Raw genomic sequence first — 103,008 nt, 5'->3', positions numbered from 1 at the left:
TAGTTGGATATTGGACAGTAACAATATCATTTGTGATATGAGCTGAATGTTAGTATCTTTTATACATTTAACTCTGTCTCTAAAAATAGATTGAGAAAACTCTTGGTCAAACAAAAATTATTGCATGGTTTTATTTCATAGCAAACAATTATCCAGACCAACAGTTATGACCAGAGTTACCTAGTTCAATCAGTACAATTTATCTTTGTGTAATAGCCCCAGTGACAGTACATCTTGCTTGATTTTAAAAAAAACTCTTAACTAATCCCTAGAACTTTAAGCTTCTTTCAGTCATTGCATGGCCTCACTGACTGCAACTTTCACTGGACCTGACTTTGGCCATGTCTGCACAGCTTTCTGGTTTAAAAAACCTGATTCCTGATCGGCACTTAGATCTTTGAGGTTGCTTCTCTCTCTGTTCACAGCAGAAATTAAGAGATTTACAAACAAATGAAAACAATGTTTAGTCCCCTATACAGTGCCATTTCAAGTTATGCACATCATAAACAACTTACATCTATATTGTGCCTTTAATGTAAAACATCCCAAGGCACTTCATAGGAGCATTGTCAGACAAAATTTGGCACCGAGTCACATAAGGAGATGATAGGACAGGTGGCCAAAACCTTGGTTAAGTGGTAGGTTATAAGGAGCATTTGAAAAGAGATTTAGAGAGGAAATTCAAGAGTGTAAGCCTGGACAGGAGAAGGCAAAGCCACTATTAGGGGAGCGAAGGAAATCAAGAGGCATAAGAGGCTAGAACTGAAGGAGCATAGAGCTCTTAAAGAGTTGTAGAGCTAGAGGAGGTTTCAAAGAAAGGTGAGGTCATGAAGGAATTTGAACATAAAGATGAAGCTTTTAAAGTTGGGGTGTTTTGAACCAGGAGTCAATCTAGGCCAATGAGTACAAGGGTACGGTCAGAATTTTTTCAGCATTTTTTTCTCAAATTGGCCTAAGATTTTGTTTCTCTTTTTTTGCTTCCCCAGGAGTTTGTGTGATTGGTAGGTGGGGAGGAATGGAAGTAACCAATGCATCTAATTTGTCACACTCCTTGTTTGACATCTATTATTGGGTGAGAAGAAATATTGTGAAGACCAAAACTATTGTCGGTGGGCCCCTACCACGCATTCCATTCCCTTGCCACCAATTCCATTCCCTTCCCTGCTTACATCTGAGACTGAACCAGACTGTTCAAAATCTCTTTATCTTATTTAACCCTGAGCTCAGCTTCTGGCGCAATATGCTGTTTGTTACCAAGACCATCTATCTTCACCACTGTAACACTGCATGTCTCTGTCTCGCCTCAGCTCATCCACTGCTGAAAGCCTCATCCATGCTATTGTTACTTGCAGATTTGAGTATTCCAATGCTCTCCTGACTGGGCACCCAGCTTCCACCCTAAGCAAATTTGAGCTCATCCAAACTTTTGCTGATCACATCTGTAACTCGTCCTAAGTCCTGTTCACCACCAATACCCACCTACCTTCTTGCATGTAGCTATCCGGCCACATTCAGAAATTCTTTCAGCCCTCTATCGAATGCTTGCAGCCAATCTGTAATAATCAGGTGAGCTGACAACTTTACCCATGGGTCAGTGACTGACCACAGGAAAGAAATACCTCCGATATCTAACCTAGTTCCATGCTTGTGCAATTTATAAGGTGTTCGTGTTCCCAAGTCCTCCCAAAACTATTCAACTTAAGCATCCCACCATCTAACACCTTAACACTTCTCCTGAAATCGCTCTCCCATCCCTAAATATTTAGGGAAGATACTTTTGCTTTAAAAACTCAAAAATTATAATTTCCCCCCCCACCCGCCGAAATGACCAAGAAAGTTCCCAAAATCAGTCAATTTCTTTGCTTATTTTAAACACAAGGGGATTTTTAAATAAAGAAAAGATGTCAAAGACTGGACTAGTCTGGTGGATCGATGGCCGGGGGGAGATGCGGCTTTTATTGTGTTTAAGTTTTTTGAAACGAATCTGACAATTTGCTGCCTTGTGAGAGCTGAGCGGACTCCTGGCCAAGGTCGTAACTCTTTCGAGTTATCAACAGATCTCATGTAACTCTTTCGAGTACACTCACAGTTCTTGGTTTCCGGGAGTGGGACGTGAACCCACAACCCTCTGACTCAGAGGCGAGGGTGCTATGAGCTGAGCCACAGCTGACACCTCTGGCCAAGGCTGTAGTTGCGGAGCTTGCGCTGTTGGTGTAAAGAGACGCACCGCGAGGAGAAGGGTGGAGTTTAAAGGCTGGGGTGCCCGGTGCAGCTCCCAGTCTCCCCCACCAATCCCCCCCCCCCACACAAAAAAAAGGGTCTCCGTAACTATGGCGACCAACCGGTCTTACGACCTGATCATCTTCGGCGCCTCCGGCTTCACCGGCCAGTTTGTGGTGGAGGAGGCGGCCCGGGTGGCGTCGGAGACGGACTCCTCTCGCCCGCTGACCTGGACCGTGGCCGGCAGGAACCGCGTCAAGCTGGAAGGGGTGCTGGAGCGGGCGGCCAGCGTTCTGGGTGAGTCTCAGGCTTCGGGGGCCGCGACTAGGCCTCGGGGGGAGGAGGAGGCGGCGGGGGCGCGCGGGCGGGGGCGTTAACGCTGCAAACATGTAAGACCCCAATGCGAGAAAGATCATTTAAAATGGCCAAACGCTTCTTCCACCAATTGCTCCCCCGGTTGTCACGAGCAGCGATGTGTCAAGGACACGAAATGTTTGACCCGTTGCTCTTTGACCGGCCAAGTTACGCAAATTTTGCTTTTGCCGGAGCTGTCAACAACGACGCAATGTTATGAGTCAGTTTTCCTGCCCCCTTCCCTCCTCGCCTCAGGTGAAACGCCTTGTAAATTTTGCTTTTGTTTAATTTTTGGCCGTCATTTTTTTAAACTAAGGTGAGCTACTGTACTCCCAAGTGTTGGGCTGGTCTACAGTTTTGAGCAACAGAGTAAATTTACATGTATTTTTTAATGTGGAGCAAAGATCCCGCTTGACAGGTGGGGGAGGTGGGGGGGGGGGGGTCAGACCTAAGCAAGAATAACTAGAGGACTGGGAGAGCTGGACAAAGGCTACTGTTGAAGATGTAGGTTATGAAAAGCGCTATATAAATGCCAATAAAGAAATTAAGAAGCAGTTTAACAGTGGGGAGAGGTGTAGCAAGACAAAGCCCTTTAAGGTGGAATTTACAGTGTGTGGGCAAGTGGCTGAAGGAGATGGTGCTAATGAAAGAGGAAAAATGGTGCAGTAGATCAGCACAGGAAAAATGGAGTTTGCAGCTAAGGATATAGGGCTCAAGAAGGCTGCAAAAATGGGAAGCAGCATTTAAAAAAAGAGGTGTTGACATTTATTGCCAATCTCTAATTGCCCTTGAGAAGTGGTCTGCCTTCTTGAAATACTGCAGTCCTTGTGACAAAGATACTTCTTCAATACTATTTGGAAGGAAGATCAGGATTTTGAACCAGTGACAACAAAGGAAGATATAAATAAGAATAGAAGCCATCCAAAAATGCGCCGCGTGATTCTGCAAGAATCAATATGGGAAATATACCAGTGTCACATCCCTGATCAAAGACTTGGAATGCGAATCACTACGAAAAGGAGGGAGAAAAATAGACTCGACTTTTTTATAAAAGGTAGAATGGACTGGTGGGAATTGACAGAAACAAGTACCTGGCTCCTTCCGGTAATGACAAAACATGAGGTAGTCATCCACACAAACTATAAAGACCATATGTTTCCAAGATTGTATATCAACAATCTTTCTTCCCAAGGACAATCCCACAATAGAACAAGCTGCCAAATGAAATAGTCACAGCCCCATCATTTGAAATCTTCAAGACCCATCCTTAGATTATTTCCATCTAAAAGTTTTCATTATCAAGGTTACCATCCTGGCAGGCCATGCCTGGTTTAGCTAGAGCTACACATATTAACATTGGTGGAATACAGATATTTTCTGTGGTGCTAACACAACTAAAGGAGAACAATATATGTCCAAATTGAAATGCTGTGTGACTTGGAAGGGAACTTGGAGGTGATGGTGTTCCCTTCCACCTGCTGCCCTTGTACTTCTAGATGGTGGAGGACATAGGTTTAGGAGATGCTGCCAAAGAGGCTTTGGCAACTGTAAATAGTTCATCTTGCTGCCTTAGTAGGATGATGATGGAAGAAGTGAATGTTTGACTTGGTGGAAGGGGTGCCTATCAAGTGGACTGCATTGTCCTAGGTGATGTTGAGAATTTTGTGTTATTGCAGCTGCACCATTCAGACAAGTGAGAATATTCCATTACAGGTTTGCTTTGCACCTTGTAGGTGGTGGAGAGGCTTTTTAGACCCGGAAGGTAATCCACTTGCCACAGTCTTATTCTCTCCACTACATGTAATCGTACTATTTGGGATACTTAATGGATAATGTGAAAGGGCTCCATAAGTATAAGTAAATGTCATTTTAAAAATCTTGTTTAGATTACACATTTCTCCTTATCTCCCTCTCTGATTTTGTTGTTTTTGCTAATTTTCTTAAATCTGTATCATCTTGTTACCACATGGCCTGCCAATGGAAACTATTCCTCACTATCTATCAAAGCCCTTAATAATTTTGAATACTTCCAAGCTGTCCTTGTAGCCATGACATTTATGTGGCTGGCCCAATTGTGTCTGGTCAATGGTGACACCCCAACCACCCCACAGAATGTTGATGGATTAGTAAAAGGTTTTATGAGATAGGGTACAGGCAACAGGGTTCTGGATATGCTGGAATTTATGTTGGGTGGAACTAGGACAACCTGTGCGAAGGGTGACAAAAATGTGGATGAGAGTTCCGGTGATGTTGAGGGTAATGTAGGGACGTTGATGAGCAATGTTTTGAGATGGAAGGAGGTGATCTTGGTGATAGTCTGGATGCATAGTTTGAAGGTCACCTCGAGTCGAGTGGTTGTACACCATCAGATTGAGCATGAGTGAGCATCCAAGAAGTGTAAAGGGATCACAGTATGGGGAATGGAATTCCTGGCTGGAACTAAGTAGGATACCTTCAGCCAGGCCAACTTTAGAAACTAATAAACCAACTCTCTAATTTTAATCATAATTGCAATGGAACCTTTCTATATGCCATTCCAAGTTCAATAATGAATATGACTATGTCGCCGTTCCATCACTGTTGCTGGGTCAAAACTCCCTTCCTAACAGCACTGTGGATGTTCCTACAACAAATGGACTGTAGCAGTTCAAGAAGGCAGCTCACCACCACCTTCTCAAGGGCAATTAGGGATGGGTAATAAATGCTGGCCTAGCCAGCAATGCCCATATCCCATGAATGAATAAATATTTTTTAAAAAGACATTGCTCTTTCACTGTATGCTGAAGCTACAGTCTTTGAGATTCATAATTTAGGCATGATAGGATAGCAGAAGAATAACTGGACTTGTTATTCACATTTTTAAAACAATAGTCGTATTGTCCACAGTACAGTTGAAATATTTGTTCTTTTATTACCAGCAATGCCAAATTATAAATAACCATTTTGTTTTTAGATCAGTTTGCAATTCCCAGCTGCAAATTGTTATTCTGTATGCATTTTTTTTCTGTAGTAGGGTGGAGGAGTTGTCAAAGACCACAGTCAAGTGTTTTACACCCGATTGAGAGTTTTTCAAGCCTAAAGATGAACCTTCCTCCTCTTCCCTCCCGACATCATGGCGGATAGGTACCTGCTTTCCAGCCAGTACACAAAGATGACCGAGAGAAATTCAATGGTGTAGAATAATAAGCTTGTGTCTCTGCTGTATGACACATCGTGTCCAGTCTTGTTCTTTCAAACCTGTTTTTAATTATGAATTATTTAGTTCCCACCATTGTACTATTAAAGGAAATTTGTATGGTGTTTTAACATTGTAATGGGTGTATGTATAATCAAGGCAAGTAGAAATACACCAACAAAGCAAAATAGTGCAATATGTTTCTAAAGTGGACTAGTATTTGATGTGTTCCACTAAATGAAATGTTACATTTTGTGATGGAGAAAAACATTATTTTTGTCCCTTTATGTATTTTGTAAAGTAATAATGCTCTTGTTTCAGGAACTCCGGAACTGAAGTCTAAAAAATATGTGATCTGTGATATAAATGATCCGCTCTCGCTTGATGCAATGTGCCAGCAAGGATCAGTGATCCTGAACTGTGTGGGACCAGTATGTATACATTTGGATACAAAAGCAGAAAATCTGTCTGCCTTGTTGGAGCAGTGTAGTCCTGTCAATTTTAAGAATATGTTCGCAGTACTTTTAAGAGTAATTAATTAAATATTGTTACGCATTATTTGAAATACAGAATTTTTGCTTTAAGGGAGGAGCCTTTTTTTTGGTAGTACTCTGCCATCTGACGCATTCTGTTCTACCTCTGTGCATGCATAGGACGTGAAAATGATTTATCTACATGGAGTTTTTGGGAATAAAACGTTAGGGCCAAGAATCATAATTATGTCTCATTCTGTAGAGATGGCTGAGTTGATTTTTTTTTTAAATCCTGTTGTCACTTACTGCACCAAGGCTAGAAAGAATAAGAATTAATTCAGTACTTGCTGTAATATGTAGCTACAAAATTCATATAAGGTGAGATAACTCCTAAATACAGCATTGGAATTAATTATTTCTACTGCTAAGTGCCATTGATATTTTTAATAATAGCATTAGAAATTAACTGCATTTTATGATAAAATTGCATTCTAATAATATGTAGCCAACTTCTATTTTTATAAGCTTTGGTGACCATAAGACGTAGGAGCAGAAGTAGGTCATTCGGCCCATCGAGTCTGCTCAGCCATTCAATGAGATTATGGCTGATCTGATAATCCTCAACTCCACTTTCCTGCCTTTTCCCCATAACCCTTGACTCCCTAACTGATTGAAAATCTGTCTATCTCAGCCTTGAATATACTTAACGACACAGCCTCTACAGCCCTCTGCGGTAAAGATTCACTACCCTCTGAGAGAAGGCACCCGATTACTCTGAGATTATGCCCTCTGGTCCTAGACTCTCCCACAAGGGGAAATAACCTCTCAGTATCTATCCTGTCAAGCCCCCTAAGAATCTTATAATCTTCAATAAGGTTGCCTCTCATTCTTCTAAACTCCAATGAGTGCAGGTTCAACCTCTCCTCAAGAAAATCCTTCCATACCTGAGATCAATTTAGTGAACCTTCTCTGGGCTGCCTCCAATGCCAGTATATCTTTCCTTAGATAAGGAGACCAAAACTGTTCACAGTATTATAGGTGTGGTTCAACTAGTGCCTTGTATAGTTTTAGAAAGGCTGCCCTATTTTTTATACTCCATTCCCTTTGAAATAAAGGCCAACATTCCATTTGCCTTCCCGATTACCTGCTGAACTTGTATGTTAGCTTTTTGGGATTCGTGCATTAGGACTCCCAAATCCCTCTGTGCTGTAGCTTTCTGCAGTCTTTCTCCATTTAAATAATATTCAGCTCCTCTATTCTTCCTGCCAAAATGCATAACCTCACATTTTCTCACGTTATATTCCATCTGTCAAGCTTTTTTTGTTAGAATGTGTATTCATAGTTACTGAAGTACTGTGTAAGATCCCATAGATATAGAAAGCAAGATAATGCAGGGTCTAGATGCACAGCTTAATTTTAATATCTCTATGTTACACTATTATTTGGATAAGATTTTGTAATAAAAACTAAATAATGTAACTAAATTGTCTTATATACAAAAATTAATATGATATTACTCAGTACTTGCAACACTAAAAACCAAACTAGACAAAATGTGTGTTTTTAATTAGATTTTAATGGATTAAATCTTAACCAGGAAATTGAAAATTTGATCATTGTATATCATAACTAGGAAATAGCTTGAAGCCCATGCATTTGTATGTAAGTTAAACTATTTTTAACATATACTGTTGTTTCTCATAGCTCAGAATAAAATTTGTGTCATTTTGCAATGAAATACACTAAAACGTTGCAGGCATCCCACCTGAAATTGCTGGTAACTGAACCCAGACTGTCTGTTATTAGTACAGGTTTTTTGGCGAGCCAGTGGTGAAGGCCTGTATTGAAAATGGAACCCACTGTGTTGATGTTAGTGGTGAACCCCAGGTATTGACACTTTTCTCTTTTAAAAAATGGCCAGATATTAATTGTCATTTCCTAATAAAAAGCTGTTTTGTATGCATTTCTCAGGAAGATTTCAATATTTTACAAATACTGTCTTGTATTTTTGTACATTTTCCCCATCCTAAATCTGTAGACATTACAGACACTAGTTACCATGTATGATTAAAGGTATTGGTACAATTCCTTTGAACTTCATCAGTTATTATATTACACATTATTTATTTGAAACTGGAAGTCTGAAGTACTGGTTAGGCCTATTGGCAAAAAGTACCAAAACTGATAAAGCGACATAAACTTTGACCAGCCCTAATGCCCATGTGATCAGATATTGTTACAGTGGTTATGAGAGGGATAATGTTTTTAGTAGCTCAAAATTTGATGTATTATTGCTCACTTCTGTGACTGTGGAACAATATTTTAATGAAAGAGAGAACTCCCAAGCACTGAAAATTAGAAATAAAATAGAAAATGCTGGAAATGCACACCCAAGGAATGAAGGTGAATTAGCTTTTTGTGTGGAAACCCTTCATCAGACTCCCCAGTTCTGATGGAGGCGGAACCCAAAACAACCCATTCTTTTCACTCTTCGGATATTGACCTAGTATGCATTCCTGCAAAATCAACTTCGAGGGACTTGATACCGTGTCCAGAAGGCCAAGAAGGGTCTTTCCCCGCCAAGTCCTGTTTTCTCAACACTCAAATGGCCAACATTCCAGGGGAGGTCAAAGAAAAAGCTTCAAGGACAATCTGAATCTTTCCTTGGAGCACAGCAGAATTGACATTAATGACTGGGAGGAGCTTGCTACCAATCATTCAAAATGGCGACAACTTGTCCATCAAGCTGCATCACGCTTTGAGCCATAACATCTTAATGATGAGGCAGAGTGGGAGCAAAGAAGTATTTTTAAAAAAAAGGGAAGCAAATCCTGTACTCCAGATCCCACTACCTCATGGGCAATCCTGCCCCATGTGTCCAAAGACCTACGGGTCTAGAATTGTCACTTGAAGACCCAAGGCAGAAACTCATGACCCTGAGTAGATGTCATCCTCGAATTGAGGGACAGCCGACGTGCATTTCTAACATTTCCTCTTACTTGAGCAGTGATTTATCATTATTTGAGGAGCTATAATGGAAATTTTGTGTTAGCAATCTTTAATTACATTTGGTGCAGAGATGCTCTGTGGTTTTAGTAGTTTGCCTGGCTGCCCCTTGAAACAGCGTGATGTTATATGTCAGCAGGTAATTTTGAAAAAAAAAATCACTTTTTCCTAAAGCGTAAAACTGGTCAGTCAGTACCCAAAAGCAATAGAATAACTTTTTGGGTGGGACCCTTCGTCAGGATTCTGGTTTGACCCCTCTTGAAACGTTAACCTATGTTTCGCTTTCAAATGCTGTGTATTCCCAGCATTTTGCCACCTTAATTCCGATTTCCAGCACTGTCAAATTTCACATTTGTTCAAATTCATATTTTTAGCCCTTCAATGAAATGATATAGCTGAGAGTAACTTTTAAAACTTAAAAAAAAAAGCAAAACTTGCAATGTTTTGTCATTCACAGTTTTTGGAAGGCATGCAACTAAAATATGACCACCAAGCTGCTGAAAAGGGAGTGTATATAGTTGGAAGCTGTGGGTTTGATTCCATTCCAGCCGATATGGGTATACTGTATACCAGGAATCAGTTGAAAGGTAATTTACAACAAGCAACTTGGAGATGTTAAACTCTACAACTATGGCAATGCAAATATTATAGAGCACCCAAGTCCTTTAAAATCATCCACAGCTTTTGATCCATATACCATTTGTGGTTTTGCACCATACACCATTTTATAATGTATTTTGTTGATGCATCAATGCATTGTGTGTCTCAACTGCATGCTGCTTCTATATGCAACTTAAATTTAATTTCTAAGCAAATAACAAAAGCAAGGTGAACTTTTCTGGTAATGGATAATAAAATTATAGGAATTTTGCTTGTATGATGCAGTGCCAAAGTGTCATTTTCAGCTTGCTAGAATTTAATTACTTGTGGGCACATAGACGTTCTTAAAAATCATCATGTTGCTATAGTTGTACATTATTGGTTACAAATTGCCCTTTGAAGACCTTTGAGTTCCAAGTTCAAATGCAAATGATAGTTGACTTGGGTGCACATCAGGCAATTAGTTGCTGAAGTAAGATGAGCCCACTGGTGAAAGAAGGAAGCTTTCCAGCTGGAAGAGAACATTGCTGATGTGCTAATTTGAGTTGTGCTTCAACACAGTGCACCATCTGGACACTGAGCATTTTTAGCAAAGGCTGTGATGATAAGTTATTTGCCAGCCTTCAACATGGTTCCTTGGAGAGTAACCTGAAGCGTACAATTAAGATAACCTTAAGAAGCCAGTACCTAGTTTGGAATACCACAATGTAATTCAATATTAATTTATCTATTTTTTATTGTAATCTGATGTATTTCCAGATGAAAGATGTCAGTTCAGATAAACAGAGCTGATCTAATTTCTGTGGACACCTAGAGAATCATTAGTTTAGAGATTCATTAGTTTCAATTGTAAATTAATGTAACCTTTAACAATTAATTCACTAATTCCTTTATACTTTTATTTGTTGCTTGTGCTATATACCAACACACTTGTTTGTAATTTTCGATGATTTCTTAATTACTTAGTTCTGGTTCAGCTTTGCATAAAAATCCGCTTCAGGAGGTACACAGAATTCTGGTAGGCACCTAGATGAGATTATTTGGATAACCGAATTCCTTCCATCATTGGGAAAGGACACTTATTGCCTTTTAATTTGTTGTGTTATCCAATTCTTTATTGTTTTATTTATATAACTTATAAATTTATACATATTAAATTTGATGTTACCTATTGAGAATTCTGTTTAATCATGATCTATTTTAAAAATACTTGTAATTTTAATAGGGACCTGTAATGGAGAATGAACATTAAGAAAACACAATGCAGCCATTCTGGTCAAGCTGAAAAAGTACCTCTCAATTGTCCATTTCCTTAAGTGTGTGTCCAGTTTTCCCTTTTTTAATGTTACCTACCTTCCCTGATCAGTTAATTCCACATTTTAACTACGCAGAGACTTGTTAATTCTCACCAGTTTCTGGCATCTTCTCTTTTATAAACTGAGGGTTATACCCACTGGTTCTAGAACGTGTGCCAATTATCCGGGTTCAATTTTTCTGTTCTCTTAAGAATTTTAAATACTTGCTCCTTTTCATCTCCTCTTCTCCAGATTGAGCAATTGCGGGCTCTTCAAACGCTCTCTTTATAGTTCAAATGGTGATATAAGTTGAACAATTATGGTTTAACAGCCTCAAGTTACAACCTAGGCCAGGATTTTTCAGTTGGCGTGCGGGGGCAGACCTGACACGCTGGTGCGTAAAGTGACGCACGATGACGTCGGGCATGCGTCCCGATGTCGTTGCGCTATCTCACGAAGTTTCGTTTGGCGGGCGCGTACCAATAATTGAAAGGCCTATTAAGGCCATTAACTAGGTAATTAATTTCAAGTTCACACTGCTCGTCCAACCTTACGGTTGGCGGGCAGGCTAATAGATCAAGCGGCTTTTAATGTTTTGGAAAACCTCATCCACGAGTGGGATGAGGTTTCCTAAAGCTTTTATGAATGAAGTAAAAAGTTTTTCAGAAAAATAAAAACATGTCCCATCTCCTGTGACGCAGTCACGTGAGGGGACATATTTCAATAAATTTTTATTACATTTATTTATGTTTTTTAAAAGCGCTTCAATCTCCCTGAGGCAGCTCTGTGCCTCAGGGAGATTGAAGCGCTCTTTTGTGTGCATGTGCGAAAGAGCACTGGCCCTGACTCTCCCTCCCTCCCCCCACCCGCACAAGTAGTGCTGAGTGCTACCGCTCGCGTCTTACACTGGGCGGGCCTTAATTGGCCTGCCCGTGTAAAATGGCAGTGTGGAGCCGATTGTGGGCGGCGGTTGGCTCTGCGACTGCCTGCTCCCGCCGAGCCTGCCGGATGTGGGAAAAATTCTGGCCCTAATTTTTGTTGATGGTTCAGAACTATAGAAAATCTTAAAGGTATAACATAACAGTGGTTTGGGATTTTTTTAAACAGCCTGTGCATTAGAGAATTGTTATTCATCCATGGTTTTTACTTTGTTACTTTTCAGGTACTCTGACTGCTGTCGAAAGCTTCGTATTAATAAAATCTGGACCTGAGGTTTGTCTCTTGTGAATAGTGACCATGTTTTTCTGAATCAAAATGTAGTGTTCTTGAAATGATGAATTCTGGCATTTATACTATTGGACCCATCAACCAATGTAGGAGAACACAGTAGTTATGTTAGCTTAGTGTTGCTCAGGTTGAGTCAGGATCTGTTGCTTTAGAACAATACTGGTGAGAATGTTACAGGACACTTGGAGGAAGTGCATGTCTTTGCATCATCATCATCATCATCATTATCATCACTAGCTGTTTACCACCTTATTTTTTGAATCATTTCATATAAAATTACCTCCTTGTTCTGCATTTTAAACATGCTGTTTGCGATTTTTATCATATATAAAGTCATTTGGTAGTACAGAACTTGTGTATTACTGAAAAAGACATTTTTTGTCAAAGCTTTTCGTCTTGCACTTATCAGGACAATTCACAGGGGAAACAACAAATTTATACTGTATGAGAAGAGAGTGCTGATTGGTGCAGACGAGTGAAGACGTAAAGCTTCAGCAAAAAATGTCTCTCTTTTCAGCAATTTTTAAAATTCTTTCATGGGATGTGAGTGCTGCTGGTAAGGCCAGCATTTGTTACCCATCCCTAACTGCCCTTGAACTGAGTGGCTTACCCTGCTATTTCGGAGGGTAGTTAAGAGTCAGCCACATTACTGTGGGTCTGGAATCACACGTAGGCCAGACCAGGTGAGGATGGCAGATTTCCTTCCCTAAAGGACATTAGTGACCCAGATGGTTTTTTTATAACAATCAGTGAAAATTGTTATGAAACTAGCTTTATATTCCAAATTAATTAATTAGGTTTAAATTCTACCAGCTACCATGGTGTGTTTTGAACCCATGTCCCCAAAGCATTAGCCTTGGCCTCTGGATTACGACGCCACCATCTTCCCCTGTTTTTTTAAAGCTTTTAAAACCCTGATTTCTCTCTTTTAAAAACTATACATTCAATGATGATTTTGGTGGAGAATGTACTTGAGAAGTTTTTAGTTAGTTAATTGCTTTTCTGCTTTCCAAGCTGAGTCACCCTCAGACTCTTCACAGTGAATTAATCACTTTTGAATGTATTCACTGTTATGTAAATAAATGCAGCAAACAATTTGTGCGCAGCAATGACATAAGTGATTAGGTAATCTGTTTTTGGTGATTTCAGTTGTGAGTTAAGTGTTGGCCCAGGACTCTGGGAGAAGTCTCAACTGGTTCAGATGGGCTCCAGGGCAGAAACTGTCACCAACTCTTCATGGGTGTTATTTGAATTTTATAGCAACTAGATGCCAGGTGATTCTGGGCAGTGCATTTCTTTATCAAGAACTTGCCACTGTATTTTCAGCCACTTATGATATTAATTATGATATTAATTGAGCAGACTGATTAGGAGAAGGTTTTAATTGTCTCAATGCACCTTAGTTTGGGTTTTCTTGTCAGAGCAGTTTCTATCTTAATAGGGCTCCAGTTTTCATGATGGAACTTGGCAGTCGGCAGTCCATGGAATATCTGATCAGGATAATCTGAGGAAACTGAGAAGGCAGTTTGGACATAAACCCCTTCCAGTGATTGGGACCAAGCTAAGACGAAGGTGAGAAAAGAAAAATGCATATGAAATAACAGTAGTATTGTACAGCCCAACTTTGCAATTGTGCAGTCGAGTGGAATGTACTTTCTGTGGCTGATTGGGTTTTGTATTCTGTTAACCATTGTACATTACAATCTGTATGGAAAATTGTAAATTATACTCTCAATGGAAGCAAGTTAAAATGCTGTCTCATTTGACTAAATTGAAAATGCTTCCTGTGGTAGATCTGTAACTGCATATGAGAAACTTTCACTAATGCTGCTTTTGAAAGGGATGGTGCATTTGAGCTCAAAGGAATGTAGCAGCTTTAAGATAATGGGCAGAATTTTTCCCTTGGCGGGTGGGTTTGGCAGGGGGAAGCCAACTGCTGCCCACAATCTGCACCACACAGCGATTTCACGCTGGCCGGCCAATTAAGGCCTGCCCAGTGTGAAACGCAAGCGGCAGCGCTGAGTACTGCCTGTGCGGGAGGGAGGAAGAATGCGAGCCAGCCGAGCGCGAACTTTGCGCATGCGCGCGAGTGAGTGCTGCATAATCTCCCTGAGGCATGGAGCCTCACCAGTGAGATGAAGAGAGATATTAAAAAATAATTTAAAAAACAAAAATGTAATACAACATGTCCTGAGCAGGGACATGTTATTAATGAAAAAATAAAGTTTTTATTTTTATTTGCTTTTGGAAGCCTCACCTCACCCGTGGATGAGGTTTCCAAAAAAATGCAAAGGCCACTTGGCCTTTTTGCCTGTCCGCTAGCCGTTAGGTTGGACGGGCAGCAAAAAAAATTTAATTGATAACTTAATGGCTTTAACAGGCCTTTCAATTGCCGGCTCCAGCGCATGCTCGGCGACCAAACTATCGCGCGACTGTCGTTGACGTTGGCACGCTCGGCTGACCTCAGTGCATGTCATTTCACGCTTGAGCAGGCTGGGCATGCGCCCTTCCGCCAAGCGAAAATTTCTGCCTATTGTCTCTTAAGTTGTAGGAATATAACATGCCTTTATGCCTTCAACACTTCCTGGATGTCTTTTATCTAGATAAAAACATTTGTATAACTCATCTGGCTAGCAACAATACATTTTTTTCACTCTGGTCTCCAAATTTTCTTTTCTCTTCTGCTTGAGTGCAAACCTGTGCTTACTCTAACATGAAATGAATGCTTTATACAATATGTGACTGGAGCTAGATTTACCACAAGGAAAATTATTGTGTGCTTGGTTCAGAATTCCAAATGTCAAGTAAGTTTTTATAGATCTGACTCATTATTACTTAACTCTTATGTGCTTTTTTTTATGAAACTATTTTTAAAATATAAAATACCACTATGTTTCTTTAGATAGAGTATGCCAGTGATGAAAAGCTCAGACTAAAAAGTACAGTGGTATATGTGTGTTTGAGGGAGAAGAGAGATGTATTTAGTTAGCGAGAAGGAGCAGCTACTAAAAGATGGCTGTTCTCAGTGATGTGACAGGGTTTAAAAGTGTGTTTAGAAAAGCTATTGGTTTCTACTTTGTGGCATAAATGTACATATTTGGTTAGAGGCTTCCTTGAACTTGATGGTTTTTTTTATTACTTCACAGAGGTTCAGTATTTTATAGTAACACAATGGATCAATATGCTATCCCATTCATCGGATCTGATGCTTCTGTAGTCAAACGCACACAGCGTTACCTGCATGAGAACTTACAGGAAAGTCCTGTAAGTACATTCTTAGTTTCCTTAAATCCTGTATCTCTGTGTTGGTATTCGTGGTTCGTTTAGTTTTTTAAAAAAAAAATACATTAATTTTCATTGAATGTGGCTCAAATGTTTAGAAATAATAGAGGTAAAATGCAATTCATATGATTTCACTCAAAAAGCTTGAGGCAGTTGTACTTGCTATAATAGTCTAAAAAATGGAGTTGGCTGTTGCTGCAGAGTCTGCGTAATTTTGTTGGAATTTTTTCCCCCTCTCTTGCCAAAAAAAAGAGATGCCCATTCAGTCTTATGGCCTTATGTGGACTCTGCTTGAGCACTTCTGGCTCAAATACAAGGAGGTAGATCTTCAAACAAAAACTGCTGGAAACACTTGTTAGTTCAAGCAGCATCTGTGGAGGGATCAGTCAAGTTCACTGGGTGTGAATGATTCTTCAACAGTGAAAAGTTAGGGGCGGACAGGCATGTTAATATAATCAAAAAAGTGGGGAGGAGGAGAATAATGACACAGTGAGCACAATGCAATGATGTAAAATATCATCTCTGTTAAGTAATGGACAAAAGTATCAAAATACTAAAGAATATTACTGATGAATAAAACAAAAGTGGAGAAAACTTAAAAGATTTGTGAAGTGCTAAAGTAGAAACAGAAAATCATTAATGTTCTTTTACAAGAAGAGAAGTTCTTTTTATAATAGGCAGCCAGCATCAATTACTTGATTTGTCTGTATGGGGATGTGTGTGGTGTACGTTGTCAATATCAGGACTGGAGAGGGAGAGCAGGAAAGCAAAGGGAGAATATAATCTTCAGGAAATTTAAAATAGCAACACTTTGGCGACCATCTGTTTTGTTGAACACATTTATTTTCAATTGATACACAGCACTTCTCAAAACTCATGATGATCATGGTTATACCCATTAATACAGCCTTTCAACTTTTGGAAATTCTTTGAATGCATTTTATAATTAGTAGCTATAGCCCCATTTGATGTCTTTGCTTAACTTTAGGTCCAGTATGGAGCATATTCTGCTGTCGGTGGAATTGGCTCAGTCATATTGCTGATGATAGCTGGTTTTTTCTTCTGGTGTTTCACAAAGTTTAGATTGGGGAGAAACCTCCTAATCAAAGTAAGTGGCTTGGATCTATGAATTTCACAAAAACTCTATTATAACTTCAATTTTAAAAAAATTTTAATTTGTAAACTTTTGGGAATGTACCGCTCTGTATAATTTTTATTGCCTTCTGTTTATGATATAGTACCCAGAGTTTTTCTCATTTGGATATTTTACGAGACAAGGGCCAACCAAAAAACAGGTACGTTCATTTTCCCTTTTTGTTTCCTTTTGATTTGAGCTTGTTTAACACTAACACCATCACCGATCCTAAATTCACAACTGGATGATGTCCATTCACTGTCAGTCTCTGCCTGGCTGCAAAAGCTGCAATTTGGTGGAGAATTAATCGAGTTCTTTGAACTGCCCTGGTTGCCAAAAATAATTATTTTTAATTTTAAACTTTGGAAAACACATGTCAAGCTTCAAACTGTTTCAGTATGTACTATGATATATGTAATGTATACTTAAAATTAAATCTAAGTATATGTTAAATATATATTAAGTTCTTGAAGAATTAAATTAATGACGTAAAAAGGGTGCTTGACAGTAAATCATAGAATTTGCAAAGTAGAAGGCGGCTATTTTCTCCCAATGCTCATGCCCTTGTTCTCTGGAAGAGCTGTCAACTTAGTCCCTTTCCCTGTACCTTTTTAAATTTTTATTATTGAAATATTTATCCATTTCACTTTTAAAAGCTGTTATGGATTTTGCTTCCACCGTTATTTCTGGTTAGACCATCCCAGGTGCTTGCAACCCTCTACATTTTCAAAGAAAAGAGATCTCCTGCAACCTCCCCTTTGCCAATAAATTTTAAGTTTATTGACTCTCTGATCAGAAGACACAGTTTTTTATGATTTTCTTTATCAAGATCTCTCAATTTTCAGTTTCTTGTCTTATCTCCCTTGTTCTAATTAAAAATAAGCCAGAGTTTCACTAGCCTCCACATAATTGAAGCCTCCAACCCCTGGTATCATCCTAATGAATTTCTTCTGTGCCCTCTCCCTGACCTTGACACCTTTCATAAAGCACCCAAAACCAGACACAGTGTTCTATTGGAGGCCAAACCAATGTTTTATATAGATTTATCATTTCCTTTTTGTTTTGTTTGGTAATTTGTTTTGTTAATTATAAATCTAGGATCCCATTTTTTGTTTTTGAACAGCTCTATCAACTTCTCTCACTTAAAGATTTGTATATTGGAAACTCTTGATGCCTGCTACATTTGAACATTGAAACATGTAGGTACGATTTGTGACGAAAACTGTTTCAAACTCTGCCCTAGCAAATTATTCAGACATCAGTATTTCCCTCAGTAGTGCACAAGTTTGTTTTGTTTTCACTTCATTGGACTTAAATGGACTGAGCCAAGCTGCCCTCATGGCTTCTTTGCTGTATGGAGAGCAGCATAGAAAATTTACATCTGAGGCTCCACAGTCTAAATCAAACAACAGAATAATATGGAAAAAAAAAACTAAGTAAACTACATTTTAAAAAGATGTTGAATTTTGCAGATGGAAGGGACCTCTTTCAGTATGACCTTCTTTGGTGAAGGGTATCAGGAAGACCAAGATCCGCAGCAAGGCAAGCCTTCAGTAAAAATCTGCACTCAAGTGAAAGGGCCAGGTATGCGTAATGTTTAATTCAAACTAGCCTTATGATTTTGAAATGTTAGTTGACTTGGGTGTACATCAGGTAATTATCGCTATGGTGTATTGAGATGTTTGTTCCTGATGGAGGCACAGTGCAGTGCAGTAAGTTGAGCAAAATTCACAAACAGTAGCAACTTGTATTTACAAAGCACCCTTTAAGATAATAAAATGCCCCAAGGCGTTTCACAGAAACATGATCAAACAAAATTTTACACCGAGCCACGTAAGGCGATATTAGGGCAGATGGTCAAAAGCTTGGTTAAAGAGAGAAGCTCTAAGGAGCATCTTAAAGGACGCAAAAGAAGCGGAGAGGTTTAGGAAAAGAATTACAGAGCTTGGGGCCTAGGCAACTGAAGGAACGACCTCTGGCAGAACAATTAAAATTGGGATGCCCAAGAGGCCAGAATTCGAGGAGCACAGCCATTGCAGAGGGTTGAGGCTGGAGGAAATGAGAGATAGGAAGGGGTGAGTTCATGGAGGGATTTGAAAATAAGGATGAGAATTTTAACTCGGCACAGATAGTAGCAGTGTTACATGCCAAGGCTTTTGCTGAGCTAGTAGTACATGGCAGTAAGGCAAAAGGCAGCATAATTCAGTGTACAGCAGGATAGAAAGAGGGAGATGAAGAGAATTTTAATTTATATTTCAAATATTGTTATGTTGAATGAGCTTCCAACTACACACACACTCTTTTATTTGTATTTTCTTTAATAAATACAATTGCTGTACAGTGCCTCACTAGAACTAAATTTTTTATTGAAAAAAATATAGCTGTACACAGCTGAGAAGCTGGTCCACCCAGCGAATTATCTTGATGAACAGTCCTACCTCACCCACCACCACCAAAAACCCATCAAATATCATTAAATCACAGATGCTTGTGTGATCTTGCTATGCCATGTTTACTTACATATGCACTTCAATATAATCCTTTGTCTGTGAAATGCCTTGGAATCTGAAGCCACTGTGCAAATCCAAGCCTTCCTTCCTTTTTACGCACAACAGAAAACAGTGCTACTAGAGCCAAAGAGGCTGCCAAATCAGTAATGGAACTGAATAGATTCAAGGAAATATAATTATTGCTCCTGTAATCCCATTTGACTTTTCTGCACATCACGTTATTTCCCTTTCCCCTTATATTTCTAAATCTCTCCACTGTACATGAGCGAAAACATGCCAAGCTAAAGTACAGAAAGCGAAAGTTCATGCTCTCACTTCTGTATATACAGGAACTTCTTCATATGTAAGATTTCATATTTACCATGGTTTACTTCCCCGTGGCTTATTAGTCATTTTTTAAAAACTTGACCCCCCAAATTCTCTGGGCAACATTTTCCTCCTGTCGGGGGGATGTGCAGGAGCGGGCGCGGACGGGCGGGTTCTCGATCGGCGCCCCCGGTTGGGGGTGCGCCGCCATTTTACGTGGGCGGGCTAATTAAGGCCCGCCCAGCGTGACGTCCGCCAGGAAGTGCTATGCGCTCCCCTGTTGGGGGGGATTCTCTGAGCCGGGAGTGTGCTCTTTTGCGCATGTGTGTGAAAGAGCGCACAGATCTCCCTGAGGCAAAGTGCTGCCTCAGGGAGATCCGCTCAGATTTGAAACCTCAAATAAGGATGAGAAAAAAAATTTGCTGCCATGTCCCCTCATGTGACACTGTCCATGAGTTGGGACATGTCCATAACTTTTATTGAAATATTCTGAGATTTTCAAATCACTCATGAAACCTCATCCTGCCCGTGGATGAGGTTTCATGCTTTTCCAGAAGGCCACCAGGGTTCCCGGCCAACCTTAAGGCTGGACGGGCAGGCCCATTAATGATTTCAATTAGTTTTTTTAAAGGCCTTAATAGCCCACCAACCTGAAAATCTAAATGACAAGGGGTGATGTCGGGACACATGCCTGACACCACCCTGCGTCATCTTACACGTCGGCAAGCGGGCCCCACCCCCGCTCGCCGAACAGAAGATCCTGCCCTCTGTCTTTGTCCTTTTTGTCTGCACATTATATCATTTTTCACCTTTTGTTTTTCATCCCTGATGCCTGCACCCCACTACAATAAACAGTGGCCCTCTTTTAACGGTTGCCTTTGACACTGGAAATTCCACAGATGAGGCAATCTTGGGAAGCCTTAACCTGCGCATCTCATTTTACATGATGGGACAGGGGACCCGCACTAAGTCATCTGTGAATTTACCCTAGTGAAGAAACTGAAATTTCCATTGGTAGCACTGGAAAATGCAAACTCTTTATTTCATCTTGGAAGTGTGCATCTGTGACCCCTTCAATAGTGGCCTTTACCGTTAGACAGAAATCACTGGTTAAATTTATAGTTAAGTATCTAGCAATTCAGTTGATAACACTTTGAAAAATGAACCATCACAATGGAGTTTATTTGCTCCTGTCTGTTAGTTCCCACCTACTGATATACTTGTTGTAAAGCCTAACGTCTTTTCAGTAGATTTGGGATTTTTTAAATGATTTTATTTGTTCTACATAAAATACATTTTACCCTTTTTGATGCATCACCTCAAGGTGATAAAACATGACAAAAGTAATTTTAATAGAAAGTTGAGAGGAATTTTTCCAAAATTATTCTCATTGCTATTTGGGGATTTTATAATATTGGACTACTTTTGAGATCAAGAATATGTGCAGCAAAGTGTCCGTAAATAAAGGCCTGGTGTATAAATTGCACATTTAAGACATTGCCCCACTGGTGTGATCTGGTGACTATGTTGTCATTGCCACTTTCCCTTTCTTCATGTGGTAGGTTTTTGTTTTGGTGGCAGAACGTGGTGTGTTCTTAAAGAAAACAGTGCACTTCCATTTAAGACCATGATTCTCACCTTTCTACAGTGCCAAGCATTGCTTTCTTGTTGGCCTTATTTCAAAGCTTGCTGCTATGTTATTTTATTTCACAGAACCTGGCTATATTGCTACCCCAATAGCTATGGTGCAGGCAGCTGTCACAATACTTTGGGAACGCAAGTCTCTGCCTAATCGGTGAGTTTCATCACTTAGACTAGACTGAAATATTGGAAGTTTTGAAATGCTACAGTTGATTCTAAAAGCTCAATCAAGAAAAAAATGTGTGTGAACAATATTCCCCTTTCTCTCACTCTGCATAGCTACATATTGCTCAATCTGTGTAGGAAACTGATGCTGCACATCAATCTTCCACAACAAAAGAGCACTGAATTAGTTAATTGGGTGCATTTGGCCCTGCCCAATAGAATGTCCGAGGGAAGATGGTGGCATAATGGTACTGTCACTGGACTAGTAACCCAAAGACCCAGGCTAATGCTCGGGGGGACCACAGGTTCAAAGCCACCATGTTAGCTGGTAGAATTTAATTCAACCAATAAAATCTGGAGTATCAGTAGCTAGTCTCAGTAATGGTGACCGTGAAACTATCATCAATTGTTGTAAAAATCCATCAGGTTCACTAATGTCCTTTAGGGAATGAAATCTACCATCCTTAGCTGGTGTGGCTAACATGTGACTCCAGACCCACAGCAATGTAGTTAACTCTAATTGCCTTCTGAAATAGCCTAGCAAGCCACTCAGTTCAAGGGCAATTAGGGATGGGCAACTAATGCTGGCCTTGCCAGAGACACCCAAGTCCCATGAAAGAATAAAAAAAAAACCAAAAGAAAGCCTGGAGATAAGAACAGGGAAGATCATCAGACAAAAATAAGCTCATTCCCATCTTCCGAGATCAACCTCACTTGATCTTTCTCAGTATGTGCCTCAATTCCTTCTCTTTTTAGTAATAAGCCAGTTGTCTCCTTAATGACTTAGTGTATGCTTCTTGCTTCAATTTTCTTCCCTGTTGACATTCCATAGTGTATTTCCCTTTGGATGAAAATATTTCACCTTATTTCTTTATTTGTAACTGGTGTTCCTAGTATTTTAATCCTTCACAGAGAGTATAAATCACTGTGACCAATTCCCTTACCTTCCCTGATGTGTGTCACTTTGCACTGATTTATAGTATTGGTGTCACAATTGACATCATTTCCATTCTGACTGCATGCTGCAGATTATTTCTGCTAGAGAAAATTCTGTTTATTGCTGCTGAAAAGAGAGACATATTGCTGAAGCTTTTTGCCTTGCACTCATCAGGACAAACTTTGCAAAATTTCAAATGATCGCAACAATTTATACTACAGGAGACAAAAGGAATATGTTCACATCTTGCACCATTTTTTGAATTACCCAGAAGCTTGGGGAGGCAATAGTTTCCCTGGTCCTTTCTCCATGGCAAACCTCAGCCAATCAGAGTGACTTGCCAACCAGTCAGCATCCTTTTCTTTAAACATGGCATTCTTGCATTTATCCTGATGAGTGTAAAATGAAAAGCTTTGGTGACATGTCTCTTTTCAGCAATATTCAAGTTCTGTACTACCAAGCATTGTTATTTTGAAGTCAGTTACGAATGAAATACTATTTGCATTGCTATTTTTTTTTTAAAAATTAACATATAGATCACTGGCACTATCACTCATAAACATTAAGTGATGCATGGATTTGAGTAGTTTCCTGGAAAGTACCATGCTGTTTTGCAGTGATTGACCGGCCTTTCGAAGAATGCACTAATTGCTGCAGATTTGAGGACAGGAGGAGCGTCTTCAGATTGAGGCTCCTGAATGCAGTTTGGGCCACTCATTGTTTCAAACTCACCATATTCTCTTTTTTTTATATAGGGGTGGGGTGTACTCACCAGGAGCAGCATTCTCTAAGACTACCCTGATTGAAAGACTGAACAAACATGGCATTGAGTTCACTGTCATCAGCAAGCCTGAAGCATAAATGTTCCACAGGTTTTGAGTCTGTTTAGTGTGGCGCTTTACAGCCCTGCTATTTACTACAACGTCAAGGTTGCACCTTTAATTAACCGCTTTTTAGCAGCAGTTTGCCCATATAGCAATACATGACCAAGAATGATAAACGGTTTCGGAGACTTAGTCTTGAGGATTCAGATTCATTACACTTTCTTGTATTCCGTTCTAATGGTAATTAAACTTGTTGAATGTAAACACTTCAAGGTTGACTCTTGTGGTATTTTTCAATTGAATTGTAGCTGCAATTATATTATTTACACTCAGATGCTAAAAGGAAAGAAAAAGTTGAAGCATCCTAACAAAATTCTAGACTCTAGTATAGGGTAGCTGGGTGTTTTATAAAATATTGATCAATCTAAATAAGCATGCTGCCCAAAAGATCCTCCCCATGTGAATAACAGGAAAGCAAAACTGGGGCTATAATGGTGAGAAGGAAAACATATTAAACAATTTGACTGAAATGCAAATAAGCTTTCAGCTTAAACTTTGGATCCAGTGAATAGCAATATCCATGAGCTGGATTTTATGGCCCCCCGCCCCAGCTGGGTGTGTTTTTGTAAAATATACGGTGGGAGTGGGAAGGCCATTCTTTTTTTTTAACCCAACACATTAAAAGATAGGAGGAGGCAACATCATGTACTGTGCACATCGCAGGCATTTCACACCCCCCCCCCCCCCTTGTACCTTCCTGCCAGACCCTCGCATCCGTCCCTTGGCTCTCCAATCCCTCCCCTTCCAAAACCAATACCTTGCCTCTCTCCAGAAGCCATGTCCTTTCTATCTATTCACAGCAGTGCCACTACTCAGTTCTGGTGCCGCTTGGACTGCTAGAGTTGCCAGGCAGTCAGCTTGGCTCTCAAGGGTGGAACTTCCTTCCACTGTGGGGCGCAAGTCCCACTCTCACTTTTTTAATGTCGCTGGCAGCGCGTTATGGCTGTGGGGCAGCCTTGTTTAACTTCGTTCAGTTTGGGACTGATATTTCTACTAGGGGTTGGGGGGATGGCAAGCACCCCCACCATTGCAGTAAAATTTGGGATATTTGTTACCTTTGTAAAGAACCTATTTTTCTTTTTCTTGGACTGTGGCTTTAAAATTGGACTATGGCTTTAAAAACTACCATGGCTGCAGCTGTAAGACATGTTCACTGGAATTGGCTGAGGAATATACAATGTTGCTATCTCCTGGAACAGAGTGTGCCAGGTTGGACAAAATGGTGCCAGAAAGTGGCCCTGAGCTAAGGGGAACTGTCTAGCAACAACATTTTAATTGGCTCCTGATCAGGTGACCAAGGTTTTATGTGATAGCAGTGGGCAAAGAGATCCTACCCTGCAAAGAGAACGCACCTAAAATCTCTCTCTCCTGTGTGTAAGATTCCAGTAAATCTACAAGGCTAGCTAGCTGGCTTTTTCTTACTATCTCTTGTAACCTGCTGTCTCTGGAGGGGAAAAAACCCCTTTTCAAGAGGAAAATCACTAGTAGAGACATTGAAAAGCAAGTTTTCAACCAGTGAACTACAGACAAAGTGCTGAAAGACCATCTCGTATCATTAATAACGAACTGCAAGAGATTTGGAAGACATCAATCAAAATCAACCCATCTAATCCCGTATTCCAGATTGGTGCTATTGAACTGTTTTATTTCACATTTAAAATCCATGTTTTGTATGTATTATGTGTGTGTGCGTGTTTGTGTATAGGGATTGAGAAGGGGTAGAGTTAAAGGTTAGCAGTTCATTTTTTTTTGCTACTGGTGAAAGGCAATCTGTTTAATAAACAGTTATTAAGTTTACTAACCTGTTGCTCATATTCTGTTAACTATATTAAACAGTTAGGTAGAATTGGGGCAATCTGGTGGTCTAGCCAAACTTCACATTTGTCACAGCTCGGGGAACAGTGGGGCTTGAGATTACAGCGCACTATCCCCAGTGAGTCATGACACCTTTTAAGAAGTAAGCTAGGGGTCAAGAAAAAAAAAAAATACATATATTCCATATGGGAATTAGGGTAAATGACCCAGAACCTTCCATATGGCTGTAAAGATATTAGTAACAACAATTTGCATTTAAGTAGAAAAAGTCCCCAAAATACACTTCACAGAGGCATAAAAAAAGGAATGCTAAGTCAAAGAGATATCTTATGAGTGAGAAAAAACTTGGTCAAAGGTCCAGCTTTGAAAAAACATCTTCAAAGGAGCAGGCAGAGGCATGTGGGAAGGGAATTCCTGAGTGTGGGGCTTGAGTATCTGAAGGTATGGTGACCGTTGGTGGATTAGGGTGATGGAAATGCACAAGAGGCCAGAGTCAGAGGAATGGAAAGGTCAGAGTTGGGGTAGTTACAAGGCTAGGCAAAGGGGCTAAAGATGAGTACGGGAATTTTTAATATGCAGCTGACTTGTTTTTGATGAGGACACCCCTCACCACAGGCTATCAAATATTAAAGCATAATGGAATTGGAAGTAACGTTACATTGTGTAATTTACATTGTGTAATTTGGTTGAGGCAGAGAAGGGATAAACGGAACATTCTCGGATTGGCACTTGTGACAAGTGTTTGCCAGGAATCTGCTACTTCCTTAGCTTTCAAAATATACACTTTATCAATGACTTAGATGAAGGAAGAGATAGTTACGTATCCAAGTTTTCATGAAGTTAGAAGGCACATTGTGTTCATTGAATGAAGAGAGAATGGAGTCTGGCTGTGATATCTCTACATTTGAATAGGTTACTGACAACTATCTATCTAATAAAAACAAAGTACTGGGAAAACTTGGTAGGTCTGGCGAGGGAGAGAAACAAGAGTTAACGTTTTGAGTCCAATATGACTCTTCTTTGGAATCCTATGAATGAAGGTTTGCGCAGGAACAATGGGCCCTTAGAGAAAGTACTGCATCTGTAATGTAAGGGAGGAAATTGCACAAGTGCAGGGAAGAAACACCAGGGCCTTAAGTAGCTTAGAAGTAGAAACACAAGTATATTATCTGTATTTTAAATAAGTAAAAAAAAATTACTAAGCAACTAACACAATTTAAAACTATTTTGCAATATAGATTACATTATAGTTGTCCAAGTGACGATTCAACTCCACTAAGAATTGTTGCCAAGAACAGCTCATTGTCCGGTTACAGCTACTTTTAAATTATGATTGTTTAAAACAATGATTCCTATACTACTGGAATTATGGAAATACACCAAGGAGGGCAACGGTTAAGATATATAATGTTAGATAAGTAGGCTAGTGTTTGCTTAATTGATGTTTTGGGAGGGACCCCAGGGACACTGCAGACTAATTAGGTGAGGTACATTCACGAGATGGCACTATGAAAGATCTGTGGAAGGATGGGTTTGATGAGCAAAATAACCATTGCCAGACAATAACCACTCCAATCGGACACCACATCTTGACATTCAATGGTATTACCATTATCAGGTTACCCCCGCCACCAGAATCCATTTACTAGAAGCTCAACTGCATCAGCCACACAAATACTGAGGCTACTACAGCAGGTCAGACGTTGAGTATCCTATGACAAATGTCTCACCTCCTGCCTCCACAAAGCTTCTCCACAACCTACAAGTCAGGCGTGTGATTAGAATACATGCCTGAATGAATGGAGCTGCAACAATATGCAAGGAACTCTACACCATCCAGGTAAAAACATTTCCCTTGATTGGTACCCCATTCATCAGCTTAAAAATTCTGCCATTGGCTTACTGTAATTGCATTGTTTACTATAGTATTTGATATTTCGGAAGGACAGGGAGAAAGGAAAATGAGATGGGGTGGCTCTGTTAATAATAGATGAGATCAGTACAGTAATGAGAAATGATTTTGGTTTGGATGATCAAGATGTAGAATCAGTTTAGGTAGAGATAAGAAATAGCAAAGGAAAAAAACTTCCCACCAGTGACTTATGTAACTCTTAACAGTGGCTATATTGTAGGACAGAGTATGAATCAAGAAATGGGGGCTTGTCAGAAAGGTGTTGCAATAATTGTGAGAGATTTTAATCTTTGCATAGATTGGACAAATCAAATGGCAAAGGTGGCCAGGAGGACGAGTTCATAGAACTGGAGTGGCCAAACCTTCTGAACCTTAAGCCCACATAGAACCATAGAAAAGTTACGGCACAGAAAGAAGCTATTCAGTTAGTAAGACACGATCTTCCCCTAACAAAACCATGCTGAACATCCCTGCTCAATCCACGCCTTCCTAAGTGACCGTGTATCCTGTCTCTCAGAATTGATTCCAATATTTGCCCACCACTGAAGTCAGACTGACCGGCCTATAATTTTCTGGCCTATCTATTGCACCCTTTTTAAATATTGGTACAACGTTCACAGACCTCCAATCCTCTGGTACCTTGCCTGTATCTGGTGAGAATTGGGAAATGATCCTCAGAACATCCACTATTTCCTCCCTGGCTTCCTTTAACAACCTGGGATGCAATCCATCTGGCCCTGGTGATTTATCCACCTTCAGGGATGCCAGTCCCTCCAGTACTTCCTCCCTCATTATGTTTATTGTATCTAATATTTCACACTCCTCCTCACAACTAGAATGTCTGCACCATCCTCCTCCTTAGTGGAAAAGAAAAACTAATGGGACTAAGGCTGACAAAGTCCCTTCAATCCGATGGCCTACATCCTAGTGGTTGCATTGATTGTAATCTTCCAAAATTCTCTAAAACCTGGAAAGGTCCAAGCGGATTGGAAAACCGCAAATATAATACCTCTATTCGAGAAAGAACGGAGACAGAAAGCAAGAAACTATAGGCCATTTAGCCAAACATCTGCATTGGGAAAATGCTAGAATCCATTATTAAGGAGGTAGTAGCAGGACATTTAGGAAATTATAATACACCCAGTGTGTCAATATGGTTTTATGAAAGGGAAAGTGTGTTTGACATATTTATTAAGTTCTTTGAGGATGTAACAAGCAGGGTGAATAAAGGGGAACCAGTAGATATATCCTGTAGTGCATTTGAATTCTCAAAAGGCATTTGATAAGATGCCAAATGAAAGGCTACTACACAATAACTCATGGTGTTTGGGGTGAGATTTAGCATGGATAGAGAATAAGCTAACTAACAAGAAACAGAGTCAGGATAAATGGATAATTTTTAGGTTGGCAAACTGTAACGGTAGTGCTACAGGGTTCAGTGCTGGGACCTCAACTATTTACGATTTATATTAATGACTTGGATGAAGGGACTTACTGTATTGTAGCCAGATTTGCTAATGATATAAAGATAGGTCAGAGAGGGAATTGTGAGGAGGATACAAAGCGTCGGAAAAGGGATAAAAATAGGTTAGGTGAGTGGGCAAAAATTTGGGGCAGATGGAGCATAATGTGGGAAAATGTGAGGTTGTCCACTTTGGCACAAAGAATATTATTTAAATGATGAGAGAAATGGTACAGAGGGACCTGGGTATCATTGTACATGAATCACAAAATGTTAGCATGCAGGTACAGCAAGTAATTAGGAAGGCAAATGGAGCGTTGACCGTTATTGCAAGGGGAATGGAGTATAGAAGTACAGAACACTGGCGAAACCACACCTAGAGTACTGTGTGCATCTTTGGTGTCCTTGCTTAAGGGAGGACATATTCACATTGGAAGCAGTTCAGAGAAAGTTTATTAGGCTGATTCCTAAGATGAAGGGTTTGTCTTATGAAGTAGGGTTGATCTGGTTAGGCCTATACTCATTGGAGTTTAGAAGAATGAAACATATAAAATTCTGAGGGGGCTTGACAGGGTAGCTGATGAGAGACTGTTCCCCCTCAAGGAGGATTCTAGCACTAGGGGACACAGTTTCAAAATAAAAGGTCTCCCATTTAAGACAGAGATGAGGGGTAATTTCTTCTTTCATAGGGTCGTTAAGCTGTGGAATTGTCTTCCAGATATAAAAGTGGAGGCTGGGTCATTGAATATATTCAAAGCTGAGTTAGACAGATTTTTGATCTACAAGGGAGTCAAAGGTTATGGGGGGCAGGCAGGAAAGTGGAATTAAAGCCACGATCAGATCAGCCATGATCTCATTGTATGGCAGAGCAGGCTCGATGGGCTGAATGGCCTACTCCTGCTCCTATTTCTTATGATCTATCTACAGGGTGTGATGCAGAAACTGGCCAAGGCTTCTTGGGCAGCAGTCCCCAATCTTGCGACCTCCACCACCTAACTGGACAAGTGCAGAAAATGAATGAGACCATCATAACCTCCAAGTTGCACACCATCCTGACTTAGACATAAATCGCCATTCATTCATTATCACTGGGTCAAAATCCTAAAACTCCCTAATAATTGTTTAACCCACTTCACCACATGGACTGCAACAGTTCAAGATGATGGCACACCATCACCTTCTCAAGGGCAACAGTGGATAGATAATAACATAGGCCTTGCTAGCAGTGCTCATGTCCTTTCAATGAATAAATTAAAAATAAGATTTAAAATAATATTTGATGGCAGCTATATTAACACTTAAAATGTGAAAGAGAAGTTAAGATTGACACATGGAAAGTTATGTTAGTGCTGAAAAGAATGATTGATTTCTTGAATAATTTTTGAATACCTTTCAAGGCTCAGGGTCCATCTATACTGCTGCTCACCACTCCAATTGAGAGACAGAGATTGTTGCCAAGGTCATAGAAGCATAGAAAATAAAAGCAAGAGTAATTCATTCAGCCCTTCGAGCCTCCCCTGCCATTCAATATGATCATGGCTGATCCTCTATCTCAACGCCATACTCCCACTCTCTCCCCATACCCCTTGACACCTTTAGAGTCTAGAAATCTATCTATTTCCTTCTTATATATATTCAGTGACTTGGCCTCCACAGGCTTCTGTGGCAGAGAATTCCATAGGTTCACCACCCTCTGAGTGAAGAAATTTCTCCTCATCTCAGTCCTAAATGGCCTATCCTGTATCCTGAGAATGTGACCCCTTGTTCTAGACTCCCCAGCCAGAGGAAACATCATCCCTGCATCCAGTCTGTCCAGCCCTGTCAGAATTTTATATGTTTCAATGAGATCCCCTCTCATTCTTCTAAACTCCAGTGAATACAGGCCTAGTCGGCCCAATCTCTCCTTGTATGACAATCCTGCCATCCCAAGAATGAGTCTGGTGAATCTTCGCTGCACTCCCTCTATAGTAAGTATATCCTTTCTTAGGTAAGGAGACCAAAACTGCACACAATACTCCAGGTGTGGTCTCACCAAGCTGCAGTAAAACATCCTTGCTCCTGTACTCATCTCGGCCTCCTCCGGAGGTCCCCAGCATCACTGATGCCAGTCTTCAGCCAATCACTCCACGTGATATCAAGAAACGGCTGAAGGCACTGGATACTGCAAAGGCTATGAGCCCTGACAATATTCCGGCAATAGTACTGAAGACTTGTGCTCCAGAACGTGCTGCACTGCTAGCCAAGCTGTTCCAGTACAGCTACAACACTGGCATCTACCTGGCTATGTGGAAAATTGCCCACGTATGTCCTGTATACAAAAAGCAGGACAAATCAGCCAATTACAGCCCTATCAGACTACTCTCAATCATCAGTTAAGTAATGGAAGGGGTCATCAACAGTGCTATCAAGCGGCACTTGCTTAGCAATAGCCTGACAACCGACGCCCAGTTAGGGTTCTGCCAGGGTCACTCAGCTCCTGACCTCATTACAGCTTTGGTTCAAACATGGACAAAAGAGCTGAACTCCCAAAGTGAAGTGAGTGACTGTCCTTGACATCAAGGCCACATTTGACTGAGTGTGGCATCAAGGAGCCCTAGCAAAACTGGAGTCATTGGGAATCAGGGGGACAACTCTCTGCTGGTTGGAGTCATACCTAGCACAAAGGAAGATGGTTGTGGTTGTTGGAGGTCAGTCATCTCAGCTCCAGGACATCATTGCAGGAGTTCCTCAGGGTAGTGTCCTCGGCCCAACCATCTTCAGCTGCTTCATCAATGACCTTCCATCATAAGGTCAGAAATGGGGATGTTCATTGATGATTGCACGACGTTCAGCATAATTCACGACTCCTCAGATACTGAAGTAGTCCATGTGCAAATGCAGCAAGACCTGGACAATATCCAGGCTTGGGCTGACAAGTGGCAAGTAACATTCGCGCCACACAAGTGTCAGGCAATGACCATCTCCAACAAGAGAGAATCCAGCCATTGCCCCTTGATGTTCAATAGCATTACCATCACTGAATCCCCCACTATCAACATCCTAGGGGTTACCATTAACCAGAAACTGAATTGGACTAGCCATATAAATACTGTGGCTACAAGAGGAGGTCAGAGGCTAGGAATCGTGTGACAAGTAACTCACCTCCTGACTCCCCAAAGCCTGTCCACCATCTACAAGGCATAAGTCAGGAGGGTGATGGAATATTTGCCACTTGCGTGGATGAGTGCAGCTCCCACAACACTCAAGAAGCTCGGCACCATCCAGGACAAAGCAGCTGCTGGATTTGGCACCACATCCACAAACATTCGCTCCCTCCACCACCGACGCACAGTAGCAGCCGTGTGTACCATCTACAAGATCCACTGCAGGAATTCACCAAGGCTTCTTCAACAGCACCTTCCAAACCCACGGCCACTGCCATCTAGAAGGACAAGGGTAGCAAATAGATGGGAACACTACCACCTGCAAGTTCCCCTCCAAGTCACTCACCGTCCTAGCTTGGAATTATATCACCGTTCCTTCACTGTCGCTGGGTCAAGATCCTGGAACTCCCTTCCCAACAGCACTGTGGGTGTACCTACACCACATGGTTCAAGAAGGCAGCTCACCACCACCTTCTCAAGGGCAACTAGGGATGGGTAATAAATGCTGGCCCAGCCAGCGAAACCCACATCCCGCGAATGAATTTTTAAAAAGTGCTCTCACAATAAAGGCCAACTTACCATTTGCCTTCTTAACTGCTTGCTGCACCTGCATGCTTGCTTTCAGTGTTTGGTGTACAAAGACACCCAGGTTCCTTTGTGCATCAACATTTCCCAATCTATCACCATTTGAATAATACTCTGCCATTCTGTTCTTCTTACCAAAGTGGATAACTTCACACTTATCCACGTTATACTGCATCTGCCATGTATTTGCCCACTCGCTCAAATTGTCTAAATTCCCTTTACATCCTCCTCACCACTCACATTCCCACCTAGTTTTGTGTCGTCAGCAAACTTGGAAATATTACATTTGGTTCCCTCATCCAAATCATTGGTTGGTATTGTGAATAGTTGGAGCCCAAGCACTGATCCCTGCAGTACCCCAGTAGTTACTGCCTGCCACTCCGAAAAAGACCCACTTATACCTACTCTCTGTTTCCTGTCTGTTAACCAATTCTCAATCTGTGACAATATATTACCCCCTATCCCATGTGCTTTAATTTTGCACACTAACCTCTTATGTGAGACTTTATCAAAAGTTTTTTGAAAATTCAAATATGCCACATCCACTAGTTCTCCCTTATCTATTCTGCCAGTTACATCCTCAAAAAACTCCAGTAGGTTTGTCAAACATGATTTCCCTTTCATAAATCTATGTTGACTTTGTCATTCCAATGATATTTTCTAAGTGTCCTGTTATCACATCCTTTATAATAGACTCTATCATTCTCCCTACTACTGATGTTAGGCTAACTGGTCTGTAATTCACTGTTTTCTCCCTCCCTCCTTTTTTAAATAGTGGGGGTACATTTACCATCCTCCAATCTGCCGGACCTGTTCCAGAATCTACAGAATTTTGGAAGATGACAACCAGTGCATCCACTATTTCCATAGCCACCTCCGTTTGTACCCTGGGATGTGGATTATTAGGCCCAGGGATTTATCAGCTTTCAGTCCCATTAATTTCTCCAGCACTATTTTTGCACTAACACTAATTTCCTTCAACTTCTCCTTCTCACTAGATCCTTGGATCCCTAGTATTTCTGGGAAGTTACTTGTGTCTTGTGAAGACGGAACCATGGTAGCTGTTTAATTGCTCTGCCATTTCCTTGTTCTCCATTATAAATTGTCCTGTTTTGGACTGTAAGGGACCTACATTTGTCTTCACTAATCGTTTTCTTTTTACACATTACAGGGGCTTTTATAGTTCGCTTTTAGGTTCCTTGCAAGTTTATTCTCATACTCTATTTTCCCCTCTTAATCAATCGCTTGGTCCTCCTTTGCTGAATTCAAAACCGCTCCCAATCCTCAGGCTTGTTACCTTTTCTAGCAACTGATATGACTCTTCTTTGGATCTAATGCTATAGAAAAGGTTAAACGATTTTAGTTAGAAGTGTCTTTTAGTAAAAATAACATATAAGCAGAACGGGAGAGTAGCAGATGTGTTTTAGACAACAATTAAGAAATGAGACAGGCAAGCTAGTAAAACAAAGAGCAAGGCCAGTGGGTGTTGGAGACCAAGGAGGCCCAGGGTCCAGCACAATCAGCAAGGTATGATGGTCTTGCATGGATGAGAACAACGCTTGATGTATGTGCAGAAGGGAAACAAGTAACTGAGACCGGAGAAGCATGAAGAAGTAAACTGAGAAGATTAGAATATGTGTATGTGACTCAAGGAGGGAACACTTGTAACTTTTTACCTGTCTTGGACTGCCCTGCGTACGCTTGAATAATTAATAAACAATCATAGCCTGTACCTGAGTCTCTTGGTGGTTTATCATGGTGAACTCCAATGCTATTCTTAATTTCTTTTGTTAGGTCTTATTCCCTATTGCTGTTCCTAACCAAGGCACTGTTTTTGTACTGAGTATTTTGTGTCACAATTAAATTGTAAAATTTTCAGTAGGTGGAAGTTAGAAACCTTTGATAAATGGTTATTAAATCACAACAAGCAATAGCTAAATGCCACCTCTAGAAATGATCAGCGAGCACTGATCATTATGTTGATTGTAAAACCCTTAAACTCTTTCACTCCAAACTTTTATTTAAAAATTTTAATAAGACAAAAATGTATGCCAAGTATCTTAACCAGAAAAACAGTTCAAGCTGAGCAACAGTACTGCTTACTGTAACCTGCTCCTGCTCTTTACAGTCTTCTCTCTGGTACAGCCTATTCTCAGTAAGTGAGTTGTTTAGTTTATTCATTTAGCAGGAATCCCTTACTGAAACAGGATATAATTGAATAGGTGTAAAATAGCCTCCTGTCTACAGCTGATAGGGTCTACAATATTGGCATTCAGTTAAAGAAGTCAGATTATTCTAGTTCAGCTGCTGAATGTCCTGCTATTTCTCCCACTCAGGCCATTTGTGCATCTCTGGCTTCCTTCGGTCCACCAGTGACGGCAGTGCCCACCACCTATTTCCAACTTAGTTTTTATTTCTAGTATCTGGTAGTAAGGGTACCAAGCTGTTGCTCAGAGGGTAATCTAGGGTCTTGGAGCACAGTTGTGATCTTCAGTGGAGTTGTATTCAACTTTGCCCATTCCTTAATACCCTCCAATACTTCGTTTGGGCAAGTGATCCAAATGAGGAATTCCTGAGGTAAAGCAGAGGCTAATTGCTGAGGGATTCTCAGTAGCAGAAGCTGCTTGTAACTTCCCATCCAGAGGGACCAGGTTATCAAAATCAGAACAAACCAGAGGACTAACTTTTTCTTAACATGTTGTTAGTTGCCCAGTGATGATTTATTACTATTTTACGAGTTCTGTTAAATCTCATCTCCTGTGCCATTGCTCAGGTGAAGCATGGTTGAGATTTTTAATTGTGAACCTGGCCAGCCCCTTTAAGATTGCTGCTCAGATACGGCCTGTGGGGAAGTTGTCTTGTCAGGCCTTGAGATCAATCAGAAGCTATATATTGTTGAAAGATTCTTTGCATTGACAGCCTCTTGTTTGTACTGCGTTGAGTTTTACTTCACTTTAGTGAACTGGACACAGAGAAAGCAAAGGCAAATTTAGAGAGGGAAGGAAGACTTCAGAAAATGAAATGCTACTTAAACAAATATGGGTGCATCACCTGACAACTAACCTTTACCTTCAAACATTTGTGATTACATTAACCTTTGAACAACGAGGGTGATGTTATCAGCCTGTACTGCAGTGGAGTAAGGCTCCATTGTCAGGCACTTAAAATGATCTCCTTTACAACAACAGCAAAAAAAAAACAACCTGCATTTATATAGCATCCTTAACGAAGCAAAACATCCTAAGGTGCTTCACAGGGCATCATCAGACAAAAACTGGCACCGAGCCAAGGAAGGAGACATTAGAACAAGTCACCAAAAGCTTGCTCAAGGTTTTAAGGAGAGTCTTAAAGGCTGAGAGAGGCTTAGGGAGGGAATTACAGAACTTAGGGCCCAGACGGTGGTGGGCACTGCAGTCACTGGTGGACCGAAGGAAGCCAGAGATGCACAAATGGCCAGAGTGGGAGAAACGCAGAGATCTCAGAGGGTTGTAGGAGGTTACAGAGATGGGGAGGGTGAGATGCCCCCTTTGAGATAAAAAAAAAGAGTAAGTGGTTATGCCACTGTTATCATTGAACAGAGAGCTGGACTTTTCCAACCATGTAAAAGAAAAACAACTTTGTTTTGGAAAGAGGGATCAGTATCTGCCTTCTTCATTTCCCCTAGCGAGGGTTCACTGTGCAGAGCATAGAGCTGGCTTCACTTTGTCACAGAGCTCCACAGGGTGTGCTCCTTCTTTTTCTTAATAATGTGGCTGACGTCATTCTTCAGAGTGTTCATGCACAATTCAAAGGACTCGCCCAAGTCCTTTATTACCCGAGTTTGCTTGTCTAGATACATTCGCAGTCTGTCGACATCATCTTCATCCTGAAACACACAGGTTAACACGTATGAACTCAAATTGTCGCAGATATGGAAAAGTACGTGTACAGGGTGAATTTTACAGGCTACCCACAGGCGGAAAAACAGGCGGGTGCACCTGCAAATTAGGGTGCTGTGCTATGGGTGGTGTACCCACCACTGATCCAGCCGCCCCCACTGATCCACGATTTTATGGGCAGTTGGAGAGGCAACGAGTGGGCTGCCTGCCCATTGGCCCAAATGAGCCGTTAAAGTGGCAAATTAATGCCCAATTAAGGGCCCCATGCCGCCGCTGTTCCGGCACAACAAGCGGTGAGACAGGTCTGTGCCCAGCATATAGCCTGGCAGGTTTAACCCTGCGGGCTGCTGGTCAGTGAAACAGGGGTGCCTACTTCCTGATAAAGGCAAAATACTGCAGATGCTGGAAATCTGAAACAAAAACAAAAAATGCTGGAAAAACGCAGCAGGTCCGACAGCATCTGTGGAGAGAAAGTCGGAGTTAACGTTTCCAGTCCATATGACTCTCCTTTAGAGCTAAAGAGAAGTAAAAATGTGGTGAAATTTATACTCTTTAAAGGGGGGTGGAGCAAGTGAAGCTGGATAGAAGGCCAGCAATAGGTGGAGGCAAAGGAGAGATTACCAAAGATGTCATAAACAAAAGGTCAAAGAGGTGTTAATGGTGGTGGTACTGGCTAAAGGAGGTGCTAATGGTGACATAAAGGATAGAAAGCAGAATGTGATAATAGCCAGACAAGGGTAAGCACTCTGGAAAGAACAACATGAGCAAGTGACAGATGGCCCTAGTGGGGGTGTGGTGGGGGTAGGGGAATGTGGTGGGAAAAAAGATCGAAAATAGACTAAAAAGTGGGGATAAAACAATGAATGGAAATGAAAATAAATTTTAAAAATTAATAAAAATAAGTGGAAAAAAATAAAAATGAATATTGAAAAGAGGGAACAAAAAAGGAGTGTGGTTGGAGGAGAGAGTTCATTGTCTGAAGTTGTTGAACTCAATGTTAAGTCCGTCAGACTGTAAAGTGCCTAAATGGAAGATGAGGTGCTGTTCCTCCAGTTTGCGTGGGGCTTCACTGGAACAATGCAGCAGGCCAAGGACGGACATGTGGGCATGAGAGCAGGGTGGAGTGTTGAAATGGCAAGCGACAGGGAGGTCTGGGTAATGCTTGCGGACAGACCGAAGGTGTTCTGCAAAGCAGTCACCTAGTCTGCGTTTGGTCTCTCCAATGTAGAGGAGACTGCATTGGGAGCAGCGAATGCTGAGGAATTGAAGGAGGTGCAGGTGAAGCCCACATGTCCGTCCTTGGCCTGCTGCATTGTTCCAGTGAAGCCCAACGCAAACTGGAGGAACAGCACCTCATCTTCCGACTAGGCACTTTACCGCCTTCCGGACTTAACACTGAGTTCAACAACTTCAGACCATGAACTCTCTCCTCCATCTTCACACTTTTGTTATCCCCTCTATTCAATATTCATTTTTATTTTTGAATTTTTATTTTTTTCCACTTATTTTTATTGTTTTGAAAAATTTATTTTCATTTCTATTCATTGTTTTATCCCCACTTTTTAGCCTATTTTCGATCTTTTTTCCCGCCACTAGGGCTGCCTGACACTTGTTCATGTTGTTCTTTCCAGAGTGCTTACCCTTGTCCTGCTATTATCACATTCTGCTTTCTACCCTTTCCGTCACCATCAGCACCAGCTTTAGCCAGTACCACCACCATCAACACCCCTTTGACCTTTTGTTTATGACATCTTTGGCAATCTCTCCTTTGCCTCCACCTATTGCTGGCCTTCTATCCAGCTCCACCTGCTCCACGCCCCTTAAGCAGTGTAAATTTCACCACATTTTTACTTCTCTTTAGCTCTGAAGGAGAGTCATAAGGACCCAAAACGTTAACTCTTTCTCTCCACAGATGCTGTCAGACCTGCTGGGTTTTTCCAGCATTTTTTGTTTTTGTGTCTCCTTCCTGGGTCCCCTGTGTCAATCGGAGGCCCCCCCTACACAGTTTTGCCTCCCCACTGCCCTGTCCCACATGCCCCCCCCCACCCCACTCACTGGGACCTGTTAGCCTGACCCCGGCGAGATCTTGGACTTAGCTGAATGTCTGGGTCCTTCTCTGACTGCCACTGCCTTAGCCTACCTGCAGCATCAGCAGTGACCACTGCACTTACTTGGCGCTGCTGGTGTGCAGAGCTGCCAGCCTCCGATTGGCTAGCAGCTGTACGGGGAGCCACACCCTCCTGGAGGTGGACAGAAAGCCCCGCCTCATACTCGTTAAAGGGCCATCGCCTGAAAAATTAAAGCCGAGCAAGCCAGCCAAGCCAAGGCAGGCTCGCCCCCGAAATTTATGCTAGGGTGTGGCGAGCCCACCATCCAGCCCATAATGTGTGACTTGATGGAAATACTGGCCACATTGTGTGACGTAGGCTTACCACCTCCCACCACAGCACAGCTAAGATCGGGAACCTGCAGTGGTGGGAAATGCACTCACAAACACTTACATTGTCACGGAGCAGATGGGCAATGGTGAATCAATATGTCCTGCAAGGCCCATATCCCATTTAGACTTGGCTTCAATTGTGGAATGTACAACCAAGCAGGTTTGAGAATTGAACTTGCACCAAACGTACCGGTGGTCGATGCCGCCTCAATCCCAGCAGTTGGCTTCGAACCCTGTTCATGCTTTGGTAAAATGCTTTAAGAGCCTTGGCAAATTCAACTTCATAACTGGCCTTGGGTGTACCCTTAGTGCCAAAGGCTTGTATGTTCATATGCTGGAGAGACTTCCTTGGGGCTAGAGTAAAGCAAAGTGACACCAAGAAGTCAGACACAAATTCATGTCACTACCACAAAAGCGAAATACTGCAGTGATGCTTCATCTAGGCACGACTTCTATTTCTTTACCTGTCCCATTACCACTCCCTTTGGCTTTTGTACCATGAAAACTTCTGTCATTTAATCCCTCCTTCCCTCCACCCTGTTACCGACCTTCCCTTGTGGTCTCCCATTCTCCCGACCGCTTTCACTTGTTCACAACCTATTACATTTCCCTTTCCTCGGTTCTGATGAAGGGTATTCAGTCCGAGAAACTCTATTCCTCTCCGCAGATGCTGTCTGACCTGCTGAGTATTTCCAGCATATTTTTATATCAGGTCATTACTGCCACATTTGTGTTCAAAAAAAGGAATGGCCGAGGGGTCAAAATCAAGTAGTGGGTAGTGACTAACTGCTAGGTTAGCACTCTGCCCCATTTTTGGGTGAACCTGCACTGTCTGAGGCTCCTACTGGAAACAGGTGGAGGCTTCATACATATATACAAATAGGTGTCAAGGGCCCAGAAGTAATTTTCCTATTTGCCCACCTGACTGCCACCAATTCCTGCCACTCACTGCCTGTCAGCCATACAGTTTGAGAGGCAACCATTTTCAGCGTTAGTTCAAAGGAGCCTCAATTGCTACCTTAAAATTAGAGCTCGGATGTTCAAGGATGAGGTCATGAGGGGGGTGATACCAGCAAGCACTTCTTCACACAAAGGGTGGTAGGAATCTGGAACTCTCTTCCAAAGAGCAGAGGGTCAATTAAAAATTTCAAAACTGAGATTGACAGATGTGTGTTAAGCAAGGGTATTAAAGGACGTGGAGCTAAGGCAGGCAGATGAGGTTAAGATAAAGGTCATACATGATCGAATTGGATGGCGGAACAGGGTCAAGAGGCTAAATGGCCTCCTCCTGTTTCTATGAAGCTGAATGGGGAGTTTTGTTGGTGGTCACTAAAAGCCACCTGAAATGTTACACACTTGCTCCTGTAGGATCCAAACCCCATCTAACCTTCTGCTCCACATTTTTGATTCAATGCTAAACATTTCACAAGAGGGCGTCCCAGCCATTCTCCTGCCTTTTGGTGAGTGTGAGGTGCACTGGCAGCTTGCTTTATAATGGGATTCCACCATGAAAATCAATGGGGACCCAGGTTGAATTTTCTGTTCATCCCCCTTGCAAGACCCGTGCTCTATTAACGCAGACTCTTCAAAGTTGCATCCCCCCCAACCCTAACTTTATCATGTTTATAGTTCAATTCATTAATAGGCTAAATAGAAATATCTGTTCTTTTCATTCTCCGTACATGTTTTTCCAGATTCTACCCTGAAGCTGAGAGGGTGGGTAAACAAATGGTTAGGCTTCATGATTCCGGCAACTTTGTCTGTGGCTACTAGCCATGACAAAGTTACTTCTTGTGAAGCAACTGAGGTGAAAAGCCGCACTCTTTGATACCATAATTTCTGTGGAAGGATGAGCTTCTTGAGAAAAGCGTCTACTTGCATCTGTGCTTATATTGGCGGAGAAGGTATGGAATGAGGCAATGTAGATTAGTGAGCAGTGATTACCTATTACATTGGTATTTTATGAACCTCTGGGATTGTTGGATGGAAAAGTACAGAAGTTCCATTGTTTAAAGGTTCTGGAAATTAATCTATTGTATTTCTTTTCTCTCTGTCTTATAGAAAATGCTAGACCTTTTGTTGTTTGGCAGAACTGTGGACCTGAAACCTCTATTGTACAGAATGTTAGACCACATCTGGGGTATCACTTTCAGGTTGGGCAATGACCCTCTGGAAGGATATATTTGTAGTATAAGGGTGTGGTATATACAGGGCTAATTTGGGACTGAGTACAGTACCGCCCACACAATGATGTAAAAAGGCACATGACCCAGATCTAGGGTCAGTGTGGTATTGGCCAGAGACATGTTAAGACCTAGAGATGGAGACAGCTCTTTGCTTGTAGCCTTTACTGCATATATGTACATAGTTACAAAGTAGTTAATAAAGACTTGCTGTAAACATACAGAAGATCACAAAGACTTCCTTAACAGACACATTCTGTAACCAACACCATTACAACATGGTGTCAGCTCAGGATCAAAATTCCTCAACCTCACAAGAACCCTGAAATAAAAACTAAGGAAAAGAAAATCTTCAATGGATTCTGAACTGAAAGAAGCTCCAACTGAAACTACGGACAACGAAGTAATTCAACAGATAAAGCTCCAGACAGAAGAACCTGGAAGCTAAAGGCAGAAGGTTCCATAGAATCTCCCTTGGAAGTGGAGTTTCAGCATGCAGAGTCCATAGCAAGGGTGAACTAAATCCTTTTAACTTCTGGGCTGCAGCCAGTCCTGCGAAACCCTTTTACTAATTCACTAAACAGAAGCACTGTTTGAACGAAACCCATCGCTAATCATGATCTCCGACTCTAAGCCTCAACACGTGGCCTCTGAGTTGAAAGGAAAGAAAATAATTTAATAATTAACTTACTCAACTCTAGGGAACCTCACAACCATCTGAACCCTTAAACAGCAAGCCTGCGGTTAATTTATACTACAAATATATCATTCCTGAGGGTCAGTGCCCAACCTGAATGCAGTAGTCCAGATGTGGTCTAACATTCTGTACAATAGAGGTTTTAGGTCCACAGTTCTGCTGAACAACAAGAGGTCTAGCATTTCAATGCTACATCACTGAATAAATCAAGTTGACAGACAGCCGGCCCACACAGCCATTGTTAAAAGTTCTTCTTCCAGAAGCGGGGTGCTGCCATTTTGCAAAGACCGCCAAAACCAGCAAGTGCGGGAAATCCATTTTCCTGCAGTGATCAATGACACCATCTTGGACGTCTATAAGCTCCACTGGGACTCATTCAAGGCCCAGACCAGTCACAAAATTGGTGTCTTTGGAGGGAAAGATTTTTAAAATACAGCTATCGCTTCAGGTTTAAAGAAAAATCAGCAGAGGAACAAGTAAACACACTTCTTTACTCAACTGGGCCAATTGCAGATGACATCATTGCACGACGGGATATTAATGAGTCATCCGTCAAATTTGAGGAGGTTTTAAAATCCTTTTGCGTTTATTTCAACTTGAGATCCAACAAAATATTAGAAAGAGCTAAATTCAATAAGAGGATCCACCAGCCTGGGGACCTGTCAATTCCTTCATAAATGATCTCATAAACTCAAGATGGCAGAGGGATGTGAATATGGAAATTTAAAATCTGAGCTCACCTGAGACAGAATCGTGGTGAGTGTTGCAGATGATATACTCTCTGCCCTCCCTACAATCTAAAGATCATCTTATCCTAGACAAGGCAATCCAGCTAGTTAGACTGTTGGAGATACGTGAGCAACACAGGACCATCCTACGGGCAGAGAATACAACATGGGGCAAAGCCAACCCTCAGTCCAGCTTATCAGATCACAAAGATGCAGGGACAATCCAAGTCAGGGAAAACAATTCCTGAACCACCCTGTAGAACGGCCTTACCAGTGCTGCGGTGTGAAGCACCCTCACAGGAGGGATCAGCGTCCTGCCAGTACAGCCCAATGCTCCCACTGCAACTGACAGGGACACTTCAGTAAACTGTACAAGTCAAAACCTCAGCATCACACAGATAGCCCAAAGATAATCCATGAGAGTTGAGACCAAAAACCCAGAAGAGACACAGCCATGCTGCTTGGGTGAGGTCAAAGATTGTGGTTCTTCGTTTTGGATGCTGACATCCTGGTAAATAGTCATCTAACAAATTTTACATTAGATTCTGGTGCCAGCGTGACAATCCTGTCAGAGAAGGAACCATGGCTCAAAGACCTCTGGTTTCAAACAACGGACATTCCACTTTACGGGGCAAAGGGAGTCCGACTCCCGGTGGCATCAGCATGATCCTGGAAACACTGAGGTACGACAGCAAACAGATCTTTGAGCTGAAGTCTGTCATCCGTAACCAGCCTTTCTCTCTCCTGAGCAGTGATGCCTGGGTCACCCTGGATCTTCCCCAGATGGGGGAGGAGGACAAGGCTACTACTGTTGTTATCCAATCAGGATAGCACGGTCCTGAGTACTCAAACCCTAAAGAGTATTCAGACTTGGATTTCACCTTCGATCTCTCCTCCCTTAGTGGAGTGGGCATGTCCATTATCGTTCCAGGTCCCGGAAAGTCCCCAGTGTTAAGACTAACCTACTGCCCACGGGACACCTCCAGTGGAAGTGGCACCAGAGAATGATCTGCAGTCTGAGAAGCCTCTACCTCTGACTACAATGAGGGTACAGCTGGTCGACACAGCAACCACTGTGCATACATGGCAACTTCCAGCCAGCGTACCATAACTATAAGGGATGGTGGAACCTGGTACCAGTCTTTCACCACCAACAGCAAAACACAGAGGTCAGCATACCACTAAACCTTCTTCTTGCCACAGGAACGCTCTTCCTCAGGCCTCACAGGGCTTCGAGATGGCCCACATGGAGAAAGAAGAAGAAAAAACAGTGCCAAGGAGACAAATACCATGTTCGTCCACCCCACAAGAAGCGATCGAGAGTCACAGCGTTCAATGCAACAGCCAAACCAACCGGGTATGGGTCAACATTATGCAACGGAAGAAAAGGGTGAAAGCATACTCAAATGTCAGTCCAACCTCCAAGCCAACAGCAAGATCAGAACCAACAGAGCCTACCACTCCTCCGACAGGTCGTCGAACGAGATGTGGAAGGGTTATTAGGCCTCCTACCACCTGGACCTCTAACTTCAAGGACTTGAAAGGGGGAGATGGGGTAGTGAGAATGTTGTAATAATGGTCATACAGTAATAGCAATAATGTTGGAATAGCATTAATGTTGTAACAATAAGGTAAATGCAAAAGACTTACAACAATGTAAGACTTGAAGTAAACTAGTGTAACTCTATATCCATGGGATAAAGACTTGGGGGAGGTGTGATATAATGGTCTGGTATATACAGGGTTAATCTGCGACTGAATACAGTACCAATCACACAGTGATGTAAGAAGGTACATGACCCAGATGTAGGGTCAATGTAGTGCTGGCCAGAGACATGTATATATGTCTCTGGCCACCTATATATGGAGGTGGCTTCTTGCTTGTACCCTTTACTGTATACATGTACATAGTTACAAAGTAATTAATAAAGACTTGACGTTAACATACATAAGACTATGAAGATTTCCTAAAACGACCACTACCATCTAGATGGGCAAGGGTAGCAAACACATGGGAACACCACCACGTGGAAGTTCCCCTCCAAGCCACTCACCATTCTGACTTGGAAATGTATCACTGTTCCTTCACTGTTGCTGGATCAAAATCCTTGAACTCCCTCCCTAACAGCACTGTGGGTGTACCTACACCACATCGACTGCAGCGGTTCAAGAAGGCAGCTCACCACCACCTTCTCAAGGGCAACTAGGGATGGGCAATAAATGCTGGCCCAGCCAGCGAAGCCCACATCCCGTGAATGTATTAAAAAAGACACGTTCTGTAACCACCACCATAACGAAAATAAGATAAAAGAAAAATACTGCAAATGCTGGAAACCTGAAATAAAAACAGAAAATGCTGGAAAAACTCAGCAGGTCTGTGGGGAGAGAAACAGAGTTAATGTTTTGAGCCTGTATCGAGACTGTTTTGAGTTCTTCAGGGCTCTGAAGAAGGGTCATACGGACTCGAAACGTTAACTCTGTTTCTCTCTCCACAGATGCTGTCAGACCGGCTGAGTTTTTCCAGCATTTTCTGTTTTTATACCATTACGATTATATTGGCCTTGGGGCACAGTGCAGATTTCCCAGAATTATACCAGGGCTGAAAGGGTTAAAGGACAAGTTATCTAACCCTGGTTTGTATTCCTTTGAGTTTGGAAGCTGCAGGGGTGATCTAACTCATAATGTTAAGATGACAAAGGAATTCAAATCAGGTACCGCGGATACAAATAAACTATTCTCTCTGGTGGGGGAACGCAGCACGAGAAAGGCATAATCTGAAAATTTGAGTTTCGCCCATTTAAGAGTGAAATCAGGCAGCAGTTTTTTCCACAGAAAGGGTATTGGAAATTTGGAATCCACTGCTCCAAAAGGTTGTGAATACTGGGTCAATTGAAAATTTTAAAACTGAGACCAATATACTTCTGTTAGGTAAGAGTATCAGGGGATATGGAATGGAAGTGGGTGAATGGAGACATTTGCACATTAGCCACTACCTGGTAGAATGGATAAACGGGGCTGAATGGCTTAACGCTGTTTACATATTTTTTGGATTATTGTGTGTGGGAAGGAAGTTGCAAAATTCGATTTTATTCTCCATGGTTTATGTTAACTAGGTTTTGACCTTATGCTTGGTGGTGCTCATTGCGGGAAATGGAATATTAATACAGAGGGAGTGTTGGCTGTTGGCCTGAGATGATTTGCACTGAGCCAAATACATTCTGCAAGTTTTGCATACCATCACTTATCATTTTCTTTAAGGTGTCCTTCATGGTAACATTGTCTTCTCTTAAGGTTCTGTTGACATCTCTCAGAAGTTCAATCTCTTGCTCCAACTTTGATAACTTGATGTAAAGTTCGGAGAGCTGGTCATCCCCTATCTCCTGCAATTGGGCAGAAAATTTGATCTTGAGATATTGTACGGAATGCAGTCAATGTTTATTAGTTTTCCAACCTTTATTAAGTTTCCTGCAGAACTTGCGTACTACAAACGTAATCTGGTCAGCCAGCAATTCCTTCCATAATTTTAACAAAAATGTGCAGCTTGTCGAGAACAAAATACAGAGATTCAAACCATCTTGTTTTTTTGGATGTTTGGCAATAATAGATCGATTTGATCGAATTACAGTGTTGTTGAGTTTTATTTTTACGAAGCAGTAGAAAATAACTTCTAAGCTGTATCATGACGTATGGTCCAGCATTTAGAAGCACCACCAAGGCTAAAATAGCAGCTGCTTTGGCTCCAAGTTGGGACCTTCTACGTACCATTTAGTGCTTCTTATGGGAGTGTGCTCCACACTTCCACCACACTTTCTGTTGTAGTATAAAGGGTTAACAGATGGAATATGTGACATAGATGATGATGTTTCACTGACATCAGTCAGTGTTAGACCCTCGAGAAAGAGAGGTAGAACACCATGGTCAGGAGCGACATGCCTACTCTGTAACCTGCTTAGATCTGGTACTAATAAACAAGCATTAAGCAGATACCAGAGTATGGTGCAACACCTGCCCCTTTACTTCCCCTCTCCTCACCGTCCAAGGGCCCAAACACTCCTTTCAAGTGAAGCAACATTTCGCTTGCACTTCCCTCAATTTAGTCTACTGCATTCGTTGCTCCCAATGCGGTTTCCTCTACATTGGAGAGACCAAACGCAGACTGGGTGACCGTTTTGCAGAACACCTTCGGTCTGTCCGCAAGCATGACCCAGACCTCCCTGTCGCTTGCCATTTCAACACTCCACCCTGCTCTCATGCCCACATGTCCATCCTTGGCCTGCTGCATTGTTTCAGTGAAGCTCAACGCAAACTGGAGGAACAGCACCTCATCTTCCGACTAGGCACTTTACAGCCTTCCGGACTGAATATCGAGTTCAACAATTTTAGATCATGAACTTTCTCCTCCATCCCCACCCCCTTTCCGATCCCCCCCTACCTTTTTTTTCCAATAATTTATATAGATTTTTCTTTTCCCACCTATTTCCATTATTTTAAAATGAATTTCCATCCATTGTTTTATCTCTACCTTTTAGCCTATTTCGATCTCTTCCCTTCACCCCACCCCCTCTAGGGCTATCTGTACCTTGCTTGTCCTGCTTTCTACCCTTAATTAGCACATTCCTTAGATAATATCACCACCTTCAACACCTCTTTGTTCTTTTGTCTATGACATCTTTTGGCTATCTTCACCTATCACTGGCCCTCTATCCAGCTCTACACCCCACCCCCTTAAACCAGCTTATATTTCACCTCTTTTCTATTTTTACTTAGTTCTGTTGAAGAATCAAACGGACTCGAAACATTAACTGTGTTCCTCTCCGCAGATGTTGCCAGACCTGCTGAGTTTTTCCAGGTATTTTTATTTTTGTTTTATGACTACAGCCTGTCCAGTAACCAAGAACCATGCCTAGAGTCCACAGACAAGAAGGACCATCTCAGAACTAGTGCGAAGAGGTATTTCCCTAACTTTGATCTGGTTTTAAGGTAAAGCATCCTTTCCCTAGACTCCCCACCTGCAGAGATAGTTTCCCTCTGTTTACCTTATCAATCCTTTCAACATCTTAAAAACCCTCAAGTATATCACCCTTAATCTTCTATATATTCCACAGAGTACAACCCTAATTTATGTAGGGCCATAACGTCCGAGCTCCAGGGCAGTGTATCTGGGGGGCACCTCAAAGATGCACTGGGGAACCCCCAAACCACCCAACAGCAACCCCCCACCAGGTAAGGACTGCATGGCAGTTGCCCAGGAACTTCAAACTTCTGATGGGCATTTGCCCTGCACTGGGAACCATCTGAAAATGCCATTTAAATCGTAACTTCAGATGGTTCCGACTGGGGTTACACCAGTAGTTACCCAGAAAAGGTTAGAAGAATTAAAACCACTTCTAGTTCTGCGTAACTATTGTACTGACCTCCCCCCAGCCTCCATTAGCCCTGTGAACCCTATGGGACAAACCCCACCCCCCCCCGACCTCCATGGGTCTCCCCACCCCCCGATCTCCATGGGACTCCGTCATTCCCTAAACCTCTTACAGTACTCCCCCCCCACCCCATCCCAGGCCTGACTCTCTCCCTGCCCATGCCCCCCAGGACCCTACTACCACCTCCCCGCACCCAGAGGCTCCTGACCCTCACCGCCACCCCTCGGGCCTGATTCCCAACTCACCTACCAGCACCCCCAGGGCCCGGCTCACAACCCTCCCACCCCACAGGGCCCAATTCCTGACCTCGCCCCCCCCACCGGCCCAGCTCCCAACCAACCGCACCCCCACCCCCACCCCAGTCCCACGCACAAATCCTACCCACTTACCTTATAACTTTACACACTTACCTTCTACCTGGCTTGTCAAAGACATTTAAACTTGGCTGGATCTTTAATCTTACCTGGTTTACGGCAGCTAGTGCTGTAAAAAAGGGGGCATGGTTTACTTGCTGCAGCTCTACAGTTCTCGATGCTCGGCCCTGGGAGAGGGCTGCACTGCACAGATCTTGCCCGGCCTGAGTCAGAAGGCCAGGCAAGATCGGGTTGCCTGGATTTCCAAGTAATTTCGAGCGCAGAGGCAATCTGACTCAATTGCCACTCCATCAGAAGTTATGGACCAAACTTACGCAATCTTTCCTCATAATCTCACCCTTGGAGCCCTGATAACATCCTGGTGAGTCTGTGCTGCTTCCTTCCCAGGTCAATATATACTTTCTAAATGTTCCCTGCAAAGGACTATATACAGTACTCCAGATGTGGTCTCGCCAAGGCCTTGTGTAGCAAAACTTCCTCCCTTTTATACTCCAGCCCTCAATTTATAAAGGCTAACACTTAATTAGCCATTTTGATTATTTAAGCCATCAATGTCTCTTTGTAATTGTACGCTCTGGTCCACATTACCACCAATCCTTGTGCCATTGGCAAATTGCCATAAATGCAAATTTATTTGCTCAGTTTACATGTTACAAATTTACAACAATCCACTCAAAAAGCAAACAGACCATTTCCACACAGATGATGGCAATTCCTGCTGCTTTAACCTCTCTCTTGCTAATGCAGCCCCCCTCAAGGAGGCAGTAGGGACAACGCCATTTATGAGGCTGAAGTGAACTCATTCTCAACCTTCTGTTTATGTGTTATGTGGGTCAGCTTCAGTGACTGTGTAGCTATGCTGAAGCACCAAAAGGAAATCTACTGGGATATACTTTAGGAAAAAGTGAAGTGTACTTACCACACTACTGGGCAGTCGTGGTGTCACATCGTCAATAATGATGCTGCCTTCATCAGTGAGTTCAACCTCACCCAAAGAGGAACTGATTCCAATACAACCTTCTTCAAAACATGAAAAAGCAGCAAAATAGAACTCAGTTACAATCCTGATACTCACTCTCGTTGGAGTTGACCAACATGTTGACCCCACAGGACAGTAATTGACATACAGTGATAGAAAAACAAACTGCTATTTACTGCCAAAGACTTTCCGTGAATTAAGTCAATAGGCCCAGCAAGGACAATGTTGTTACTGGTGTCGTTCAACTGTGTAGTTTGGAATTACACTGTAAAAACCCGCACCAGTTAAGACCTATAGATTCTCTCTTCCAAAGTGCCCCTGGGTTATCTAGCAGGCTTGGTGGGCATTTTTAAATCTTTAAATTTTATTTTAAATTTTACATTTACACCTTTAGATCTTTACTTAGCCTTATATTTATTTGCAGAGTGAAACATTATGAGCATATGCCTTCTAACTCAACCATCCATAGTTTCAGCAAGTGTCTCCTTTTTATCTGCTCAAATAAAATCCCAAGAAATACCCTTCACCTGCAGATAATTAAATACAATTAATATACAATTAACAAGCAGCGTTACTAGAATGTGACTACGGTGATGCTAAATGCAAGTAAGTGGGATGCCTGCTTCATAAAGGCTACCTTTCCTTGCGAACTGATTCCCCACAACAATGTCCTGTGGACTCACCCTTCAATCCTACGTTAGCTCAAAGAATTTTTGTTCCATTCATTAGTCTTGATCTAAACCAAGAACCTTGAGCGGATGGAATTTTCCAGCTTTAAATTGCTCTTTCTCAGGATGTCAAACTGTGAAATGAAGCCCATCCTCTCGCAAGCCCCCTATGCCCCCTGTAGTACTAGGGTGTTCAGGGTTGAAAGGGTTAATGTGTGGGTTTGGAAAAACAGTACCGCCCACATGATGATGTAAGACATACATCACCAAGAGTCAAGACGGAGGATGCTCATTGCTTAGACTGAGTAACACCTATAGTCTGGAATTAAAGGTCTGATGATGACCATGAAACCATTGCCGATTGTCAGAAAAACCCATCTGGTTCACTAATGCTCTTTGGGGAAGGAAATCTGCCATTCTTACCCGGTCTGGCCTACATGTGACTTCAGACATACAGCAATGTGGCTAACTCTTAAATGCCCTCTGAACAAGGGCAATTAGGGATGGGTAATAAATGCTGGCCTAGCCAGCGACACCCACATCCCATGCATGAGTATAAACAAAGATCTGTAAATAGTTATGTTCTTCCAATAAACCAGTCATTGTTCAGACAAAGCTATGTGTGAGCAATTGTTCCTTAGCCAGTCATAACCAACATATAACACCCCCAACCCACCCCCCTGCCAAAGTCTTTCCTTTCTCTTATGCTAAATATATGCAGGCTCTTTATATTTTATTACCTTGTAGGCCCCACAGATCCAGGACCAGGGCATGGTTTTGCAGATAATTCAGTAGTTCCTGTGACACACTTTTGACAGTGAACTGCATTACTTGATCTATTCTGGCATTTACAGTGTTCCAGACGGGTTTGGTGTGGAAAGGGTGTGGGTGGTTCAATACATGATACCTGGAGGGATTAGCACACAGTTAGGGAGGGAACTTTATGGAAGAACGGGAAACGTGCTGTGCGGGATGAGTGATTTAAGTGGGATGCGAAATTTCTATTTCCTGATAACGAGTTGCGATGCAGAGGTAACATCAGTGGCATGTTTGTGGCATATAGGGCCTCACACTGGCCTGTGGCGGGTTTCCACTTTAATACATTTTAGTCTGATACACCACAAACACGCCACTGACTCTGTATCGCAACCTGCTATCAGGAAATGGAAATTTTGCATCCTGCCTAATTCAGTCAACCCCATACGATACATGAATACTCATTAGCATAGAACCTTTCTTAAATAAATTCCTACTTTCGAGGTGAAGTCAGCAGCGCGTGAGAATCTTGTCGCAACCAGTTCACGTTTGTTTAAAGATGGTGTGCACCAGTCGGCTTTGTGTAGTTCTGTCTGAAATCAAAGGTTTTCCTCGTTGAACTCCAAGGCCCAAGGGAGGTGAGCAGGAGAATGGCCGCTTGCATGGGGGCTCAAAACTGGCAAGGATGAGTCAGGGGTGAGGGGGTGGGGTGGAGTGGGGATGGGAGCACGGAGGAGTGGAAGAGGGATACAAGGGAGAACAGAGGGTGGGGTCAGGGGCATGGATGAATAGAAGAGGGATCCAAGGGAGGACAGAAGGTGGGATCAGGAGTATGGGGTACTGAAGTGGGAAGGGCTTGGTGTCCTGGGTGTGGTGCGTGGATACTTAGTCAAGGTAAGAAAATGGGGGGCGGTGTCAGTACTGTCTACATGTGGGTCCATCTCAGGTTGTTGTCTGGCAGAGTCCTTACAGGGCTTTGAGTTCACCTACAACATTATAATTATTCCTTCTGAGAGTGATCTCGGACAATGTCCTTTACAATGCATAGACTGGAGGGCCAGCTGAGCCTGCAAGTGCAGCCATGTCCCACAGAGTGGCGAGTTCAACACTGGACACTAAGTTGAACATTCAATAAAGAATGAACAAAAAACACAACATTGTTTCTTCCACAATAAAGGAAATGTCCATAACTCCCCTGTAGCCATCAATGCGTGTCAGCCATGAGGTGTGCCAGTATGTTTAGCTCTCTGGATAAGTTAGGCTCAACAAATAACAGGAAAGTTTTGACCGTAATGCAGAGCCTCCCCGTGTGACCAGGAGGCCCTTTTATAGCCCACCCGCAGCTGCTGCATTGTCAGCTGACAGTGGGTTTCACCACTGGAAAGCTTCCGTCTCTGCGGAATTGCACGTCTCCCATGTACGCTGCCGGCACTTTAAATTTTAATTGTAGTCGCATCAGAAACAGGGAAAGGGAAGAGAGTAGAAGTGGCATCCACTTCCAGGCCTGCCATCAGTAATGGTGTGACGCTGACAAAATTCCACCCTCAATCCTTTTTTCATTCCCCTGGGTTGCACGATCTTCAGGTCTATTTTTCATGGGCACCAGTACGTAAACTGTGGAAAATATTGTCACCAACGGAACATTTCAAGAATTGTACATGAGACTTAAGGGGGGATTCTCTAGCCCCACCTGCCGCCGGGATTGTCCAGTCCCACCAAAAGTCAATGGACTTTTGGCTGGGTGGCCGCATCCCCCACAGTGGGTCCTGCCACAAAAGGGCCAGAAAATCCCGGCCTTTCTTTGTTTGTAGTTCCGACTGCATCCTGTGAAGACAAGGGCCCCTCTCAGCTAAAATCTTTGGTAACCATGTTACACTGGAAGAGGTGCAGAATTGTAGTTAAACTCCAGGATCTTATTACAACCTGTCTGCTGTTATCCCAGAGACCTGCCTTCATAACACTTCCATCCACTTGATACTACATAGTACATTGAATTTACAGCATGGAAACAGACTGTTTAGCCCATCATGTGTATGCTGGTGTTTATGCTCCCTATGAGCCTTCCATGGAACTGTACTCCATCTACACTCCACACCTTTGGGAGAAAATGGGAAAAATTGTAATCAGTGTTGGAAATGCAGCGGACATAAGCTTAAAGTCATTGGGCCAATTCACTGTAAGTGAATGGGATTTGACTGATTTAAAATCTCACTTCCTGTCGCTATGATCCCCATAGAGACCAATAGCTTTCAAAAAGATATATGGGGCTGAATTTTACAGGCGACTCGCAGGCAGGTGGGCCCATAAATTAGGGCACAGTGCCACAATTTTACGAGCAGGGGTGGGGGCAGGCGGTGGGTGGACCCAATTGAGGCCCTTAAGTGGGCAATTAATATCCAATTAAGGGCCACAACCCACCACCACTCCGATTTAATTGGCAGTGGAAGAGGCCTGCGCCCAACGTATAGAAACATAGGAACATAGAAAATAGGAGCAGGAGTAGGCTATTTGGCCCATCGACCTGCTCTGTGCCATTCAATAGGATCATGGCTGATCCTCTATCTCAACGCCATACTCCCTCTCTCTCCCCATACCCTTTGACACATTTAGTGTCTAGAAATCTATCTATTTCCTTCTTAAATATATTCAGTGACTTGGCCTCTACAGAATTCCACCAGTTCACCGCCCACTGAGTGAAGAGGTTTCTCCTCATCTCAGTCCTAAACGGCCTACCCCGTGTCCTGAGACTGTGGCCCCTTGTTCTAGACCCCCCAGCCGGGGGAAACATCATCTCCGCATTCAGTCTGTCCATCCCCGTCAAAATTTTACATGTTTCAATGAGATCCTTTCTTATTTTTCTAAACTCCAGTGAATACAGGCCTAGTCGACCCAACTTCTCCTCAGATGACAATCCTGCCATCCCAGGAGTCAGTCTGGTGAACCTTCGCTGTGCTCCCTCTATGGCAAGTATATCCTTTCTTAAGTAAGGAGACCAAAACTGCACACAATACTCCAGGTGTGGTCTCACCAAGGCCCTGTACAGCTGCAGTAAGGCATCCTTGCTCCTGTACTCAAATCCTCTCGCAATGAAGGCCAACATACCATTTGCCTTCCCTACTGCTTGCTGCACCTGCATGCTTGCTTTCAGTGATTGATGTACAAGGACACCCAGGTCCCTTTGTACATCAACATTTCCCAATCTATCACCATTTAAATAATACTCTGCCATTCTGTATTTCCTACCGAAGTGGATAACTTCGCACTTATCCACGTTATACTGCATCTGCCATGTATTTGCCCATTCACCCAACCTGTCTAAATCGCCTTGATGCCTCTTTACATCCTCCTCACCACTCACTTTCCCACCTTGTTTTGTGTCGTCAGCAAACTTGGAAATATTACATTTAGTTTCCTCATCCAAATCGTTGATATATATTGTGAATAGCTGGGGCCCAAGCACTGATCCCTGCGATGCCCCACTCCGAAAAAGACCCATTTATTCCTACTCTCTGTTTCCTGTCTGCTAATCAATTCTCAATCCAATCCAATATATATCCCATGTGCTTTAACTTTACTCTTATGTGGGACTTAATCAAAAGCTTTCTGAAAAACCAAATACATCACATCCACTGGTTGTCCCTTATCTATCCTTCTAGTTATGTCCTCAAAAAACTCCAGTTAGTTTGTTAAACATGATTTCCCTTTTATAAATCCATGTGGACTTTGCCTAATCCTGTTGATATTTTCTAAGTGTCCTGTTATCACATCCTTCATAATAGACTCTAGCATTTTCCGTACTACTGATGTTAGGCCAATTAGTCTGTAATTTGCTATTTTCCCCCTCTCTTCTTTTTTAAATAGTGGGGGTAACATTTGCCACCCTCCAATCTGCTGGGACTGTCCCAGAATCTACAAAATTTTGGAAGATGACAACCAACACATCCACTATTTCCATGGCCACCTCCTTTAGTATCCAAGGATGAAGGTTATTGGGCCCTGGGGATTTATTAGCTTTCAGTCCCATTAATTTCTCTAGCAATATTGTTTTAGTAATGCTAATTTCCTTCAATTCTTCCTTCTCACTAAAGCCTTTGTTCCACAGTATTTCTGGGAAGTTATTTGTGTCTTTTTCCGTGAAGACAGAACTAAAGTAGTTGTTTAATTGCTCTACCATTTACTTGTTCTCCATTATAAATTCTCCCTTTGTGGACTGTAAGGGGCCCACATTTGTCTTCACTAATTGTTTTCTTTTTACATACTGATAGAAGCTTCTACGGTCTGCTTTTATGCTCCTTGCAAGTTTACTCTCATACTCTATTTTTCCCCCCTTGATCAATCTCTTTGTCCTCCTTTGCTGAATTCTAAACTGCTCTCAATCCTTGGGCTTGCTACTTGTAGTCTGACAGATTTAAGCCTGTGGTGGGCCGATCAGTGAATGTTCGCAGTGGTTGGAGGGAGGGGTGGGGGAGGGGGGTAGTGGGTGTGCCTCCTTCCCGAGTGCCCTGTGCCAATTGGAGGCCACTCCCCCAAAATTTTGCCTCCCCAAGTCCACCCTCCCTCCCACCCCCCACTCTGTCCAACATGCAACCTCCAGCCTCCTTGCTAGTGCCTGCCAACCTGACAAAAAGGGGGAAATGGGCATTTCAGATATCAAAATAGGCAAAAGCAGAAGTACTAAGTGTTCCATTTTCCAATGTATTTATCACAGAAGATTTAAATACACATACTCAGCTTAGATGGTGACCACTTACGAGGCATACTTTTGTGTTTATTTCTTGCAATAATTTTGAAACACTCTCTTTAGTTATAATGAGGTTTAGTATGTCTGGTAAGTGGTCACTGTCTAAACTGGATATGCATGTTAAACCTTCTCTGGTAAATACACTGGAAAATTGATCACTGAGTGCTTCTGCCCTTAGGATCACATATAACTCTATTTTGATATCTGAAACAGCCACAGCTTCCTTTTTGATTTCCTTAATGAATAACTAGAAGCTGTCAGGATTCTCCTTAATTGAATGGGTTTTGAATAGGTTTTGACCTGAGCCCTTGTCCCCATGGTAACCAGGTCACATAAGCTTATCACCAGGCAGAGTACAGGACAAATTCACACCATCCTTCCAATTCCAGGGCATTCTGTTTTACCTTAAATTAAAAGAGACAGTTTAAAACATAACCATTTTATAAAGACCAGTGGTCATAACATTGTCTCTGTTTCAGGAATGAGAGTTCTACATACAGGGTCTTTGGTTTTTAGATGTATTAAAAGAAGTGACATGCACAGATAAGGTGCAATGATGTGGGCATTCATGGCCATCATTCATAAGCTACCTGGCAAATTACATCTAGGGAGATGCTTAAAAGCAACTCCTTATCTAGCAGAGGGACAAAGAACAAGCCATGAAGGAACCTTGAGTATCTGAACTGCTTTGGGCAAGTTCTGTGAGATTCAACAGTTTTCACTAGATGTTAGTCACAAGGTGAAGTCCTCAGTCCAAGATGGAACTCAAACACCATCTTGCTTAATATAAAGAAATAAAGCTTCTCTAACTTAATATAACACAGACGTATTTAAGGAGGGCACTGAGGCAAGCTGCACAACTACACTGGCTCATTGAGAAAGTTCAACTAATGCATCCTGGATCAGTGATTGAACATGGAATATTCCAACCAGAAACCACAAATGCTGGAAGTCTGAAACATAGCCGATCAGTGGCTGAGGAAAAGACAGTTTATTGTTTTAGGTGAGACCCATCATCAGAAAGGGGGATATTGTAGGCCTTAGGGCAGACGCCTCCTCAATGGAAGGAGGGAAAATGGGAGGAAAAGCATCCAGATTGCTTTCCTATCCTACCTCACAGCAACAAATGAACCCCTGTGTCCTGCCTCCATTCTTAGCTGAGAGATGTATAGTTTAGGATTAGAGGCATAAGGATATAACATGTCCCAGGAAGTTATGATCATCTTGTAAAAGCCCCATCCGGAATATTTGATGCAGTTGTAGTCACAATGCCCCACTGTGGACCTCTCCTGCCATTGGAGAAGTGTGATGAAGACAAACTAAACTTAAAACTTGGATTAGACAACTGACTTACAAAGGAGAGCCAATCAAGGCTGGGAATGTTTACACTGGCAAAAGGCAGCTCTGGGGAAAACTACCTTACTTTGCAAGGAGCATAAAAATGAATCCTAATAAACAAAGGTCTTGTGGCACAGTGAGTAGCATCCCTGCCTCTGAGCCAGAAGCTCTAGGTTCAAGTCCCACCCCAGGACTTTATGGCCAAGGAAGGTGTCTTCATAATGTGGCCAAACAGGTTGAGCATCAATCTGTAAATCCTTCCAACACATGCCAATGGCAGGAGATAGGAGTGGGAGAGAATCCTGGTCAGTCATGTGATGGAAAGAAGGTTGTCTGCTCTACTATTGCTATCCATAGCTCCAGACTACAACATGCATGTAAAAGAAATGCATGTTGCCACAGCAACTCAGACTCCCTGAGTGAACTTTAACAATCAGAAACTCTGTCACAAATGGAATTGACTCAAGTCCAGAAGAAGAAAGGGAACTTGCAGTTTGGATTTAATGACTTTACACAAAAATTGGTGAAACTTTGGACCAGAATTCCTTGGAATGCGAATTCAAAAGGGAACTGGGTGGATTATTTGGCAGGAAAAGGTCTGGGGAATTTGGCAGCTACAGGTGTATGCTATGTCCAGACTTTGGGATCAAGTAACAAGATGGTAATGGTGTGTTCCAGTCTTGTCCATTCCTATGGTTGGTTCAGGGAGGTCCTGCAATGTGACTGATACCCATTGGCCAAACAATCATAATATTTAATTCCATAATAAAGGATAATCTCACCGAATCTGAATTCCTCTCTCGATGTTCTGTTTCAGCCACTTGATTCCCAGGCATTGAGTGATCTGAACTTGAAAATCTAGCCTCTGGCCCACTAACTCTGTGGGATCTATAAGGATCTCATCTTCGCCTAGAGGTCTGCAGAAAAGTGCAAACTTAATTAATACCCTGAAAACATATTTAACAAGGGAACAGTCATACTCCAAATACTGGTTATTGAGATGGTTATCTGCACACAGCAAAGTAGATTGGTCAGAACAGAGTTATACCACTGGCTTCACACTGCACTGTAGCCAGATAAAGTGAAGCTCTACACTTAACATTCACATCCTGAAATTCTGATTAAATGTGATTGGGATAATAAAATCATCTTTAAGACTTAAAAGGCTCAAAATCAAATTTTGGGATTTATTAGGAGTTAAGAATTAATTAATTATGCAATTAGTTAAACAATTTTCACTCTGGCCCTGTTGTAGTTATACTGTTGGCAGCACAAAGCTGAACCAGACTGAGACCAACTCCTGAAGGTCTTCTCAAACCATTGGTTTACATTTTAATTCAAGTGTTTGGGTTGTATTATGCATGCATATCATGGTGTTAGAAATCTCAGATCGCTTTGCTTCATTACAAAATGTGTGGTGCAACTGGTCTATGAAGAGAGCTTTGCACTAGCAAGCGTCATTTTATTTTGTCCAGTATGATCTATACCTGCAGGAATTTGTTGTAGCATTGGACGCTTTTCCACCAGGAGTGCCTGGGGCAGAGACCATGCTTTTTGCAAAGGCAAAATGGACAAGTTTATGAAGTAGACAAAATTACGGGGCTATGGGGAGAGAATGGAGCAGGAGGATTCATTTTGAATTGGTACATAGAAGAGCCAGCACAAGTGCAATGGACCAAATAGCCTCCATTTGTGCTGAAACTCTCTGTGAGATATATTTACTGCAATGGAGTGATTTTATTGTTAGCTGTTTTATGAGCTTTTACTTCAGTCTCTTTGGTACAGCCTATCAGACACAAAACAGATGTGCAAAGTATTAAGTATTTTGACTTTAATGATACTTTAGCATGAAGAATATAAGCTAAAAAGGTCCATTCTGGAACTTACTGTCCAGTAGGGGTGCATGGCACCAGGTTCATCTGTAAGATGGCCTCCTCTTCGCCCTGGGAATTGTGAAATTCTACGTGTTCTTCCATTGCAATACAATAGTTCAGAGACTGAAGCCAGACATATGCAGTACCTAAATGGACTGCCTCAATAGGGTCCCAGAATGGATCACTCTCTCTATCCAGAGAAATGTTCTCTCCATCAATAAAACGCTGATATATGTCCTCCATGATGAACTTCCTGTTCACAAACTTAGCCCTTGACCAGACCCACACCTGTTATATTGGAGAATAACTGGGATCAGTCCTTTTAATTCTCTGCCCAAGGATAGGAGAGACTATGTTGTATCCGTATGCTGTAATTTCCAGTGAGCATATTATAGCAACAAGAGTGAAATCTGGGCAACTCTGCATCACCAATTATCGTGTGTATAATGTCATGCTTAGTTGGGAGTGAGAACGTGTGCAAAGGAGTGTTTGTTTACTCCAAGAGATATCTGATGCAGTCTAAAAATCCCTCATCTTGTGATGATGAGGGTAATCTGTTCCTGGGTTTCTGACAATGCTTCTCTCGCTGCATCACCAGGAGATCCATAAGTAACTCAGGGAAGATTTGCACCTTATGTTCACTCCTTATTGATAGCTTCAGTTCAAATTTTCCCTCAGATTTACCCTAAATTATGGCATTTTTGTACCATGTACAAGGAACTGTGCTCACTTAAAACCTCTGCAGCAGCTAGAGGAGAGGAGACCTTAATCATGTTGCCTGAACTGGCAACTCATTTCAGGGGTAATTTTTTTGTCACTGTCTTTTTCGTTGTAACTTCTCTCTTTTTTAAGTTCTTCCATGGGATGTGGGCACTGTTTTAAAATTAGGGTCGCCCTTTTACAACAGAGATGAGGAGAATTTTTTCCTCTCAAAGGGTTGTGTGACTTTGGAATTCTCCACCTCAGCAGGTGGTGGAGGTGGGGTCATTGAATATTTTTAAGGCTGAGGTAGATAGATTCTTTTTAGGCAAGGGAACCAAAGGTTATCGGGGTAGATGGGAATGTGGAAATCGAAACACAAGAATATCTGCCATGATCTTATTGAATAGTGGAGCTGGCTCGAGGGGCTGAATGGTCTACTCCTGTTCCTAGTTCTTATGTTCTCATCACTAGCAAGGCCAGCATTTGTTTCTCATCTCAAAGTGTCTGTTATGAAGCTATTAATGTATATAATATTGTTGGAAATTATTTTTTTTAAAATAGACGTTTAGTCTGTGGGTGTGTCTTAAATGGATTAAAGGCAGCTAGTCTGGGCGCTTTGATGGATACTAGTTTTGAGATGTAAGAGAAGTAGAGATACATTTGCATTTTGTTGAATAGAGCATTCAAGAAGGGGAGTGATATCTGGCACCTAGCTAGCAGAGACCAAGCAATGTTTACATTATTAATAAAATTGATACTATGAAAAGGGTTTTATTGTTAGAAGAGGTAGAGTTCAAAGGGGCTGGTGATAGAATGAGAATTTACATTCAATGAGATGTGCTGGGTATAACTGATAGCAGTTTTGTGTGTGCAGGGCAGAGGCAATGTAAGATCAAAGTCTGTTAACCTACCACGGTGTCTGCAAAAGAACCAAAGTGAAAAGAACCTCATTTTGAATTTGTAAAGTGAAAATGCTTTGCCTGATGTCTGCTTATAGTCTATGGGTGGCTGTTGCCTTAATGGAGATTAATAGTTTGGGAATTATTTAAAACTTATGGTAGCAGTAATTTGTAGCCATGTGTATATATTTAACTCGTGTAAACTAATAAATGTCTCATGTACTTTGATACAAAAACCTCTCGAGAACTGGTGGTCTGATTCCTGAATTCAGAGTTGCATCTCAAACATACCAAATGAAAATATAGGTTATGACAATCGTTTAAAATTTCCCTCTAGGATTTTTAAATAACTCAGCTTTACCAACTGTTGTGTCATAACAGTGCCCTTGAACTGAGTAGCTTGCTAGGCCATGTCAGAAGGCAGTTAAGAGTCAACCACATTGCTGTGAGATTGGAGTCACATGTAGGCCAGACAAGGATGGAAGATTTCCTTCTCTGAGGGCACTAGTGAACTAGATGGGTTTTTACAAAACAATTGATGATAGTTTCATGGTCCCCATTACAGGGACTAGCTTTTAATAATTGAATTTAAATTCCACCAGCTTCCATGGGGAGGTTTGAACCCAGAGCTTGAGCCTCTGGATTATCAGCCCAGTGACATTACCAGTACATCATCATCTCCCCTTGTGAACAATAGTATCCATATTCCCTTAATACTCAACTTTGCTCAGGAATGGAAAACAGGTTTTAAAATTGGTAAAGGTGGGAAAAAAAGAAAAAAGATCTTAGAATTACTTTCTTCTATTACAATACAATTGGTACCAAAACATGAGGTATGAGCGCATTCCTTCGTACCTGATGAGTCATTTTATTTGTCACTTTCACCATCACCTCCTTTATCAAGTCTTGGCCCCTGGAGTCTGTTAATGCCAAGTTCTTCACTTCCAATTCAAACTTTAGATCCTGTGCTTGAACAATTAAAATAGTTGTTCAAACATAAACAACAATGTACTCAAATGTTTCAACAACTCCAAGACCCAACAGTCGACTTGAGCACATTGTCACTTCAGTGCAGTGCTCCGGTGTTAGAGGTGTCATCTTTTAGAGTAGACATTAACCTGAGGCCTTCTCTGCTCTCTCAGGTGGATGGGAAAGATATCATGGCACTATTCAAATAAGAGCAGGGTATTATCCTGGTGTCCTGGACAACAGTCCTCTCTTGGGCAACATCATTAAAAACAGTTATTCATTAATTTAATTCACTAATTGCGAGTTGCTGATTTGGGGAGAGTGGCTGCTACAAACTCACCTTAAATCCCAGTAACTTTACTCCAGACATAAGCCATTAATTGTAAAGCATTTCGAGATGTCCTGGGGATGTGAAAGGTGTTATGTAATTGCAAGTTTTTTTCCCTCAGCTGTGTGAGGCAGTGTTTGCCTGACTGGATGAAGGAGAAAGATGGTGAGATACCCAAACAGAGAGAAGTGGAGAGATTACCTTGTTTAACTCTTCACTGATCTGGTTCACTTCCACAACCATAGGCTTCACCCTGATGTAATCAAGGAACACAGCAAGCACACTCGGATCTACTTTCTTGTTCCCACATGCAGGACCTGGTCAGCAGAAGGTGAGAAAGTTATTAGAGCCTCAGGGAGCAACCAGTGGACATGAATCACTTTCCCCAGCCCTAAAGCCAAAATTTCCATGCACTTGAGCTGATTAAAATATGACTACAGTATTACCAGAAGGATAGTGTTATCCATAGCATTTGTCAAGGGCTATAATCCCTTCATAGTTTTTATTAAGCGTATTAGAAAAATGATCAGGAATCACCACTAAGTTACTGATGCTTTCTGAAGATCCTGGACTGACTCCCTAAGGCATGTCCATCATCTACAAGGCACAAGTCAAGAGTGTGATGGAATACTCTCCACTTGCCTGGATGAGTGCAGCTCCAACAACACTCAAGAAGCTTGACACCATCCAGGACAAAGCAGCCCGCTTGATTAGCACCCCATCCACAAACACTCACTCCCTCCATCACCGACACATGGTGACAGCAGTGTGTACCATCTACGAGATGCACTGCAGGAACTCAACAAGGCTCCTTAGACAGCACCTTCAAAACCCATGACCTCTATCATCTAGAAGGACAAGGGCAGCAGGCACATGGGAACACCACCTCCTGGAAGTTCCTCTCCCAAGCCACTCACCATCCTGACTTGGAAATATGTTGCCGTTCCTTCACTGTCACTGGGTCAAAATCCTGGAACTCCCTCCCTAACAGCACTGTGGGTGTACTTACACCACATGGACTGCAACGGTTCAAGAAGGCAGCTCACCACCACCTTCTCAAGGGCAATTAGGGATGGGCAATAAATGCTGGCCTAGCCAGTGACACCAACATCCCATGTATGAATTTAAAAAACACCAAAACTTCACGTTATTTTTAACTTGAAAGTTCATCACATAACTCAATGTACCTTTAACACATGGCTTTATAAATATTTGCACATGGGTTCTGGGTAACTGTGACCAGGCTGCATTTATTATGCATCCTAATTATCTGAAATGGTATCAATTGCATTTGTAACTTCAGAAGGTACTAAGAGTGAACTGTATTCTGCAAGACCGAACAGATATATGGCAGATTCATTGATGCATGTTGGTTGGGGTTTTTAATGACAATCTAACAGGTTCTCCATGGTCATTTTTCCTGTGGTACCAGCTCGCACATTACCAGGTTTATTGTAGCTGGCTTCATAGTTCACTCTGGAGGGGGGGGTGCATGAACTCATGATTACACGTCTAACACCATAACCACTTCACTACCATATCCCTAGTCTTTGCCACTTACCAAGTGCATCTCTGTCAAAACCTTCTACTGCTGCCAGCTCTGACTGGAAAAAATCATAGTCGTATTTGCTGAAGTCCTCCTCACCATTCCGTTCGCTCAGAAATCCCACATAAAGGTAAATGCTGTTGGATCCCAGAATAACTCGGTCCTGAGGTACACAAGGACAAAAGATAAAAGAAAAGGCTTGCCATTCATTAATTGTCCATGCTCTCTGGTAACATAAAAAATACCCTGGGCGAAACCTAACAATTCACTCCCGTTTGTTAGAAAGCTTACGGACAACAAGCCTTCATTCTGGGCTGATTGTGAAACCAGGGCCAGGATTTTACGGCCCTGCCGCGATGTGTCTCCCTCACCCCCCAACATCCCCCCTGCCCCGCACCCACCCCCACCACCCCCCACCGCCCCACACTCCCCTACCTCTGGTGGACGCAGCGAGCCATTTAAATCTCCATTTAGTTCGGCAGGACTGTAACATCCCGCTGGGCTGGAGGGGCCTTAAAATCCTGGCCCAGGTGTCAGGAGTGAAAGAAGGCCTAAAATAATGAAGGCCCAAAATGGTGTACCTTTGCTGGGCAGAGAATTCCCTTTTGTTTTATTTCTTATTTGAAATTGTTGACTCAGTTTCAAGGAAGGGTAACAAATATTTTTACAATTCATTTTATCATAAGTGCTAGGGAAGAGCTTCAGAATAAGAAAAAACTTGTGTTCATATAGCACTTATCACAACCACCAGACGTCTCAAAGCACTTCACAGTCAATGAAGTACTTTTGGAGTGTCGACACTGTTGTAATGTAGGAAATGAAGCAGCCAATTTACACACAGCAAACTTCAACAAACAGCAGCGTGATAATTAGCAGATTTTTTTTGTGATGTTGATTGGCCAAGACACCATGGGAAGAATTATCCCCCCGTTGGGGGGGAAGTTCAGGAGCGGGCACGCCTCAGATCGGCACCCCTGATCGGGGGCGCACCGCTCTTTTACGTGGACGGGCCAATTGAGGCCCGCCCAGTGTGTCGTCCGCACAGAAGCGTTATGTGCTCCCTATGCGGGCAGGGGGGAGGATTCCCTAAGCCGGGAGTGCGCTCTTTTGTGCATACGCGTGAAAGAGCGCACTCATCTCCCTGAGGCTAAGTACTGCCTTAGGGAGATCGGCGCCAAATTCAAAAATGGTCAATGCACAAAAATAAAATTTCCCTGACACGCCCCCTCATGTGACACAGTCACATAAGCTGGGACATGTTCATCACTTTTATTCAAACTTTTATTAAATTTTTTAAAACCTACATGAACCCTCATCTCGCCCGTGGATGAGGTTTCGTGCTTTTTCTGAAGCCCGGCCTGCCCACCAACCTTAAGGTTGGACAGGCAGGTCCATTAACTTGTTTAATTTGTTTTTAAAAGGCCTCGATTGGCCGTTGACAGGTTGGCGGGCACACAGCTGATTCGGCTGTGCCCCCGACAACCTGAAAATTGAAATGACTCTGGGTGATGTCAGGAGTTCCACCCAATGTCATCCCGTATCGGCAAGCGGGCCCCACCCCCACTCGCCGACCTCAATATCCTGCCCCATGGGGAACTCCCCTGCTCTTCTTTGAAATACTGTCGTGGGATCTTTTACATCCACCCAAGCAAGTAGATGGGGTCTCAGTTCAACATCCCATTCAAAACACAGCACCTTCAACAGCGCAGCACTCCTTCACTGGAGTGTCAATCTGGATTTCTGTGTTCGCTGTCTGGAGTGGGATATGAACCCAGCGCCTTGTGACTCAGAGGCAAGAGGGCTACCAACTGAGCCACAGCTGACAGGTCACAGGCAAAGCATCAGCCTGCATGAAGAACTAAGGTCAAGTGACTTACCAAATGTCTAAGTTGAACTTTAGTAAGGACAAGGACCCCGTTTAAAGTCACTTTAGCTTGTCCATGTGGCTCCAGAGTTACTTTATTGTCTAGGTTTGTGATGGTGGCGTGTTTATCAGCAATACTAAAGAAGAAAAATAACATGCAATGCATAAAATTAACCATGTTTATTCAAACAATAAAGACTCCACTATATTACAGCCTCGCAGACTGTACGACTGTAGAACTTCATAGCACAGAAGGAGGCCATTCAGCCCATTCTGTATGTGCTTGAGCAATTCACCCATAGCCTTGTGCCTTTGCTTCAAATATTTATCAAATTTTCTATTGACAAATGCAATGGTCTCTGCCACATCCTCTCTCTCAAAGCATTATGTGTTCCAAAAACTCTGCATGGAAAAATTTTCTAAATTCTCTCCTTACTCTTTTAGTGCAACAATCACTGACTCTCCAGCCAGAAGACTTCTCTTCCTTGTTTAGTCTATCAAATTCATAATTTTAAAAAGTCTCTAATTCAAACTCCTTTTTTCCAGCGTAAATTGTTTCAGTGTCTGATGTTTCTTCTCACATCTATAGATTCCCATTCCTGGCCGTGTTTTGGTGAATTTACATGTACGCTTCCTATGACTATAAGGTCCATCTTATAATGGGGTATCTAAGACTACATGCAGCACTCTACCTGTGCCCTAATCAATAATTTGTAAGAATTCATCATTACGTTTTGTAAGTAATTCCTCTGCTTGATAAAATCTGAAATTCTATTAGTCTTTTTTGAGGCTTTATGTACACTCACAATTTTAGAGAATTATTTATTTGAATGCCTACATTTCTTTGTTTATTCAGTCACTTGAGCATCTTGTACTTGTGTTCCTTTTTCTCAAATCGCACCTGCCACCTGTCTGCCTGTTCCACTAAGCTGTCTTCTGGAAATCTTGTAGGAGTTCTTTTCATTGTTCCATGAACCTCCTAATTCTGTGTCATCAGCAAATATCTTCATTTGTGAGGCATAGACCTTGATATGTTTTCTGACTGTTCGTCCAACAGTGACGAGGAATGGAGGAAACACAGCCATGCCTCTTTCTGTCTTCGCCTGGTATCCATGTGCATGCACATTATCAAGCAGAAGTCACCTAATAGCAATGAGGCTATCCTCACGTTGTGGTATTGAAGGAATTGCAGCTCCTGCCACTGTGACTTAGCTGAGATTGGCTAATGAATCACCAACAAGGAGTCAAAATTGACTTTTAAACTTATTTGACTTGGGAGGTCTTGTGGCGCAGTAGGTAGTGTCCCTATTGCTAAACCTAGGAACTCTGGATTCAAGTCCCACCCAGAACTTGATGGCCATGGAAGGTATGTTCATAATGTGGCCAAACAGGTTGGTTGTAAGCCTGCATATCCAGCATGCAGCAAGAATGGGAGGGGCTCCTGGTCAGCCACACTTGATGTGGAGTAGCACTTCTCAAGTGATAGCTTCTGGCTTGAGGCTAGCAACCTATTCCAGGAAAAACAACAATATAACACAGATGTAAGACTCTGCCTCCATTGTCTCTAGAGGTGAAGAGTCATACAAACTTGAAACATTAACTCTGTTTCTCTCTCCATAAATGCTGCCAGACCTGCTGAGTTTTTCCAGCATTTTCTATTTTTATTTCAGATTTCCAGCATCTGCAGTATTTTGCTTTTATCCATATATATGGGAAGTCTTCTAAGTCTATTTGACTTGATGAAAACAGCATGAGGAGAGGAAAGTAAAACATTACCATCAAGCTAAGAAGCCTGGTTCAATGAAGAGTGCAGGAGGGCATGCCAGGAGCAGCACCAGGCATACCTAAAAGTGAGGTGTCAACCTGGTGAAGCTATAACACAAAACTACTTGTGTGCCAAACAGCATAAGCAGCAAGTGATAGACAGAGCTAAGCAATCCCACTGCCAATGGGTCAGATCTAAGCTCTGCAGTCCTGCCACATCCAGTCATGAATGGTGGTAGACAATTAAACAACTCACTGGAGGAGGAGGCTCCACAAACACCTCCAACCTCAATGATGGAGGAGCCCAGCACATCAGTGCAAAAGATAAGGCTGAAGCATTTGCTACAATCTTCAGCCAGAAGTGCCAAGTGGGTAATCCATCTCGGCCTCCTCCGGAGGTCCCCAGCATCACAGATGCCAGTCTTCAGCCAATTCAATTCACTCCACATGATATCAGGAAATGGCTGAAGGCACTGGATACTGCAAAGGCTACGGGCCTTGACAATATTCCGGCAATAGTACTGAAGACTTATGCTCCAGAACTTTCTGTGCCTCTAGCCAAGCTGTTCCAATACACCTACAACACTGGCATCTACCCAGCTATGTGAAAAATTGCCCAGGTATGTCCTGTACACAAAAAGCAGGCAAAATCCAACTTGGCCAATTACCGCCTCATCAGTCTACTCTCGATCATCAGTAAAGTAGTGGAAGAGGTCATCAACAGTGCTATCAAGCGGGACTTGCTTAGCAATAACCTGCTCACTGATGCCCAGCTTTTGTTCTGCCAGGGCCACCCAGCTCCTGACCTCATTACAGCCTTGGTTTAAACATGGACAAAAGAGCTGAACCCCCAAGGTGAGGTGAGAGTGACTGCCCTTGACATCAAGGCCACATTTGACAGTGTGTGGCATCAAGAAGCCCTAGTAAAATTGGAGTCAATGTGAAACAGGGGGAAAACTCTCCGCTGGTTGGAGTCATACCTAGCACAAAGGAAGATGATTGTGGTTGTTGGGGCTCAGTCATCTCAGCTCCAGGACATCACTGCAGGAGTTCCTCAGGGTCGTGTCCTCAGCCATCTTCAGCTGCTTCAATGACCTTCCTTCTATCATAATGTCAGAAGTGGGATGTTCACTGATGATTGCACAATGTTCAGCACCTTGCGCAACTCCTCAGATACTGAAGCAGTCCATGTCCAAATGCAGCAAGACCTGGACAATATCCAGGATTGGGCTGACAATTGGCAAGTAACATTTGCGCCACACAAGTGCCAGGCAATGACCATCTCCAACAAGAGAGGATCTAACCATCGCCCCTTGTTGTTCAATGGCATTACTATTGCTGAATCCCCCTCTATCAACCTCCTGGGGGTTACCATTGACCAGAAACTGAACTGGACTAGCTATATAAATACTGTGGCTACAAGAGCAGGTGAGAAGTTAGGAATCATGTGATGAGTAACTCATCTCCTGACCCCCCAAAGCCTGTCCACCATCTACAAGGCACAATCAGGAGTGTGATGGAATACTCCCCATTCACCTGGATGAATGCAGCTCCCACAACACTCAAGAACCTTGACACCATCCAGGACAAAGCAGCCCGCTTGATTAGCACCCCATCCACAAACATTCACTCCATCCACCACCGACTCACAGTAGCAGCCGTGTGTACCATCTATATGATGCACTGCAGGAATTCACCAAGGCTCCTTCGACAGTGCCTTCCAAACCCACGCCCACCACCATTTAGAAAGACAAGGGCAGCAGATAGATGGGAACACCACCACCTGGAAGTTTCTCTCCAAGTCACTCACCATCCTGACTTGGAAATATATCGCCGTTCCTTCACTGTCGCTGGGTCAAAATCCTGGAACTCCCTTTCTAACAGCACTGTGGGTGTACCTACACCACATGGACTGCAGCGGTTCAAGTAGGCAGCTCACCACCACCTTCTCAAAGACAACTAGGGATGGGCAATAAATGCTGGCCCAGCTAGAGAAGCCCACATCCCATGAATGAATATATGAAAAGAAAGCTCCTCATTTACATATTATCATTTTCAAGAACCTAACTACTTTGCTGAAACTTCCAGTTGACCATCCAACAGCCTACAAGTATTTTTTAAAACTTCCTGTTACGGTTTCCACTTACCCGAAACCTTTAATAACAATGGCCTGTGGGGATCTTCTGGACTGTCCAATGACAGTCTCTCCTGAAACAAAACACAGGCATTTTAAAATAATCAGCACGTTTGAAATATCGATGAAGGTATATCATTCTTTAAAATTGGGTGGGCAAGGAACAAGGAGGGTCCACATTTGAGTGACCGGGTCACGTAAACCTGCACTTAATCTACCTATCTCCTCAAAGTGTGAAAGCAGAAGACAATAACAGCATTGCGAGACGCTACAATGCAGACTTCATTGGTCCCATTGAACTATTCCACCCACAATTGTTTTAAAAGTTCTTTCAGGGGATGTGGCAAGGCCAGCATTTGTTGCCCATCCCTAATTGCCCTTGCTTTCTAGGTCATTTCAGAGGGCAGTTAAGAGTCAACTACATTGCTTTGGGTCTGGAGTCACATGTAGGCCAGAGCAGTTAAAGGTGGCAGATTTACTCCCCTAAAGGGCATTAAGTGAGCCAGATGGTTTTTCAACAATAATTAATGATATTTTCATGGTCACCATTACTGAGACTAGTTTTAAGTCCCAAATTTTTCATTAACCAGATTTAAACTCCACCAGCTGCTATAGTGGGATTTGAACCCCTTGCCCTCAGGCATTACCCTAGATTATTAGTCCCGTGACATTACCAGAGTACTACTGTTGTCCCTAAGTACAAGGCAAGGTATAATGAATGACAGACTGGGCGACTCCATCATTTTGGTGTTTTCCTTACGGATTCTTAGCAGTCACTCTGACTTTTCCTCAAAATTCTAGGTTCCATGGAGCTGAATTGCCTCTTCAGCATCTGGGCTGAGGAGCATGAAGATGGTTGTGATTGTCACGGAAAATCAGGCTTGGGCGGTTCCCGATGTTCTGCTAAATCATTTCAAGGGAACAGAAAATCATGAACAACCCGTGCACATCTGATTAAGCGTTTCCCCCCTGCCAAGCTCATACACCTGGATGTTGAAGAGGAAAATCTACCCCCCCCTCTCCCCACCACCCATTTAGGCCCTTGCACATTTATTTATTGCAACGAGCTGTCAGCAAGTTCAATAAAAGACAGAGGGGGGGTGAGCTAGGAGGCTGGCGGGGATAAGGGAGGCAGGTGTAGCTCTGTGGTCGTGGCTCGAGTCCTAACGATACATTACTGAGGCTGAAAATTCATCACACATCTTAAAGAGCTGGAGTCACGGATCCCGGGGAATGACAGCACGAGGCTGACGTGGGAAAATTTGACTTTCATTTTGAGCAATGCTTTTAGCGCCTGCTTCACCCATCAGAAATGATTGAACAACTCACTCAAAAATATAAACACAGATAATGTTGGAAAGGCTCAGCAGGTCAGGTAGCATTTGTGAAGAGAAATACAGAATTAACCCAGGGTGGCTGTGAAAAATTTAAAACCTGGTGGACTTCATTTCAGTTTTAACTAACAACTTGGGGGCAGGGTGTGGGGGATGAGGGGCTAGTAACCTGCTCTCAAGAGCTGGGTCATTTATTTAGATACGCTCATGAGGCGGCATGCCTCAGATTTATTTTACCCCACTTCTACCTTTCATGGTTTCTGCTTGGACTTGCCAGGGATTGGGAAACCGGGCTGCTGACAGGAGGTGAGGACTGCCAGGTACAGCACTGCACTGGGGCCAGGCGGAGCAGGAGAGCTTCCCTCACACAATGTAACCTGCTATAATCGGGTGACAAACCACCTCCCCCTGTGCCCCCCTTCCTCCCTCCCCCCACTCCAATGATCTGCCCCTCCCCCTTTCCGCCAGGATCTCTCCCTTCTCTTTGTCTCAAATGCGCTCCTGAAGTTAGGTTTGGCAGGGCCTTCAGTGCTTCCCTCTTTTCTGGGCTTCCCCACACACCCCCCCCTCACCCCCCACCAGTCACTACAAGTCCATCTCTGCTCCCTCTCTGACTCCCTGTATGTCGGGGCTAACCTTTCAGCTCAATGATCTCTTACCAGCAACTGGAAAAGCTGGTACACAACTGACAATCGCTGGGAGTAGTTGAGGCTTAAAAATAACAGAAGGGGCAGAGGATATCTGTGAGGGTTAGAGGGCAGGAGTGATTAAATGACCAAAGTGGTGATGGTAAAAGAAAACAAAGATTAGGCAACTAGAACCCCAGGGAAAAGGATTGCTCATCTGTTTAATTCCTCAAGAAAGGCATTATAGCTGTGTAAGGCAGCTCGCCAAATAATTTAGGCTCTCCTCCATTTTTCTTTCCAAGTTTAAAACACACCCGCCAATTATAACTGTAGAAATGCTTCAAATAGGTTTAAGTTGGAAAGTGATTTGACTCAAATCCAGGTGAAGATGGAAAGAGCAATCAGAAAGGGTGACTAGTAGAGCCCAGACTTGGATCTGCACACAATAACACAGGGTGAGAGGCCAGTACCATCCTGAATGAAGAGCTTGACAAAGGCAGAGAGCTGTGGGTCCACATTGACATTCGACAGATAGGGGAACATCTGAATCATGTGCTTTTCCTAGAAAACAAATGTATAAAGTGATCAGTGATGTTTTCCATTAGATTTCTTCCAACCCTACGATGTCTACCACCTAGTACAGCTTCCTGTGGTCCATTCACTCCCCCTCCTGCTCATCTCCGCCTTCCCACCCGCCACACCTCTCTCTTACCAGCACACCCCTCTCCCCCTCTCACCGCCCCTCTCCCACTCTCACCGCCCCTCTCCCCCTCTCACCGCCCCTCTCCCACTCTCACCACCCCTCTCCCCCTCTCACCATCCCCTCCCACTCTCACCATCCCTCTCCCACTCTCACCGCCCCTCTCCCCCTCTCACCACCCCCTCCCACTCTCACCACTCCTCTCCCACTCTCACCGCCCCTCTCCCCCTCTCACCACCCCTCTCCCACTCTCACCACTCCTCTCCCCCTCTCACCGCCCCTCTCCCACTCTCACCGTCCCTCTCCCACTCACACCGCCTCTCTCCCTCGGTCACTCCGCCTCTCCCTCGCTCACATCTCCTCTCTCTCCCACTCGTCTCCTCTCCCTCCCGCTCGCCTCCTCTCCCTCCCATTCCTGTCTCTCTCCCACTGACCTCCTTGTCCTCGCTCCTGCTCACATCCTCTCTCCCACTCACTACCTGTCTCTCTCTCTCTCACTCACCTCCTCCCTGCCATTGAACTCCTCCCTGCCGCTCACCTCCAACCTCTCACTCACCTCCTCCCTGCCGCCTTGCCTCCTCCCTCCCACTCGCCTCCTCCCTCCCGCTCACCTCCTCCCTCTCCCTTGCCTCTTCTCTCTCACTCATCTCCTCTCACTCACCTCCTCTCTCACTCGCCTCCTCTCTCTCACTCACCTCCTCTCACCTGCTCACCACCTCTCTCTCACCTCCTCTCTCTCATTCACTTCCTCTCTCTCACTACCTGTCTTTCTCTCTCTAGTGCTCACCTCCTCCCTGCCGCTCACCTCCAATCTCTCACTCGCCTCCTCCCTCCCGCTCGCCTCTTCTCTCTCACTCACCTCCTCTCTCACTCGCCTCCTTTCTCTCAGTCGCCTCCTCTCACCTGCTGACCACCTCCTCTCTCTCACTCACTTCCTCTCTCTCACTGGCTGCCTCTCTCCCACTCACTGCCTCTCTCCCACTCACAAGCACTCCTGCTCACTAATACTTCTGCTCACCTACCCTCCCATTTACTGCCCCTCCCAGCCACTGCTTTCCCTCCAACTCTTCCACTTGCAGCTCCTCTCACTCCTTTGTTTTCTTCCTGCCTCTTGCCGCCCCTCTCCCAAGCCCTTGTTCACAGCAAGGGTTCAGGAGAGGGAATTGGAAAATGAATAGACAATTTGGGGACTCTCTCTAACAGCACTGTAGTTGTTCCTGCAACACAAAGACAGGACAGTTCAAGAAGGCAGCACACCACGACCGTGACAACCTTTTTCCTGGAAACAGTACAGTAAAGAAAATTGTACTTTCTTCAAAATGACTGTGTGAATCCATAATTGTTTTAAGAATGATTGAAAAGGACTCTTAAGAGTTTGCATCAATTGTAAAGGGATCGATTGTAATGTTCTTGGAATATAAGAAATACTTGTCCATGTGACCTGGTGACCTATAACTTGCAAATGGTACTAACAGGAAGGAAGTTAATATACAAAAACAATGTGGCTGGAAGAAACAAAGGAGAGCTGGAGGCAGAAGGTAATCAGCACACAGATGCAAGAGTTCTTGAAGGCACTGTCTGAGCAGGATAAAAAGGTCTAAAACCTGGAAGGCTGTGTGAATTGCTCAGAGATGCTAAAGAGCTTGGTTTTTCTTTACCAGAAATGGCCAAACCGGGGTGTTATTGGTTGGTTGAAAAGGAATTCTTGACAGCTACACCATCAGGACTGTCATGACTCAAGGGAGAGAGGCTGTAGACATATGCCTTGCTGATGATAATCGTACCCATGATTTTCACCATGGGGGTGAAAATTGTTGTTGGATAGGACTCCTGACCTAGCCTGTGTGAATAAAGGGGAACTGTGTAGTTATGTAATGCCATACATACTGAAGGAGAATGCTTGTGGATGTGTAAGACCTATTTTGTTGTACTGACTACTTAAAAGTGAAACTTATCTTTTTACTTAAAGTATCAGTTGCCTGTTAATTCATGTTCAACTTACATTGGTTCAGATTAGTTTTAAAATAAAAGTTACAAAAAGTGAAATTGTTGGTAATTTCTTCATTTGGGGGTCGTTTGGCAAATGTGGTTAATTTGGTTTACGGTTCCCCCCTGGGGGTCGTAACACCACCCTCTCAAGGGCAATTAAGCATAGGCAATAAATGTTATCCTTGTTAGAGAGGCCCACATCCCATGAACAAATAATAGACACCAATTATTCAGACCAGCTGGGTTAAATTGGCAGCAACCAGTATGTTCTTGAGATTACCGTGTCTATAAAAGTAACAAAACAGCTACTGAAATGAAGACAGATGTTCCACATTATGAATGGTTTCCTTATACTTGGGTTGTTGTTTCAGACGTCAGCCTTTCTTCTCAATGCACGCTTTCCTCTGGTCACAAAGCTCCCTCTGCTGAACAGACTCAGCAGCAGAAGCCATTTTATTGACATTTAACTTCTTTGGACTTTTGAGACTTGCTCCATCTCAGCTCTGAATATCCTACCTTGCTCCTATCTCATTCTGTTCTGCTGAGGGGTCATGGGGACTCGAGGTGTCAACTCTTTTCTTCTCCGCCGATGCTGCCAGGCCGGCTGAGTTTTTCCAGGTAGTTCTGTTTTTGTTGTCCTATATCATCTTATTTGTTACTTGCTAATATTCCTGTATGAGCCCTGGTATTGAGTTCTGACAGACCACTTGTTTTGCTTAAATTCATTCATGGGATGTGGGCATCACTGGGAAGGCCAACATTAATTCATGACCCCTAAGGGGCATTGCTAGGCCAACTCAGAGGGCAGTTAAGAATCAAACGCCTTGCTGTGGATCTGGAGTCACATACAGACCTTTCATTAATTGGACCAGATGGGTTTTTAATGACAATCTAGTAGCTTAATGTTCTTTACTAGCACTGCCTTTTTAAACTCCAACTTCATTTAATAACTGAATTTAAATTCCCCAGATACTATGGTGGGATTTGTACTCCAGCCTCTGTATCATTAGTCAAACCCTCTGGGTTAACCAGGCCATTAGCACACCCACTATACTACAGCTCACCATTTGCCCAGGAGGTATTGCAAAACAATGGTAGTGAATGTATTTTAATGGGAAGGCTTTTATGAAGGTTCAGCTTCTGACTAGTCAAATATTTTTAGCTCCCATGTATTAAAAGCATAGGGGCCCGGTTAGCTTAGAATCCTGAATAACGCCAACAGTGCAGGCTCAATTCTCGTTCAGTCTCAGGTAGTCTTGGAAGCTGCCTCCTCACCCGATCCGTGAGAGTGGAAGTGCAATGGCAAATCACCACTGACAAAAAAGTGCCAAGGAAATGGCCTGTGACGAAGAATCAACAGACAGGAACCTGTCGTCAGGCAGAGCACTCATGGAATGGAATATCAAAAGCATATTGCAACATTTAAGAAAAAAATATTCAGCGAACATGTGGAAGAAGGGTTACGCTGGTGAAATATAAACAGAAGGTGCTGGAAATACTCAGCAGCATCTGTGGAGAGAGAAGCCAAGTTAACATTTCAGGTGGATGACCTTTTAGCTAACCCTCTTTCCCTCTCTCCAGATGCTGCCAAGCCTGCTGAGTATTTCCAGCGTTTTCTGCACTTATTATTTCTTCAGATTTCCAGCATCTGCGATATTTTGCTTTTGTGCTGCTAGAAATCTTCCTTTTACACTGCCACTGTGCTGGATCGAGGGGGAAGACAGGGTCTGACATGTTTCGCCCATTCTAACCTGTGTTAGAGTTTGGTATTGCTGCTCCCATTCTTTCCGTGCTTGCTCGAGCCGTTGCACCCAAGAAGTCTGAATCTCTGCCATCTGGAGCTCATTCTCAGCCAGTGACCATCGTAACTCCTCTAGTGAGAAAACAACAGCATGATTTTGCAATGGACCTTCTAAATGTGGGATGGAAGAATGAGGTGCTTGCAAAGGAGCCAAGATGTCAGGGTTTGGTGGAAGGGGAGATTCTTAAGAGGACTGGTCATTACCATTCGCTGTGTTAAAATGTTCTTCCTCACGTTCTGACCTGCCGTTGCATCTCCTGCCCAAAATCTTAAATCTATGTCCCCCTAGTACTTTTACAGTCTGCTAAAAGGGAGAGTTTTTCATTGCTTACCTTATCTAAACGTGCCATAATCTAGTGCACCTCTGTTAAATCTCCCTTCCATCTCTTCTGCTCCAAAAAGTGCAACCCTGCTCTAACTTCGTAGCTAAAATCTCTCATCCCTGGAACGGTCCTGGGAAATCTCCTCTGCACCTTCTGAAACACCGTCACATCCTCCCTAAAGAGTAGTGACCAGAACTGGATGCAATACTCTAGCTGCGGCCATAACCAGAGCTACCTAAAGATTCGGTGTAACTTCCCCGCTTTTCTACTCAAAAACTCTAGTTATGAAGTTTTGCTAATTACTTTGTCAATATGTCCTGTGACCTTCAAAGATCTATGCTCTTATAATTTAGGTCACACTCATAATTCGGTGCCAGTCCCCACAATTCTCCGAAAATGTCTTGCTTTGAGATCGAGGTAACATGCCAGGAAAATAAACAGCAAACCCTGCCTGATAGCTGCTTTTAGCTCATGGACTTACGCATTCGTAAGATCTCATTCAATTTTCAACAGTGCTTGAGCAACACAGCAGACTGCAATTGAAATGAAGTTTTAGAAAATAAAACAATTACGTTCTGCTAAACCAGTCACAAATACATACTTGTTTCTTCTTCTACCATTTGTCCAGAGTTTCTAAGCTTGGTGATCGTTGATCGCAGTTTGGTATTCTCTGCCCTCAGCTCCAATATGAGTCGTTCTGTTGGATTTTCATTTACCACCGCCTTGTTCTGGATATTCTTAGTCCTTTAGCCGTGAAGGTGGATAAGGGGATGAACAGAATGGTAATTACAACATTTCCTTAAAGTTATTTTTACAAATTCCGACTGCACAGATTAAAGTAGCAAACAAACGCCTGGAATCACCGCTGTTTCCCCACTATTCCCCCAGCTCCAGTGAATCGGGCTGGAAGGGAAAGGGTGGAGAGGAAGAAGGAGGTGACATAGAAAAAGGAAGAACACTTACCCTGAGATATATGCTACGAAAAGGCTTATGAAATAAAATCAAGGGCAGGATTTTTCAGTGGGCCTGCAGGGGCAGGCCCGATATGCCGATGCGTAAGATGACGTGCGGTGACATCGGGTGTGCATCCTGACGTCATCGCGCAGTCCTGCACTATTCCGTTCGGTGGGTGCGCACCGAAGTCGGCTGCACACCCGCCAATATGTAAACGGCCTATTAAAGCCATTAAGAAATTAATTGACGTACTTGTTAACGCTGCCGTCCAACCTTATGATTGGCGGGCAGGTGAAAAGGCCAAGCGGCCTTTGCGTTTTTAGGAAACCTCATCCACGGGAGGGATGAGGTTTCCCAAAGTTTTTATTCAATAAATAAATATTTTATTCATAAATATAAAAACACGTCCCATCTCATGTGACACAGTCACATGAGATGGGACATGTTTAACTAAATTTATAAACCTTTTATTTAATAATTTCAGAAGCCCTTCAATCTCCCCGAGGTAGCTCCGTGCCTCAGGGAGATTTCTGTGCTCTTTCGTGTGCATGCGCAAAAGAGTGCACCCCCGACTTTCCCTCCTCCCCCTGCCCACAGAGGTAGCGCTGAGCGATTCCACTCGCATCTTACACTGGGGGGGGGGGCCTTAATTGGCTCACCCATGTAAAATGGCGGCACGGAGCCGATCGCGGGTGCCGATCAGCTCTGTGACGGCTCCCGCCGAGCCCACCCGCTGCCTGAAAAATTCAGGCCCAGAGTGATAGTTAACTACTTGGTTCAATGTGCATTTATACACAAACCACCAGCTTGTGTACATGTCAGCTGTGGCTCAGTGGGTAGCATGCTTGCCTCAAAGTTCAAAGGTTATGGGTTCTAGTTCCACTCCAGAAACTTGCTTGTGCTATCTTGGCTGATGTTGGGGATGCTGTACTGTTGGTATGGGGGTGATGTCTATCTAATGCTCAAACTGAGGTCATGTCTGCCCTCTCAAGGGATTGAGAAAAGTCCTGCAATACTTCTTGGAAGCCGAGTAGCAAGGTTCTCCCACCTGTTCTGGCCAATGCTTACAATTTGACTAATGTCAGGAGACTTGGTTGTCATTGCATTGCTGCTTGTTCTGTAGAAATTGGCTGCTACACTTTCTACATTACAACAGCAACTCCAGTTGGACAGTGCTTCAGCATTTGCAATGTGTTTTGGGATATCTTGAGGTCAGTAAAAGTGAAATTCCTCTTTTATACCCCCAATAAAATTCACATTATTTTTACCTTTCGGCGTAACGCAATGTTGAAAGCGTTTCCTCATAGCAGCTGTCAGCTGGACTGACTGTTGCAATCTGTAAAACAAGTCTCAATTCAGGTAGAAAGCTATGTTTTAGAAATTGCACTGAAATCAAGGGATGGCAGGACTGAGAATGGTTCACTGGTTACACATTAGCCCTTCCCATGTCTCCTGTTCTGGAATGGATTACTTTTTTTACTCGTTCACAGGATGTGGGCGTCACAGGCAAGGCCAGAATTTGTTGCCCATCCCTAATTGCCCTTGAGAAGGTGGTGGTGAGCTGCCTTCTTGAACCGCTGCAGCCCATGTGGTGTAGGTACACCCACAGTGCTGTTAGGAAGGGAGTTCCAGGATTTTGACCCAGCGACAGTGAAGGAACGGCAATATCTTTCCAAGTTAGGATGGTGTGTGACTTGGAGGGGAACTTGCAGGTGGTGGTGTTCCCATGTGTCTGCTGCCCTTGTCCTTCTAGATGATAGCTGTCGTGGGTTTGGAAGGTGCTGTTGAAGGAATCTTGGTGAGTTGCTGCAGTGCAACTTGTAAATGGTACACTCTGCTGCCACTGAGCGCTGGGGTGGAGGGACTGAATGTTTAAGGTGGTGGATGGGGTGCCAATTAAGCAGGCTGCTTTGCCCTGGACGATGTTGAGTTCCTTGACTGTTGTTGGAGCTGCACTCATCCAGGCAAGTGGAGAATGTTCCATCGCATTTCTGACTTGTGCCTTGTAGATGGTGGACAGGCTTAGCAGAGTTAAGTGTTGAGTTACTCACTGCAGGATTCCCAGCCTCTGGACTGCTCTTGTAGCCACAGCATTTATATGACTGATCCAGTTCAGTTTCTGGTCAATGGTAACCCTCAGGATGTTGATAGTGGGAGATTCAGCAATGGTAATGCTATTGAATGTCAAGGGGCGATGGTTAGATTCTCTCTTGTTGGAGATGGTCATTGCCTGGCACTTGTGTGGCGCAAATGTTACTTGCAGCTTGTCAGCCCAAGCCTGGATATTGGCCAGGCCTTGCTGCATTTGGACATGGACTGCTTCAGTATCTGAGGAGTTGCGAATGTAATTGAACACTGTTCAATCATCAGCGAAAATCCCCACTTCTGTGAGCAGATCCAGCATATAAGCATCTGTGGCTTCTTTCTGGTTAAAGTGACACTAAGTGTGGATGAAAATAAGTTAGAAATATACCTTTAAAAAAACACAAACAACCAGACGGACAGAATTAATGCTGAATTATAATGCAGGTTTCCTAATGCACTAGGAGAGCAGTCATTTTGTTTGCCGATTGGTGAATCGAACAAAAGTCAATCCATTTCAAATGTCATTCATTGCCTGAAGCATTTGGCTTTAGCGCTATGGTGTGATACGATGCTGCACGAATGTAACTATCATTATAGTAAAATGGAATTAAGGAAGTACAGAACAGTAACAGCAGATAAATAGTTATAATTGATGAAAGGAGGTATTTATTTACCCAAGGTAAATGATTGAAGTAATTTGCCTGACAGTGCAGAGGAGGCAAAAGTATTTAGTGCACAATTTGATAATATAATGGGAGATACTGGGTTCTAAAATGGAGAGCCAAAGTTTTTTTTTGGTAAGTCTGGCAGCATCTGTGGAGAGAGACACAGAGTTAACGTTCTGAGTCCACATGTCTCTTCTTCACAAGTCACACGGACTCGAAACGTTAACTCTGTTTCTCTCTCCACAGATGCTGCCTGACCGGCTGAACTTATCCCGCATTTTTGGTTCTTATTTCAGATTTCCAGCATCCGCAGTATCTTGCTTTTATTTTTTTTCGTGTTCTCTACTGCGCTCGTATATTGTGCCTCCTCATCTGCCTCCTCATGTAGTATGAAGAACGTACTATTTTTGATTTTTTTTTCCTCTGTTAGTTAGTGATCCACATTGTTCCCTTCCCATCTTGAATTTTATGGATAACCAGGAATGAAGACAAGGTCCAAGATCCATATTGAAGGAATGCTGAGCATGTGATTAGAAACACCGTGGAACACTCTGAGAGGTGTAATGGCAGCACCATCAGCTTCATCTCATGTGGGAATAATTTTAGGATAATACTTAATGTAATTGAGGTACAATTGGTACACGGAATAATGATTGACTTGAAAAGCTAGTCATGTCCTTGACATTTCTGGTTTTTTATAAACTTCAGTGGTGAATGCTGATGATATCATTGGTGGGCATGACTTGGTCCTCATAGTACAAAATAACTTAATCAATATATAGAATTAAAATGGCACAGTCATTAAAATATTCTCGGTTAATGAATGCGTAGGGTTATCTTACCGTGTTACCGGTGATTGCAGTACATTACAGCACAAATTAAAGACACGATTTCACATAAGTTTTTGATTACTGAATGTGCAGTCAGTCAGACACCTGGGGCTGAATTTTTGTTCCAGAGTTACGATCCCAACACCGTGTCCAGGGTCATGAATCCAAAACTGCTGGTGGCGGGACCCTGGAAGCGATTTGGGAGGAGGCGGCCAATTAAGCGGCCACCTCGGGAGGGAGCCCCATCCAATTAACGAGGGCAGGTGGACCCCTGAGGCTGGAAGATCTGCCACTGGAAGGTTGCCGCCTCACTGCCCCCCACCCCCCCACCCCCTCCCAACACCCATCTCTCCCCCAGTTTCGGCCTCAGCTGTGACACAGGCCAGTGGCAGGAAATTGTCGGCCCTCCACGCCTCCACGCTCACCTCTGCAGCCCTTTGAAAATCCAGCCCAGGGTATTGGCAGGCCTAATGCAAAATGTGAGGCAGGAGCCAGGGAGGCTGGGCCTGGAAACTAAGGAAGAGAAAAGAACAAAAGACTTGCTTGCTCAAGAGGTCAGAGCAGATTGTACCTTTTGCTCACTAAGCATTTACCATCATAGTCTTACTGTTTCCTCCCAGAGCTGATTGCAGTAGTTTGGTAAGCGTGGAGTTCCTATATGGCACATGTAACACCTTCTTCCCCATGGCTATTTCTGCTAAGGCACTAGGGAGAAATACAGAATAAATGAAACCTTGGTTAGTTCGATAAAATGGGTTGAAAAATTGAGGCGGACTATTGGTGGGGTGGGGGGTGGGGTGGGGGGTTGGTGGTGGGGGATGGGGTGGGGGTGTTGGTGGTGGGGGGGAGGTCGACTTACATACCAACTATATGCAAAAACATGATTTTTGGGGCCAGAAAAAAATTGAGTCGCCTCATAAATCAGGTCGACGTATACACCACAATCTACAGTGAGTACGGTGGGAGGAGGCTTGTGTGCAGCATAAACACCAGCATAGACCAGTCTGAATGGCCTGTTTCTGTGCTGCAAATTCCATGCGTGCCTGACTGCAGAGGACATTTGCCTAAAACACATCAATGCATCAATAGACCATGAAGAACATCAAATGCTTCTCTGTGAAACTCATTAACCTGTCTTGCCACTTTTACTCTCTGCATTTCCTAATCTTATGGCTAAAACCCAAAATGCTATCTGATCTGTTTCTTCATCTACCGACCTGCTGAGCATTTCCAGGGCTTTCTGTACTTGTTTCTTAGATAGGGATTCTCCAGCCTAACTGCCAGTGTGGGTCGCACCAGACACATCAACCCATCGCCCTCCTTCACCTGCTAGATTTACCCTGTTGTTGCACTGGGCTCCTAACCCATTTACTTAGAGCCATCCAGCTCCGGTAACAAAGTACAGGTCTTATTTTATCATTGAACTGCCAGTATTGAGAGAGATTTGGTTGCCAGTTTATACAGCTGGAGTCACAAGTGACAATGACTTTCATCTGTTAACTGTGGAGGAGACACTAATTATTTCAACATTTCTTACATAGCATGTTGAAGAAAAAGAATGTACCCATATAAACATTTAACTCAACAGAGCTTTCTAGGTAGTTTCAGGAGGAAATGGTGAGTAACCCTTCTCCCGATAGCCATGTTGGTAACCAGTCCAGCATTAACGAAGCTGTGAAAAAGAGTCATGTTGGACTCAAAACATTAAACTCTGTTTCTCTCTCCACAGATGCTGCCAGACCTGCTGAGTTTTTCTAGCATTTTCTATTTTTATAAAGAGACTACTTGATTCACATGTTCTCCTGGACTGGTCTTGATCACCTGAGGGAGTCAGAGAATTTTCCAGAGTTATGACTATTGGGCTAAAGGGGAGGAGGTGGGGTAGGATGAATTATAGGACGTGTCTAGTCATGATGCCCCAACCATCATGAGTGAGGGGCAGGCTTGATAGACCAATTGGCTTCTTTCTGCCCAACATTTTCATGTTGTACATATTACTAACCATAAACATTGACTTATTTGTGTAGTGTTCAATAGCTTGATTGATCTGTGTTTGATCACGTTAGCCTGTTCACTGATCTATGTTCACCATGCTTGAATGCTTAAGCCTGTGTGTGAAGCTAGAGAGCTAAAGTAACTGATACCATACAAAAGGTTCTGGAAACACAAAGGATTCTGGCTGAAACCATATGTGTTGAATCCCTGCGATTGCAGTGATATTTTAAGCACTGTAAATAAACCAGTTGTAGATTTAGAACTGGTGCCATCTCTGCATTATGCTCTGAGATAAATCAGATATGTAAGATTATGTAGCAAATCAGTGCGTACAAAACAATTCACATTGCAGTTAGTCGGGAAGAGAGGAGCACTTTAAGAAGACAACCACCAACTGTGCAGAACAATTTGCATGAAGAGCTGAGAGAACAAGCCTGACAGTCATGTTGGTAAAGGCACTATCTGGTTGTGGTATTGAGTCATATGGATCATGTCTGTTTCTTGAGTTGGCTGATCTGTGCTCGGCAGCAAATAACCTCCATAATATCCCTTGTGGCACTTGGAAAGGAAGTCAGGATTCCTCTTCAACACACACTGAGCCCACAGGAAAGAGTGATGGCCAGGTTAGGGTATTATTTAGTGCCTGGGGACATATCTCTAAAAGTATCAGTGCCTTCAGACGGGGTGGGAAAATGCCATAAACAAAATAAAATTGATTCCTAAGGATTATTTCAATTACTTTTTGCCATAATCATGTCAGCAACTGACCTCAGTACCTCGGGAAACAAAGCAACCAGGGCTTCTACTCTTGATTGCTTGTTGAACATACAAAATTGACAGGTACACAAAGGTCAGCAGGTCCACCAAGCCTTTTCATCATAATTTAAACATTTCCTCCCTTCCTCTCCCTTCCCTATCCAGTGACTCCTGCTGCGTAGAGCACGTGCAAGCATCCTAAGGAGGATTGGGCTAAACTGCGAAGCCTCCAAAGGTCAAACAACCTGCCAGCACTTGCATGAAGAGAGCCCAAAGTATCAGAGGACTTCAGTGGCCGGTGGAACTGTACCAAAAATATACTAAAAATATCAGGCCTGCACCAAATATGAACTAAACTGATTCAGTTCTTATAAACATTGTTTTATCTTCATTTGTAATTAATCTTCATGGGTGTATGTGTTCATAACTTTCTCTTTTCTTAGGTAACTTACAGAGCAATAGAATAAAATAAACTAACCTTTCTTTAAGTAAATGCTTCACTGCTGGGTTATTTTAAATTAAATTTCTAACTCCCTGGGTAAGAAACTGCACACACACACGTACAGATACATTGTTCACTGGTGACTTTGGGGAAACACCTTTTACAGTGTCCGTGAACGGGAGACAAGCTCAACAGAGGTGCCAGGAGATGGATATGAATTCACTGTGACATTCCCAGAAGGTACACTTTCTTTGTAAATATTTTTCAAAGATGGAGAGAAAATTAAACTGGAGATTTAAATTCACGTAACCTCGACTTTACCCACTTATCTCCATGCAGTCTAAGTTTGCTTTCTCTGTTGTCCCACCTGATGACATTGCCCAGCGTGGTTAAGCTGAGGTTGATGGCGGTTCCCTCTCTCAGCCGGTCCCCCTCAGAACCAGAGGTCTTCTGCCTCTCGCTGCCAGCCAAATCCACCAAGTTTATGTCGGACTGTTTTGTTAAGTGGTCTTTTAAAAATACCTGTGTGAGAGAACATCAAGCAGAATATGTGATTTGTGTTCTACAATCAGTAGGCCAACTAAACGTCGGCACCATTGACCATTTCTTCTTAAAAAGGGATGTGGTTCTTCTCCATAAATTGAGCTTCAGTAAATATACAATGATGTACTTGGAAATGAACTCCTCTTCCTTACTCTCTTATTTTAAAACATCCCTCAAGTGACTAAAATGCTTGTCATTTGGAATATAGCAGCAAGAGTATCTATTAAATCGGTCAACATTATAAACATAGTGTACTATTGGATAAAAAACATCCCTACTTAGATGACCATGTCCAATTTCTGTCTATCAGTGGTTTTCAACAGACCCAACTATTCCGATATCTCCAGACTGGCCTCCCTCCTTCCACCCCCTGTAAAACTGAACTCATCTAGAACTCTGCTTCTCGTATCCTAACTTGCACCAAGACCCGTTCACCTATCACGCCTGGGCTTGCTAACCCACATTGGCTCCAAATTAACACCTCAATTTTAAAATTGTTATCTTTATTTTCAAATCCCTACAAGGCCCATAATACCATAAGATATAGGAACAGAAATTAGGCCATTCGGCCCATCGAGTCTGCTCTGCCATTCAATCATGGCTGATAAGTTTCTCAACCACATTCTCCCGCCTTCTCCCCGTAACCTTTGATCCCCTTACCAATCAAGAACATATCTATCTCGGTCTTAAATACACTCAGTGACCTGGCCTCCACAGCTTTCTGTGGCAATGAATTCCATACATTCACCACTCTCTGGCTAAAGAAGTTTCTCCTCATCTCTGTTCTAAAAGGTCTTCCCTTTACTCTGAGGCTGTGCCCTCGGGTCCTAGTCTCTCCTACTAATGGAAACATCTTCCCCACGTCCACTCAATCCAGGCCTTTCAGTATTCTCTAAGTTTCAATCAGATCCCCCCCATATCCTTCTAAACTCCATCGAGTATAGACCCAGAACCCTCATATATTAAGCCTTTCATTCCTGGGATCGTTCTCGTGAAACTCCTCTGGACCCTCTCCAGGGTCAGAACATCCTTCCTGAGATACGGGGCCCAAAATTGCTCACAATATTCTAAATGTGGTCTGACCAGAGCCTTATAAAGCCTCAGCAGCACATCCCTGCTTTTATACTCTAGTCCTCTCAAAATAAATTCCAACATTGCATTTGCCTTCTTAACTACCCACTCAACCTGCAAGTTAACCTTAAGAGAATCCTGGACTAGTACTCCCAAGTCCCTTTGCACTCCAGATTTCTGAATTCTCTCCCCATTTAGAAAATAGTCTATGCCTCTATTCTTCCTACCAAAGTGCATGACCTCACACTTCCCCACGTTGTATTCCATCTGCCACTTCTTTGCCCATTCTCCTAACCTGTCCAAATCTTTCTGCAGCCTCCCTGCCTCCTCAATACTACCTGTCCCTCCACCTATCTCTGTATCATCTGCAAATTTAGCTAGAATGCCCTCAGTTCCTTCATCTAGATCATTAATGTGTAAAGTGAAAAGTTGTGGTCCCAACACTGACCCCTGAGGAACTCCACTAGTCACCGGCCGCCATCCTGAGAAGGACCTTATCCCCACTCTCTGCCTCCTGCCAGACAGCCAATCTTCTATCCATGCTAGTACCTTGCCTCTAACACCATGGGCTCTTATCTTACTGAGCAGCCTCCTGTGCGGCACCTTGTCAAAGGCCTTCTGGAAGTCCAAGTAGATAACATCCATTGACTCTCCTTTGTCTAAACTACTCGTTACCTCCTCAAAGAATTCTAACAGATTTGTCAGGCATGACCTCCCCTTGATGAAACCATGCTGACTTTGCCCTATTTTACCATGCACTTCCAAGTATTCCGAAATCTCATCCTTAATAATGGACTATAAAATCTTACCAACGACTGAGGTCAGGCTAATAGGCCTGTAATTTCCCGTCTTTTGCCGCACTCCCTTCTTAAACAGGGTGGTTACATTAGCGATTTTCCAGTCCTCTGGGACCCTCCCTGACACCAGTGATTCCTGAAAGATCACCACTAACGCCTCCACTATCTCTTCAGCTATCTCCTTCAGAACTCTGGGGTGTAATCCATCTGGTCCAGGTGATTTATCCACCTTCAGACCTTTCAGTTGTCCTAGCACCTTCTCCTTGGTAATGGCCACCATACTCACCTCTGCCCCCCGACTCTCTTGAACTTTGGGGACGTTACTCGTGTCTTCCACTGTGAAGACTGATGCAAAGTACCTATTCAGTTCCTCCGCCATTTCTTTGTTCCCCACTACTACTTCTCCAGTGTCATTTTCCAGTGGCCAAATGTCCACTTTTGCCTCTCTTTTACCCTTTATATATCTAAAAAAACTCTTGCAATCTTCTTTTATATCACTGGCTAGTTTACCCTCATACTTAATCTTCTCCCTCCTTATTTCTTCCACCCCTCCCTATATCTGTAACCTCCTCCGGTCCTCTGCAGTCTCTGCGCTCCTCCAATTTTGGCTTCGTGCATGTCCCCGATTTTAGTTGTGTCAGCGTTGAAGATTGTGCCTTCAGCTGTATAGGCCCGAAGCCTTTCCACCTCTCTCTCCTCCTTTTAAAGGTGCTGCTTAAAACTTACTTCTTTGACCCATTTCTCTAGTCTGTCCATGTAATCAAAGTCTTTCTTTCCTGGTATCATTCTAGTAAACCTCTTCTGCTCTTACTAGGATCTAAGGCATCTTTTCTAAAGTGTGGTTCCCAGAATATCATAGAATCACACAGCATTGTGCCTGTGTCGGCTCTTTGAAAGAATTAACTAATTAGTCCCACTCCCCTGTCCTTTCTCCGGTCCTGCAATGTTTTCCACTTCCAAGTATCAACTCAATCTGACCAGACACAAAATGAAAAAAGTTCTGTCACTCCTCCCTCACGAGATCCCTTTCTCAGCTACATGGCTGTCCTCGAATTTACCAGCATGCTGCCCCCTCCACAGGTTGTTCTACATTCCCTACGCCGGGTCAATTCATCAAAAACTTATCCCTATTATATTATGATTATAAGGACTATATTTTTAAATCTGCTCCAACTTTTTCCCTTTATTCTTCTGTGAAGGCATTGCTTCTCTCTCGCTGGGGTAAGGGCACAGCTCCGTCTACACATCTGTTAATTTGCTCGCATGGCTCGTTCCACATTTGTGAACATAGAAGTGAGTGCCAACACTCCCGCAGGGATTCTATCCTAATTTTTATTTATTGTAGTGATTGTAGGTATAACCTTATCTACTGCCTTTGGAGGTCATGTGATTGTACTGACGAATGAGCCCTAAGCGCGGGTAATCTTAGGGGCAGAGCTTTCTAGTCATGGACCTGGTTCAAGCACGAAGCTTCTAAACGAGCTCTGTAGTTAGGTTCTGAAGAAGGGTCATACGGACTTGAAATGTTAACTTTGTTTTTCTCTCTCCACAGATGCTGTCAGACCTGCTGAGTTTTTCCAGCACTTTCTGTTTTTGTTTCAGATTTCCAGCATCCGCAGTAATTTGCTTTTATCTCTGGTTAAGTTACCCGTTTCAAGTAAGAAACCTGTCCAGTACATCTAGTTCATTATAATTGGTGATGAAGATAACTATCTCCAATGCTGCACCTCGCCCTTGTGAATGTGAGTACATCAATTCTTAAAGAAAGAAAGAAATGTATTCTCACCAGTCATGCCAGCCTTCATCAGAATCAACCCTTATGTCTCGACCATGAAAGACTGGAGCCAGTACATAGAGCACATGGATTTTTATTTTGTGGCGAATGAAATAGCAGCGGAGGAGAAGCGGAAAGCAATTCTTTCAAGTGCCTATGGTAGCAAGACATATAACCTCATCCATAGGCTGATCACCCCAAATGCGTCAAATTTGAAATCTTTTAATGAATTGGTAGACCTCGTGAAGACGCATCTTCAACCAAAGCCATTGGTAATAATGCAGAGATTTAAGTTTAAATCCAGAGTAAGGGCCCTGGGAGAGTTTATCGCAACTTATATAGCGAAGTTGAAGCAGTTGACTGAGCACTGCGACTTCAGAGATACGATCGATGACATGCTGCGGGACCGGTTGGTTTGTGGCGCTCACAATGACACCATTTAGCGCTGCTTAGTTGCAAAAGTTAATATTGATTTGAAGCGTGCCATGGAAATGGTGCTAGCGATGAAGAATGCTGACAGGGACTCGCAGGCTTTACAGAGTGTGCAATATGTCGCTGTTTGTCAGTTGGGGGCAGGAACCCACCACCGGGTGTGGCATGAAAACCAAAGAGGCAGCAGCGAAGTGGGAAACAGTCCCTACTGCTCAAAAAACAAAAGGGCTTAGTGGAAGCATCTCAGCAGCAATTCAAGAACTAATCTGTTACCAATGTGGGGGTAACCATATCTTGGAAACCTGCAGATTTAAGGAACCATGACTGCCACAAAAAAGGGCATATAATAAAGCAATGCAGGGCAAAATCAAGACAGCCAATCAGACAGCAGACCAAGATGATCGAAGTGCACAATGTAACTGAACCAGAAGCTGCTGATCCTGATATCTATTCCCTACACAATCTCAAAGCAGTAAAAACTGAACCAATCACTGTCGCCTTCAAGTAAATGGGAAGCCTCTAGTCGTGGAGGTAGACATGGGAGTGTCGACCACAGTGGTGGGAGAACACATTTAAATACCGAAATGAAGGATGAGACAAAACTCTGCAGCAAACAGAAGAAGAAAATACAGAAATCAAATCCGAAAGGCCAATCGGCTATGTCTCCCGAACCCTGTCTGCAGCCAAAAAGGGTTATTCACAAACTTGAAAAGGAAGGTTTATCAGTAATATTTGGAGTGAAGAAATTTCATCAGTATCTGTGTGGGCGACATTTCACCATAGTGTTGGACCATAAGCCACTAATGGGTTTATTTAATGAGGGTAAAGCCATTCCACCAATAGCCTCAGCAAGAATTCAACATTGGGCTTTGATTTTCTCACCTTTATGCACCGTCCGGGCGTGCATATTGCAAATGCAGACACACTCGGTCATCTTTGTTACCAGATAACATTGTACATGCTCCAGTGCCACAAGAAGCTGTGCTTGTGTTGAATTTCTTGGACTCTTTGTCGGTCTGTGCAAAGCAAATAAGGAATTGGACAAACAGAGATTCAATTTTGTCAAAAGTCCAGGGCCAAGTATTGCAAGGATGGTCGAATTCACCGGTGTCTGAAGAGATAAGGACCATTCCATGCCCGTAAAACTGAGTTAAATTGTCAAGATGGAATCTTGTTGTGAGGATCAAGAGTTGTTGTCTCTTCGCAAGGGCGAGAACTACTCTTGACAGAGTTTCGCAGTGCGCATCCAGGCATATCGAAGATGAAAATGCTTGCCGGTGGCCAGGCATAGACAGTGACATTGAAAGCCTGGTCAAGCACTGTCTCCAGTGTCAGTAACAACAGAAGCTGCCTGTTTCAGCTCTACTGCATCCGTGGGAGCGGCCTGGTTGACCCTGGGTTAGGCTACATATAGACTATGTAGGTGCATTTTTATGTACCATGTTTTTATTGATCATCGATGTTCATTCTAAGTGGATGGGTGTGTATGAAGTTAGATCACCGACATCGTGTGCAACTATCGAAAAGCTGCACCAATGTTTAAGTATACGTGGCCTACCGGAAGTCATTGTTTCAGATAGCGGTACTGTCTTCACCAGTACAGAATTTCAGAGATTCATGAGCTTAAGTGGAATTAAGCATATTAAAACAGCACCATATCATCCCTCATCCAATGGTTTAGCTGAAAGAGCAGTGCATGTTTTTAAATCAGGAGTGAAGAAGTTATCCGAAGGTACTTTAGAAACTCGAATTTCATGTTTCCTTCTCGAATATCGTACGACTTCTCATGCAGCTACGGGTTCAACATCGTCCGAATTACTGGCGAAATGCTGCCTTCACACAAGGTTAAGTCTGGTGTTTCCAAACTTAGAGGGGAAGGTAGAGAAAAATCGGACTAGTCAGGAATTGAATCATGATATTCATAGAAAAGCTCAAAGATTTACTGTGGGGGATACAGTTTTTGTGCGGGATTTTGAAAATGGACCTAGTTGGGTCCCTGGTACAATTGTCTCCGAAACTGGACCTTTGTCATTCCAAATGGAAGTGCAAAACCGATTGTTTGAAAACATGTGGATCATCTGAGAAGTAGAGAAACATTCCAACAACCAGCTTTCCACCTGTAATTGATGTTGAACCTTTAATCCCTGAGGTGACAGATCGACTTTGAATAGGCATTCCTGATGTCTCTGTTGAACAAAGAACAAAAGAACAAAGAAAAGTACAGCACAGGAACAGGCCCTTCGGCCCTCCAAGCCTGCGCCGATCATATTGCCCGTCAACTAAAACATCTTTCACTTCCGGGGTCCGTATCCCTCTATTCTCATCCTATTCATGTACTTGTCAAGCAGCCTCTTAAATACCACTATCGTACCTGCTTCCACCACCTCCTCTGGCAGTGAATTCCAGACACTCACTACCCTCTGCGTAAAAAACTTGCCCCGCACATCTCCTCTATAGTTTTCTCCTCTCACCTTAAATCTATGTCCTCTAGTAATTGACTCTTCCACTCTGGGAAAAAGAATTGACTCTTCCACCCTGGGAAAAAGTACCTAATCCTGAACTGCAGCTGTCCAAGGATGTCCCCAATGCTGCAGTTCCTGATCATGTTGATCCAGTGGGAGAATCTCAAGTGGTAGAGCTATGCCACTCTAACCAAAGTAGAAAACCACTTCAGAGACTTAAGCTTTAACCACATGACCTGTATATATGTATATGTTGTGGGTTAAAGCACTCTTTGTAAGTAGGAACTGTAAAATAACTAAAGTGGGAGGAAATGTTGTGATTATAGGTATGATCTTTCCTACTGCCTTTAGGGGTTACGTGATTATACTAACGAATGAGCCCTAAGCGAGGGTAATCTTAGGGGCGGAGCTTTCTAGTACTGGACCTGGTTCAAGCATGTAGCTTCTGAACGAGCTCTGTAATAAACTTATTTGTTTCAAGTAAGAAACCTGTCCGGTACACCAAGCTCATTACATTTATCAATCAATGTTTTAGTATAACATGCTTACATTTGTACTCTATGCCTCTATTTATGAGATAAGGATACTGGAAGCCTCTTTAAACTTGTACCATTTTATTTATGTTACCTCTCTTCGTTCTTCCAACCAAAGTGGATCACATCACACGTCTCTGCTTTAAATTTTATCTGCCACGTGTCTGCCCATTTTACTAGTCAATGTCCTCCTGAAGTCTGTTACTTTCTTCCTCACTGTTTACGAGATTTCTGGGTTTCATGTCATCTGCAGACTTTGAAACTATGCCCTGTATACCTAAGTCTAGGTCATTTATACAATAGGAAACTTTGCTGAATATAACAATGGTTACTGACAAAGAAAATTGTCTGCCCTGGTGTCACCACGCTTGACCCACTGACCTGTACCTGTTTGAATTGGATGGTGATGATCATGTGTGAACGACTGCTGGTCGTGTTGATATTGGTGGAGGCTGTGATCCTCTTCTTATTTCCTTCCTTCATCAACTGTTCAACCTGCTCGTAGCTTTCACAAGGCACAGACTTTCGATCTTGCACATAGAAACCCTTTTGGGGGCTTTCTCGCACTTTTAGACCTCCAGGCTGTTTACTCTTGGATAACAAGTCAATCACCTAGGAAACAGATTTATTTTAGATGTGGTAGAAATATATAGACCGTGCGTCTCTGACTTAACCCTTAGACTGCTGGCAAGACAGGAAATTCCAGTCCCCCTGTCACAGGCAGGTTTTATTAAGTTTTCAGCTCATTAATGGTGAGACTGAAATGAACCCTAATCTTACAGTAATAAACCTGCACAATTATCAACTTTACCCAAATTACTGTAAGTTTTGCATTTAAGTAGTAATAATAATGCTAAAGTAACTCACTGTATAAAAAAAATGTAAACCCATCACTGGCCCTATCAAACCTTCTTTTCTGCTTATTTTCTCAAGTCTCTTTTTCTTAATTAGCTTAGCTTTATTCTTTCACATCATTGCTCACCATTTTTGGTACTTATTTTAACTTAACATCTTTTATTTACCATTCATCTTTGCCCCACCCATCTTCACTCTCATTCTATTTTGAAGTTAAGAACAATATTTGTCTAAAGAAAAATCTTTCCATTGGTTACAAACCATTTTAAAGGATGGTGTTTCAACCAGTGGCAAAGCTTAGATTGTGAAGATAAATCTGATCACATCAATGATGTGCCCCCAGTCTTCACTCTGCTTTGGAGTGAGCACCTCCATGCCCATCAACATCCTTGATAATGTCAAACAATTACGGCCTGAGTTTTACCTTTGGCGGACGCGTACAATCGTCGGGCCTGGGAGTGATCGGGAAACAGGCCCCCAATCACGATCCGCCCCTGACTGCGATTTCATGCTGGCTGCCCAATTAATGGCCAGCCAGCATGAAACACGCACTGAGAGGCCCAGCGCTGCCGAGGGAAGAGATGGGCGATGACGTCACCGCCGGGCAGGAGTGAGCGCTGCGAGAGAGCTCCCTGAAGGCAGACCGCTGCCTCGAGGAGCTGCAGACCTGAAAATGTCAAACAAAGGTTTAAAAAGCTGCAAAAAAAACAATGTCCATGCATCACAACCAAGCACCTGAAAATATAACTGACAAAAATGCTGTCCACTGATATTTATTTATATTTTACTTCATAACGGAAATTTCATCCCGCCCTTGGAGGAGGTTGGATGAAAAATGCAAAGGCCGCCTGGCCGGTTCGTCCATCCGCCACCTGTAAGGGTGGAAGGGCCACAAAGAAATCAGAGACGATTGCTCTATTAATGGGTGCCCTCTTAATTGTCGGCGGGCGCGCATCCAACTTCTGCGCGCGCCTGCTGAGCGAAATACCACGCGAGTGCGCGATGTTGTTGGGATGCTCGCCCAACGTCTTCTCGCACAATTTTACGCCTGATCGGGTTGGGCGTGCACCCCCCCTGCGGGATGTAAAATTCTACCCTATGGCTTGAATTTTTCCTGTGCCAGGCGGTCTCAGCGGGAGCGGGTCAGGAACCCAACCACCGCCCGCGATCGGCTCCGCATTGCCATTTTACGTGGGTAGGCCAAATAAGGCCCACCCATTATAAGACGCAAGCGGTTGCGCTAGCTACCTGTGCGGGTTGGGGGGGGTGGGAGGAGGGGGAGTCGGAGCCTGCGCTTTTTTGTGCATGAACGTGAAAGAGAGCAGAAAAATCTCCCTGAGGCACGGAGCTGCCTCAGGGAGATTGAAGCACTTTTGAAGGAACTAAATACATGCAATAAAAATTTAATGAAACTTGTCCCCTCATGTGACTGTGTCACGTGAGATGGGACATGTTTTTATTTTTCATAAGAAGTTTATATTTTATTTGTAATAGGTTTAGGAAACCTCATCCCGCCTGTGGATGAGGTTCCCTAAAAAACGTAAAGGCCGCTTGGCCTTTTTGCCTGCCCACCAACCGTGAGGTTGGACGGGTAGCGTAGATTTGAAATGAATTAGTTCCTTGGTGGCCTTAATAAGCCTTTTAATTATCAGCAGGTACACAGCTGACTCCGGCGGGCGCCTGCCGAATGAACCATGGTGCATCATTTTATGTGCCAGCATGTCGGGCCCGCTCCCGCACACTGACTGTAAAATCCTGGCCTATGTGTGGGAACCAGAAACTTCTCTTTATAAACTAACTGGAGAACTTGTTGGCACCTAATATATTATCTTCTTCACTGGAACAGATGAGGTAGCTTGAGCTTTTCCTATAATGCAAAGGTTTTTAATATGGCTTAATTAAGTTCATAAAATGTACATTGCATTGCCTCTGCTTATAAGGTAAGGATCCCAGAAACCTCTTTTAAAAGGCACCCGCTTTGAACTTGTACCATTTTAAGTTGCATTGCCTCTCTTCATTCTTCCTTTCAAAGCGAATCACTTCACGTTGGACTAAAACACTGGAAAGATCTTTGAATCTATCCCTTTAGGGCTTGCCTTTATCTAGTACCAGTGCATCACCAACTTAAAGCATACATTCATACTATTGGCGAGAGGACAATATTTCATACATATCCCAGTAGAGAGGGAAAATTACCTTTTCATTGTAGATTTCCAACATGCTGAAATAAATCTGTAAAAGAAAAGTTTGGGACTTTAATGCCATGTTACACTCAACAAAATCATCCTATGTTCATAACACAGACATCTCTCCCTAATATCATTAACCTCTCCAGGCATTCCAGACTGACTGACGTTCCAGTGCCAATCACGATTCAATTAATAACCACATTCTACCATCAATATAAACGGGCAACAATAGGTCAACTCAAGCCAGTTCTAATCAGAAATTCAACTGTTTTGGATCCCCCCAAGAACTATACGGCCAAAATTTAGAGTAAAAAGTAAGCTTTAAGTCTTAACACTGAACTAATACTTTGACTTCATTCAGAAATATCAAGCATAGTTCATAATGTATCCCAGCTATCAAATTTCCTCTTAAATGAGTTTTCCTGTTCCTATGGTGTAGTTTGATTGGGATGTTCCTCGACACTGTTCATGTGTGAAAATAGTGCTGTGTGATAGTGGAACATAGATTTGTAACTGCTGTGTTTAATTTGTGAACCAGCACCTAAAGACACATTTGGCTTACATGATCTGTCAAGTCATTCTGGTCAGTAATGGAAGATTACAATCTACACATTGTCCACTGTTGCCAGGCCAGAGTAAAACATGAATATGTATAATATATTCAAACAGATCTTACTGAACATGGTCAATTGGAGGATACATTCCTGTCCTATCAAAAGAAATTGATGTCTTCAATTATATCTTTTTCCTGTGTTCCCTCCCATTTAGTTTTTTTCATGTGTGTGCTGTTCTGTTTTCTCTCTTTATGTCCACTTCTGTTGCCATCTCCCTTTCTACCCTTTGTTCTCTCCACTTCTGGTTCTGTCCTTTCTCTGCTTTGCTTCGTTTCTGCTTTTCTGCTTGACCCTCTCTTTTCTCTTCCTTCATTCGGTCTCTTATTCCTATCATCTCCTGCGTTGTTCCCAGGTCATCACTCCCTTGTTAGTGTTGCTCTTCCTCGTTCCTGATCATCCCTTCTCTCTTGCTTCCCCCAAAATGGTCTTGCTTTTATTGTTTCTTCAATCCCTTCCCAACACTTCAATGCTCCTGTTGATTTAGTACAGCTTTCCTGTAGCATCACTTCCCGATATCTTCCTCACTGCCCTGTTGTCTTCTTCTTCCTCATTCCTTTACCATTGCTGCATTATGTTGTCCTCATGTTCTCCATCCTTCAATCCAATTACATGTACCTGCAATACTACCACACCCAATATCACATTCTGACAATCCCTCAAGCATATCCCCCCTTCCCCACGTTGTTGACCCTAATTTCATACTCTCTTATCTTCTGCTTCCTATTCTTGTCTGCTATTATTTTCAGATGCTTTATCCTCCAATGCTATTGATCTCTGACTCACCCATCCCATCCCCACATTCCCTTCAGATTTCACCTACTTTCTCCGCATGCCTGTTTCCCAGAATCTACCCTGTCAGTTCTGCCACCACCAACTGTAAGATATTTTGTAATATTTTAAATCTTTGAAAGGAAACCTTTAATTTTTAATCTCTCAAAGGTTATCCAGCCTCCACTGCTCTCTGGGGAAGGGAATTCCAAACACTAACGACCCTCTGAGAGAAGAAATTCCTCCTCATTGCTGTCTTAAATGGGAGACCCCTTATTTTTAAACTGTGAACTGTGCCCCCTAGTTCTAGATTCCCCCACGAGGGGAAACATCCTTTCAGCATCCACTCTGTCAAACCCCCTCAGAATCCTAAATATTTCAATAAGATCACCTCTCATTCTTCTAAACTCCAATGAGCATAGACCCAACCTGTTCAACCTTTCCTCAGGTGACAAACCCCTCAGCCCAAGGCCGGTTGAATAATGAATGGTGTTTGTCCCTGAATAGCCAGCTGGGTTCTCTCTGCAATTCTTCTCAAATAGTTAATGATTTGTAAAAGCAGCTAGAACACCTAGTTGTAAAGTATGCTGGAATACTTAACCATCACTAATAATGTGCAATACCTAAATAAGCATCTTTTAGATACCCTAGGCTTTATCTTACACTTAATCTGCTTCCATCAATTACTTACAAATACCTGCTCCCAGTCTCCAAAGTAACCGCTATCCATCTCAAAGCTGGTGTCTTTCGCCAAGTGCCCATTGATCCCAAATACCCACTAAACCCCAATGCCCATTACCAACCTTCAAACATTTCATCTGATAATAATTAATCCTTACCTGGTACTGTTTATCATGTTCCTGATTTTGTTTGGTCGCTTTGAACAACTCATCACAAGTTAATGGGATTATCCCTCTGTCTGGACCATAACCGATCATAGAGTAACTCTTTCCTGAGCCAGTCTGACCATAGGCTAACAGTGTAGCATTGTATCCCTTCCACGCATTGTTCAACACTTCTTGGCCAAGATCATCAAACACTCTTCTCTGAGAAAACAAATGTTAAACAAAGTTCAGTGGTTTTCTTTCCTCTCCATTTATCCACCTTCTTTTCTGTGTCTCTATGCAATTGATAAAATTCTCCTGGAATTAACTCCATCTACCTGCCTTGGTTCCGTAACCCATAATATCCTTGTCTAACAAAACTCAGTTTTGAAATTTTCAATTAATGCCAGCATCAACAGCTTTTTGGGGGTTGGGAAGAGTCCTAGACTTCCGCAGCCCTTTGTGTGAAGAAGTGCTTCCTGACATCGCCCCCAACTGACCTGAATATTAAGATTATACCTAATTGTCCTGGATTCTCCCACCAGAGGAAATAGTTTCACTCAATCCAACCAAGTAAATCCAGTAATCATCTTAAACACCACAATTAGATTGCCCATTTATAGACAATACAGTTAAGGGGATACAAGCCTAGTTTATGAAACCTGCCCTCATAACTTAACCTTTTAAGCCTCACTAGCATTCTGGTGAATCTGTGCTGCTCCCACCCCAAGGCCAATATCTCCTTCCTGAGACTTGGTGTCCAGAATTAGAGGCACTAGTCCAGGTAGAGCCAAATTAAAGCTCTGTACAGCTGTGACATAACTCCCGCCCCATTATTCTGGACCTCTTGAGATAATGATCAACGTTCAATTAGCTTTTTTAAGTTGTTTTTTGTGCCTGTCCAATAGATTTTAGTGATTTCTATACTTGGAACCTCTTAATCTCTCAGCTCATCTATAATTCCTAGCTTCTTGCCATTTAGGAAAATACTCTGATGTATGAAATCCCAAGTGCCACTCCGGGCAACACTTTGAACCATCACACAAGCTTTAAAGTTCAGCTTTGTGCCATCCCACATTATTAGAATGGTCCTGGGACAGGAATTCAGGAATAAACCCTTTGGTGCCTTGTTCAGCCTGGCCTTCGAAAGTGTTCTTCTTGGTGAATTGACTGGGTAGAACGGAGAAGGGGGCCTTAGTTTAATGCCTCATAATTTGAAAGAGAGACATGTACACTTCCAAAAAAATAACCCTCAGGCATCAAGACTTATGTCCTTACATAGTCAGAGGGACCAGACCATCTTTCGTATAGTGGTTGTAATTTTGGGAACGTTCCCAGGAGAGAACTTTAGCTGATTAGATGATCACACTTCATATTTAACTTATATTCCTGCGTCCTATTCGATATCAAAAATAAATGAAAAGAAAAAGCCATTCAGTTTAACGTGCTAATTCAAAGACACATGCGTGAAAAAAATTTCCTACAGGTTAACCTAATCCCAAGCTTATTGTGAGATAATGTCACAGGGAACTTGCACTGTTTGAAAGGAAATACTATCACCTGAAATTAATTTTTCTGATGTTTCCATGCACCGACTGCAGTATTGCTCCTGAAGTAACGCAAAATTCGCTCAATGCTAAACAGAAGAGTCTGCCTAGATCCTGTGCTCTAAATAAAGTCAACATTAGTCTGTATAATAAAAGCCTGGTCCTTCCAGAGAGCAGCAATGTAATCTTACCTGGTCTGCGTATCTGCTAGTAGGTCCATCCGGAATAAGAATTCCCTCTTCGTTTTTAATAAATGCGCTGTGTGACCAATAGGACAGGTCAAATGTAAAACTTTTGGTGTTGTTCCGATTTCTGGGATCACAAACTGTGATGCTGTTTAAAACCACGGAGATAATGCAACGGCTTCCTGCATCCTTCTCCATCTGTTAAGATAGGTAGGGTGACACTTTGTTTAAAAAAACATGTTATTCAGATAGGAGCGGATGTAGAAATATTTGCAACAGTGCATGAGGAACATCCCGGATTGCTTTAGGTTAAGATTATTCCCTACATATGGCTGATGGATGATATCCCATAATGTCACCAGTGTAGACTCAATGTGCCACAACCTAAGGAGATACCAGTGTAGGCTGTAACTATTGGCAGGCATTTTGGCAATGGAGAATATCACAGAACATGCTTTGCACTGAACCCCAAGTGAGAAAACTGAGTACATTAAAATAGCAAGACTGGAAAAAAGCAATAGCACACTCGCTAGATTAGTAGAATGAACATCATCCATTCAATGCAGGACAAAAGAACTGGATTAATTATATTCACTGACAAATAACCAACAGAGGTGCAATAATTTAATTAGCAGGGTAACTCTTATTGAAATAAATAGAAAGAACTTGTCTTTACGTAGCACCTATCACAAGCCCAGGACGTCCCAAAGCACTTTACAGCCAATGAGGCACTTATGAAGTGTAGTCACTGTTGTAATGTGGGAAACACAGCAGCCAATTTGTGCACAGCAAGATCCCAAAGACAGAAATGTGATAATGGCCAGATAATCTGTTTTTGTGATGTTTGTTGATGGATAAATATTGGACAGATCACTGGGAAGAACTTCCCCCCTGCTGCTCTTCTTTAAAATAGTGCCATGTGGATCTTTTACCACCTGAGGGGGCCTGGGTTTAATGCCTCATCTGTATTACTAATACTAGAGCTAATGTGAATGGGATTACATTCGTCAGTTAATTGGATCAAAATGGCAGCCATTTGTAGTTCATTCTTCATGTTCCTCAGTTGTCATTTGCTGCCTGATGTAGACAGTGATTCTCTGTTCACTAATGTTCGAGAAAAGGTTGGCAGAAGTGTAAAGTGGCTAATGGACCAGCTGTGGTTTTAAAGCTCATATTATGTTGAACAGATGGTCATTAATGAAACACTGGTTTCCAGCAGTAATTTAAAGGTGAAATCTTATAAATGTTGACTAGACAGTGCTTAAGAATGGCAGTTACTTTCAACAAGGCAAAACTGCTGCTTATTAAATGAACTTGCTCCTAGCAAATAGGCAGACCCACTTATCAAATATATGCTAACCTCTTGGGGAATGTGGGTCAGCTAACAAGGATATGACCTATATGTCATTGAAAGCACTAGCTTCTAAGCAACAAAGATTTCAGCTACATGTCATCTGGAAATCCCTTCTTTTCCTGGGTGGATGGACTCTGCTTTGAAACTGTTTCCAGATGTGTTAAGCTCTCGGATGGGGTAGTAGTGCCCAGCTCCTCTTGGGTGCAACTGGGTTAAGGATGATTTTGGATGTACTTGTGAGGTACCCTGGTAGAGACCTTGGTGCCAAATCCACCGCGATGAAGCAATCTGGCATTAGTACCTAGAAACATTCGGCTTTATATCTAGGTTGAACAGGGGATGAAACCTTGTGCACTCAACACACTTAAAGTCATTAGTCATGAGCGTTTGTGATGTGTGCATTCATGTGGATGCTGTATTGGCCACTTCTGACACTTAGAGATCACTTGATCAGGCAAGTGTGGAGATTCCTCACAAAAGTTTGATCTGCCTTTTGCCACCTGCAATACCAACTTCTTGGTGGTAGGAAGGCCATTGTTTTATTCCTCATGAATGGATTTGTGTCCTTGCCTTGACTAATCAATAAATAATGCACTAGGTTCTATGATCACCAAAATGTTGAAGTGTTGAAAGGCTTATTGAACTCTAACAGGACTAGGGTATGGCTTTGATTACTAATCTGAACCTATTTACACAGGAACCTGTTCTATTAACTTCTTAAGATCAAAGATACTCTTTTAAGAGATTTATGCTATGGCAAGTGGGATTAGTACATGGTGCTAAGTGCCAAAAACTTCTCATGAGTGTAGATACAGCCCTTGTTGACTATCCAGTGCTCTTTATGGATCACTGTCAGGCCTGGCTATTCAATGGCAGTACACATTCTATCAGCAGTAATGCCCTCTGCTACCTTTGCAGGGTTAACCAATTGTGCAGCACTGGCATAGTTCAGAATGTGGCAGCAATCACTCATGGAGTTGTGAATTACCTTGGCATGTCCCTTCCTTTCCAGTTAAGCTGTTTGATGCTACAGGGAAACTTTGGACCGTCTTCAATTTTATTAAGTGGATAACTGTCTTGGGCAAGAAGCTTGCTTTGTGAAAAGAGTTAGTGCCATGTAAGAGTTGCTGTTGACCCCTATAATACAAGTAATCGGCCACAGGAAGGATATTGCTGACCATGGACCTAAATAGGGCACACTTGAAGACAGATGATGCAGCCAATGATCTCATTGCCTCTGCAGCCAAAGTCATAAATAAACCAGCCTTCTAGATGCTCATCCAGTAAGCAAGATCCTTTAGAGATAACAGCAAAAGGAAGGATAACTTTTAGGTGCAAGCAGATCAATATGGAAGCAACAGAGCATCAAAGCCTGCTGTGTAGGTAGATTATAATGCAGCATATTTTGAGTCCATTAGGATCATTGGGCATATCAAGCAGGATCTGTATAGGGTGCACATTTACACAAAAATTTATCCAAAATAGATTTTCTGATGGCTAAAACCTGTTGCATTCATGGTCAAAAGCATCCTCTGTGCTATTGTCCATGAATGATGCTCTCAACAAATCCATGAAGGACATCCTGGGTATAAGAGAGTATTATACTAAGTCAGTGCCTTTTCCAGTAGACTATGGCAAGGACTCCTTTATACAGAGTTTGGAAAACTAGAGTTGATTGTGGCTTAAGTGAAAATCTTAAATAAACTAGTCAGCTGATGGAGAGGGGAAGAAAGGGGATGCATGCTGTATTATCTTACTAACAGTAGTGGACAGAATTCATGTTAAGTTCCCAGAAAGCTGGGGGTTGGGGTATGGCAACCTCCTCGACAAAATCACAAGCTGTCCTCTTGAGGCTGTGATGTGTGTGCTCTTAGTGTTTCAGCATGCAACTGTACATAAGAAAGAGGTTCTTTGTGAAAGCAAAAACTACCCTGGAGCCGTGCGCAAATGAATGGTTTTAAGGTGGCTTTTTTGGGCTGTTGCAAGTTAGAAGCTTCAAAGGTCCACACAGATTTCAGCAAAGACTTAATGGATTTATTATTGAGGAATCTGTAGGGCACTCGATAAGGGAGCTCAGAACAATGAGTTCCTGGGATGAAGGGGTTGTCTTATGAGGAATGGGTGAACAGGTTGGTTTTCTTCTCATTGGAGTTTAGAAGAATGTGCACCCTATACAGAGAATTGAAATATATAAGATTCTGAGGGGGTTTGACAGGGTAGATGCTGAGAGAATGTTTCTCCTTGTGGGGGGAATCTAGAACCAGGAGGCCCATTTTCAAAACAAGGGGTCTCAAATTTAAACGGAGATGAGGAGGAATTTCTTCTCTCAGAGGGTTGTTAGTATTTGGAATTCTCTCCCTCAGCAAGCAGTGAAGGCCGGGTCAATGAATATATTCAAAGCTGAGTGAGATACGTTTTTGATTGACAAGGGTGTCAAGGGCTTTGGGGGAGAGGCAAGAAACTGGAGTTAAGGCCACATCAGATCAGCGATGATCTTATTGACTAACGGAACAGGCTTGAGGGGTCGAATGGCCTACTCCTACTCCTATTTCTTATCAGTGTCAGTGAGCTATATAACCATGGAGATCATCACAATCAAGCCCCATCTTGTTTACACCTGAGGTCTACATACCTGTAATTTCTAGTAGAGGTAACAGTCAGAGAGACAATGGGTGAGACATTAACTCATTCAAAACCTATCCACTTGCACAGAGTTAAAATTGGACCCAATGCCTTGGTAGAGTTTCCCTTTCCCTAATTTTAAATATATATATTTACAGTGGTTCACTCATTAGATCAATTACTGATTTCGTTAAGGGTTACAGGACAAGGCAATTGGTGCAATCGTGTTCAAGGACAAATAAATAGAAGTATTTTAAATAGCGTGGCTTTTTAACTTAATTTATTTGGACCAAATACAAGAGCCAGCAGGTATGGGATTTCATCAGACATTTCATCAAGGTCATTTTCGAGTTTGCTGTTTCCTTATGCACTTCATCCATTTCAAAATGCACTGTCAAGTTCAGTAACTTGCCTCAAACAATCCAAATACCCGATTTACATTTTCTCTTTTCCCCACTGCACCCTAATATGATGTGCGCTGTCTAAGCTTGGTGACTTTCGTGCTGTGCAGTTCAATTCAGTTCAACCCAATGAACTGATCTCATTTAGACTTTAATGCTGGCTCTGTATTACAGTGCAATTACCCCATTTAGCATTTATTGAGCTCCTCTAATGTAGTAAAATGCCCCAAAGCACTTCACAGGAATGTCATCACATAAGGAGATATTAGGACAGATGACCAAAAGCCTGGTAAAGTTGGTAGGTTTTAAGGATGGTGTTAAAGAAGGGCAGACGGGTAGAGAGAGAGTTTCGGAAGGGAATTCCAGGACATAGAGCCTAGGCAGCTGAAAGTGCACCCACCAATGGTGGAGCGATTAAAATTGGAGATGCGCAGGAGGTCCAAATTGGAGGGGTACAGAGATCCTGCAAGGTTTTGAGGTTGGATAGTTAGATATAGAAGGATTTAAAAAAACAAGGACCTACTTTAACCCCTGCTAGAAAGAACCTACAGCAATAAAATACGTAATAACAATGAACCAGCTTTAGTTTAATCATTGCCGATGTGTACATGAATAACTTTTGTGTTAATCAGTTGAAATATTTAAGAAGTACCTGTAGTTCCCACTCACCTGGTTAAACGGGCGAACACGGACTGCCACTTTCACACTGTCTGCACTCAGCATTTTTCATCCTTCCTTCACTTCCCCAGCTGGGGAAAGCAAAAATTGATAAATTAATAATAATATGAGTGGCGTCCTAGCTGCCTTGTTTAACCTAATGTTTATTACAGGATGTCACTTTTTAACTTAAATGCTGTTTGCCTGGTTTTCTGCCCATATTACTTTCTCTCTGCGAGATGTATCACGGGTGACTGAATGTCAGGCTGATGGTATCAAGTGTAGCAACTGTGTTGGGAGTGGGGGTGGGGGATTAAAGAGTTACCTGAACACTTGGTTGCCCAGCCAACAATCAGGAAATGAAGTATCTCTGGAGACACTATACACCGAAACCTACCCTCCATCTCCCTAGGTCACCAAACTTAGACAGCACACATCCTATTAGGGTGCAGTGGGGAAAAGAGAAAC

At 42.8% G+C, this 103,008-nt stretch overlaps 2 protein-coding genes across 2 annotated transcripts; one reads left to right on the top strand and one right to left on the bottom strand.

Moving 5' to 3' along the window:
• Positions 1-2,130: 2,130 nt before the first annotated feature.
• Positions 2,131-23,422, top strand: LOC144689889 (saccharopine dehydrogenase-like oxidoreductase). The gene is made up of 12 exons (XM_078557374.1): positions 2,131-2,517; positions 6,071-6,180; positions 8,029-8,109; positions 9,686-9,815; positions 12,286-12,335; positions 13,792-13,922; positions 15,497-15,614; positions 16,621-16,740; positions 16,871-16,927; positions 18,240-18,351; positions 21,297-21,378; positions 23,082-23,422. The coding sequence occupies exons 1-12, from the start codon at positions 2,331-2,333 to the stop codon at positions 23,185-23,187; spliced, it is 1,284 nt and encodes a 427-aa protein (XP_078413500.1). The 5' UTR covers positions 2,131-2,330; the 3' UTR covers positions 23,188-23,422.
• Positions 23,423-35,807: 12,385 nt separating this feature from the next.
• kif28 (kinesin family member 28) lies at positions 35,808-102,606 on the bottom strand. The gene is made up of 23 exons (XM_078557618.1): positions 102,553-102,606; positions 97,513-97,704; positions 95,790-95,996; positions 93,576-93,611; positions 90,912-91,136; positions 83,280-83,434; positions 80,313-80,424; positions 77,408-77,475; positions 75,787-75,929; positions 74,813-74,934; positions 70,843-70,933; positions 68,426-68,486; positions 64,528-64,651; positions 62,666-62,813; positions 61,306-61,421; positions 60,663-60,770; positions 58,220-58,494; positions 57,115-57,249; positions 50,238-50,404; positions 48,770-48,870; positions 45,289-45,433; positions 38,636-38,799; positions 35,808-35,992 (listed from the first exon to the last, which is right to left on the bottom strand). The coding sequence occupies exons 1-23, from the start codon at positions 102,604-102,606 to the stop codon at positions 35,825-35,827; spliced, it is 3,117 nt and encodes a 1,038-aa protein (XP_078413744.1). The 3' UTR covers positions 35,808-35,824.
• Positions 102,607-103,008: the final 402 nt, after the last annotated feature.

Source organism: Cetorhinus maximus, chromosome 14 (genome assembly GCF_964194155.1).
Source record: "Cetorhinus maximus chromosome 14, sCetMax3.hap1.1, whole genome shotgun sequence".
Classification (NCBI taxonomy): Eukaryota; Metazoa; Chordata; class Chondrichthyes; order Lamniformes; family Cetorhinidae; genus Cetorhinus; species Cetorhinus maximus.
Note: the sequence above shows the minus strand (reverse complement) of the source record. Positions and strands in the feature narration are given on the sequence as shown.

Bases quoted from the DNA above. Each gene is read 5' to 3' on its own strand.
- LOC144689889 (XM_078557374.1), top strand. From the start codon at position 2,331: ATGGCGACCAACCGGTCTTACGACCTGATCATCTTCGGCGCCTCCGGC. The intron at 9,816-12,285 runs GTAATTTACAAC...GTTACTTTTCAG, and splicing joins TACCAGGAATCAGTTGAAAG to GTACTCTGACTGCTGTCGAA. The intron at 18,352-21,296 runs GTATGCGTAATG...TTTATTTCACAG, and splicing joins CACTCAAGTGAAAGGGCCAG to AACCTGGCTATATTGCTACC.
- kif28 (XM_078557618.1), bottom strand. From the start codon at position 102,606: ATGCTGAGTGCAGACAGTGTGAAAGTGGCAGTCCGTGTTCGCCCGTTT. The intron at 68,487-70,842 runs GTACTGGCCTCT...GTTTTGTTTCAG, and splicing joins CAAGCTCTTCATTCAGGATG to GAGAGACTGTCATTGGACAG. The intron at 35,993-38,635 runs GTACGTTTGGTG...TGTGTGTTTCAG, and splicing joins TGAGGCGGCATCGACCACCG to GATGAAGATGATGTCGACAG.